This window comes from Trichoplusia ni, chromosome 16, assembly GCF_003590095.1.
Source record: "Trichoplusia ni isolate ovarian cell line Hi5 chromosome 16, tn1, whole genome shotgun sequence".
Lineage (NCBI taxonomy): Eukaryota > Metazoa > Arthropoda > Insecta > Lepidoptera > Noctuidae > Trichoplusia > Trichoplusia ni.
The window spans coordinates 5,154,288-5,290,149 of record NC_039493.1 but is presented as its reverse complement, the minus strand read 5'-3'; the positions used below and the strand labels follow the sequence as shown (position 1 = coordinate 5,290,149).

Genomic DNA, 135,862 nt, shown 5'->3' with positions numbered 1-135,862 from the left:
CATTACGTAACTGGGAACAGTTTTATGAGGACTGGAATAAGGATTGTATGGTTTCTGACTCTTCCGCCTGTAAGGCCCCGGGGGACCGTACTCGATGTGGTGGTGGTCGTGGTGATCGTGGTGGCCGTGGTAGTCGTGGTACTCATGCTTTTGCTCCTTGAAGTAGCTGAGCACCCAGCCGAAGATGTAGCCGGCCTTGTGCAGCAGCACCCAGAAGGCAAACGCGTATATCAGCTTCAGGACAAAGATCTTTTTGATGACTAGATCCGCGAAGTATACTGGAAAGATAGACATGTATCTATAATAACGTTACTGAGAATGGTGACTTATATCCTAGAAATAAAGATCAAAATTATACAAAGTTGCTACAATCATAACGTTTTGTTGAGAGACAAGTATATTTGAGAGTACTCATATTTGTTACACAATATATTTTTTTATATAATAGTATCAGAATAGTAAGGTACTGGTGTCTTTGCAAGCCAAGAAAATCCACACAGACGAAATCACGTCAAACCAAAAGGCAACAAAGACAGAAGCCAACGATATGATATTATTATAAAGATCTAACGAAAACGTGCATCCATGATTGTATATCGTACAAATATAATCAGAGAATCTCCTTACGGATGTTCAAAGGGCGGCCCGCAATCAATACATACTCTTACATATAACAATACTGGTCAAGTAATTGGTTTGTCCGTTGATGCGCGACTAGGAATTCAATAACCGATATATTTATGAACAACAAGATAAGGAAAATCCCTTGTTTGCGGGAGCAACTGGCGGATGAGTCTTTGAGGGCAGCTTTAATTAAGTGCTCTGAAGAAGGTTTCTGGTCTTTTTTGGCAAGAATTTATGGTTATTTAGTCCGGTTTGTAGGTATCTCAAATTGTGTATTTTTCTTTTTTTTTATTTACGGCTATTTAAGATGCCAGACGTTCAAAGAAATTAGGTGATTCGTTAGTCTGGTTGTAAACTTTGTTATAATTAAAACTAGAAAAGGTACATTGTTTTAGTTTTAATAAAAAAGGACATCGATATCACATCGTAAAAGATTAGATTTTGGAATTAAAACAATAAAATGTGAAACGTTGTGCGTAATATTAGAAAAGTGAAATATTGTTTTATTTAATAGTTGCCGGCGTGCTGGACTGAGTGGTATTCGATAATCGCTTTCCAATGGCTTTGCACATTTGGATTTATTGAACATCGTCCATTTATTATTCCATAAAATATCTTCATTGTTCCAAATGCAATATATTAAATGTTAAAGCTGGTTTAATGTAATCCGTTTTGTTAAATGGACTGCTTTTAAACTCGAGTTTTAGTTTAAATCAAATGCTCGGAGTAACATAATTTTTCGCTTCATAAGCGAGTATTAGAAAATAATGTTATTCTCTTCGTAACTTTTTCAATCTCAATCAAAATCAATTAAAGAGAAATCAATAAATTGTGATAAAAACTTACTGGCCAATGCAATTTTCTTTTTCTTTCCTCTTCCTTCAACTGCATTCTCTAACCCCTCACACGACGCAAAATACAAAACCACTAGCAACACTGTCGACCAACGCATTTTTATTACTGGTAACACAAAATTTAAAATTCAATTTAAGCCTCAATTTTGTCTGTACCCACCATAGATCAGTCGCGTTATGATACAAGAATAAAGTTTCAGTAAATTTTACGTATCTCGACAACTTGGTGCTAATTAAAGGAAAGTCATGTTTATTTTCTTTGGAAGTGCTAAACAGTACATAATATAGTTACAATGAACTTGAGAGCTATGAAAGTGTACGAGTTAGAAACTCTTACATAACGTTACAAGGATTTCGTGACTTAACATTTTCCTAATAAGGAAAATGAGAAAGTTGTATCGGCATATTTTTAGCTGAATAACTCTGCAATTGTTTCGTAATTGCCATTTTCTGTTACGTACGCCGTGTATTGTCTAGGGAATGGGTTGATTATAAAACCATCGTTTGAGGAAAACGAGATGTACAGGGGGCACTTTTTATGACGTGTTTCATGTAATTTCTCACGGGGTTCTTTTGTTATTTTTTGACGATTTTATTATGCATTTTTTTACGAGGTACTATAAAATATAAAATCACGACAGGATGAAATCCAAGGACAGGGTATTATCAAAACGTGTAAAATATTAAAAGCATTTCTATTTTAGAGAAGATAATCACAAATAGCTGTTACAGCACCCAAAAGAAAAGAAAAACTACTTATCTGATAAACACTATATTTTCCAATAAACACGTTTTGCACTGGTACCACTGAGACCAATACATTCACAACTCATTAACAAAGATATAGTAATAATGTATCATTTCCTATTCCTAGAGGATCGTATGTTAGTGATAATATAATTGAGAATAATACAGTTTCCCTCCACCGAATGTAATAAAATGATAGATGATATCAGACGATGTGCTTTTGTTATTCAGCATTACACTCCACTACTCGTATGCTGTTACTAGCTTCGCCCTGTGGAGTTACTCGTGTAAGCAATTTCCACTCCGAAATTCTTGAATTTGTTTTACTTTTACAGATCTACTAGATTAGGCATTTAATTACCAATTTTGTCCGATTCATGAATCTAGTATTGAAATCGCAAACATTATACAAGAACACGGGTTTTAAGTACATTAACAGACGAAAAGGATACAATATTCTTTGGCAGGGCTAACTGTAGTCACCGATAAACCCACGGGAATAGAGTATGTACGATTCTCAAAATAAACTACTTTCATATAAATGAAAATTGTTCAAAACCAACAAGAATTTGCTCTCAAAGTAAAATAACCAAACTACACTATTATCAACTCCTAAAATATCACTCAACTACACAAATTGTTAGAACAAATAAAACTAACTAAAAGCTATTTGTTCAACTTCAAATAAAGCAAAAACCTTTTAAATCGAATGAACATATTTCCACCAAATATTGTGACGTCAATTTCAATTGGGATAGCCGAGCAAATATCGGGGATCCGGCGAACGACGCCGATAAATATGAGTATCACGGGGATGTCGGGGGCCGGCTCACGATAGAATGGTGTTAGCACCAGTGTAAAGTGAACTTCGGGAGATTTGTGATTTTTATGTAATGTGTCATAGCACAGGATGATTCTACGTCCATCACCGAACGATTAATTGTTTATTGTTAAGACATAGTCCTCTGAAATAGATTATTAAAATTTTTGAGAGAGCTTTTCCTGTAAACTTTCAGTTCACCACATACGTGGTTGTATCAGCAGATACATAATTAAATCTAGAATGTTACAAAAGCCATATAAATTTATAAATGACGTTGTCTATCAGACTTGTATGGAAATACTAGCTGTTGCCCGCGACTTCGTTCCCGTGGGTAGAAGAAGATGTAAGTTATGATTTATACCCGTCCTGTTTTTTTTTAACATTTTCCATTGTATCTTCGCTCCTATTAGTCGCAGCGTGATGGTTTATAGCCTAAAGCCTTCCTCGATTAATTGTCTACTCAAAACAAAAAGAATTTTTCAATTTGGACCAGTAGTTCCTGAGATTAGCGCGTTCAAACAAACAAACAAACAAACTCTTCAGGTTTATATATTAGTATAGATAGACGCTCAAAAACCGATGAAACAAAGTCTGCTTCTGCGTGATTTTCATTTAACTCCTAAGTGCTAAGGTAATATATGAAGGTCCCATTCGGTGACAAACTTAGGACTTAGAATTCCGACGAATACAAATAGAATACCTATGTGCTTGGTACATATCTAAGGAGGAACAATAACCTTCCCAGTTTTATAACCAAAAATATTCGATACCAATCGCACCTTCACAAAATATATATCGTTCGCAATAGAGTCGTATATATAGTGCGAAAGATCAACTCATGTTGGTCTATCACCTGAATGAGGGTCGGTGACCGTAATCGTTCATTTTTAGGAGCCTCGTGATTATCCCGCAGACACTAAAAATAGGGTTGTGCTGTGGATATGAAAAACTGAGGTTGTATGTCAAATGATTCAGTATAGCATAATACCTGTTTGTGTTTTTGGCTGAACGTGAACGGAATTTATGGGTTATAGTCTTTTTTTCTGAAAGGGTGACCTTAATGTACTTTCGTAATGCTAGGAAGAAATAAAAACAGGATGTTGTGAACTTTCCTGTTTCTGTAAACGAGGGTTATGTGAACGTTAGTTAAAGTAAAATGTCAAATTTAATTTATTTAAATCAAAAGTTTAAATGTTAAACATTTTTTTTGTCTAGACTAACACATTTTTATTATATGCTACGTTTGCCAACCCTAAACGGTACAGTCGCAAGCGGAAGTTGCGAAATTTATTCAGTTGTTATAGTAATATATTATGTGGAGTACTTTAGCTCACGGATGTAAGAGTGACATGGTGACGCTCTGCACACTCTATTTATTTGCTGGCGCGACAAATATGAATACATAGTATATTATAATAAAGTGTTACACTGTTGAAATGGGGATTGCATACTGTTACATGAATTGTCACGAAATATATTTTGTCGTTCATATTACGGAGAATTTATTCATGTTCGTTGTTGTATAGCTGCCAATAAGTTAGTATGTCTGTCAATATAACTACGTATATTTAACGTCCTCTGAAATACTTTGATGGTTTAGAAGGTTTATGATCTATAACTTACGTTACGAAACCGACAGTTTTCCAAATTTATTGAAGTGCTATTTACTTAACCACTAATAACTTAGGTTAATTTTGTATATTACCAAAATCCAATAAAAGAAAAATAAAAATGCAATCCACTCAACGTCGAAATATTTTTCTTATTTCCTGTTTCTTGGTATAAGAAGCTAATGACTCGCTCACACGTCGCGCCGCGGCCGCTGCCTGTAGCTAAGATAAAATTCATTTCTTGTCGGACTGGTCCCTCACCACAGTCTCTTCCTTGCCAGTGTCAAGGGCAAGGGATCACAGCATCAAATGATAGAGCTATCTATATTGTGACAGCGAAGCTCCGGCAGTTACTCGAAATATTCCTCAAATTTCCATGTTAAAAGTACTGCATTTTCTCAGAAGCCTCCAAGAAGTCGGTAGTTAATAACTGTCTTACACTGTGAACAAATCGGGAACATGGTTGTTAACAAAATTGGGTGGCTGTAATCTGAGCTCGAATTTAATGTACGACATTACCGAGGTGAGACGCTAACGCTTCTAGGACAACCTACTAGAGGTTGTACCTTTTTGAAAGTATTTTCACTTAGGAGAAACGATTTTCCAAAAATATTTTGTTTCGTTTTATGACTTAAAGATCATTCTCCATTTAGATAACGAAGAAAAAGGTCCCATTCAAAGCTTTGAAAGAGCAAATTGTACCTGAACTAAGCTAAGTTCAGGTACAATTTGCAAGCAGTAAAATGAACTCCCATACACCGATAAATCAATTTTGATAAACTTGACCGTACTCTCGGGTGTCATAAACCACTTTAGCGAAGTCAGCGCTGTCCAATTAATAGGTGTATCGGTTTTATGACCAGCCCTAATCCCCGGCGCTCAGATATCGCCCCCGTCATTAAGCGGGAGGGAATAACACTTAATGAGCTATTCTGAGAACCACTGCCAAAGAAGCAGATTAAGAAAGGAAATAAAATTTGTTGATGATGTCTTTTACCTGTTTCACTTTCACTGAAAAGGGGTATAATAATACGTAAAAAATACAGTATAGAAGAATATTGTTTGTGTCAATATTATGATAAACATAACAGGTCCTCAATGATGAAAATAAATAACTACAAGAAACGAACGTTTCCCTTTGTCTTGAAGTTACACTCCAAGCCACGCTCTCTTTTAAACTAAAAATGAATTCTTTAAAAAAAAAAACAAACCACTTTTAATAAATACACATTGAACAGAGAACCTCTCACCCTCACTGTCAACGCAACAAAGATTCCTTAAAAACAAAATAGCATCGCATCGTCGCACCGACTTCGCACGTACCAGACGAATGACTGAAGGCCAGGCCTTCGAGATACATCGGACTGATTTCGGTTCTAATAGAGGAAAGTATTGAAGAATAGTGAGCACGTGATCTCTCGTGAAACAGAGATAAATGTTTAAATCATGTTCCTTAGTCCGTAATGCCTGGAGCATTCTTCACGTTTTTGTATTTTTATGTTCTGTGTTGGAATCTTGGATGATATTTTAGTTTGGTAGTTTTGTTTGGTTTTTATTATTTTTACACATTGAGACTTAATAGTCTCAATTTTTTTCACTCATTATCATTAGATAAGGATGTTTTTTAATAAAAATATGAGTGAAAAATATATGAGAAAGGTATTCTTCAGAACCTTCATACATTCATTGGTATTAAGGAATTCGAACCAATGTTTGTTGTAAGGAATTAAGAGTTTGTTGAACATTTTTAGCATAAAAATTCAATGCCGTCGGACCCATGAAAACTTAAGAACGTTCACTAAAGTACACAGCTTTATTAAGTAACAAAACTCTCCCCATCAGCTCCAGGATATTAGATTTTCAATTCCCCTGGCATTCAGTTTAAATTTCCTGTTCATTTATGAGACGGCAACAAGTCGGATCGTGTCCGCGGATCAACATTGAGATATCGTTGCAATATTGCATCCGTTTTCTACAGATACATCCGTACAATGCTAAATGCTAGTTGGGAACCGGGAAGCTAGCTCGATGCTTGCTTGGTTGTATTTAGACAGGGATAAAGAGGCAAGCCGTGCGTAGGATTATAAAGACTTGTTTTTTGATATATACCTACACAGTGTGATGTATGGGAAAATCTTCTTATCTTCATGATATATTTTAGACGTGTTATTAATGTGTGGGTTGGGCGAAATCTACTGGAGTTAATGGTTAACATTATCTGTCAGTCGGAATATACTTGTAACCGTGATCAGTTGTTTTATTTCCTGGCTCCTGATCCCAGCATTCCCGCAGTTCTTAGTGTCTCTCACAATTACACGATAATTTAAACAATTTAAGAAGGGCATCACGGAATTAAGTAAAAGAGTCTCTACAAAATTTTTACTGTAATGCTGATTGGTTAAAACAACAAACATCAAAGCTCAACAATTGAAGAAACAAAGTCCCACTTCCAGTCTCTCGTTTACTGTAACAATGATAGTAAAAAACCCACACATGCCTATTCTGTTTTAATAATATCCTAGAGAAGTGAGCAGCCCGTAAAAGTTTCATTTTAAAACATTTTTTTATTTCCGAAGTTTGAAACAGGCAAGTTAAATTGAAACTGTACCTTATTGCATCAATATTTCACAACGCATAAAGGAACTTCGAGAATGCTGGCGCTTTATTGAAGATTTAATAAATTGATGTAGGAAATTGATTCCATAGAAGAAAACTGTAAGAAAATTGTTGTCGACAGACACCGGATATTACGATCAAAAACATAATATTGCCAATTAAATGACATTCACAAAGCGATTCCTAGAAATAAGTTGTATAATAAAAATGAATTTAAAACGAACAAAAAAGGAAATTTCTGTAATTATTAATACAAAGTAGGTACAACACGATTCTTAAACATTATCTAAGGAAAATAAGTTTATTATTTTAGAGTAAACCCGACTTTAGAGTAACAAAGCTGCTTGGGACGTGTTCCATACGGTCGCGATAAGCACACACAGCTCGTCGTACGACGGGCACGACGCGGACGACACGTCCGAGTCAGATTGCAGTGCTCTCCAAACCACATACTTTGGGGACCCGTAAAAATTTATCCGTCTTTTGGTATTTGACAGAGATTTTAAGATTTCATTCTCGAACAGAGCTCACAGAGGTCTTAAGGCAAGCTATAATATGGCTGTAGGATTCTCGTCTAGTTTCAGACAATCGGATAACATCGCCTTAAAGTTTTCCTTGAATAGTTCTCTTCTCGAATATCAGACTCAAATAGCAAACTTCAGATTTACGATAACTTGAGCGTATTTCAGAAGTTCGCTGTTTAAATATTTGGTGTTTTATTTCTTTATAATACTCAATTGATCACAAATAATTTCGCAGATAATCTTATTATGCTTAAAAAGGTCGCTTTCTTCATATTTATTCTTGTGTAATTTTCTTTGAAGTGCCCGAAAGTATATTTTTATAGGTTGACGCTTGAATATACTTCCATTTTCGCGACTCATTACAATTTCAGGAGCTGTTACCTCAATAAAGCACAATTTTTTGCAAACTAGAAATAGTCCAGGTCTGACATATTACAGTACATTAGGTATTCTGCAAGCGTCGCCACCGGCCGGGATAGACGAAAACAAAAGGGATAAATTATTGTTATTATTAATAGTGTAAGCCCTACGGTGTCCCAGTGGAGGGAACAGCTTATGTATTGTGCTCTTGTAGGAGTTTTGATAATATATGCTGTTGATATTGTGCAATGTTGCGATTTATAACAATGTTTTTATAAGTGCTTAGTTTTTTGAAAAAAGAGTGACTCTGCGTTTAGACTTAAATACGGAATTTTATATCAGTAACTTAAAGTAATGCAATATGTAAGTAGTTAATAATCTCTAAATGAGTTTTAAAAATAGAATACCCAATTTCTCGGCAAAAACTTACAGTTGTAGATTGACGTTTACTGAAACTTCGGTAAGTAAAATGAATACTTATGACATACTAACACGTACATATCCATTTGTTGGGGTTTATTTTCATTCTTTATGCAGTAGTTAAAAATACCAATACTTACATCCAAGCCTGAACAACATCTTCGAACAGCTGCACTTTAATTTAAAATGCATGAAACCAAATAAAAGTGTGTTTGTTTCAAATCATTTAACTCGGAAAATTGCAGTGCTATAAAATAAAAGGGCATTGCAGTGTCCGTGTGGGATTTAATTAAATAGTTTAATTAAATTTTAGAGTGGCCACCCCACGCCAAGTCGCTCGCAGGGGTCTGCAAGACAGCAGATGTAGCGTGATCATTGAGATCACGGAAACGTACTAAAACTTAAAACACAAAATAGGGGTTACTTTTAATATTCAAGACGTAATCTGAAGAAGGAACTGAGAACTGGTAGTGGTAATAGCAAAAAGGTAGTTTTGTGCTAATCTTAATGAAGAAAAAAAAACAATTTTATGTAATTCACATCTTCTTTTAAAAACCCACAGTCCACACCGTTCCTTTCGAAAAGTTTAAATTTTAATCCAATATCTTTTCCAACCGACTTTGTCTTAATCTTGGTCGACTAGATCAAGATCATCTTCCAGTACAAAGATTCTTAGATCTTACTTGATCATATATTCTTGCTTTAGGAAACTCTTTAGCTTAAGTCCACCAGGAGCACCGCTAGATGGCGTTGTTTAAAATTAAAATTATTCTTCCCTCATGATTGCGATCCTTTCCCATTACTCTTTGACGCCGAGCTTTGTCCTTACGGGATGTTAATTTAACCATGTTAATTGCACTTTGATAATTTAACGGTCGCGTCTACTGAATTATTCTATGTAATTGGAAACCGCTGGGAGTTTTCATAATTGAATTACTAACAACTGCTTCTGACCGCGGTCTCGGAATATGGCGGGACGCGTGCCCACAATACGAATTGGGACTCTTAATGTTTTTAGTCCTTATTTAATATTTTTCTTGGAAGTAGCCTAATCTAAGTAGGCTAAATAAGGGTAGCATGAAAAGGATGATGTAATCCCTCACAAACCTACAGAGTATTCGGTCACGTAAATGGTTTAAGAAAGGCTTATTTTTTGCCCGCTTCTCTTTGAGATGTTTTAAAAGAAAAGTATGAGCGACAAATATAAAATTATTAATTATTCCTTGTTTTTTAAGACTTGACTAGAAATTTTACCTTTTTGTACTTTTTAGAGAAATATAAATCAAATAGACGAACACATCAAACTTAGAACAAGTTTCAAATAATCACACAATGCCTTGTCCTACGCAGGTATCGAACCCGAAACACAACGCGAGCATGTAGAGTGCTATCTTTGCCATCAAATCAAGAAACAATGAATTCGTGCCAGGTAAGATATTCTTAAACGGTTCCGTCCGAAATACCGACCCCTGCCTAAACTTCTCACTTTTCGTGCCAAATTCAGGTCAAGGTTAGTCTACAGGATATTTTTACGCGGTGTAAAATAACCTGGGCTGTATATATCACGGCGGGGTTTGTTATCTGAAGTCGTCCCGGTGACAGTAATCTTATAATTAATTAAATCCCGAGTTGTTGCGCCTCATGAATAGTAATGAGCTACGCGTTACAGATGACGGGGTGCGGTCTGATTGATGTCGAGCGTGGTTAAGCGTTTGCGTAGGCAACATATTTGTCACATTCGTAGAGAAAACGGACCTGAGGCACTCCTAACTTTAACTTGGATTTTTAAAATGTAACAAGTTTTTTTTTAATTTATTTATTTATGAACTTTGTCGCTTAGCGACAACACCGTTCTAAGTATTATAAGGAGCTTAAATCTATGACACATAAATAAAAGAAGGTTATAAACTAGGTTTTTATAATGATTCTATATCTGAAAATTTTGTGGACAGCTAAAACCACATTTATTTCAGAGTCAGTTATAAAAAAAAAACAACAGTAAATTGGAGAGGAGTACTACTTATATCCCGCTTTCATTGGGACCCCACCCTTACTTCTTACACAACACACGGCTAATGTCATGTACGGAACAGCTAATAATAATTAATGTTTACATCTGCTGTCCTACACGGCATTAGCTATGAGATAAGACTTGAACACTAGTAGTAAAACTCAGGCTAAAGCAAGCGCAAAATGTACGAAATGAAAATAATCTTACAAATCATAACTTACTGTCGGGAAATTTCACAAATATTTCAAGAGAATGAATATAAACTGGATAATCAAATACCTTTCATTCTCTTGTCTGTTCTATGAAAAGCTTTTTGTTAATTGTAGGTTTATTATTTGTAGCCGGTTTTCTGATGGTAATAGCAACAGATTTTTGATTTGTCTGATATTTCACGACCATTGTTTGCAGATCTTACTGTGGTTTTTCTATCGTCCTATATTTTACTACCTGTATAGGTAAGAACATACGTACGTTTATTATATTTTACATATTCTAATTCTAACCAAGTTTCCTACTAACTCGTCGACAAATCTCTGAGGGAAGTAAGCTAACCTCGGCGAATGTATGATAATGTAGTGTATGCACAAATACAGTTGCAATCTCACTCATCCCCAATGGGAGGGATGGGCAACCTGACATGACTTTCAGAAATCGGGAGCGTGTTTTCCGAAACACTGTATTTCATAATAATATTAACTCCCATATTACAGCGTGCATTCCCGTCCCTATTACACGCCCGTATGTTTTACGCATTAATCATAGTTATTTGTAACTTCGGTAGAGCGCTGAACGTAAATTAATTAAAACTTCATTGAACGAGAGTAATACTTAATCTCCAATCATAAGTCAGTATTAGGGCTGATGACAGGCGCAATATTTATATAGCTAATATCTAGCCGAAGGATAAATTGAGCGTTGACACTATTAGTCTATAGGCGTACGGATATTGTGGTTAATTTACGTTCCGTACTGTGTGATTTAGGTATAATATTGTACTGTAAATACCTATAGGTATATGTTTTAACTTTCCTATTGACAGGTTGTCAGCTCAATGGGTAGAACAAGGGTAGAATTTGCAGGTGTAAAGAGATATATGCAAATAACATTATTTTCAGCAGATGATTCGATGTTTTTTTTTATGTTTATAAAAAAAATCTATAAGCACTCAACATTTTAATAGCTTGGACTTAGTTTCAATTAAAAACTTTTTCGTTTTTGATTTAAGAGGTGTTTTCACTGTTAAATCATGCTTAGATTATTTGATAAAATTTATATTTATTTTCCCAAAATTTTCCCAACAGTCTTACACAACATTTACCTGAACAAAGTATTTTCTTAATAAATATATGTGTATCGCTGCCACCTCAACTATCCTCCCGTGTATTCATAAATCATATTTACCGCGCGACTATCGTCACGTAGCAAATATAAATCAATTTAAACTTAGCCGCGACACCGCGACACCACACCTTAATCTTTAATCACAACTCTGTTTAACTTTAATTATTGTTACTTTGTTATCATTTATTATGGAATTGTATTTGAATGTATGACAAGAACTCTTCTTAGTTCGTGGTGTTATCTTATGCAAGTTTTGGCGTTTGCTTCACTGGGCTTACTTGATAAGTTTCGCAACATCAACAGCTAAGTTTAATAATTAGGTGATTAAATGTTATTGTTGTTTATATCCCGAAGTACATTCATAATCACTCGAAGCGAGATGTAGCTTAACGAATCAGACAGGATCTGTATTTTACGAGTTCAAAAGATTCCAGCAAACTACGTTAAAAAGGGAAAGTTCTGTATCTCGGCCTTGTCAGATAGAGCTCATGAATCGTTTTTTTTTTAATTTTAGTAAGTTACTAATTTCATAAACATATTTCTATAGATTCCCTATTTGGCATAACAAGCATAAAGATGTAGATAATTTATCGTATCGCTCGACCCGCTGCGATCTCAAAAGTAATGTTTCTTTTTGAAGTCTTGAAGACCGGGAGACAGACAGCTCTTATTGTTGCGTTATATGCTACAATTTACAAACTCGCACTCAAAAGGATTTCGTGAGAATTGACGGAGATAGCTGACTTATGTTATATTTGCTTACAGAGAAATGTTAATGTGAAGTTGCATTTCAGAGAACAGCTGAAATATGTTCGTGTTACAAAAATCTTCTGTTGCTCGTATTCTATTCCAAAAGTCTGACTATGACAGACTTTATCATCTCGTAAAATAGGTTTGAAAATCAGTGATGCACTTACATGCATCTAGTGAGAATGGTTATCTATTCCAAATTAGGTAGCTTAAGCGCAAAGGCCCAAAAAAAAGGTGTTATGAGGAGTTGCAAGATGTAAGATATTTAAAAACCATTCAGTAAAATAAATAGACAGCCATCTCTCTGCCTTAGATACTGGCCGTTAGCAGGATCATGAAGAATGAATTAAGGAAGAGTCTAGCGGACATCTATGAACACTCCTGGACACCTGTAAGTATTTACTTTTACTCTCTTGTTGCTTTTTACAAATTTAGAGAACATTATTCGTATGGAGTTTGCCACTCGAAAAAAAAACTCCTTTTAAGAGTCTCTAGAATTTTTAATTACTCGTTGGCTTTGCTTGTTTTCTTTTCAGTATTTTATGGTTATACTTATATTGAATAAACTATTAAGGCACGAAATTTGATAAAGAAACCCAGCAGATTTTGCAAAGTTTTTAATGGCACAGAGAGCAATTAACATCAACTTTCGATAAATTAATAAACTGGATCCAGTCGAGAAAGACTTTTAAAGCTCCAATTGTCTAAAGTCGTAAACCAATGGGTAAGTGGTCAAGCTCATTCAGTCGCTCGGTCTGCACTGGCAGTGTCGCATTCGACCAGAATTGGTGGCACGATTCAGGCATTTTCGCCAATTGCATAATTGGCACTCTGCATGTTTTAGCAATGTTACAGCTTTCGGCGCCCGAACTTAGTTGAAATGTTTCAGTTAAATGGATGTGATGGCTAATAATTATAACGTAGCAGAAAGTTAGCAGCTGAATTGTAAACGAGTTGGGAAATACTGAATGTCTTTGACGTGATTGGCGCCGAGCAGTTGAAAAGCTAAAGTTAGTTCTGCGCTACAAGTTTGCCTGAGCACGAATACTTATTAATGACGTCAGCGCTGCATTTTCAAACTCCGTGCAAATACCATATAGAATAAAAAGGACGTCACGCAAAATTTTAACTGTTTTCAAAAAAGTTCGTCAGAGAATTAAGAATCAGTAATTCAAACAAAACATAAAGTCCTAAAACCATTTCGGTATAATCACTCTGAACTCCTGAACATGAAACTGCCATAAATTCGCAATAAGTCCAAATGAGTAGTCATTGACTTTAATGTTGCCAACCATAGCTAAAGGTAAAATTCAGGACTTTAAATAGGTTTCGAACATTTGTCAGATATAATGCCTGTGACCTGGGAAGGCAGTAAAACCACACTGGTTAATATTTCCAGTAACGATGTCGATTTATTTAAATACGTGGAATTACATGGATGAATGGAAACCATTTAAATTGTATTGCTTGCATGTTTTTTTTTTCTTAGTTAGGTACGTAGGCCTAGGGATAAATTAAGTTATGGAATAGGTCTGCCCCTTTGCTGGGCGCAAACTTTATCCCATATAGGGAAGTTTCGAGCATTGATTGATTACCATACTAGCTCACCGCTGTTTGGCGATTTCAGATGTTTCTTTCTCTCGATGTTTCTGGGATTCCTAACCCAATAGGTATAAACGGATCCTATTACCGAGGCTTCGCTATCTGTCCGTCCATCTGTCAACGGCATCATGAACAGTGAACACTGACAAGCACTGAGCGAGACTGTTGACATTGTCACTAATAATATGTTTCTGTTGTCTGTTGTCGTGAAGTCTGGGATTAGTTTGAATGTGTATATTCAAACTAATCCCAGACTTCTGAAAAACTTTAAAAAAGCTGTACAACCAGCCTGCCTGCCAACACACATTAAAATAATATTATTAGGAAATGTGGAAAAGAGATGGAACAACGCCGTGTATTTTGTTTTCACGATTCCATAATAATATTTCCTTTAAACCGTGGTGGTAAACACTCTATTCTCGAAAATAAATATCTTAAAGACTTTTTAACTCTACCTACAATAATTGCCAGAGCATGTCTCTAACTGAATTGAGTTCGTGACGTCACGTAAAAAGTTGCCATGATTACAGAATCTACAAACGTGGGATTGTGTCGATTTCCTTTCTGTAATTAAATAAGCTTATTTAGAGTTCGTACAACCAATTTTAGTAGGTTATTTAGAGTTTGGACGTAGAGTTGAAAACTCGAGGGTTGTGGAGTAGGTAATTGAGTTTCGTTTGTGTCAGTTAGGTACAGACTTACTGCTCTTGAGACACAAGATGTTAAATTAAAAAGAAGACTCTTGATCAAACCTTGATACCTACAGACGAATCGTAGGTGTCTATTATAAACACATTATTATAAATTGGTGAAATTGGTTGATGAAGTAATTAAAAACTTTTGTCTAAGTAGAACGTTCATTTAAAAGTTTTGATATAGTGAACTTTGAAGTATAAAATTAGTACGGGTTCCTCTTTTTATTCACACGAGTTGGAGAGGTATTGCATATTTAAGAAGGCGTCTGTTCTATTATTAACAACTTCGTCTTGGGAACGGGAAACTCGGTTCATCTTCCCCTTTTTTGAATAAACGAACGACGATCATTGAACTCGATGTATAAATTATGTTGTACTTTGTTAGAAAAAAACACTTTTTTGTTTTCTGAAGTTAATATTGTCAAGCATTTTAAATTTCACGCCCATTGCGTTTTGGCATTAAGACATGTCATAGTATGGAGGTGGAATGTGTCTGTACCTAAGCTATTAAAAGGTTTAGTCTTTACTTGAACGCTAAAACCTTGGATATCGATCCTTTCTTATATGATATCCATAGTAGGATGCTGCTGCAAAAGTCACGTAATGCCCGTAACACGTGTTCCGAGCACGTTGCATGACCGGATATTTTATTTTTACCTACCCTCCCATTTTCCGAACGAATTTTGTGCAGGCTTTACTTAGAAAACTGCAGAAGTGAAATTACCTTATTTGATTACACTCTGCTATATCCATGCTTAAGTGCTTTTAACAAATGGATTTTCATAAGATATGAGGATTAAAAATATGTACACTAAGTTTCTCATCGATACTTTTCACATATACGTTTTAGATTTTACTTATATGGATTCCTGTGACATGCATGTATAGTAAGAAAATCGTTTCGTTTGGGTTTTCACAAAGCAAATAAAACTGAGGATGAAACTCAAGTCTATAAAAAAGCACTTTTCAAGCTGTAAACATATTTTGACTGTGTCTTTTATGTGTAGGTATAAACCTACATAATTATTTTTTTATGTTATTGATTTCTGGTGTTCGCATAATGTATTACTTTCATACGTTTAACGACACCGCTAGAAACGCTGTTTCCAATCTACCCCGAAAATGTCTATTCATGCCGTTTTACGACCGGTACTCCATCAATATGTAGGTATATCATACGTACTTGAGGCTACTTACCCAAACGCACATGATAAGTCACGCTAGAGAGCGCGTCAATCCTTTCAATTCCATACAAGCGCCGCTAATGTCCTCTCGCCTCATTACACCTTCATTTATGGAGTGGTATTCCCTGCATGTCATGCACACTTGAACTAAAGCCTACATTATCCCGTAGAACCTATTTAACCAATCAATTAATGACACCGTCGGCTTAGTAGGACGTAACGTAGATCGGGGGGAATAGAAAAAAAAAGAGGGTCGCATGAGTATTCTTAAGTGAAAACTGCTTTAATCCAATTATATTCTCATCATATTCATCATGTAATTATTGTTTTTCTTTGCAAAACGTCCAAAACTTCAGAAAAACTATCTTTATCCAACCCAAAAATGCCTCCACACACCCCGTTTTGCAATTACGTATTGGCTACCGATAAATGTTAGCGGAGACTGGACAAATAATCTAGAAGATAGTAATAAAAAACATATTAGGTCATAGAGTCCAACGCGACATCACCCCTGATTTTTATTCGTAGACTTGTCAGCTGCTCAGCTACTAGTTTCGTGACAGTATGAACAGCTCTCCTGTACAAAAACTCTAGTATCTCAGTCTCTAATTATGACTGGTATTTGCTGTTTTTGCTTACATAATAACTCGAGTTAAAATTGAGGGAACTTAAATATTTTTTTAGAACAATAGAATGACGGAAAAAATGGTGTAAATTGAACTTTAATGATACATCCATGGATCAGAGTAAAATTCGTTTATTAATTATTGCTTCGTGAACTGTTATCTTACGTCTATCTGTTACAGTCGTGGTAGTCTCATGTTATGGTAAAGATTATAATAAGAGTCGTATTTTGCGTTAAATCTTAATGTACTTATATGTTTTGGAGTGCAGCAGCCAATCTGTTTATCTTCAATTTGCTTCGGCGTTAATTGTACATAATAGTATGAATAGAATAGTTAACACATAGAAGCAATAAGAGGTGAGAGAATGATTGGCTGCCACATCGAACTTAACCTCGCCTAGCCTTAATACAAGGACAATTCTTAAATCTATGGCAGTGAGATACAGTACACGACCAAGTCTGGGTATCAAAAACTGTCAATATAGTAAATCCACTACGTTTTATGAATAAGTTAAAAGTTTTCAATGCACGTTTAAAAGCATTGAACGTAATTACATGAAAAAGGTTCTGCTTCCACTAACAGTTAACAAAGGCAACAATTTTTTTAAGGGTTACTTTTTAAATGCAGTAGACGCAAAATAAAACAAAAAAACAATATCACCTCTGTGTAGAACACCAACGATAGCTTGATAAAATAGAACTGAACTCGAAGTAAAAAAAAATACACATAATTGTCTTGTATATATTAAAAATAAACAAATATTCTTGACATTTTAATAATGACATGACCACGTAGAAGCATTGAACTATTTGAGCACAACATAAGAGCACCCTGTAATTACAATTTGTATTAAAACTACAAAATGGCTTATTTTTACAACGCTCGACTATTAAAAGCATCCAGTTAAACTAATGAATCTTCTACATCTTTTTAAATGCAGATGTACGCCTAAATGCATCTGGATTGCATAAAGACAAAAGTTATGTCACAAAACTTCAGTAAATCAATTACGAGTAGAAGAAATGCTGCATTAAATTTAAATACAGTCCTGACATATTGATACTTATTATAAGAACTAGAACTATGTGTACAGGTATTCTAGTAACTTGTAGAAGATTCGTTAGTCCTCACAAACTCGTCAACGTTTAGCATGCAAGCAAGCCGCGAGCCCTGCCGAGCTTTGATCACTAAAACAATAATCTCCTAACATTATTTATATTTATCTTCCTAAACATTCCGGTAGTACGTTTTATAAACCCGTGAATCCATGACATTACTCGGACCCCGCCCTAAAGACAAATATGAGGTAACGACGTTTTAATGATAAGGTTGATTCTCTTGATAATGTAGTAACGCTTGCAGTGTCGAATCTTTAACTATTCAAATAGTTTAAAAGCCACGTAAGAAATACCTAATTAAAATTCTCAAATTATGAAATTGATTTGACATTAATTTGCTAAATAGTCACCACAATTAGAACGAGATAATTTCTACTTCATATATCCAACAAACTTCTTCGATTACAATACTTCCTATTACAATTAAAGGCATTGATAAAAACAACAGTATATTTCATAGAGAATACGTACAGAACCATCGCGAAAGCAGACCGTACTTGAATACTTCAAGCTAAGCACTTGTGTTTGCTGACATGTACTGAAGGAATATGTTGAAGGTGCTTTTTATATATTCATATTAATATTAAATACCGCTCTATTACTCACATGTATACTTCACAACACTAAGTACAAACTTGTACTTGATATTGGCTTTTGTATAATTGCTTCAAAATGCACAGGCAAATATATTTTTAATAGCCAACAATTATGCCAGGTACTTTCTGGCAAATCTATGGCCAACTATCTAGCAGATATGAAGAAACTAAAAGCATTTACACATCTACCAGTAACAATGTTAATACGAACATTGGGCATATATAAAAGTGAAGTGGAAACCTTCATCAGTCAATACATTGGTATCAAAACGTACGTATGTGAGGTAGACGCGACATGTAAGCAGCGAACATTTCCTGTCAGTACATATATATGGGTACACTAGTTAGGTCACCTAGAACGGTCTGTAGGTTGAGGGGTACTTGATGGGCAGGGCGGATTGCGCCGCCTTCGCATAGAAGTTCCATCCCAGCTGCTGGTAGGCTTCTATGAGCCGCTCTTCCACTTCCTTTGAGGGGCGCTCCTCTTGGATCTTGAGCAGAAGCTTCACGGCGCGGCCCCATTGTTTGAAGCTGAAGCAGTGCCATACTCCATAGTGGATCGCCTGAGTAAAAAAATACAAAATTGAAGGTTTTGTATTGGATTGGTTTAGATTACTTGTTATTTTTATGAGTTTCAGACATTGTAAAACAAAATATATAAAAATTATACGAATTTGATCCTTATAGCTTTTTCATATTGATACATCTCACAATATGTATGGCGCTAAGGTCGTGCGAGGGCAGTACCCGCGCGTACCTTGGCGTCGGTGAGGTCTGCGAACTTGAGCAGGTCGGCCATGTTGTTGTGCAGCGCGTCGGTGAGCTTGTCCCGCGCCGCGCCGCTGTGCGCCAGCGCGCGCAGGCGGCACAGCGCCGCGCCGCGCCGCGACAGCGCCTCCACCGCCTGCCAGCGCGCCTTGTCCTGCTCCCTGACACACGACCACGCAATGTACACGCACGCAGCTACACTCCCACTACTAGTGCTGAACCACTAGCCCTTGCGGGAAATGTCTTTCAATAGGAATGGACTTAGTCAATTCCGCCAATATAACGTCAATATCAATGACAATATTAATACTGACAGCTTACTGCACAATATGACCATTTGTAAAACGAGTATTTAATTTAATAAATTGAAAGTTATCGCATTGGATTTCAATAAATATGAGTTTGGAACGTGAGATAGAAACACGCTTGTACGATACCACTACACACAGAAAGCAAAGTTAATAGAAATCTCTGTTACTAGACAGCACGTTTCGCCGAAAACTTTGTTGACAGAAAACATTATCCGTAGATATATCGGTCCATAGGACGCACTGTTGACTGACATCTCTGTTTATAGATAGAATCCATTGTTTCCAGATACCTCGTTTCACAGAAAATGCCTCTGGAGAAGAAACTATTAACATTGCCAAATTACAACAATTTTGGTTTTCTAGTTTAGATTCAGACACACATTATGTTAGCCGCTACGTTACAACAAATTATTAAATTATAATACCAAATTGATATGTTATTTATTAGGAACTATTCGTGACATTTTTCCAACAAATTTGTCCGAAATGTATTAGCGCTGTATCGTTTTAATAACTCCAAAAAATTGTTGTAATTTGGCAATGTTAATAGTTTCTTCTCCAAAAACATTTTCTGTGAAACGAGGTATCTGAAAACAGTGGATTTTATGAACAAAGTTTCAGGCAAGAGGTGCTATCTATGAACAGAGATGTCAGTCAACAGTGCGTCCTATGGACCGATATATCTACGGACAATGTTTTCTATCAACTAAGTTTTCGGCGAAACGTGCTGTCTATAGTTCGCACGCCGAATGATGATCCCTATGACGTTTCAACTGACAGTTGTATTAGTGATGCAAAGCAATTAAAAAAAACGATAAAATACTGTTTTTGGGCAAATGTCATGTCATTCAGCCAGGTCATTCAACACAAAAAGCAATATTTATTTATTTTGAAAAAAGATTACGCGAATTGATGGACATAAAACACTAGATAAAAAGTAACAGCCTTATTATCAAATTGCATAATTTAAAGAGTTTAGAATTCTTTTTGAATTGAATTTTAAAGAATTCATAATTGCCAGCTCTCTGGAAAAATATTTTAATTTTTTCCAACTTATCGATATTTTATTTATCGATCCCTCATTCGATAACAGCTTGACGTAACTTTTGCAGAACGTACCATGTAGTTGTTGAGTGTTTTCCACTATTTGCGATCATTAAGTAACAATTTCTTGATATTCATTTTTATAATTTACAAATGTAAACAATTATGATTTTATCGAATTTTTAATGGACCTCTAAAGGATTTGTTGTAACAGGACGTCAGTACAATGTTAAGCGCTTACGAACTGTCATAGGGATCAACATTCGGCGTGCGTAGTATAGTAACAGAGATTTCTATCAACTTTGCTTTGTGTGTAGTGATATCGTACAAGCGTGTTTCTATCTCACGTTCCACACTCAATAAATATCATAGGAGATATAGCAGTTTTAAAATAAAATTACAGCAAAATGCATGTATGCAAGAATATATTTATATCAAGAGTATTTATTACACGGGCAACTATATGTCACCCAATCGAGATATGCTTCTGGTGAAAAGTAACTATTAAACGCGAATAAAGTCGCGGGCCTAAGCTAGAATAGGAAAAAAATAAACTTACTGCTTTATTTTATTCGCATCACTTCGAGTATCATTCTTCATACCGAGGTATGCGAGCAGTTTCTCCTGATCGATAGCCTTTATTACCTGGGAGAAAAATACATGAATTAAAATAAGTTATGCTATTACAAAATATTAAAATAATGTGATTCGTTAATAACGTTACATGATTTAATAGTCAATACCTTGTCAGCTATGGTAATAAGTTGTTCACACCAAGCCGTCGTTACATCAGGATCTTCGTTAGCATGAGGTAGTCTGAAATAGATAAAAAAAATTTGTTTTACAGTTACGGTGTTCAAAAACTTACTCAACATTGCTCATTCAACTTACTTCTTAGCATCGGTAGGTGGGTCTAGTGCGTGCAGGTACGCGATATGAGCGCCGAGGTATCCTGGGAACTTTTCAACTAACTCTTCGTACACTTGTTCTAGTTTATCACCCTCTAAAAAATACATAATCATTATGAGTGTACATGTTCCACCATCTAAATCTAAATATAATATAAAAAGTTGTTCCCCGGGCCCGTCCGCTACTTAACGAAAATGATGAGACAGGAAAAATAAAATCGGGATAAAAACTATCCTATTTGTTAATTCTGGTTATCTACTATTGATGTACCAAGTTTCGTCTAAAAAGATTCAGTGGTTTTGGTCATACAAACTTTCAAAGTCAATGTCAAATTCTACATTTTAATTAGACCAGTATATGGCACTTTTGAACGTTAAACAATTTACTTATACAATATTAAAATTTTCAGTGTCTGTCTGTCGGTCAGTCTCCTATTGAAGCTACCGCGTTTCGCGTTTAAAATATAATGTAGTATGTAGTATAGTAGAATCGCTAGAAGCACGCACTGACCGAGCTTGGCGAGCCAGCCGGTGCAGAAGTCCTTGAGCGCGTCCATGTAGTCGTCGTTGGGGCGCGCCTTGTCCTTGGGCGCGGGCGCGCGCTTGGGCGGCTCGGGCAGCAGCACGTGCAGGCCGTACGTGTCCACCTTGCGGCCCAGCTCGTCCTTGGCGAACGTCACGCCGCCCGCCAGCGCCTGCCCCGCCGCCCCCAGCGAGCGGGACACCCTGACACACACGGACACACATCTGAACTGGACTCATGCTGACGTCACACCTAACCGATTATCCTATGAAAGGGTAAAGAACTCATGCTTCTTTCATTAACATGTATCTGCTGCTGACTAAACACCAGTATAAAGCCTAAATATTTTGCCAAATTACAATAACTTATACGAAAGTAGGTTGTCTTTTTACATTAAAAAAACTTTTAAATACTCATGACAATCATATTGTTTAAATAGATTAAGTTCATAGTTCATACATCAAATCAGATTCAATCTTTCACGTGCACAGACATTCGGTCACACACATTCAAATTACATTCATACAGTTCACTCATCTAAGTATCGTAGGATATGACATGTGTCAGTGTTAAAATAAATGTTCTCAGAGGAAAGACGTATTTTTAATTAAGAGTTTAGTTTTCAAATTTTCACCAAACAAGCCAAGATTATATAGATCTTATCGTCGTGAACATATGGTCCAAACCGAGCCGGATTTTATCAAGTCGATTCCAATGACCACGTGCGTCGTCGGCACTGCGAGAACAATAGCATGCCAGAGTGGATTATCTTTGCTAACATCGTGCGAGTAACTAATAAATCATTAGCAAAATAATCATTCAAATCTATATAAATTTGTTTGGATTTTGGAGTTTCAACGTCTTTCTTCGTCTCTCTACACATTTTCACACCATGGAAGTGCTTCTGGCATATCAAATGGAAGTGCTGGAAAACCTGAAGAAGGCAGAAAAAAACTATAAAAAGACACCGAAAGAACGGATTAAAAAACCATATTTGGAAACCAGATTGGACAATTTGGAGCAACTGTGGACAGTGTTTAAAGATGGCCACAAGTCTATTATAGGCAAGGTGACCTTGAAGGACAAACAGCATTCATACTTCACGGAAGATATATATGAAGAGTTCGAGGAATTATATGTATCATACAAAACTTTATTGAAAGAAGCCCTGCAGCCTTATGTCGCGTCAACGAGTGAAACTTCGTCCGTAACACCAAAATTAAGTGCTGAACAAACGGTCAGTGAGTGCGAGGTGAAATTACCGCGTGTGCAGTTACCTACATTTAGTGGTAAATATGTTGAGTGGCAATCGTTTTACGATATGTTTAATTCGCTTGTTCATACCAATAAGAATCTGTCTCCGGTGCAAAAATTACATTATCTTAAAAGTAATTTATCAGGTGAGCCGGAAAGTTTGTTACGTAATTTTTCTATCACTAATGATAATTATGACGAAGCTTGGAAACAGTTACTTAAACGTTATGATAATAAGCGTTATAATTGTAATGCACTTATGAGATTATTGTTTACACAAAAACCGGTTACTAGCGAATCTTCTAGCGCCATTAGACATTTATTGGATACAACTACAACTTGTTTACAATCTTTGCGTAATATGGGTATTAGTACCGAGTCAATTAACGATGCGTTTGTTACTTATTTAGTGGTTTCTAAATTAGATCCTGAATCCGTAAAGCAGTGGGAATATAAGTTAGGTGTACTTAGTGACAACTTACCGTCATGGACACAATTATCTGAGTTTTTGGAATCGAAATTTAGGTCGTTGGAGATGATCGATTCGAACAAGGTACGTACCAATACTAACACAAAGTCGAAGTCTTTTCATGGATCTATTGAAAGTAAAAGGAATATTTCTAACGTAACTACTAAATGTTCTAAGTGTAAAGGTGAACACTATATATATAATTGCAAGGAATTTAGTCAACTTAGTGTAAAGGAAAGGCAAGATTATGTTAAGAACAATAACTTGTGTTTTAATTGTTTCTCTCCATCTCATCCAGTTATTAAATGTCGCAATCCAGCAAGTTGCAAGCGATGTGGCAGGAGGCACCATTCATTATTACATTTTGAAAAGGAAGTGAGCAGTGAATCAAAGACTGAGGATGTTTTTATGCAGAGTGAGTCAGACAAACCCGTGAGTACACCTATTTCAACAAATTTTTCGAGTAGAGGTTTAGAACCGAGTCAAGTTTTGTTAGCTACTGTGTCTGTTTGGGCGTACAATGAGTACGGGTACAAACAACAGTTAAGAGGATTATTAGATCAAGGGTCGCAAGCGTCTTTTGTTAGCGAGTCAGTTGTTCAATTGCTTGGACTTTCCCGTAAACATGTTAGCGGTTCGGTTTCCGGTATAGGTGGCGGTAGCCACACGAATGTCAAGCACATGGTTTCTCTTCGAGTGGTATCACGTCATAACCCTGAGGTTTCAATCCAAGTAAATGCATATGTTTTGCGATCTGTTACGTCATTGCTTCCTTCAACCGAGTTACATTCACCTGATTGGCTACATTTAAATAAAATACCGCTAGCCGATCCAGGTTACGCCACACCTAGTAAAATTGATATTCTTCTTGGAGCAGAAGTATACAGCGAGATTTTATTGGATGGTATTGTGCGTCACAATAAAATATTGGCACAAAACACTACCCTAGGTTGGGTATTATCAGGGAGGGTGTCAAAAAATTCAACTTCTGCTGATAATGGAATAATCACCATGCATTTACACTTAAGTGGAGAAGAACTGCTTAGAAAATTTTGGGAAATGGAAAATGAGCCCAACCTGATACAGAAGAAGATGACAGACACAGAAAAACAATGTGAAGAATTTTATGACAAAACAACAACACGAGATAAAGAAGGAAGATTTATAGTTAAATTACCTTTTGATAAAGAAGATCCAGAGTGTCAATATGGAAAATCAGTAATAATAGCTACAAGAAGATATGAGTATTTAGAAAGGAAATTACAGCAAGATCCTACCCTAAAGGAAACATATAACAATGTTCTACAAGAATATCTTACAATGAATCATATGACACCAATAAAAAAAGAAGACGTAGATAATCCCAAAGCAGTTTATCTCCCTCACCACGCCGTGGTTCGACAAGATAAAGACACCTCAAAAGTGAGAGTAGTTTTCGATGGGTCATGTAAAGGATTAAACAACTTTTCGCTTAATGATAATCTGATGGTGGGTCCCAAGTTACAACAGGATTTGAGACACATTCTAATGCGTTGGAGAAGCCACAGGATATGCATAGTAGCAGATATCGTTAAGATGTTTAGAATGGTGAAAGTCAATTCTGAGGACACAGACTTTCAAAGAATTGTATGGAGACCACAAGCAAACGAGCCGTTACAACATTTCAAATTATTGCGAGTGACCTTTGGTACTGCGTGCGCACCATATTTGGCTGTAAAAACCCTTCAAAGGTTAGCTGATGAAGAACATGCAAGATTTCCTACTGCATCAAGTATTACAAAGAGGGACTTCTATATTGACGATCTCTTGACTGGCTGTGAGACACTACCAGAGGCTGTACACATATATAATGAAATGAACAAGTTGATGAACAGTGGCGGCTTTGAACTGCAAAAGTTTAGTAGCAATAATCAAGACTTATTGACACATATAGGAAAGGACAATCACAGTAGCGACGATTCATTTAGATTAAAATCAAGCGCTGTCATGAAGGTATTAGGCTTAAAATGGCATAAGAACATAGACTGTTTTCAGTATTCACTAGAATTACCAGACGTTACACAACCTGTTACTAAACGGCAGGTATTGTCGGATGTGGCCCGACTGTACGACCCATTAGGATGGATTGCGCCCGTGATCATCAAGGCAAAAATATTTATCCAAAAGCTGTGGAAGTCGAAGCTTGATTGGGACGATGTACTGACTACAGATTTAACGAATGAATGGTCACAATTTAGAGAAAGTTTGATATATTTACATAATATAAACATACCACGATGGTATTGTTTTAGTCCAGGGTCAAAGGTTGAGTTGCATGCATTTGGTGATGCTTCAAAGGTAGCGTATGGCGCTGCTGTTTACATTCGTGTTATTAATAATAACAACGAAATCTGTGTAAGTTTGGTATCAGCAAAAAGCAAAGTGGCCCCTATTGAGAAGGAGATATCAATTCCTAGATTGGAACTATGTGGTGCAGCTCTAGCAGCAAAATTATTATTTGAAGTTTCACAAATAATGAACATTCCGAAGGACAACTGGTATGCGTGGTCCGACTCAACAATAGTTCTAGCCTGGCTAAGAGGCGGGTCTAGCCGCTGGACTACCTTTGTGAGTAATCGTGTGTCGGAAATTCTTAATATTTTAGACTACAGTCAATGGAATCATGTTACAACTGATTTGAACCCAGCTGACTGTGTTTCAAGAGGCATAGCAACACAGGATTTACCTGAACATTCATTATAGTGGTCAGGACCTTCTTGGCTTTCGCAATCAACTACAGAGTTTGATAACTCTGTCATTATCGAGGACACTCATGAAGAAGAAAAACACACATCTTTAACTGTTTTACCTGTATTGGAGAATAAATTCATCTGGACTATGTTTTCATCACTGTCTAAAACCTTAAAAGCTATATCTTATTGGAGAAGGGTTTTACAGAATTTAAGACTACCAAAGGAAAAACAACAATCATATACAAATGTTATAACACCTGCGGAGAAAGATAAGAGTTTAATTGTATGCATCAAACAAGTTCAAGAAGAAAATTTTAGTGAAGAGATAAAACAGTTAAAGTTGAAGAAATTCGTCCCCAAGAAAAGTAAGCTCCGCACTCTTTGTCCCATTTTTGATGAAAATGGGATACTAAGAGTTGGCGGTCGTATTGATGAGTCAGAAGTAATTTATGATACAAAGCATCCCATCGTTATGCCTGCTAAGAGTCATCTTACCAAGCTTATAATTAGTGATGCTCATCATAAAACCTTTCACGGTGGACCTCAAGCTATGTTGTGTTATTTAAAAACGAAATATTGGATATTGCGAGCGAAAGAATTAGTTAAAAGTCATTACAGATCGTGTATTAAATGTTTGAGATATTCCAAGTCTAAAAGCAACCAACTGATGGGTCAAATTCCAGAAGTTAGGTTGAACATGGGACCTATTAGTGTGAGATTCTCACCTGGTAGAGGATCGAAATCCTATAAAGGATATATTTGTTTATTTATTTGCATGGTTACTCGAGCCATTCATTTGGAAGTAGTAACAGATCTGACATCAAAGGCGTTCATTGCAGCGTTTAAACGTTTCACAGCACGGAGAGGTCACTGTCAAGATTTGTTTAGTGACAACGGCACTAATTTTGTTGGTGCCAACAAACAGCTTCGTGAGATGTTCGATCGTGCTAAGTCATCTGTGCCACGTGAAATTGAGGAGTTATTGAGCTTAGAGCATACAACATGGCATTTTATTCCTCCAAATTCCCCTAATTTTGGAGGTCTCTGGGAAGCTGGAGTTCGCAGCGTAAAAACACATTTATACAAGGTAATCGGAGATAGCACACTTACCTATGAGGAGCTGTCTACTGTTTTAGCTCAGGTCGAGGCCTGTCTTAATTCTCGGCCAATAACAGTAATGAGTGATGACCCTAACGAACCTCAAGCTTTAACACCGGGACATTTCCTCATAGGTGAACCATTGATAAGTATCCCCGACGAAGATAATTCTAATCATAATGTAGTAGGTCTGGATAGATGGAGATTAACACAAAAAATTGTAAATAACTTTTGGAAGCGTTGGTATAGGGAGTATTTGGTTAATCTTAATCAGCGATATAAATGGAACACTAAAAGATCCGAACCTGAAGTTGGTGACATAGTAATTTTAAGAGACGATAATATCCCACCTGCTAAATGGATTTTAGGAAAAATAACTAAAAAATATTTAGGGCCAGACAATATCGCACGTGTTGTATCCGTTAAATGTAAAAATGGCGAATTCAAACGTCCCATTAGTAAATTATGTTTACTACCTAAGTAAAATTATTGTTTACTCACTATTGATGTTAACTTACTAAGCTATAATGTTATAATGTAGATATCTAAGTACCTTCTTACCAGTTATTAAGAACCATTATTGTATAAACGAACAAATATTAATATACATATTGTATTTTGTTACGTTAATCTTTATGTTACGAACATTTGCTATGGTAGGTTTGTATAGAATACAAACAGGGATTTGTATTTTTTCTTTTGTTTGTTGTTAACATTTGTCGCTTAAATGTTTTACATTGATAATTAAAGAGTGAAACCCCACCTAATTATTGTCGCATAAGTATTATTCATAAAGTAGAAGCATATTCTGTCTATTGTTTAAGTATGCATTTAGTAAGTAAGGACTAAGTGGAGTTATCATTTTGTATCACGGTGGGCGGGGTTCACTGATCTTTATAAAATTGTTTAGAACTTAAGATATGTGAAGATATATTTTATATGCGTGTTATTTTTAAGTATTGCATTTAAGTACTCAACATACACACTTTGATGTTTCAATAGCTTAATTTTGTACTCAGACTTTGTTTCGATTTTTATTTTGTATACCTATACAACTGTTTTTAGGTTTGTAAAGTACTACGTCCTTTGGTGGGCGGTATGTTTAAATAGATTAAGTTCATAGTTCATACATCAAATCAGATTCAATCTTTCACGTGCACAGACATTCGGTCACACACATTCAAATTACATTCATACAGTTCACTCATCTAAGTATCGTAGGATATGACATGTGTCAGTGTTAAAATAAATGTTCTCAGAGGAAAGACGTATTTTTAATTAAGAGTTTAGTTTTCAAATTTTCACCAAACAAGCCAAGATTATATAGATCTTATCGTCGTGAACACATATTGTTGTGAATTTAAAAAATAACCTATACAACTTACTTGTCTGAGGGTACAGATGTGAAGTACAATGGTAATAATTGTCCATTTGACAAGGAGCACGAACTGAATTTTTTGCCTCCCGTTATTGCCTAAAATAAAATAAAAATATTTAATATAAAACCAATCATGTGTGAGTTCCCTCAAAAATTACAATTGCACAGAAACAAAATGTATCAAATCGGACACCACAGCATCCGCCGCATGGGCGTTGGTGCGATATCGCCAACAAATGCATCACATAATGCATATTAATAGATATACCATTGGTTGCGAGCAGTAAACGTCCAGCGTGATCGGTTGCTGCAACCGTTGCTGAATAGTGGCCGGCAACTCTTGCAACTTTTCTAGCAAAGCTTTATTCTCATGACGAATGTTTAGTCTTAGTATGTAGTCGCCTTTCTCCAGTTTTACAGAATACTGCAATAAAAAGTTTGATGTTAGTTTGAGATTGAAGAAAATTGTATGAAAAAACATGGTACATTAATAATAGCACATCTTTGTTTACCTTAGAAGGATATGCGTCTCCAACTGCCATTAGCTGCTTACAACTATTGTACAACATCCACATCTGCGATTCGAACTCCGACTCATATAGCATGTCGCAAAGCAACGATATTATTGGTGAAACCTGTAGGACGTTAAGTAGTAAGTTGTATACTTTTATTACTGGATTTAAAGCATTGCTGATGCAATAAAGATAAACCTTGTCGAAGAAAAATAGATACCTCTGTAGCCTTGGCAATATGGAAGTTATAAATATTGACTAGTTGATAAATTTGCCGGCTGGGAGGGATGACATCACGCGCCGTGAGCGGAGAAAGTTTTGTTTCTGTAGGCCTAAGGAACAAAGTTTAATTATTAGACCAAGATCTTAGGATTTCAGGATTCAAGTCAGACAACAACAGTAGTAGTATGTAATAGTTTTGTTAAAGGTTAATTAGGGGTGGAAATAACGACGACTCACCAACGCTTTGTCATATAATAAAGTATATAATTTATTATTATTTTTAACATGTAGCTTTCTACTAAGTCGCGCGACGTTCTGAGCCGCGTGTAGAACTCACTGAAGGCAACAGGAGCAAATCGAGGACCCAAACTTGAACGCACGGTTTCTATCCGTCAAGCGCTGGCTCGCGCGGGTACGCGCTGACTGTTCATGAAGCGCGAGTCACGCCTGACCAACGCGTACCACCGGTACGAGGCAGCGCTGAACTGGAGTCGATACTGGACCACTCAAGCTACGCCCACTCCTGTAACAACTCTTTTTGTTACAAGAGCGGACGTGGCTTAAATAACCGTCCATCCCACGCTCGGCCTCGCCCGCGCCCAGCGTCAGTAGGTGTGTGTAGAGTGCCTCACCGTACGACGGGCTCGGAGTACTTGAGCGTGGCGCTGGGCTGCACGTCCTGCAGGCGCAGCGCGGCCAGCAGCACGGGCCGCACGGCCTCGCCCGCGCCCAGCGTCAGTCGCGAACCAAAGTCCGGCTTCAGCCCGTGGAACTCCACGCTGTAGTCCACCGATATGTCGCCGATGTTCGCCCAATACTTTGCTATCACCACCTCCAGAGTTACACCGCCCTGGTAAACAAAATACTATTTTTCAGCACGGCGGATCCGGCCATCTAAGGTTTATCCTGGAAATAACTGCGCGCACTTATCATAATTCGTGGGGTGCAAGCCTCAAAACAGACGCGACTCCCGCAACCCCCCGCGATCTATTGCAATGCGGCGGTGCGGACTCAACGCGATAGCTCGGCACCGAGGAATATACCGATGGAGGCAGATTGACACAGAGATAAAAAGAGAAAAAATAAACTTACTACTAACTGGAACGGCAGCACTGTAGGTGCTTCAGCATTCACGTTGATCATCTTCTGAGTCTCGTGACACCTGCAGCTTCGTTTAGGTAACAATTGCATGGTATGCACTAAGAATCTGCCAGCCTTCTCCTTGTCGTCCGTTGAGATTTTTAACACTCCCCACGTGGCTTCAGGTGGTACTGTACCGTGATTTATGAAACAAGTAATTCTATTATTGATAACGACAAACGTTTTTATCGAGTCGATGTCACAAGGTGGGATGCAGTCTTAGGAATAGACATTGAAATAGTGTTGACACTCCATCGGTGCAGTAGAATATAATATTAAATTAATTCTTGTTTTCGATTCGATTTGGGCACATTTGTAGGTAGCACTCACCGATAACAAAATGCCTGACGATGGTGGCGGGCTTGAAGAGCACCTTCTTCTCGACGATGGCGGGCGGCGCGGGCGCGGCCAGCTGCAGCGGCTGCGGCTGCAGGACCGTCACCGGGATGCGGAACACCGGGCCCTTCTCCACGCACGACACGTCGTACGCGTTTATACTGCGGGGGGGAGCTCGCTCACAACAGTGGTAGGGACAGAACTAAATGATACACTATTAGCTATTGCAGTCCGATAAGTACTTAGCCTACAACAGGAAAACGAAAATTTTGGAAAAGTCGCGATTTATTTCTCAATATAGTCTCCTTTTAACGCGATATACTTGATCCAGCGATGCTCCAACTTTTTTTAACTAGACTGAAGAATACGTTTAGGACCACATAGTAGGCCGCTGTGGCGGCAATAACTTCCTCATTTAATTGAAATTTCTGTCCGGCGAGGGATTTTTTCACGTTTAGAAACAAAAAGAAGTCACACGGTGCCAAATCTGGAGAATACGGTGAATGGGGCAGCTTTTCGTAACCTAATGCGACCAATTTGGCCGTGGCTACGGCGGTTGAGGTTGAATCGGTCCGATAGTTCGGCATAGTAGAGCCCTGTGACCGTTTTGCCTCTCTCTAGATAGTGAAGATCACACCTTGTGAATCCCAGAAAACGGTGGCCATCACCTTCCCAGCCGATGGGACGGTCTTTGCCGTTTTTCGGAGCACTTTCGCCGGGTAAAGTCCACTGTTTCGACTGTTCCTTGGTCTCTAGTGTGAACCAATGAATTCATGTTTCGTCAACGGTCACGAAACGACGCCAAAATTCCTTCGGATTGCGTTTACACATTGTTAAACACTGCTCTGAAGTGGTCTCACGGATGCGTCTGTTGTCCGGAGTTAGCAAACGCGGCACCCATCGTGCCGACAGCTGTCTCATGCCCAACACTTCATGCAGGATGTGACCTTCACGATCTTGAGATGTTTACTGCCTCAGCTATCTTAAGCGCCTTTAATCGGCGTCTGCCAACACGAGATCATGAGCTTTTGTCACGTTATCCTCTGTGGTAGCCGTTTTTCGAGCACCTGGGCGTGGCTCATCAAAAACTGACGTCTGACCACGTTGAAACTCGAATAAACCAATTTTTCACGGTCGCCATTGACGGAGAAGTGTCACCGTAAACAGCATCAAAGCGCTCTTAAATTTTGCTGCGCGATTACCCTTCCAAAAACAAGAATCGAATCATCGACCGATATTGCTCTTTTTCCATTTTTCTACAATCCGCAGACACGACTGTTTAAAAAACGCGTGAACACAGAAAATACAAATCCAATATAGCCGAAATTTTGAGAGTAGCCGTCTAGAAGGAGTTGCTATACGAAAATAAATTTATATTACGGTAGTGGTGCCATCGGGCGGTGAGACTAAGTACTTATCGAACTACCCAGGTATGTGTATCATCACTTTTAACACAGTTTTACAAGCCACAACGTTTTTCTGGTCTGGATGAAAAAAGCAGAGGACCAGTAACGATGTTCCAAAACTTAAGGAGGGCTTAGTCCAGCAATAGATCGCGATATGCTGAGTTAGTTGAAATAATGCTATTTCATTTTACGTAATTTTTGAAAACGGGTTTATTATTTGAGCAACAATTCTTTTTTAGCTTACTCCGTTTTTAATTTCAGTTACTAGCGAACGACCATAACTACCGGCAGCATAAGGCGCCAAACTGTAGATTTCCTAACTATCTCGACCGTGAATGACGTAGTTGCGGTTACCTAGTGAAGTGCGGTCCGGGCGGCAGGGAGGTGGTGTCGACCCTGATGGTGAAGGGCCTGGCCGCGTTCATCATGTCGAGGTGTTGCGGCGCGGACAGCCAGGCGGCGTCGCAGCCCAGCGCCAGCCGCACGCCGAACGCGATCTGCTTCGGAATTATCGACTTGTCTGCAACAGACACGCTAAATAGGTTTTGCTGAATCTGCAAAGCGGCCCGGAGAACTCGCCACACTTTCATAAGTCAATCAGTCATGGAAAAGTGACTACCAGTTTGTAGGAAGAAGCGTAAGAATAAGCTTTGAAAGGAGGTTGAATTATCATTTACGTTTTCTACAGTGGTAAAAAAGAGAATACTGAAAATAGCCTATCATATTTTTTTTTTACTAGACTACTATAGCACATACATAAGTCATTTATTCTGATTCTAATTTTGTTCGCCATATAAGAAATGGAAGAATACTAAATTATCTACATAAAATAAACGTCATTAACGTACCGTTAGGAAATAATCCCTCTATTATAATATCCTTGAGCAAAGGGATTTTCGGGCCTACGAATTGAAAATACGGGTCAAGAGTTGCTTATATAGACCGCAAATGACTTACAATATACATGGACAACCTATGACTATTATTACTAAACTGGTCCAAACAGATAAGTTTACTGTATTATTAATTTTTAAGTAACAAAATTAAATGTAGATTAAATATGGCCCATATAATGAATCTACTTATACAAGGTTGTTAATAGTTTCACGATTTGCATAGTTGCTTGCGTCCTTTATTGTGCAAGTCACGCCGATGTGGAAATGCAAGTAAATGATATGCGAACCAAAACTAATGAATTTATAGCAAAATGTTCATTTTCGACGCGGAATTCATCCTAAATGCAATATGAGAGTTTCATCGTATCTGCTACTAGAGTTAAACCCTAGACAGACGGACCGCATTTGAAGTGCAATGCAACAGCAGTTGCAGTTTGAATGCAGTGGACTCGACTGCAATAAAATTGCAACCAAACGTGCAGTCCGAGTGCTGTTCAGTTGAAGTGCAATAGCAGTAGAAATGCGGTCCGTGTGTGTAGAGCGTGCGCGCTCACTCTGCATGTCGGTGTGGTCCTGCAGGAAGCGCGGCTCGACGCTGAGGCCGAGGTCGCGCGGCGGGTCGCCGGGCCGCGGCCGCAGCAGCACGCCCTTGGCGGCGCCGGGCCCGCACGACACGCTGAACGTCACGTCGCGCTCCGCCGCCGACCAGTGCGTCGACAGCAGCTCGAACGCCTGCGTAAACGGACACTTCTAACTTGCCACCAATTTAAATCTACCGAAGCCTGTATTACAATATTAAACTTGCTTCTTATTTAAACATTTTTGGTTTTATGTGGGAAATTGAATACCTTATTGTATAAAAATAAATCTTTGGTACTCAACGGATATGCTAAAAATGACGTTTCTTTAAACTGTATAAATTAATGAACAATATATTTGCCTTCTCCACATTGAGCAGCCCACAGCCTTGAGCCCAAGGCTCAACGTGAGACAAGTACGTGGCAGAGTTCTCCAGGGCGCGCTTGATCGAGTACGGCGAGTAAGGGAGATTCTTCGCCTTCAGACCCGAGATAAGGGCCGCTAGAACAGAAATACTTCGATGAGAATTTAAGATTTTTATCAAACCACGATATGGAATGCAAACAACAACAGTGCCGGTTTTAGAACATCTATTAGATTAAAAGGATGTACTAACCTACTGCTCCGGCTACATGAGGCGCTGCCATGGACGTGCCGTTCATAAGTTGACAGTTTCGCAAAGTGAATCTGTAACAAGAAGATAATGTTACAAGTGCAAAGCGTGATTTACGGAGACGCGGGGCTTTGCGCGTTGCGATAAGCGGCACGGACTGCACTGAATTCAAATATATGGCGTTGTATCAGTGCGTTTACGGAGAAACGATTTTAGACGCGTTTGTTTTAAATGGGGCGTTTTTTTTTTTAATGCAGTGACATTTCTCGATGAAGCTACACCCGAAGCGGAATCTTCTGCCAGTCTTATTAAGAAAACGCGCAACACAGACATAATCACGTCGCAATGGAGTATGATATGATCGACTTTTTTAGAAGAAAATTCAATGTTAAAAGTGTATTATTTAATATAGAAAGTGGCCCAGTGTTTACAGCAACGGAACATGAGAAGTTTGGGGAATATGCAACTCTTTAAAAGACAATAAGAGAAAGAGTGCCGCTGCGCCCGCCGCGATCTTAGCTACATGCTAGAGACACCGCGGGCGCAGCGGCGCGGACCGCCACTGTTCCCGTCTCGCTTCTTGTTGTTCATAGCAACGTCGTATATTGCAGTAAGTTTGTGTTTACGCGTGCAATTATGCGTGCCGCTTCATGCGCTGCCCATAAACAGAAAAAACGTCCGCACACAGTCGCGTGTATTTGTGTATGTGTGTTCGTGCAGTTACCACGCGAGCTCCAGTACAGAGTACGTGTGTGTGTGTGTTACCTGGCGACGGCGGCGACGGCCCCGCCGGGCGCGCAGACGGCCAGGCCAGGCGCGCCGTCGGCCGCGGGCCCGCGCGAGCTCCAGCTGAAGGCGCCGCCGCACACGCGCGCGCGCATGGAGTACGCCGCCGACATCATCTCCGGGGACACGTACGCGCCCACACCTGCCGGCAACAACACGTCAGCCTGCTGCCTCCCACTACACTCGCGATACCCACTGTTAAGGACTCGTTCTCGATATCCAAAACATTGCTAACTTTCAATTTAAAGGTTGCGCACCAATTAATATAGGCTGCGCTATGTCAGGCGGAGCTCCTACAGTGCACAGGGCTGGTCCGTGGTTTCCAGCCGACACCACCCATGAGACATTGTAGCGGTTCACAACCTCACAGATTATATCACCGATACGCCTGCAAAGATAATCTGGGTTATTATTCAGTAAAATTTATAATATTTAACTGGGACATGTACTCTTGGTCAACCAGAATAAAGAGACTAAAAGAGATTGTTGATCTCACCCCGCGTTGGACCAGTGCGCGTGCTCGCCGTAGCTCATGTTGATGACGTCGATGCGCATGCGCTTGGAGAGCTCCATGACCTTGATGCAGGCGCGCACGAGCGCCGTGCCGGTCTCCATGGAGCCGAGGCGGCTGTCCCCGATGGTGAGCGACACCAGCTTGGCGCCCGGCGCCACGCCGTTGCGGTCCGGCTCCGACGGGAAGTAGCCCGCCGCGATGGCCGCCACGTGCGTGCCGTGAGTCGCTGAGGGACAAAATAGTATCAAACCACTTTTCATGCACATATTCTTCTAACTAATCATTGAGAAGAATATAAAGCTACTCACAGCACATGCCGACGACCTCGAGCGTGTGTCCCTCATCGTGCACGTTGATGCTGATGGTCATCTCGTCGAAGGGCGTGAGGTGCGTGTGCTCGTGTGTGACGCTGTACTCGCCCAGGAACGGCCCGGACGCCAGGTCGCCGCACTCCGACGTGTCGATACATGCTCTAGAAGGAATATAACCAACTTTATCAATGTTAACATTTACATTATTAGCATTGATATTACCTACACTAACTACAGCTTGGAAACCCATTAATGTTTATTGAACCAATTAAATCTAGATGTCATTTATAATTTATCACTTTGAGCTATCTTCTCAGCAGACTAGAGTTCAGTGTAGAATAGGTTATTTGAAATTGTTTGTAATACTATTTTACAATATTAATTAGGACACAAGGATAACACATTAAATAGCTGATAGTTATACTATATTCTTCATTTATGAAAATGTAATTTAAGAAATACTGCAGGAAAATAAGGGTAAATAGGTATAGCAACAATTTATCATAGTTGAGATATCAGCATGATACTATAATAGAGCTATAATTAGAAGCTGAAAGATTTGATTTGTTCCACTTCTTATTATTTAGTAATGCCACTATTACATAGCAACAATACTGGTTAAAGTTATATGCACGAGATGGCCTTTATAACTAGTCTGTTATCTCAGTTGTTTGAATAAATTTGACAAAAACAATATTTGTATGCATGTGCTGCAAATTTATTTATTTAATAATGAAGTCATTTGTGATTGACTTGATTTTAATCAGTGGTGAATTTGTCGCTTCTCTCAAATTAAATTTGTATAGTGCAAAGAAAAACTAAGGGTAATGGCATATGGGCAGTCCAGGTTCACTGAGTAGCTGCAACACAATAATTTCAACATAGACAATGCCACACGATTCCTGTGTTGGCGCTGCCACAATGCTACTTAATAATGGGTTGCCATTGCGACATTTCAACGCAGCTGGCTTCCCAATATTTGTTCTTCCATCCTTGTATCTTAAGGCCTGCATTGCGTCGCCCTAAGTCATTTTAACGGAGTGGTACGTGGCTCAGATTTATATGTAGAATGACGGAGCGTCACCACCTCCAAATCAAACTAGCGCCAATGTAACACACAGTAACCCAAGTAAGGGAAAAGGCCAGGTATCAGATAAAAACCCAGACACCAGGTTGTATGTCACCCATAAAGAAAGAACACAATGAGTAAGTTTTACATTCTTCTTATTGTTAAATCGATCTAAAATGTATTTGTATGCCTGTTTACTGACCTCCAAATACTGCCATCATGGAACAGCACACAGTCATAAGTGGGTCCCACATCATTGTACTTCTTTTCAGCTGCCTGCAGCACTTCCACTCTGGCTTCCAGCTCCTCCTTTAGGATCTTATCTTCAGGACTTAATGTTGGAGTTTTTGATGCTATAAATAAAGAAAATTCCCAGTTATTAGAAGGGGGTAACAAGTAATTATTTTTTCAAGGGTCATGAGATATACACTTAGAGATAGATTATAATTTTAATAATACTACACACTACAATATTTGACTTTTACATTAACAAGATTAATTCAATAAGATTTTCATAAATCTAACAGGTTCTAAATATCATACCTACTCCTGTTGTAATTTAAATAGACTTTTAAAACCATTTATTTTAAACTATGTTGTATATGCCTCAGCTCTGTCACAGCTGTCACTTATTTAAATGCAACAGACTACAAACATCAAAATATATTTAAACGGATACATATTGAAATAATTAAACTTTTGGCAATAAATTGTCAGTTACTTACCAACATCAGTTTCAAAGTCTTGCAATTGCTTGTTGGCTTCAGCAAATGCTGGCTTGTACCCTACATCCCACTCATGTTCTTTGCGGTGCTCTTGTATGCGTTCCTTCAACTTAGAAGGGTACAAACTGAAAGGGTATAGCACACCCACACGCCATGAGCCAGTTGGATTCTTCCATCCCTCTGGGATCTATAATAATTTTAAAAATACATCAATTAGGTTTAGGTTTTGAGCAAGGAAGTAGATTTCTTCATTACAAATTGTCTAAAAAATACCTTTCTGTTTATTTTAAAATAAAATTGATTCCAAGTAAATAATCCATCTTTTATATCAGGAGACAAGATTCAGCCTCTATTGTGATCGACAAGTTGAGGTAAACAAAAGTCAAAGTAGTCTTTGTTATATTGTTGGCAACAAGCCATATACACAAATAAACGTTTTTATCAAATGTGCAAACTGCTATGTATTTAATATTAACTATCCAGATGCTATCATAATCTTCAGAAGCATGCTTTTTTTATTTAAAGTACCTTAATATATTTTTATAATTGTTACAAACTTGTATGTGGGTGGTAAATTGATGGGTTTTAAATTATTTAACAATAGAAGGTTGAGCTTATATTTACAAAGTGGAGTAACTTGAGCCAATCTAAGAGGGAATTAGTATCAACAGCATATTATTCATATCAACAATGACCTCAACTGAGAGCAATAAATTTAGATATAAAATATACTTGTAACACCAGAATAGTGTTAAAAGAATGGTTTTTTTTATAGTATTTTACAACACATACCATGGATGCATATTTTATAGGATTTACTGCAGATTCTCTGGACAGTTTAAGGATAATTATGTTTTATCAAATTGGTTTAGCAACATAAATATATATGGTGAAATTGTCCATTGTGTATCGACTACTTTTTATACAATAGTTTGGTATCAAATAAAATGGCATATCACAAAAGATTGAGTAATATCAAAATCGGTTTATTTAGTTGATATACAAGAATTGACGAGTGAAATTTTGTACAACACTAGAATGTTACTGTAGGGGTCTTTTTAAATGATATTTGTAAGAGTTATTTACCTTCAGTTTGCGACCCGTAAGACCGGTAATGCATCCATCGGTAACTTTTCTAATGACAGTACTAGTATCCACATCGCCACAGCCGCTGCAGTCAAACCTTTCGATCACCTTCGTTTCTCCTGTACTTGTCACCTGCAAGCTCAGCAACATTAATATCGACCCGAAATACAATAAAACTGCAACTAAACAAATCGTGACATGACATTTTTTTACCTTTAATCCTTCGGCTGCTGGGTCCACGCCCGAGTCAAATATTGCAATAACAGTATCCCTTCCATCATAGTTGGGATTTTTATTGATAAAGGATACAACCCCCGTCTCTTTTTTCGGTAATAGTCCCCAAACAGGGAAGTCACAGTCGATCGGAGAGTCTGCCATTTTTGATGACCTGATAACTAGTGTGGCCAAACATAATACTCTAAATAATTTTCTACGGAGGAATTGCTAGATATTTAGTCTAAAACACTACCATTAAGAGTTTCACTTCGATTTAATTTTATTTAAAATACGGAATATGTATCAATATATACAATTCAATCATATTAAAATTTATCAAGACTAATAAGAAACGGAAATAAACGAAACAGTTCTTGTAGGTTTTATTTTCTAAGACTGGCCGATAAAAGCCTATCAAAAATGTATTATTTAAAACCATTAATTTCTTTTTTATTGTGACATTGATATAACAGCTTTACATTGTACTAAACCTATGAACAATGTGGTTTAACATTCTTCCAGGATATATTATAGTTGCTGCAGGAGTTGCTTTTCCAGGTTTTACTCTTTGGTGGACCCATTATTTAGTTTTGGGAAATGTAAGTCTCATCAACGATGTGTATTTTGCATATATTTCTCACTCTTTTCCTTTCTGTGCATGAAAATTGAAATATTAAGTTTTGTGTAACTAGGTTTCACATTTTTTCTAAATATATCCTGCATCCATCGCCATCTTTACCATTTACTCTTATTATAATCTTATAATATTATACTCTTGCAATAAAAGACAGAAACATGTTAACTAAACACTGAGTTCAATGTTTACTAAACACTTTAATTTTTATTATGTTACGGGGGCATAAAAAAAGAGTGAAAACCATTTTTTATACCATTTAGTATTTAGCGTAAAGAAAATTGTATTTAAACATGCAGATTTTTTGCGTAGTTGTAGTATATTTTACCTTTACCTGCTTCGTTGTGTTTATCTTCATTAAAACTTCGGTAGCACATGTTATTGTAACAAGTTTTTGATTCAAGATCTGGCAACACACAGTTAACTGTCATTCGTATCACCAAGTTCTTTCCACTATATTTGTTCTTATATTTTGCTAAGATGTGGTACGAAATTCTGCCCAGTGCTTTCATTATCACGGCTGCCCTGGGTTTACCAGGTTGGGGTCTTTATCACATTCACAATTTATCACTTGGCAACGTAAGTAAACTTAGCATAACATATTAGATAACAGCCCGAAACTCAGAAGGTACAGTGCCTTGTCCCATAGATTTCAAATGCACACAGATAATATAGTAGACGAATTTTGCAATGTTCTTTCACAATACTGTCCAGGAATATATTTTTACGAAGGCAAAAAGCAAGCTTGTTACCCTGCTCTAGTAGTACAAATATTATATTATTCTAAACTTCAACAGTTACCAACTTTATTTAACATGAACTACATTTATTTTGGTCACAGAAGAAGTACACGACTTATTGTAGTTAGTATTCTTTGTTGTAATATATTTTAATAATTTGTTTTCCAGCACTACCGGAGGTCACTAGATGACAGATGGAACCGTCATCTTTACCAGAGAGACCTTAGACTTACTGGAAACCCTTACAATGTCTATGTAAGAGTCTAACTATATTACTACTATATGTAATCTACTCATCACTGTTTTTAAAACATTTTACAATTCAGCATTGCTTAGTGTTTATTAACACCTGGATGCTGGCATCAGCCTTAAACCTCAATTGTTTATGAAATTATCTGACATTTTAGTGGTATATACTGCATGGATAGCCAAGTGCTTGAGGTCACCACACCTAACCAACTTTGCATAACATGTTCATGGGTTCAATCCCCACATACTACAACTGTTTGTGTGACCCATAAATGCTCTTCATGAGTCTGGGTGCTTGTTACAAAAAAAAAGTTGGTAAATGTTTAAGAAACCCTGTGCGACATAAGTATACGTTTACATAAGTTCCTTATGTAAAAAAATGAGGTTAATTAAATATTATTTTGTTAAGCCACAGTGATGCTACTATTTATTTGTAATCACTCAAGATTCAATGATTATTTTAAGTGTGTCATTTATTTGTTTTCAGGGGTTAGAAAAAATTCCAGACAATTAAACATGAAGATCATCAGAGTAGAGCTATTTAAATTATGTAATAGATATTTTTGTTGTTAATAAATTTTCTTCAAGCTTATTCCTTTTTTTTATCTTATAACCTTTTTACATTAATTCAGATTTTTAGGTTTTACTTAGGACACAAACAAAAGTTTATGCTACACTCCCTTTTACTGTAGTGTGTTGTAATTTAAATTACAACATCACAACCATATCCTAAGTTTTCTCCCACTTTTTCATAGTGACATGAATTTACTAGATAATAGGTATACCACTGTGCTGTGCTCTTCTAGAGCTAAAGGGTAAAACATGAATATTTGGTATGCAATCCAAGTAGATTGGTAGCACGTAACCACGCCAATGATCACAGTGCAGCATGGGTTCGATTCCCGCGCGGCACAATTTTTCAATATTGACATTTTTTTGTATAAACATCTTTTTCACAATCACTGTCTGGGATTAATATTAATATTTTTACATTCTTTGCATGAAAAAATCTGTCAAATAATTTAACGGGAACTTATGTGTCGGCGGTGAAACAACCCCTAATGTTCCTTTGGTTTAGTTTATTTTTCTGAACCTATTGCGACCTTGATTTACCTTGCCTTTTAATAAAGAGCTGTAAACAAATATTTTGGAAAGTGGGGTTAACATCATGACACGGGATTTGAAATTACGTGCTTTGATGTCCTAATATTCTATGTAAGATTCGATCGTGTGCTCGTACTTTGAACTCTCAGTATTCGATGAAGGTGTATGTACCATGTTGTAATAAAAAGTAACCCAAATTGACCCAACTGACCTGGTTGAGTTGGTCCTACCAGCCTCATGACCAATCATTGTAGACTATATTTTGTCGAATGATCATTAGGCTTCATCTAAACAGCACAACCATGCATAGCAGGACGAGTATTACTGACCCCCCAAAAAACCGAAACAGACATGTTTTTTGCCCTTTACCTAAGGACTTGATAAAAAAAACCTGCCCATGCTCAGCTGAACAGGTTTTTTACCGCTTCGGTATCCGTGCGAAGCCGGAACATTTCTTTAATAATGCAGATCATAAACAGTAACAATTTTAGGTACTGTTAGTTTTTACTTTGTACTTTCTTTAAAAATAGAACTAAATAGGTAGGCAGTAGGTACATACTCCTTCCTCCTTCCCCCACCAGACGGCAAGACTTCCCGTGAAGTGAGTTATTGATTTCTGCACATTCTTAAATAAAATACAGGTATAATAGATACTCAACTAACGTAGGTGTTGTTGAAGAGGCTATCTAGTAAATACAGTACTACAGAATATTCCCAAATGTTTTATGCAGAGCTTCTGAACGCTTGCAAGATAAAAAGAAACAATAGTTAAATGTTTTTATTCAATTTCAAACCAGTTGACAAAAAGTCTCCATTAAAGTAACAACTGTAACTAGGTCATTAAGAACTGATATTTCTTGTCGGACATGAATAGCGCAGTGTAATACAGTGAGCCAAAAACATTGAAAAGCGAAGGATGGATATGGCTGATTAAAAAAACTGAATAATTCCTGTGTGTTATACATGTTATCAAAGAGTTATAAAAGAAGAGCAAACGAACATAAGATTATGTTAAAGAAATAATAATTCGATTACCTACTTGAAATCATTAACAGTACAATATAAAAAAAAAACAAATTCATATTTTGAAGAATATTCAGAACGCACTTCCTTAGGCCAAGAGCACAAGTTTATTGAATCAATACGAAGCCTTTTGACGTCCCGCCTCCCGCTTCCACTTGCGCGCGCTGTTCCGACGTCTTCTGTCACGTTCGAGTTAGTTCGACACTGACGTCCATCATAATAATTACGTCTTTTCTTTCTGAAAGTCGCTCACTCGGTATACAAATTAATAAATCATCAATCATGATTGATCCTTGCATTCTTGATATAACATTAGAATTTTTATCGGTTGCTTTTCATAGTATCTTGTATTACGCATCAGTGTACCCAAAGAGCATCTTCGAAACTCGTAAGAAATATAATATTATCGTTTACCGATCGGTTCACCCACAGGTGAATGAATACATTGATACAACCCTCAAGAAGATTGAACAATGTTTCATAGAAGATCGGCTGGATTGTGTGCAGTTTGCTGTTCTAGATGCAAATTTCAAGACCATTTTTACATATGTTTTTCAATTTGGAAACCTTTCCGACCCGAACGAGCCAATAGACCCATATTTGGTGCAATGTGAGATGAATTTGCGAGCATTTTGTTTGAAACTGTCTTCCCTGAAGTGTTTCTTCAACGATATGCCCCAGAGCTCGAGTTTCTCCATCAATATCCACACCAATGATGATGCTCCCCTAGTACTTGATTCTAATTTTGAGATATTCCCAGTGGAGGAACGTTATGAAACTCGTGTGGAGAATAACAAAGTTGTTCCCATAAAAACACTGACAATTAAGAACCACTCTATTGAAAGTGTCTTGGAATTTGAATAGACATTGAGCCATTGTGAGACTAACCGGGAAGACAAGGACAAGAACAAGATTAATACTATATCTTAAGCAAGTATATTAAGGTAACCTTCTTAGGGATGTACCAGCTTTTTCATCAGTATTAATTATTTTTTCCTGCTGCAAAGTTTAATCTTGAAGCGAGACATGAAAGACTGATGCCGCACAAGACCTAAACTGAAAAGATCAACAAAGCGAGTTACCATCCGGAGAGCGAGGTAACCTATTTAAACGGCATATTAAAGGCCCTTTAATGACAGTTGTTGCTAAGGTGATGATTTCAGTATTTTAAGAAATCAAATGATAATATTATTATTTGCTCTTTTGCAAGCTAATCATAAGCTAGTAGTAATTGTTTTTGGTAAAAATTGATTTCAAAGCATTTACATTTCTGTGATTAATGAAGCCTAAGCTTTCCATTAAAATTAAATTTAGTTGGCAAGTTTAACTTGCCACATATTTGATCTCTATAATTTATTATATAAGTATTACATTTTGTTGCTCTGATGTGGTACAATAGCTGTAAAGTTATGTGCACTTGGGATGTTACACCTATAATATATTATTTGAATTCAATTTCGATTAATGTTCCAACCTCTAGTACTAATTAGCCTGAATATCATGTTGTAATGGATTTTTCTTTAGGTGCAGTCAGTGAGTAGTAACTTAATGAAAATTGTATATTATTATATAAGCAAAACATTCTCACACATTCTGGATTAGAAAATTTTATTATTGTACCCCAACATCCCTTTTGTATGATTGACTTAATTTTAATCCTAAGTGTTAATTAAAATTTTAATATTATCACACTTGATGTTAGAATAACACATAAACTTTAAATGTTAGCTATCTTCAGTGTTAATCAATTACTATACTTGATGTCTAATATATATGAATCTTAACAATTTTTTGATTGTTAGTTAATAAAAAATGTGTGTACTTTCACCTTTATTACAAAGGGATTAAGGATGGCATGAGAGCCTTTGATAAGTGGTGCTGGAGGCAAGGAAGGGGTAGAAGTGGACTGAATATGTAACTTTAGAAGTAAATATGATGGTAAAAAGAGAAGTTTAAATAAAAGTGACCATAATTGCTTGAGGTTTTAGCATCAGAAAGAGTAAAGACTTATGACTAGACCAGTGCTTAGCACTAAACTCATGAGGATGAAGGTATAATGAACACAATCCCTGGAAAACTATTGTAGTGCCATTTAATCATTAAACCATAATCGATCATTTATAATGTAGTATTTAAGTGTAGTGATGTGTACCGAAACAAGGTTTGTCAAGGAGCTCTTTTTATGTAGAAATAAAATGGTGAATAAATACTGTGTTTTGTCACTCCTTGCCCTGTTAATCCAGTCAGTTCAAGACTCGCTAAACAACAGGTTTTTTAATTAATTGCTTAAAAGGTAAAATCTTGGTGTGTCCTTTTATACAACACATAATAAATACATAAACGTCTGATATATTTCAGTAGTATATTTGTTCAGGTAATCTTACTGCCACTTTCCATTGTTTTATGTGGCTGTCTAATTTTTAAACTAATATTTAAAACAGAAATTGTTAGACATCAAGATTGTATACTTTTTGCAACTAGAGTATAGTCTCATACATTTAAGGGTTACCTAAGTACCGCTTAGGTTCGAAGCAATACTACAAGGGTGCAAAAAACCGTGGCCAGCTGTGGACAGTAATAATAATGAGTAACGTTCTAAGACCTTACAATTAAAAACCGTTTACAGGATTTATTAGTTTAGTTGGTGTATTTTTGTTTTTACAAATGTCAACAGATGCCATCTTCATTATTTAACTTGATCTTCAAGCATCTCAGTCTTGAATATATTTCATCCCAGTCCACATACGCACCTATAAGTTGTCTCACATTATTTTCACTGTCTTCGTATGCGTTCCTGCCATGTAACAGCCTTATGTTATTGAAGGTAAGTATATCGCCAGCCTTCGTCTTAAATTTCGCTGCGAACTTCTGATTTAAAGCGAGAAACATGCTATGGGCTTCATACCACGGTTTTACCAATTCGATTGCCATTGGGAAATGACTTCCTCGTTGAGGAATCGAAAAGTTGATTCTAGTTATTTCACCGTGACGATCTAAGCAAATTACGGGCGCCCGGTGCAGTTTGAAGAACTCGTTACCGTCTTCTACCCCCACGTCCCTCCACTCCACCTCAATGTCGGTCAGCAGACTGTATTGGTCTGGGTGATGTACCTTCATATATTCAGCTGTATAGTGACAGTCTGAAAGCATATTTTCTCCACCTTGACTAGCTGTTTGAACTAAACAGTGTAATAAATTAGCCCCAGGACAATATTCATAGTAGGGGAGGTCCGTGTGCATCTGCAGATTACTCGACAAATAGGCAACGTTACTTGTGTTTGGTAATTGACGCACAACGAATTTCACTCCGTAGTGAGTCCTCTTAGTAAAACCAATTTTATTAACAACGGCGTCTATCGCTGTGTCGGAGTCGGGCGTATTTTGGATCAATGCGACTCCGTAAACAGATAACTTGTACAACCAGTTGTACAGAGCTTCGTTTGAACTTAGAATCTCGTTGTAGTCGTGCTTGGAAAATATTTCGTCGAAATTCTCGGTGTGCCACGTTATCTGCTTAGGCTTGTAAATGGTTTCCGAGTAAGTCTTCTGATTTTCGGGGGTAAACCCTCTGAATTTTAACCAGTTTAAGTTATATTGCGATGAGTGTCCATCCTCCCACGTTACTTGAAGACTATTCTGGTCCTTGGAGACATATTTTGGTTTTACGTTAAGATCGAATTTGGACCAATCGAGTATTCTACTCTGGGCTGATTTATGGTAGCACTGTTCACACTGGCAGTTTTCTCTTAACCACACGTTGGGGAACTGCAGAGATTCGCCGCGAATGACTAGATCAATAAATTCATCAGATTTATTTCTGTGAAGCACTTTGTTAATGTGAATTTGTTTGATACCCGAAATATTTGGCACTGATTTAACAAAGTTTTTAGCGCACGATATGAGTCTCAAGGCGAACATGTTGACGTGCTCCCGCGAGCGCGTGAGCACTGAACTGAGATAAACTCTCAAATGTAAAACACAGCAAGAGCGAGTATGAACCGGTGTGTTATGTAAAGTATGATATAAAACAAATGTTTATTGAGTTTACTATTGTATTGTGTATTTTATTATTTGATTACGTTTTCAAACAAAGATACCTACTTAAGATCTGACATAATAGGTGGTACATTGACCCTATAATAGAGGGTCAATGTCAAACTGCTGACCTTTGACCCATCCATTTTCGAAGTGGTCTGTCTTTCTTACGACAGGCAGATAAGTAGATTTATTTAAAGAGATTAAGTTTATGAATTTAAAAGAAAAGGTAGGTCGGAAAGTACTTAATACCTACAAGGAGATAATTAGGTCCGGTTTGTAAATTTTGTTTAATTTAGTTGTTATCTCCACGGAGTCCATAGGTCGATGATTTGCGGCAGTTCTCTGCTTAAGGATGATAGGTAAAATCAGAAACTGCTGAGATCTTAATATTGTTCGGCTTCGGACAAACAAAAATAATATATTTTTTTGCAACAAACCATAATAGACAGATCGGTCAAATAAAACCGAACTACGTTATTACGTTATTTAAGAGAATTGAATAAAACACATCTGTCACATGAAAATGCTATAGAATAGCAAAAAATATAATTAAAAACTTAAAAATACAAAGCATTCTGACTAAATAAATTGACAACATTTGATTCTTGAGTAAGTACCTAAAATTATAAATATATAATAAGTTACAAAATTGCAATGATCTGATGAACTATATTTAAAATAATAAATTAATTGTTTAAGTTGTGATGAAAAAGTTGCTCATAGTCTGTATAGTATAACGAAGATATTATTATATTCAACTTGTCTAGCTGTGTATAGGTACGGAAACGAGAAAAATATACTGGATGCGATAAATAAACATCTTAGTGAATACAAAACTAGCAGGACAAATATAATCATTCCAGTTTGTGTGAATTATGGTGATGGCTGACACCAAATTTGATCTTAGATGTGCTTTGCTTTAGTTTAAATCAACATTACCCATTTTAGGATTTTAAATTAACGCGCAACGAGGTCATCACGTCAAACTTTTTGAGACGTGTCGCGGGTTTCTATTCCTGTTTGAGTGATCGACGAATGCTTGTCCTGAGTGCATATGGCTTGAGTATTTTTAAATCCCCGCGACACGAGGATTCAATTTCTTAGTGCGGGAAAGAAAAGAAAGAACTGTTGGTTCTGGTTTATCTATGCGTCTATTTCAAATACAGAATGTATAATACTTATTATTTTTAATATATTCACTTGTCTCTTTAGTGTTTACTGAATAGTTTAATTACTGATCCAGTCGCACAGCATAATACTCAGTCGCGCAGCTCAAGAGATATCAAAAATTGCTCTAAAACAGTTGCACAGCACAGCGCAGCATAGCTCAATGACTTTTATGGTATTGATAGTCACCTCATAAATATAAAAATATGTCTTTATAGTATATTTAAAGAAAGAAGACATTTTATGTCAATAAGGCCAGTCTTACTGGTGATTGAACTTCGACTTGCAAAGTTATTTGCATTACACACAGTACTTTATATTGAGACATTTATTAACCAAAATTGTACCTTATGTCTTGTATCACAAAGATTAATTGAAAAATATACTTTCGTTTTGTTATTCTTTAAAAATTGGATTTGCATTGGATTGGCATATTTTGGCTTGGATTGGGTTTTACTACGGACATGGACAACCTACAGAAATGAGTTTTGGGACAAAAACAGACATTTTTTAAATGTAAGCTAAGCGTCATTTGTTCACTTTAGTGCTATTTCGAGAATCACAAAAAACATAAATACGTTATTTAAATAAAAAAAAACCCTCTCACTCATAATTTTTGAATTAAACTGTGTGGAATATCGGGTCAACATGCACATCTGGTCATCTAAAAAGGTCTGTTTCAGGTGTTGCGTAGAGAATACTTTAGAACAGTAGTACTAAAGAACAGGCATTATATCCCTCCTGTAAGAGACGTTTACTGACGTTTTCTTAAAGAATGAACACTTACAAAAACTTTTTAAGTGTTCATTTTGGATCTAGTATATAAAAAAGTAAAATAATTAGAGTTGGTCCTTTGAGGCTCGCAAACTAGGTTTGCGTGTTATATTCCTGTTGTTATGAGTAAGAGGGTTTCTAAGCGATTGCATTAGACAAGTCTCCTATTTGTTCCTATGAAAGTCTAGAACTAATGAGAAATATGTACTTTGATCTTATGGTATGCGTTACTGAGGAGACCTCGTATGTTCCATATATCTTCGAATTTCTCTGGCTGAGTGTTGAAATTGCTGTCCGTGGCCTTTGCCCATAACTCCACCTGCAGCAAAATTGCATATTAATAATTGGATAAATATGATTTAACAGCAAACAATTTTGGTCATTAGAATCAGTGGATTCATTTCAAAATGGATCACAGTACTGGTCGAATTAATTTCGGCCAGTACTGTGATCGTTATCTTCCGCGTTAAAATCGATATTAAAACGAACCAATCACCTGTAATATATTAGCTATACTAATCCAGTTTGGTCCCACGTTAGCCAGTTGACATAATTGTTTGGATGAAATAGATTCAGTATAAGGCACGTAGTTGAGTAGTAAGCGTGTGTTACCTCGGGCTGGCCGAGCGCGACGGGCACGCGCGCGGTCCAGAGCGTCCAGGCGTAGTGCTGGTGCGGCGGCGCGGCGTCGGCCTGCAGGCGCTCGGCCTGCTGCCACGAGCGCCCGCCGTCCGCCGACACGTCCACGCGCACGATCTGCGCGCCGCCGCCGGAGTACGCGTAGCCTGGCGCACACATTATTACTTGACGCCTTGTGTCATTTTAATAGCAACACTTTTTTGTGGAATTTTGTGATTTTGCTCTAAAATTTGACAAGGGAAGTCGTGTAACACAAAGTTTTAAAACCAATAAATTACGGGGGCATAGTACATAAGCTTATTTAATCAACAATATGGTTACAGTTGCTTTGACCAATAAAATAATGTAAAATTTGACGTACGAGATCAGTTAATTGACTAATTAAAAAAAAAGCCTGCCCCCATTAACCAGTCTCTATCCACCAATATTCAAACAACAAAATAATATAATAGAACAAAATGTGTCCAAACGATGGCTTACCTCTGACTTCAATGCATCCGTCTTCCACCTTGACGGTGTCTCCGTTAGCGGGGTCGCAGATGGCGGACGTGACGGGCAGGCTGTATATGGGCGGGGCGCTGGCGAAGTCCGCCGTCTCCCACGTCTTAGACGCGTTGAACGAACGGTAGTCCTTCTGGTGCCAGTGAGAAGGACTCTCGTCTTCCGAAATCGTTATGGATTCTGTTTAGAAAATAATTAAATTAGATCAGTTAGTTGTTACTTTGCAATGGAGTGGAAGAAATATGTAACGGTTTCATGTCTACTGGCATGTTTTGATTAGCTACGAAAGCTGTTGAACAGAGTTGGATTTTAATACTGCCGTAAGTGTTCAGCCACTTTCATAATTTTGGTACTCAGCCTCTTTAGTTTTACTTCAGTCATGTTATGACGGGTCTAACTAACATGACTTATCAAAACGTTTCCTAGTGAGGTTGCTTAGTCTACAATATCACTAGTCGCTAGAGCCCGCTCGCCCCCGTACCGAGCCACTTGACGCTCCGGACGGCGGGCGCGCCGGGCACGAGCGCCCGCAGCGGGCGGCCGTGGTCGGGCGGCAGCGGCGCGCCGTTCATGTGCGTGGCCAGCAGCACGCGCCCGTTGGGGTTCAGCGCCAGCCACAGCGGGATCGACGTCGAGAACTGCACGCCCGTCGCGTCCGTGTCCGACCCCGTCAGCTGGGAAACAGTTTAATAATCACTACCGCTTGAATTATTATAAAATTCTAAGGCCTCTTGGACAAAAAACGTTTTACACTTTGATTATAAAAGCCATTAGCTTTAATAATCAAAGGCTAATTCGCCATGTCTACGTAAGATTGTCAGTGTTGTTAAACTTTTTCTTAAGGAGAAATTGCCGATGTTCACGCCTCTAGAAAATGCTGTAGTTTTAAAATATAGCTAATAGCCTAGAATATCCCACTGGTGGGCAAAGGCTTCCCCACTCTTCTTCCACTAGTCTCTCTGTGGTACGGTTTAAAACAACATTTTTAGTTCTCTCGATAATAACCAGATGAACAAAAGACTTAACATGTTATTGTAAATTTATTAAAGCATTGGCTATACGTTACAATGACGTGTTTCCCTTCAGTATCCTGCGGGTCCACGCCGCAGTACAGCAGCACGTCCCGCAGCAGGACTCCCTCCCACAGCGCGTTGCTGATGGCGCCGCCCTGCCAGCTGATGCCTCTCACTTGCTTCACCTGCTTTATCAGAAATACCGTGCGTTAACTACTTTTGTCAATCATTTGTAACACGAGCATTTGTAACTGCCTTGCAGTCGCAAAACGTGTTGGAAAATTGATTAAGTTTTATTTGCTGCTTGGTGCTTTTTTAAATACAGGAGAAATACATTTTTTAGATTTAGTCATCAATCCTGTTTACATTTAAACCCTGAAAAAATAACCTTTTTTAATTACTATCTTTAAGATTGACTTTTGCTTTGGACTTTTTTGTTTAATGTGAAAATTATTAATGTTAATCCCTATTTTTGATAAAAACAGCAAATAGGTCTACATAAATTCATAAATTACAAAGAATAAGTAATCAGTTAAAGCTAATGTACCTCGTTCATCTCGCTCCTTCTGTTCCCGGCACACATGAGCGCGGCCCTAACGGATGCCTTCGGGAACATCTGCAGCTGCTGCAGACTGAAGTCCAAGGTCCGAGTGCTGCCGTTCTTAATGATGATTTGCAGGCGATGTTGTTCCGCGTCCAAGTCTGGAACAGGCATGTGTTGACGCACGTAAAATAATTCGCTGGAAAGAAAAGAACAAGATAAGTCAAAAGTTAAGTTCGGTTCCCGTTATTATTTAAGTTCTTGGCGGATTATTTCATTCTTGGCAGATTATTAATTTACGGATTCATTAAATTGTTTTGCAATTGAAGGAATCCTATTTGGGGATGGAAATATAAAGTCATTTTGCTTGATTAACTTAGTTATTATTTAAATTGCATTAAGGATTACACAAGGTTCTTGGCGCGTGGACCGATAACTTTTATTGGGTCGCTGACATGCTCGATACCCAACAATTAGAAAAAAATATTTGTTCTCCGTCTAATACTGGTAGAAAAAGTAAGTCGGCAAGGCAATCAATTAAAAAATTTAAATAACTTTCTCCAGTCAAGCGCTCAAGCAAGAAATGTTTACCGATTTTATTAGGAATAATTATTTGCGCCGTTTCCGAATGAAAGCAGAAATAGTGATAAATACGACTTCTTTAAAAATAAGAAAAACATGTCGAGCTTATTTTAATTAAAACATTTCGAAACAAAAACTGTCTTTTCATTATACTCTATTTCGAATTAGATCATTTTAATAATTTTAAGAGTTTGGAAGCTCTATATGTGTTTTTATAATGCCTCTGCTATAAATTTATTTGAAAATTAAAATTAATATTTATTTGATACAGACGTCATGACAAAAAAAGTTCAAATACAAACCTTTTAAAGACGATCATTAAGGTAAATTTAAAAACAAATAAAAAAAATCTTAACTTCATTACAGCGACACTTAAGAAATGGAGAGTAAGTCTGGGATCTACCACATATCTCATCCAAACCCAAAAAATATATAGGTCCATGCGCCAAACACCCTGTATTCATCTACCACCTTAGTAACTCAATCATAACTCAAAGGAACAACATACTTGGGTGTATCGAAGTGAGCGATTTGCATCTTAGCCGGTATCTCAGCGTTGAAAGGCTTGCTCGTCTTCACGATCAGCCGCTTGTCTCTGAACGGCTCCTTCACCCAGAGCTCTTCGTCAGCGTGATCCACTATGTCATCTTCGTGTAAGTTACCTGAAAGAGATTAACAGCTTTACACATTTATACATTTAAGATATATGATATATGTAAGATAAAAGGGGAAAAAAATTACGGCATTTTTTTTTAAGAAATTACCATCTTTAACTATGTTTAAAAAATAATTTACACTGACTCAGACAAACAGTACAGGGCTTTAAATAATAGGGTATTCCAAGGACGGTTACGTCAATAAATCTTACTGACGTAACCGTCCTTGGAACATTTTCATATCGTATACGCATAGGTCATTGCTGCATTCCTGTTTTCCTTTGTAAAATCAAAGTCCGTGATTGCTCACTTGGCGAAACTAATATATTTTAAGTATCGTCTTACGATACCGGAATTCTGCCAAAACTCGACCCACATTCCACTTACCTATTCTATAACTCTCAAGCAGTTTGTATATTTCATAAGTTTTGTGCATTCCATATACATTCCAGAAGGGTTCGATGCTGAGACCCCCTGCATTTAGGATCTGGTCTCCTCCAGGGTGGCTCGGGAGGAATGACGTCACATCATAAACGCCGTTCTTGTATATCACCCAGAAGCTTTCCCTGGTAAGTGGAAAAAGGAAAATTTAAAGTTCATATAATCACTAGCTCACACGGCAATCGTTTGGAAATTTCTGGTCTAGAAAAACATTACAATCACAGGGGTAGAAATAGAAAGCCGATTCTCATGCCTACTAAATGTGCATGCAAAATTGGTTACGCCGTTTCGGAGGAGTATGGTAGCTATCTTTGTGGCCCGAGAATTTTATATAATATAAGATTATGTAGATAACATTATATTATTAAGGTCGTAAAATTCCTTGGGCAGCATTATCTGTGGTTGGATTGAAGTGCTACAGCTGCCCGGAGATAATAATATTGTTAATATTTTTGAACTTTCTAGAATTTTTTGACTTGTATTCCCACGCAGTCTTCTGCTTTTACTAGACAGAATTTAGTTTCACCTGCTTGAAGTTGTAATGGATGATACAATAGTTATGACGATTTTATCTTGATCTTGACCCATATCATGCTGTTTAGTTATAGGCATAACATTTTTATCGCTGGTATTTCTTATTTGATCTTTAAACCCGCTGATATGAGTGCCTACGTCAGACTTATTTACTAATGGTGATGATACATTATTGTTTTTTTCATAAATTGTGGCGTATCACAATTGTTAAAAAAAATAAGAATATTATTTTACTAGTTGCTGCTCGCGGTTTCGCTCGTCTGGATATCGGTTACAACTGCAAAAATATTACCCCCTTTAACGAAGTCGGATAAAAATATGTGTAAGCTTATGGGTTAAGCAAGGTGCCAGCTACCTTCCTAAGTTTAATCGAATTCGGTTCGTTAGTTTTTCCGTGAAGAGGTAACAAACATAAACTAATAAACCCATACAAACACACTCACATACTTTCGCATTAGGTATTTGTGTGACATCTAACTGATACATCTCTTCCAAAGATAATCTGAAGGACAGATTATTTATCAGGTGTCCATGTTTTTAATTTACGAGTACCTACGTCAACTGAATATTAATCAGCGATAGCTTAGGTAACTATTGTTATGGTAACAGTCACTTGAACACAGTATCAGGCAACTAGATAGCATCAGGATATCAGCAGCCTTTACATGTGTCATACAACTCCACTTATCTTCACATTGCTATTATCCGAACGATAAACATTTTTACACATGTATGATAGATCTGCAATGTAATCTTAAATCTAATCTTGTGAATTTTTTGAGCAAATATGAATGTTGATTTTCCTGAATTGATCTCCTTGTTGTTTGTGTGAATAATGTTGAGTGTTAATGTTTACCTTGAGTCACAATGGTTTATAAGTATCACAAGGTAACTAGGAAACTGTAGTTTTTATACGTATACATTTAGGTTCCTTGCAATTTTGCTAGATAACAAATAGCAAAAGAAATTTCGAGATCTGTATGCTGAAGATTATACAAATTATAATTAATACTTATGAATAGCTTGATTACATTGATACTCCCATGTATGTCTTTCATAATTGTATCAATGTACTACATCAAGATTACAATCACTACACAAAATTATTGCTTCTTACACTGATAGTAGGCTATCAGAGATAAGGCCCCCCTGCAGTTATAAAATAGCATAGTGGCATGATAAGCTCTTTTTTCACAACCTTGGGAAGTTTCCGTTTCAAATGTAAAAAATTAAATTGGGCAATTTCTTTGATAGTTATTCGTGACTGATTATTTTATACACACATAGATAAAACTACTTGGAAACTGTGTCAATGGAAATTTAATTTGTAAGAAATAAAAATACTACATTCTATCAAATGGTGTAGTCATAGTTTAAATAAATTATTAAGTCACAGTGAGTCTTTTAAAAACAGTACCCGAGGGTGAAAATAGAAAATTACAAAGTAATGGATAGTTTAATATACTTTCACAAACTTACTTGCTGTCATGTTTGAAGACTTCTTCTGCCCTGTAAGTTGGCAGGTCATCACGCTTCTGCCCAGCTTCAAATGATTTGCATTCCTTTTCATCTTCGGCTTTTTCTACAACGCAACAATTATGAATTAATAGTTAATAGATATTAATATAATATTATAAATTACATATACATTTGAATAACTGTTTAGTAACTATTCATGTAATAGAGAATGAATGAAATATTTAAAATAATTATACAAGTATACATCAAAACCTTATTGTTTGACTTTGTCATTCTAATATAAAATATACAGGAAACTGGTAAAGTAAATGAACATGTTAATTAAATTTTTGACAAAAATACGAACATGTTAATTAAAGTCACATGTATAATTCATAAGATGTTGTAATTTATTTTTTAAATTAAGTTACTATTTCATCTAAGATGTAATTCATTTTATGTTATTTTAAAAAGTATGGATACACATACTGTTTTAAACCTTTATAACGAGTTAAGATATTTTGTCAATAGAATTTAGCATAAGATAATCTAAAACAATTAAAGTGAAGTGGTTACCTGATATGAGAGATTTAAGTATAACTGCTCCTATGAACCCTGAAGCAATATTTCTGCTATTTCTATGATGCCCTCTATCTTTCCCTTGCTGTTGATTTTGTTCCTGTGTGAGTTTCACTGCTGTTGCAGACAGATACACAAATTTATTTCTTTGGTTTATTGTTCTGGAAATAGAAATAGTACTATTTAATTGGTTTCATATTGTTTTTAAAATGAGTGTTACTGATTGTTTAAAAAGATCATGCATATAGTGTGAAATAATTCAGGACCAAAATTTAAGAAGGTATGATGCATTGAAAGCTGTTCATATATTTCTGTAACTTTTTAAATATATTGTTGTAACTAGTTTAAGCAAATCATAAGCATATAAACACAAGTCGAGTTTCAGTATCGTATAATTTGAACTAGGTACACGATTCAACAAATAATTGGATTGTGGAAGTAATCAAAATTAAAAGAGATAAAATATTTTTTCTATCCATAGTATTCTTGTGTATCAAAAGCTGTATGGAATAATAAATACATGTACGTGACTTACCTGAGTAATATAGTTTTAAGCGACATTTTACAGAGTTATATTTTTAAATTACTTCAGCACTGTTTACATCACAAAATATAGAAGTGAAAGTTATTTCGCCAAAATATAAAAACAGTCCTACGACCTTGGATAGTGGACCGTCTCTGACGACCTTTTATCATTTATGATGATATTTATCGTTGTTCAAACAGAGTGTTAACTCCAAAACGCGTTTATCGCACATATTTTTACTACAATGACAGCTGTCACTAGTAAAGTAACGCTACTGACAAACAGCTGACGGAATTCACAATAGTTTTCATAACGTTTAGTTTTCGATCACATCAGTAATCAGTAATCTTTATTTGTTTAACGAAAATGTTCAACATAGTATCAACTACACTAAAATGTAGTTTATTACATCTTTGTTTGAAACAAATGCGTTGTTTAGTGCAGATAAATTGACGTTGAATCGTAAATCAAGCAATTGAGGGTTACTCTCCCGTTTATCAACTGTTTATTGGCCGGTTATTCTCACCACAATGAACAATCAATTGTGGTCAAAGCATCGAAGCTAGCTTTGATATCTTAAGCTGTTGTCTGAGCGAGTGAGCGAACTACTTACATCGGTATTGAGCGATCTTTGGATTTCAAAAAACTCTTAGTAGACACCTTCTGACTTTAAGTCCAGAATAATTGTACAGGTAAACATATTTTATTATAATAAATTGTTTTGGTTAACGTACAGTTCAAATGTATTTTTTAAGTTTAATCATAGCATACCGTGGGTAGAGAATCTTAAAATAAACAGTAGGTATACCTATAGCATCCATTCAGTTAACTTGCATTTGCGAAAATTCCTTTTTTCATTAGCAAACTTTATTTAGGAATTCACATAAATCTATACAATAATTCATTATGTTCATGTAACAAAAAAAAAACTTTTATACGTCGTTAACCTCTTTCTCGTGTTCTAATGAGTTTTTAAAGACCGTGTGCATTAGTTTTGCTAGTTTTGCATCTAAGTAATATGCCAGGGATGGGGCGCGTGGGGCCCATTTTAAAAAAATATATAGGATAGTATATGAATTATACATAATACGGTTAAATATTACATTAGTCAATAAGAGAGCTCAGTTAATGAAGCGGTATTGAACAGTTATTTTTTGGAATCTATACTTCTATACTAATGTATAAAGCTGAAGAGTTTGTTTGTTTGTTTGAACGCGCGAATATCAGCAACTACTGGTTCAAATCGAAAAATTCTTTTTGTGTTGAATGGACTTTTCATCGTGGAAGGTTTTAGGCTATAAACCATCACGCTGCGACTAATAGGAGCGAAGATACATTGGAAAATGTGGAAAAAACAGGGCAGGTATAAATCATAACTTATATCTTCTAACCACGCGTCTAAGTCGCGGGCAACAGCTAGTTAGTAGATAACTTAATAAATACCGAGAGTAATATAACTATATTCGTAGGTATCTACTCATAATGAGTGCATTATGGGTAGGTAATAAATAATTTCTAAACAGTCATCCTGATTATAATTGAAATAGTAGAGTTATTGTAATTAGGTACGTAATACTTTGACCTATTTATTGATTTAATAAATATTTTAAGAATAAAAAAATAACGGGGTGCTGAATTCGAATTTCGAATTTAGGACGCCTTAATTCTTTTTTATGACGTATAGTTTAGCGTTTAGAAGCGGGAAAAATAAACTTATAATACAATTTTTAATGAACAATGTTTTTTTTTTATAAAACGTAGATATTTACTAAATACTAGTAGTGCCAGTAAAGTGTGTTATAATGCTGTTGAAAAACGAGGCGGCTGCAGTAGCGGTGTACGGAGAGTACTTACATGTAAGTGTAAAGGCTTATTCACACCGAAAGAGAAACGGCATGCAGCGTCTATAATTTTACAAATAATTTTGAATATTACTAACTTGAGCGACGCTCCTTAGTCACTACTTTTTCGGTAAGTACAATTAACATAATACCTAGTATTATGTAAGTAGATAGTTTATAGTAGATATAGATAATTTGACAGGATTTTTTGTGCTTTTTGATACTTTTCTCGGTATTTTGCTTTTATTTGTGGTAAGTAATATAATTATGTCGTTCTTTGCCTCTAAACCATGTTTCTCGGATGAATAGAAGTTTTGGTACTAAAGTTAAAGGCGCTTTTGATGTTTCTGCGCGTGGCTTGCAGAGTATCTTTTTTTTCATTTTTTTATGTTGCAACTTTAATTGTGAAAGGCAGATTAGGTCATATTGTATAAAACCTACATATACCGGTTACTCAAGATAAGCTACGAGTCTTGTCATGACTTATCGAACTTTGGCTTGCGGTGACCATTGTTTCTAGTTTGTGAAAACAGGCACTTTATAAGGTAAGAGTGTCATTATGAATGATATTACTCAAAAAGCCGGCTGTTATGTCGTAGCGCCGAACTGAACGTCATTTTGTACTTACCTACCTACATCGTAATATGAAACATATCACAAATATTTCATACCACAAATTTTTATATTTACGACCCCTAATTCTTTTTTTATGACCGGCATTGCCGCCCTAATGGCTTTTACCTTCTGATTTTTCGACGAAATAATCGCTTGCTTTAATGTCACTCTCCCATCGTGAATAGAGAACTATTTTATTATAATTTTTAATAAAATATTTTACGAGATTTATGTTTTACTAGTAAGAAGAATACAAATTACAAAGAAATAGCTAATAAACGACCACACCCATTTCGCGCTACTGATAGGAAAAAACCCTGTACAGCTCAAGTCGGACTCGAGACACCGAGGGTTTCGTACAAGCTAAAGAAAGACCAAACCTGTTTTGTGTTTCCTACAAACAAATGTCTGACTGTAACAACCGTTTATAACTTGTTGTTATAGCAGCAAATGAAAAACATCATCTGCGAAAATGTATGCTGTCACGATTCATGAGATATCTGGAGACACAGCCAGAGAGACGGAAAGACGGTCACACAGCAGAGCCTCAGTAATAGGGTTCCTTCTGATACCCTTAATGTAGCCAATGTAGGGAAGCTTAAAAACCTAGTGTTTAGGGTTAATACAATGTATTTAGTTTGCTAGCTATTTTTTCGAGAAAAAATAAATTCAGATTGCAAAAAGGATTGATGAGGTAACAAACATACACATACGATAGAAACACACTAGTGTATAGTATGATAGCTAGCGAAATTACGTTATCAGATTTGACTCTCAGTTTTTGGATTGAGGTATACGGATTTTACTGATGTATGTACAATCTAGTGCCAATAAAGAGTTTTAGAACCTTGGTATTACTTAAAGAATTTGAACTTTAATGTTTATACGTCTTATATCTTTATACCTTAAAGACTGTAAAACGAGCTCCTATTTATTAAGCCTCATTTGGGTGGGGTCCCAGTAATAACGGACATCTAAATGAACTTCTAAGACATGACATTATGAAGGGAACCATGGTATCTTTTTATTATGTCAATTTCACTACGACAATGGCGAGAGGCAAGTCCAAGACAGTTTCGCCATTGGTTTGCATGTTAGAAGTTTTCGCCACTACTGCCTTTCTTATAATTTAAATAAAAATATGACGTCTTATAAGCGCGCCGAAACAGAAACGTTTTAAGTAGTCCTTTTTCTAGATATAATATTATTTTAGGGGCTTATCTTAGTATTGATTTTCATCAGCAATAAACAGACATTATGTGGATATGATTAACAATAATAACACACTACTTTATCAATATAAGCTTTTACTCGCTTAAAAAAAACCTTAATCAGTTAGACCCCGCTCCAAGCACGAGGTCCTATTTTCCCGGGACTGAGAGTCCCGGAGGACGGTTATTGAAAAAGTTAGCGACGCGGCCGAGGCCTGGCCGAGAATTAATGCCGCGCAAGTACTGAAACTCTGATACTTCACCTTCTCCAGGACCAGGGAAAGAAATGTGCGAGATTTACAAACGAATCAGCTTTTCGTAGTGATTATATATTGTGAGACATCCCGTGAATATAAATGTGGTATTGATTTTGTTGAGGCCTCTGTATACGCCACGACAAATAAAATGAGTAAATAAATAAAATATACATGGAAAATACATGCGAATCTTACAATGATTTGGTTCAGTGTCTAAGAAAAAGTATTTCAGATAGGTAAGTGTCCTGTAACTAAAATTGGCTAAAGTGTTTGTTTTAATATAAGATAGGTTTAGAGCCCATAAATACATCAAAGGCTTTAATCTAACATAATTATAGAATCTTAGTTTATAAAAGTAGCATTAGCTTGTAAAAGTCTTCAAAATATTGTGAGGGTAACGTAGCCATTGATTAATTTTCAGAAACACAGCAATAATTTCCATTCCGGTTCTTAAGAAAGCTATGAATTTTGGTGCAATTGTCATTTAAAATTTACGTTAGAGCAATCAGGCTTGCTTTCATAAAATAATGTTGCTTCGCAAAAGATTCATACCAATGATAGTTCTGCATTACTAAGCAATCTGTACCGCGGAATGTTAAATAAGTTTTTAAAAACAGGCTAAATGCGTGTCAGACTTGCGATAGTGAAGAGTTCGTGCCTATAAAAAAAATACAGAAACAAATCAGCTCAAAAATCCGTCAACCATTATTGATTACACCAACCATAGCTTTACCTCGATTATTATTATTTGTCGTTATAGACAGACAGCCAGTTGGATAGGCGGAAAGACAGAGATATGAAATAGGGTTTCGTTTGTACCCCTTCACCTTCAGTATATTAACAATACGTGTCATTTTTCAAATTTCAGATGTGAAAAAATATGAAAAATCAAGAAATATTTTATTAGTTACTTACGAATATTATTTTTTTAAGTACATTAAGCGGAATTATTCAACGTCACCTAAAGAACTTGTAACCCATACAGCGCTAGACGCCACAATTTTGGTAATACTCTTGGTTTCTCTACTGTCATCTTATTTTATTTTATTTCGGTTCAAATTGAATAAAAACACAGTATATTCATTGCTCCTTTCCATTATCAACAAAATGAAGCCATCCACCGACATTATACGGATTGAAGGATGGCTCGACGCTGTTTGATAACGTTTTCCAAAATGATGGATCAGGTGGGACGCCAGCCAATATTGATTATGTACACTCTCGGATATAATGAAGTTGATCCACCATTACGAGATTCTGATGTGGATCCACAGGTTCGTGTTGATTTTAAGATGACAAGTTCTTTTTATGCCATTAATTTTAATGTTATGGTTTTCGTTATAAATAATCGTTATTCTCCATCTCATTTGAGCTTCATTGCTATTTTTGGACTAAGTTATACTAACTGTAATTAAAAAAAAAACAAAATCCATAAAATATGGACTTCGTATCACTATATTTTTTTTTATAATAAAAAATATGCGCATATAATGTAGTAAGTCGTACTTACCTACTCGTAACTGCTATCAAAGTATAACAATAATTGAAAAGAGCTACTTTGTTCACTGTAGTAGGTCTTATAAGGTGCAGGTAACTTATTGGGAGGTTTAGAATTGGTTCTTGCATGAAAGTTATATTTCGGTTGAAACAAAAGTATTCTTATGTAATTTCATTAATCGGGTCTATAATAAATAAAATATAAAAAATATTCAACAAAAAGATAACGATAGACTTAACCGTTCGGTTTTATTTAAGGGCACACATATTTACCGGTGTCTAAATACGACAATAAAATCGGAGTTATATAATTTGGTATGTCTTTGCCAAATAAAAAGTCCAAATGACCAAATGTCGTATCAGATAATACACAAAGTGATGAGTTTGGTAACTTAGTCATTAGTAGGTTAATATCGGTGACATTAGCGACGTAATCGTTGTGACTGCCTGCGAACAACCACGGCATCGTTACCTTTGACAGGTCGTACTCAGGAGGGGTCCTGCTACCGTATATTATCAGGTTTTTTATTGTTCCGTGATCGTACTCTCTGAAGCCGTTGTTGTGAATTTGGCCCCACCTCAAAAAGTTTTTAACAGAGGTACCAGAAGGCGCATGCCCCAAAACAACTGGTAAAACATCTTTAGTAATCTGGAACTGATTATAGCCTAACAGTGCGAAATATACCCCGGAGCAAATTGGATATGATATCCCGCTCACGCTACATATAAACTTAGCAGGTTCTTGTACAATACCACCTCGTTTTAATATTTCCTTCCTGAGAATTGAGTTCGGAAAAGTCTGAGACAGTACGCCTTGTAGTTGTATTACAATGAATCTAGAGTTGTCTAGCCACGCCGTCGGTGATATACCAAAGCCAACCTTTATATTGGCGTTGTATTCAGGTTTCTTCGAACACAGGATCAGCAAAATGGTAACTGCCTGTGAATGGCCAACGTATGTAAGTTGAGTCTCGTTTGATTCCATTAAAACGTAATCTATAATTGCTGGAAGGTCCCGAGTAGCCATTTCATCGATGTCAAAGTCCCAAAATGCAGAATCTTTGTCAGGATTTAACGTAGTGTGGTTTCTGCCGTAAAAGTTACCTCGGACGTTTGCTGCCCACACATCGTAGCATTGATCGGAGTAGATGTAGCAATGAGCTTTACCCGGACCTGGCACGAGACAGTCATCACTGCTGAGGTAGAGCCCGTGCATGAAGAGTATCGTGCCTTTAGAGGTTGTACACTTCTCATTTAAAGGTATTCGGAAGAGGCCTAAAATATATCCATCTTCGGTGGTTACATAATGTTGTTCTGCGGTAAAGCCATCATAATCTGCTAGTTCAATAAAGGTTAAGTCTCTTCTTGGTGTATCTTCAAACAAGTCGATATTAATTCCGAATGCAGAGTATATCATGCAGAAGACGGTTATTAAGACGGGACGAATCATTTTTTTTGTTGCGTTCTGAAAATTTGTTAAAGTTACCGGTTATATATCTAGGGTACGTAGAATAGAACATGTCATATGAAAACATGTCTTAATAAAAATTGATTTATAGAAGATATAGGGATTAAACTCTATACTCTGTTGGGATATAGATTGCGAATTGAAAATCACAACTGATTGATGGTTATGAAACGCTAACAGATTTTTTTAAAATTTCGGGTATTAAGTATTGGAACGGAGCCGTTAAGACTGGCTTCCTTATTGTAAGATATAACATTTATTCATTACTTCTGTTTAAAAAGTACTGACCTTAGCACGGAGATTGGGGTCTTCTTGATATTATAATACTTGAGATGTTTCAACTCCGACAGGCCATTTATGATGTAAAGTGAGGGCCTTTGCAGACGAGTAGTAAGTACAGCTGAGCCTCTAGCGACTTCGCTGCTGCATACTATTTTAAGCCTTGAAATGTTTTGACGATATTTAAAGACTTTTATACTTGCCTAGTACCTACAAAAGCCGCGGAATCGTATTTGCTGTAGCTAAGGTCTTGTTCATAGTGGTGGATAGAGACTACCATACACTTAAACAATGAATTATTTAAAAGTAGTGCTTCATTTCGTTAGTCCACTAGAAGGATGGATAAATCTAACCTATTCTTCTCTGTTATAAGACCAACATGCGCTGGTCGATCAGTTACATAATATTACTCTGATAACTAGTGAGATGGTCTTTTCCCGCGACTTGTTTGAAGATTTTCGTAATTACTTTAAGGACTTTATGGATCGTTTCGTTATGGACCCTTCTTTTTTGTAAATGACTCTGACTGAATTTAACGGGGGGATTTCACGGGGAGTTTGATTAACATTTAAGTTACATACACAAAGATACGTAAGCTCAGAATTGATGGCATCATTTTGTTAAACTTTCTTTTAAACAGTAAAACAATAAATCCATATTCAACAAATTAAAGGATAACGTCGAGCATGACTGAGAAGCCAAAACCTGTTTCGCCAGGAAAAAGCACGGGCTCAGTTCAGTCCTGAAAACATTGCTTGATTACGAAGATGTAATTGTGAACTGCTGCGCCTTTAGACTTATTCTGTTTCTTAACTGAATAGTTGATAACCAAGTGAACCAGGGCTTGGTAGGCCTTCAGGAATATATATTTTTTAACTGGTATATAATAATCTTTGCAAATCAGATGGAAGAAATGCGTTGATTGAGCTAGGAGAGTATGAATTTAAAACTATTATCTGACCACTAAAAACCATACAACCGATTTAAATTTGGGAATAAAGGGAAACTATTTCACCGCAAATGAAAAAAATAATCATCAAATTTATTGGCTTAGTCCGGAGTTCTGAGGTAACAAACAAAAAAAATATTTAAGAATAGAGAAACTCCCTTTTTTGAAGTTAAATGAAAAAGAAACAATATGGTTATGAATGCTTATTTTGTTTTTCGTTGAAGTCGCGATTTTTTTATTCCGCCGACGTATAATAAAAGTGTGTCTGAGCCCTTACCACAATATTTTCAGTTCTCTAGATAAAAATATTCCATTGTTAAAATGGTATTTGAACAACTGGTAAACTCTAATTAATTACTGTAACCGAATGCTAATCACATATAAGAAAGAGAAATATTTTCCTACGGCTTAATTAATGTATCTTATTTGGTGAAGTCTTTAAAACTCCCAGTTTGATAAGACCCAGATCTGAAAACCTTTATCATTAATGGTTGCATGCAGCAAATGACTTATCTTTTATCCTGTAATGATGTTCTGATTTTTTCATTTTCAAAAGTATGTACCTAGTTTTTTACATAAATGCAGTAGTCTCATTAAAGCGCAAATTGTTTGTATGACTTAAATTAATTAGAGCATTTATAACTTAGTATTGGACAAGAAGATTTACATATTTAAGGTATTACCGTGTTACACTGTTTGAGATTTAAAGCATTTTGAGTAAGTTTTTGAGGTTTTTGGACGGCGCGTAGTTCTTTTGCAAAACAAACTTAATTTATAAGGTTGTTTAATGGGAACACACTATTACCTTTTGCTTTAATAATAATATGAAATATGCTAAGAGCTTGTACCTACTCTAGACTACTATAGAGCAAACAATATGAAGTAACATTCTTGCATGCATGCATTTATAGATAAAATTGTTGAAATTATATTAGGGTAAATATATCCAGCCTGCATCCAGCATCCAACATGTGGTGCTCTTTTAAGTACCTTTACAAATATATATTCAATATACAGCGCCAATGTAATTTCCCTACTTGATGCTGATGGTCCGTGGATAGTTTATCGTCCGTAATGTTTATTGTTCGAGATAGCCATCTCTTTGAAGTACTATCAAGCGGATCTTATCGTATTGTGTCGTGGTAGCCAAACATAAATTGATAACACATAATTGAACCTTTTTTCCAAAGGATCATGTAGCTCAGTACTCTATACGAAAGTTATGCTCGCATGGTAAAACTTGACGATTCGAACCGAATACTATGGCCTTCACTAATGTCAATGATTGAAATAGTCGTGAAGCCATTGAACTCAACAAAACATTGTACTGAGGTTAAAGACATTTATTAATTTCCGAAAACGACTTGTAGGATTTACTTACATGATAAGTCTAAAATTAAATTGATTATTCAGTGTTCCTCTAATAGGGGAGCTTAGATACGTATATACTTAGTAATATTATCAGGTATGAAGAAGATAACAACTAGGTGAGTGTTTTGTTAAATAATGTTTATTTAGTATAACGAGTACAACAAAAAGATATTTGTACACATCATATTATATATAAGTAGAATAGAACTACTTGTTTTTGTTCAGGCTCCACAGCGTTGTGCACGGCGTACACGGCTAGAGTGGCGTCTCTTCTTAACAACTTAATAATATTACTTTAAGGGGCAGGTGAGAGAACGGCAGGGCCACGGAAATGAAAAAGATTCTTAAGTGCAGCTGTAGGAATAAACCAGCGCCACTTAAAACAACACACTCTTAGAGTTTCTAGAATTTGTTCGCTTTTAATGGACTCGACCTAGTTTTACTTCTTATTGTTATTATTTTAATAGTTTTCATCTGCGGCTGTAGTTTTCTGCAAGTCCCTAGAAGACACTAAAAAAACAATTTTATTTTATTTAAACGGTAAAAAGCTGGTTCGTTTAACGTTCCTTGATTTTAAACAATTGTTCTTTTAAGAAGGGTTTATATATTTTTTGGCGCCATATTTATGAAAATGTGTGCTTTGTGTCTGTAAAATCTAAAGTGATATAAAAGAGTCAATAAAATTAATGTATTAAATTAATGAGACGATATAAATCTCACTCATAGCTACAATTTATCGTTCTAAAGTATAAACATACACTGATTTGCATTTATTGATTGGAACGACTGTGTTACTTAACATAATTTACTTAATATTTTTTCACCTTGAAATGCTATGATATTTAGTTCCACCAAAAAAATACTAAATAAAGATTCGGAGTATTTGGTAGAAATGGTACATAATTGAAAATTTGAGGATTAAAATGTAATGTAGTCCATCAAAAAGATTTCCAAAAAATATTGAAAGCGTTTTTTTTATCCAGTAAACAATAAATGATATAGTGAGTTGTAATCTCGCTTTTTTGGCTTTTATATAGGTACACTATTACATAAAATATGTAGATAACGTCTTCAAAAGCCATATTCCTTATATGAATTGGTTACATGTATTATATATAATCATAAAAAATATTCAAATTATTTAGGGGCACACATTTTTACCAGTATCTAAATACGATAGTAAAATCGGAGTTACGTAATTTGGTATGTCCTTGCCATATATAAAGTCTAAGTGACCAAATGTCGTATCAGATAATACACAAAGTGATGAGTTTGGTAATTTAGTCACGAGTAGTTGAATATCGGTGACATTAGCGACGTAATCGTTGTGACTGCCTGCGAACAACCACGGCATCGTTACCTTTGACAGGTCGTACTCAGGAGGGGTCCTGCTACCGTATATTATCAGGTTTTTTATTGTTCCGTGATCGTACTCTCTGAAGCCGATGTTGTGAATTTGGCCCCACCTCAAAAAGTTTTTCACCGAGGTACCAGAAAGTGTGTGCCCCACAACAACTGGTAGAACACTTTTAGTAATTTGGAAATTATCATAACCAAATAATGCAAAATATGCCCCGGAACAAAGCGGATATGACAATTCTTTCAAGCTGCAAATAAACTTGACAGGTTCTTGTATAATCCCACCTCGTTTGAATATTTCTCTGCTGAGAACTGAGTCTGGAACCGTCTTAGAAAGTAAGCCTTGGAATTGCACTACAATCAATTTAGAGTTTCCTAGCCATGCCGTCGGTGATATGCCAAAGCCAACCTTTATATTGGCGTTGTATTCAGGTTTCTTTGAACACAGGATCAGCAAAATGGTAACTGCCTGTGAATGGCCGACGAATGTAAGTTGAGTCTCGTTTGATATCATTAAAACGTAATCTATAATTGCTGGAAGGTCCCGAGTAGCCATTTCATCGATGTCAAAGTCCCAAAATGCAGAATCTTTGTCAGGATTTAATGTAGTGTGGTTTCTGCCGTAAAAGTTACCTCGGACGTTTGCTGCCCACACGTCGTAGCATTGATCGGAATAGATGTAGCAATGAGCTTTACCCGGACCTGGCACGAGACAGTCATCACTGCTGAGGTAGAGCCCGTGCATGAAGAGTATCGTGCCTTTAGAGGTTGTACACTTCTCATTTAAAGGTATTCGGAAGAGGCCTAAAATATATCCATCTTCGGTGGTTACATAATGTTGTTCTGCGGTAAAGCCATCATAATCTGCTAGTTCAATAAAGGTTAAGTCTCTTCTTGGTGTGTCTTCAAACAAGTTGATATTAATTCCGAACGCTGAGTGCATCAAGCAAATCAGTGTTACTATATGACGGCGAATCATTTTGTCCATGCGATCTGAAAAAAGGTACCGGTCCGGTAACATTATCAAAAATTACCGTTATCGCAATAATAACATACAAGAAATTCAGATACAAAATTTTATAGGTCTTATTGATAGGAGTATGGGGGATAATATGTTAACCATTACCTTGCTACTCTGTTGTTGATGACTCGAAATTTTAAATTTGTCCGGCACACCGGCACTTCGCGTAACTCAAAATGTGGATTTTAAAGCCTTAATAAAGTCAAGTTGTCAGTATTTGGCGGTTAATCACTTATGACGGGTATTATGAACTGGTTTTGGACCCAAGCCATTCATTATGTCCTCGAGAAGACATTTTATTTTTTCTTAACAAACAGGTTGAAATAAAATAAAATACTGATCTTGGCACGGTGATTCAGGTATGTATAAAACAGATTACACTCCAGACAATTATTAAGTCAGACCGCTCATTTATGTGGACATAGTAGAACTGACCGACTTTTTCGAATATTACTTAATTGGCCATGTGAATTAAATTAAGTAAGGTCGCTTACAAACGAGTAGCAGCCACAGCTGAGCCACTTGCGACTTCGTGGCTCATCCTTGGTGTCTTCCGTGCTTGTCGACATGGTTCCTTAGACGTCTGTTAAACATTATGGTAGAACTAATGTGAAACCTCTATATTCTTCTTAGCTGGCTGTCTATCGTGAACAAATCTTTATCTCTCAAAGTATCACTTTGTGACAAAGCTTTATTAAGCAAGTAAGTTATCTGAATCCTAACCTGACGACTTCTTTGAAAGCGGAGTCATGCAATTAGTAAAATGTATTTTTAGTGTTATGGTTGTGTGGTCAGGTTTTTTAAAAGCTTACCGGTCAAGCCCCGGCACTATACTTATACCTCTCGGCTACTGGTGCAGAACAGAACGTACTGGGGATTCGATTCATGAAAGAGAACCATTTGTACTAACCTCAGATTCATGATGGAAGGCTTTATGTGCTTGAACAAGTAAACCGTCCTTTGTGATACGAGATGCATTAGATTGGTTTTTCACCAAGTCGTTTAAAAAACTGTCAAGGATCTTATTTCAGTGTCAATCTTCCAACAAGACACACTCGCACATAACTCACCTTTATACAACATACACTAAATTGTAATTACTGAATCAAATCAGGCAAGCAGACAGGCACGTCAAACTTATAAAACCCCTTTTTTATAATTTGTACAACTAGACCCGGATGTAATCCCCTATCATTTAACATACTATTACTCCCTAACACGTCCTTCTCCTATCTGAGATTGCTAAAATGTAGTATTAGTATTTTTTTTGCTTTTTGCACTTTTTAAGGGTTGTACCGATAGGTAAAAACGGAACCCTATTACTGAGGGTCCACTGTATGTCCGTCCGTCCGTCACCAGGCTGTACCTAAAAGTGTATCGCCATTTTCTTTGCAATTCTGCAGACGAAAATATTCGAGTATAAAAAAAGTTATTTGAAGAGCTGATCAAGAATAAAATTATTTTATCACGTTGCAATATATGTGGCATTACGAAATGGTATTTATGAAGCTGATAGGGAAGAAAACATTTTCATACGACATGTTCTTTGTATTTGCTCATTGAAGAGTCTATGTAACTTTTTGTTTACGATAAACGAAAACTAAGACTTAGATCTAAAAACTATATTTTAGGCCTTTTTATGTCATCAGCGGTCACACGCGGAAATAACTTGGAATTATCGGTCTAGTTTCTGTGTCTGTTTGGTAAGAAGTTTTGCAATTTCTGGTCATATAAAAACCATAATCCAACCAAAGCCATATTTCCTGCCTATTTTATATCATTAATGGTCGCATAAAGCATTTAATTACCAATTTTGTATCTAATTTTATATGGTTTACTTCATGAGGGGATCCAGGAAAAATTAATGATTTACAAAGTTGCAGTTGTCGTATTTAATGCAGTACCTATTTTGGTATTTTTCCTTTGCGTAAGGTACAATATTATTTAATATTTTTGTAACTTGTGGTTAATTTTTTATTTCTCTATGTTTTAGACGCGTAATATGCTCTAGTGCCTATTATTGTAGGCAAGATAGTAATTAAGACAAAAACTAACGGGTGCTTTATCAACTACAGCTAAAACAACAATTTTAAATAAAAGATGTTAGCTTGTAGATTATATTACTGAGTATAATCTCTGTGAAAACAAACTCTGCAAAAAAGAAATAATGTTTACAATGTTCGTACTCAGATATAAACCACGAACAGACACTCAGATCTTAAAGCAAATAATATTTGTTAAATTTTAGATAACGGTGTTTATTTGCAACACACTATATTTGCAGATTGGTGGCTGATTGTAAAGTTAAATTAGGGCATAGTTATGTTACATTGTCTATCTAATAGAGCTGAGACTATGGCAGCGCTGGGCAAACAAGAATGTTTCGGTAGCTAGTCGTCGCAAACTTCGTGAAAACATTCAGCACTAAAATACGATGTGGTATATAATACTCCTGCAACAAAGCTATTCTTTAATGCCCGTCGGATAATAAAACATTTCGACGTTACTTAATTCACGTCATAAGAAGAAACGTATTTAGTGGTTTTTAAATGGTATTATCTTAATGAGTGTCATTATTAAAAAATATTATTCGCCAATAACATTTTGCAAAGCTTATTTACGGGCAAGACATGTTTAGGAAGAATAAATAAAAAAATAAAGTCACCGTCGAGTGTTTCTTAGTTCAATTTTGAACTTGGGATCGATAGTATGCGCACAATGTCAGAAATGAAAGCGTTTTACATTATTGGCCAAATAATTGCCTGCATACTTGAGAAACAGCAGTCTCGGACTGACCTTCGCCTGCTCTTAGATAACGAAGAATAATATATCAGTAGTAAGAGGCAGACCCGAAGGCAGATTTTTTTGTTAATTGATACGTGATTCAGTAGCTGACATATTTAAATTGAACATAGCTATATTTTTACATGTCTTTCTGGGCATAATGATCCCGCGTTATAGTGCACTGTTCTAGTTCATATGTGGTCTATGTCGGCTTCTCATATGATGGATGATGTCTCCGGCAGCTTGTTCCGTGCGCTGGCGAAGGAAATTGCATTGCTGTGCAGCGGCGCTTTAAATTATATTACAGTCTTGCAATGAGGATTTAATCATGATAAGGTTCAGGGTGTAATTTACTGAAATTAATACGTCTATGCATTAATTATTATCAACACACGGCATTCAAATGGTAATTAATTAACTTGTTTATATTTTCAAACGCTAACCGGTCTCCGGTCAGGTACGAGTCGGATTCGCGACTCTGAGGGTTCCTGACAATTAAGTTAAAGTAAAAAAAAAAACAAAAGAAAATGGTTACCCATCAATAATAATTATGACAACATCACTACACGACATAAACTTGGCTGGATTTATTGGTGCTGTCTCTTCAAGTTTGTCTGGTAATACTTGGCATAGGTAACAACAAATAAGAGGAAATTCAGTCATAAATTGCTAGTTGAACAAATTTGAAATAGCCATCAGTACGAGTAGTTCTCTAAAGACTCTACACATAATTCTACGCAATAACACATTATTTACTAACAGCAACTGCGGACTCGAATGCATTAAAATTTTCAGACGTAGGTTACTTAACACTAACACTATACAATTGGATACATACTTTGCCAGGCTAGGCAGTTGAAATTTTCACAGATGATGTAGCTATTTGGCTCCTTCTGCTGCCGCTATAACTACAAACACTAAAAATAAAGATCGAGCTCAAGTTACAATTGTTACGGTCTTAATTTATTGGATTTGTATACCTTAAGCCTTTGTAACCCTTAGTGTCGTGAGCTCGACTCACACTTTACCGGTTTGTTTTATGGAACAGCGGACAAACAAACATAATGTATAAAACATTATGTTTGTTTGTCCGGTTAAGGTGGGTGCGAATGGACACACCCATCGCTCACTTACTAGGCACGTGACAATTTATGTAGTAACTTGTAATATCTACTCCGAAAAATGCATTCATAAATTGGTCAATGGCTCTTTTAACCAAATCTTTTTTTTCATAGTTGTTTCAAAAATTCCATTTTCATTATGTGTTTAATGAACCATTTAACTATACCCCTGCACCTTACTTGACTTCATTGTTGTGACAATAGAAAATGCCTATGAAAAGGGAGTTTGGTATTTGTTTACATAGTTACAATATTTAATAACGCCAACAAATCTGTATCAAACGACTAAATCAGGTTAAAACCTAAAATTGCTGAAGACTGTTCCAATAGAATAGATCAGAATATTATTTATTTGTGAAAATATTGTTTCAAGTCCTAAGATAAATATTTAGCTTTATTTGGGACAATTGCTCGAGTTTCAAGGATATCAATCAATGGTACACGTGCGAAAAAAAACTTATACTAACATGTTTGTTTTACGGTCAAAATCTTTGCAGAAGTATCATTAAAAAACGAGCAATAAAATACCTTTTACTAGTGTAAATTCATAATTAATAAAAAAAAACACGTATTTGTTTGGTATTGCAATTTTCCAATATTTAAAATTATATTTTAGCGCATTCATTAAAATCAGATAGGTTAGGCTGGTTACAGAATGTATAAGATATTCCAATACGGGATAGCTCTTTTACGAATATCAATATACTAATCTGAGTTACTAATTACTTATTACGTATATTCGTATTTCAATGTTAAAACTAGGACTTCTGCTGAATCACATTCCATATGTCGGCATTCTGTATGATTTTAGCGACACGATTATTATTTCCTTCCTCCCTCGGGGTAAGCGACACTTATGTTTTATCACAAACAGGAGTTACGGTACTCGTGCCGACAGTTTCGCTTTTTATTTTGCTTATGACACACTATGTTAAATTCTAACCCAGAGGTTAAGCACTCGTGTGTTTATGTTTGAACAGTACGATCGTATTGTTTTATCACGGTTAATAACAAAATAAGTTCGTTAAACTGATTCTAATATGGGTTTTGCAGTAAATGAATTGTCTATCCAAATATTGGTTTGCGTAGATACAAAGCTTTGTATTAAAATTTATTGGAAGTTTAAGCTTCAAAAACAAAATATAACAATCTATTGAACTTTAAAAGAAACTTATAAACACAAAAACACTGAGTAAACATTATAAACAAGTTTTGAAAATAATTTAGTAACTGTGTAGAACTTTATTAAATAGTTTGTGAAACTGATTTAATAAGACTAAAGTGCCTACTTACTTTTGTTCCGAACTCAATACATTAATAGTGAAGCTATATTTTTTAACTAATTTGCGCGTGCAACGTATGCTTGAAGGATACGTATGCATGAACTAAGGAAGATCTATACATATAATAAAATTGTAGAAAAGTGAAAACTGTACATTGAAAATTTTTAAAAAAGAATAATTGCAGGGTGGTCTACGAACGAGTCCGATGCCGAAAATATGATTTTTAGAATTTTTGTCTGTTTGTCTGTTTGTCTGTTTGTCTGTATGTATGTCCGGAAAGATCTTGGAAAGTACTGGATAGATTTGATTCATATTTTCAGAGAATATCAACAAGAGGTCCGGTCAACATACTTTTTACTTATTATCTCGCTTTTCGTTACAGGGGGTGAGCAGGAGCCTTTTATATCTATAAACAAATATCAAATTATCTCATAAACCACTGAATATATTTCGTTCAAATTTTGCATGAACCTTATCATACACATGATACAACAGATATACAAAAACCATAACGCTACTATGCAGGGGGCATGAGCAGTAAAGTTTTAAATTTTTGGACTCACCCGTAACATCGTGTAATACAATTATGAGGTGTATTTTCACCCCATTCAGTAGTAAGCAGCACGGTCATCAATTTACACAAAAAAACATCACGCTATCTATCTTAAGACTTTTGGCAGAGCAATAATAAGATTTTTCGAAAATAAATAATTTTCCCAAAATAAGTCATTATATTCTCTCTCAAGTCTATATAGGCCTACCGCGACTATTTCACAAGTAATATAAAAGAAACATAAACCAATACGTTTTTTTTATGTAATTGTTACCGTAATCAGTACATTTGTGAAAGAAAGGAACTTAAATTACTTTTATTTTTATTGATGTACTAAAATGACTCAAGTTCAAATGTGGAATGCCGTAATATGATTTTGTATTTATTTACGATAGGTGTATATACCTATTTTTTTAGCTCGGTAATGTTGGCGATGCTACTTCAAGATCAAAACATTCGCAGTGACACTCAACCCAAAGTCACATTGATCTCATCTATAATTATGCATAACAAAAAAATACTGAAGAACACAGTTAATTATTACCTTAGTACATCTGTAACAACTAGAAACAATTTTTTTTTAAAATTTGCCACATTACGTAGGCCAAAAGTATTTCGGATAAAAAAGCTCAGAAAACTTGCATAAAAACTGCATAATAGGTATGCAATGTGAAAGATCTATAAGACCAAAGCTATCAATGAATAGACATTATGTATCTATTGATAGAATAATGTTTACTGATACCTGGGATTTTCCAATATTTTAACGATTTGATCGGTCTACATCCGCCATTATAGAGACCGCACACGTGGTCCTTCCAGAAATTCCTTTAACAATTTATTGTAATCTCTACTTATTTAACATTTTCTTCTTTCGTAACCTGGTAAAAACAGGGGAAGGAACGAGACTGAATGAGTTTCTGAGATCCCTAAGCCGACGAGGATTAGGAACATATTTTTGGAAATTTCCCCAATAAGGCTGATAATAGAGTGTAGCTGTCACCACTTACATCCGGCATACAATGTCTGGAAAATTCATTTTGGCTGTCGGTATCGACAGCGTAACCTCATAACCAACCTCATGTAGTCTTTATTTAAGTTCCATTTATGCAGTAGGGATGACGGTATTTTACTTCAATGATCGTCAGGTAGGTTAACGAATAAAATACGTAATTTTTCTTTGTAAATTGGTACAGTAAATAGAACTCATGCGCATGAAGTCACTTTTATGTTCATATTTTGCTTTGTCGTAACATCACAAATTACACATAGGTATCCTATACTTTAGATTTTTGTCATTGTCAATTTTAAAAAAGGGGTTACTGATATTTTTTTTATTATCACGCTATTTATTTATCAGCAATTTAAAGGCAAATCATGATCAAAACACCAGGGGGCCAAGATAAAACGTTTACCAACTTTTTTATTTTGGAAATATTCCAAATGTGACTGAAGTGAATGAGGACAATCAAACATAACGTGTTTCAGGAAACCGTTTATCTGGGAGCAATTTTGCAAAATCTTATGACACTATGTAAAATCCACAGTTACCGAGCCCGACTCCCACTTCACCAGGTCCGTCCACAAAAATAATTTGACATCTTCTTTATATCGTCAGAAAACATCGTGTGTGAAAATAACAACTGTCTGGCTATCACTGTTCCTGAGAAACAGCTAGGTGACAGATAGACAAACGGACACCGGCGCCTCAGTAATATGGTTCTGGTTTACCTCTTTGGTTACAGTACAATAATAATTTTATGATACCTCATAATCACGGTCATAATCCCTCTAGCAATTTCAGGTGTAGGCCGTCCCAAGAACAGACGTGCTCGAAAATCATAACCCACCCAATTATTAAATGGAAAATTTCGAAAGTAAAACATTTTAGCAGAAGTGCTAAGACTGAGTTATACCTTCTGTTAATTTTTCCTACTTGCACCCCCCCCCCCGCCCCCATTTTTAAACGGCTCGATTTGTCAAACATGTCTAAACGAAAACTAAAATAGTTCAATTCATTCGGAAGCTATGATGTCACAGACAGACAGGCAGGCAGATATGTCAAAGTTATAAACCCTTCTTTTTGGGATTAAATAAGAAAAAGTCATTAAAACAGCTGTGAAATATTTGACACCAGGATAGTATATCGTAAACGATGAAATGTGTTTCATTCAAACATTTGATAGTTTTCGGGCCTCTCAAGATTCATTATAATTTAGAAATAAAGTGTTTTCATTTTCAATATTGCGTTACATTTTTACTATGATCGTTATTATTAAACTTCATAGTTTTTCACATCTTGAGAATCACGCAGACAAAGTCGCGGGCAACAGCTAGTACTTATATATGCGCCCACAAACTGAACATCGTAATTCCCAACTGGCAGTGAAAACCACACTTTATGTATGTTTTGTGTTCCAAGAATAGTTTTATAACTAGTTATCAGTTATTAAGGCGTCTAAAAATAGTCAAAATATTTACATAACGTGCTTAAGAAACATTACCACACGAATAAATTTAATTATTAATTTAATAATTATACCATCTGTGTTAATAAGACTAATACAATACTTCAAGATCAAATTAAACCGTTATGCAAACTCTTTGGTAGTCTTACGCAACCGAGCCTGATCAAAAACATGGATTGTGATATAAAAACGTTCGTCGCAATGATGAGGGGTGCCTTTTTGTGACCCTTGCTGCCCTTACTATGACGAACATTAAAAGAGATTTGTTAGAGGGAACATACACTGGATGAATTTTGTCTCAAAATGTATCGCCACATAATCTCAAAAGAGATTTGTTTAAATTTATTTTATGTCGGTAGAATTATACAAAAATAAAATAAATGACAATATTATGATATTATGTACTACTTAAACGCCTAAATCATAAATTTTTTTTTTGTATTTTATTACATGTATTTTAATGCCTGTAAGCATTCAAATACCCACATCAGACATAGTCACACACGCGTAAAATAATGTAGTTTTAAAACTAGTAAATGCAGCCAATTGTGACGTACCCACTTCTTACGTGTGTAGTGTTCCTTATGAATGCGCCATTTCACACCGGTTGCTTACTTCAATAGACGACTTCGTTCGTAAGGATACTTGTAGACTAGCATCTAAGTATCTACTTTGATAGTGTAAGGGAATAAAGCATGATTGCTTCATTTCAATTATATCATATTATTATTATTAATTTTTCAACTTGTAGTAGTTTAAGTTTAAGTTATTATGTTGATAGATTCTGAAGATAAAATAAATGAATAACCTGTATTGGTTAGGTACCCAACACTCGCACAGTAAATTAAATAGCGTGCAAAGGAAACAATCGTACAATTAATTAATTTAAGTTACAAAGAGGTGATGAAACAAAGCTACTGGTTAGTAGCAAAGTAAAAGAAAAAGTATTTATTTTATTTTTAACGGTGCAATTTTTGTCGATCATCTGAGTCCACCTTACTCGGATATTAACACGATGTTACGCTAAATATCGATAAGAATGCGTCGACGTTCATATGACATTTTATAAGAAGTGAAAAAATAGTGGTTTCTTAGGTTTACGCGAATATTAGACATTGAAATGAAACTACTTTTACGGATTTTATCGCGGTTTAATTTTAGATTTTAGTTCCCGACGTTTCGAAACCTTTGCAGGTATCATGGTCACGGGCAGACTGACCGAAATCCTGATCAGACCATAAGTCACACCGTGTATCGAAAGAAGACCCACACAGATAGGTACTTAAACGGTGAATCTCACCACCACCCTAAACAGTTAGCTACCGTGGGGAAATCTTTGTTTCAGAGAGCACACGGACTCTGTGATGACAGACACCTTGCCGCTGAGCTTCAACACGTCAAGCAAGTACTGCGAGACAACAAGCTCCAAGTTCCACGGCCCCGTCACAGAAACCGAGTGAAGCCAGCCACTGTTGATCGTTTGCCTGCTGTACTACCATACGTCAGAGGAGTCACTGACAAGATTGGTTACATCCTGAAGCGAGCTTCAATTAAAACATACTTCAAGCCGCCCAAGAAGATTAGCCAGTCCTTACCATCCGTCAAGTGTCACATACCTCTACAAGTTGCAGGAGTATACAAACTAGATTGTGACTGCGGCCTCTCTTACATCGGTCAAACCAAACGAAGCATAGGGACCCGCGTTAAAGAACACATAGCTGACGTGAAACACCGCCGCTCAACGAAGTCTGCAGTCGCCGAACATGCTGAAGGTTCCAGCCATTATATTAGATTTGACCAACCACAGATCCTCGCTAAAGAATCCAAATTCCTACCTAGGATGTTTCGCGAGGCTATTGAGATTAAAAAACACCCTAATTTCAATAGAGAAGATGGCTGGAAGATATCACCTACTTGGGATCCAATAATAAATAAACTCAAGGCCAAACCCAAGAGCAGCGCTGCAAGACATCAAGACACAGTGAGCTCATACTGCGTAGGTCGGACCACAAATAATTAATTAAAATATGAAGGTAGAACGAGCAACATCTCCTGTCAAGACGAACGCCATCTCAGTCTGCCCGTGACCATGATACCTGCAAAGGTTTCGAAACGTCGGGAACTAAAATCTAAAATTAAACCGCGATAAAATCCGTAAAAGTAGTTTCATTTCAAAGTGAAAAAATATTTTTAGATGATTTCATGTTAAAGGTAAAGAGAGAGCTATATGTAAAATGTATTTCTTATGTTGTCATCCTTAGATATACTATCTAACGATGAACACAACATTAGAAATACACTGGCAGTAGCTGATGAACATATTTTGTGACTACATAACTATTGTACTAATAAAGTGAATAACATGAAACACGGCTGTTGCTATGTAATTAAATCTCCAGAATTTGTCAACTTGAAAATAAAGCGTGAAATTTCATTTTAGAGGACAGAATCAGGACATTTCAACAGGTTTTGTTGGAACATGCGACTCCGTGTGTCGGATAACCGCGATGTAGCCAGACTTACAATGGACTCCTGTGGAAGCTTCACGGATACTCTTTAAACTTGGTCAAGTCAGAGGAAAGCCGTTTCGATGCCAACCCAGTTTTTACTTAGTAAATACCAAATATCCTAGCGACTATGCTAGCAGTATAATCATCAATCAGGCGCTATTGCATCTATACTTGTAGTAAATATATTATATGAATGTCATATTAAGTGCATGTCTATCAAGTGTTACTGTCAAACTTTTCTCATATTCACATTAATATTAATCAAATGGAGAGTAAACTCTGAAATATAATTCTGCTCGCTTGGCAACACAATTCAAAAAACGTGAATTGGTATAAAATGAAATATTACGTAGGTCGAGCCGAATCCTCGTGCCTAATGGACAGACCCTTTTGTGGCCATTAAAACGGAAAATATCATTTAGAGGCGTTTTATAGTTATTTAATTTACAGTAAAACCATAAGAACATCAGCCCTCGTAGACAAAATTAATAGAAATTACGTTAGTATATGGTCACTTATCTTCTTCTTTCAGATGTGGTCTCTCTAACTTACGAATGCTTGCAGTTAGCACTGCAAAATCACTTACATGTACGTATTTTATAGTCTTTTGGTCGTAACCGTTAATTTTGTCTTTACTTCTAGTAAGTTCTTCTAGGCAGACAGGTTCAACAAAAGACATTTAAGGCCTAGTGGTTTGATGTTATTCATGAAAAAATGTTGCTGGTATTGGCAAAATATTGCCTATTACAATATTTCAAAATACGTTTTGTGTTCAGCAATATCCGTGAGGTTTATACGGCGGCACACTCGGCACCTCTCACCGCGCCCTCTATAGCCTGCCTTTAACGTTTATTTGTGTCACGTACCAGTCCGGCTCTCATATTTTTATTGTCTGCAACAGCTTAAGAAACTGCTCCCTACTCAAAAACAAGGCGCTTTTAATGGTTTTCTGTGAAAACAATATGAATTATTGAGTAACTCGTGTTTCTGAATTGAGTCGCAACACCATTGTTTTTGGGCTTTTAATTCTGCATTTTCATTGTTCATAAAAGGCTTGTGCGTCACTTGTCTGGTGAGAATGTTTTATGTAAACTATTAGTCGATCCACCTTTATCTTATTAAACCCCGCCAACGGAAAAAGAATTGTATAAAGGGTGTGTAAGTTTGACGTGTATGTTTGTCTTTCTGTGACATTATAGCTCTGGAACGCATTGAGGGACTTCAATTTTGTTTGTTTTGTTTTAAAGGTACATTATGTTCGAGCGTTATTAGGTATGTTTGATAAAAAATGGTACAGCCGTTTAAAAGTTGAGGTGGCGAAAGTGGGAAATTTAACGAATATCTGCAAATTTACTCGAGTACGGACTCAAATGAAAGCGCTCTGAAATATATTATGGATGACCTAATTGAGAGTATCCTTACTTTCGTTTGATGATAAAATTGGTGGTACGAAAATGGGATATGGAAATCCGATTGTCAAGTGAGTTTGCAATTTTTCTAAAGTTGATTTGTCATGTGCAAATATCTTGTTGCACTTGGATGTCTAATCGCCAAAATAGTTTTTGCCTTGCAAAATGGTTGAATTAAGGGTTTTTGTTACTTTTGTAATAGTTGATAGGTTGTCGTACCAGTTTTCTGCACTAGACAAATGTAGCTTTTTGAACATTAGCTGCAGTAGCAGCTATTCAGGATAAACCATAACGAGGTAGACTAACAATATGAATAAATAATCATAACGAATTAATACTAAATAACTGGTTTTATTACCTGAATACAATAGTACACAAGGTGAATAAGACTTTTTCAATCTTAATTCTACTTCCGGACATGCAGGGTGCATTACGTAATACGTACATTATTCAGAACAGTAAACAGAAATCCAAAGAATGTTATATTAAAAGTTGTGTTTGCAGCTTATTGCACCACTAGCGACATGTTTAATTTAACAATGCAATAACTCGAAAATTGCACGCGGTCACTACAGACCGACGCGCGGCGAAGCGTTGGAGGGTTATGAATATTTTCGCAGTGTTTAACCGCAAACATGAACTCGACTTGAAAGGGTTATGGGTCAATGAACTATGAACTTCGGATGTGATATTTGAATGAGAAATCCGAGCTATTTAATTACATAAATTAAAATATATTTACGTTATCGGAATACTAAGTTGGTACCAAGGGTTGGTTGGTACCGAATGTGTACCAACTAGCTGATGACCAAATGTATGTGTTACTACTAGGTATTTGTTATGAAAGCCGACAGATATTTTTTCTTTGCAAGGGAACTCTGCTAACCAGCAAAATATTTCCTTTATAATATATATATATATATGATGAAAAATTATCCGTAAGGTGCGAAATGGACTCGTGGCAGTGAGGGTTTCATACAAATAGGTTGAAGAGATCAGAAGTTGGGTGCCAGTCAATTTGAGATTGTGGGTCCCAGATTTATGACCTGAGCAACCTACGCTTAGCCTCGATCTTTATTTTTAGGCGGCAGCAGAACCACATCATCTGGGATAATATCAACTTTCCATCTATCATTGTGCATTTATCACCATTGTGCTTGGTGACAGACGGACGGACTGACAACGGTGCCTCGGTCATAGGGTTCCGTTTTTACCCTTTGGATAAGTAAATAAGTTCCACATTTACATAAAGATTCGAAAACGTTAGAAAATTTAATATTCCATCAGCGTACGGTAAAATATTTTATTTTAATTTTCTATCCATAAATATTAAAAGTTCCGCTTATATAAATTCCCAGAGCGACAAACTTTCTAGGACTAAGCTTTAAAATATTATAGCGTGCTTAATCCTTACGTGCATCTGCGATTTCCGGCTAAGCCCATTAAAAAATAAACTAACTTAACTTTGCTGCTCCCCTCAATGTTAATCATTGGTTATAAGGGTGGTTTTGCTGTGTTTTTCTTCTTCTAAATGTTTCATTTGGCAAGCAAACTTTAGTTTGCGGTTTATCTAGACATAATTTGTCTGGCATAAGGTTGAATTTCACATGTTAAAGGTTTATATGCTTGTATAAACTTGTTGCACGCGACTTCAGTGTTGGTTTACTCCATTTTATTTTCACTTGCATGCATGGTTGAATGTATGTGGTTTTGTACTCGAAGTATTACGTAACAGGGAAATAAGAAAAAGTATGCAAAAGGTACTCTTTTTTGACTAATTCGATGATTGATTTACCAGGACATAGTTAGGCACAAATATAAAGTATTTTAACCAAGCTTATTGAATTTTGTGTATAAATTGTTACGCGTATTAATTGAGAAGGCCGAGATATTTTTAAATTAGCAGACAAAAGACAAATGCTGAAATGTTCAAGCAGCATACCCTTTAATCAAATTAATAAAGCGCAGCTTATTCAGTACGGGTATTTAAATTTTACTGCCCTAAATATTGAGTAAAACCTCCGTAACTCATCTAGAACTAGTGAAGCGCTTTGGGAAATCTTTGAAAACTATTTCGATATCTACTAGGAACCAGGGTCGATAGGTGTAAATAATGATATATGGGCAGCGCCGTGGGGCTCAATTAATATTGACTAGTGGCGCCCCCGGGAGGCTGCCGAGCTGCCTCGATGTGCCACGTATCTAAGGCTCGATAAAAATGTGAGCGGATAACTCTGGATTTATTTTAATTGTTCTAAGGGTATTATGTTTATTTCTATATGTGCATGTGCCGCAAAAAAAAACAGTGTATAATGTTCCATTATCTGGTGCGACTAGATTTTAGCATATTACTCAGATAAACACATTTGCAATCATGTAATTATATCGCGTCGCGGTCTTAAAGCACATCTTTCTCGTTGTTACTAACTTATTATTTACTACAATAATGTTTTAAACACTATTTTGTCATCACCATCTTAGTACTTAAATCTAAGTATTAAGTTTAATACTAACTAACGAGCTCCCTACCAAGACATGTGATCCAAGTGGAATATAAATTGATGTCTTGTTACACTCAATTTGCTGCGGATGCAACCCAAGCCGTCTCGAACATGATTCGGTTAGGGCAGCTCCGTACTCCCGAGAATTTCTCGCGCACCAGATATTACACATTACGAAATCACAAGTTTTCGCTGATATCGCTATACTTATATCACCTTCCTACATCATCAGCAACGCTCTACGATTATTAATTATAGGCAAGTCAAATATATGATTTCAACACAAGTTGTCGCAGATTTGGATCCTACCGAATGTTTCAGTATTATCCGTGGTTAAAAACAAGCAACATGTTTCTGAAGATTACATATTCTATTCGTATTCTGCAAACCTCGGTCCAATATATATCGCTGTTCAGACCAAGTTTCACTAAACACAATCAAATACTACGAAATGGTATTAACATGCTATCTTCCTACTTCCTACGTAGATTGTAGACCTCGCGTCTCTAGACCTTGGCAATTAGTGCAGTATCGTCTGCGGGTCTAATTAGACGCACTTGACGCGCCTCATCAGACGGCTTATACCGCTGATTATATGCACGTTGTACTCGCACTCAAGTCTCGCCTTGTAAATTGATGCTACAATTTAATTTAATGAAACGTGATCGTAATGGTAAGCGTGTTGCATGGCTTTCAATTATTTTGTTTTCCGTTTTTACAACCATCACATATCGACATATTTCTGAAATGTGGATGTCTAGCTAGTATTTCGAAAAGAAGTATGATACGGCTAGAATACTATGGTACGGTTGTTTTGATGAAAACGGATTTTCGTTATCACTACTTATTGCTTTATCTGGTTATAACTATCTGTAAAACCCAAGCGCTTTAACGAAATTACATTAGTGGAATATAAATTTTCTTTCTTCTTTCGTTAAAACGAGCTGCAACCATATCAATAAATATAGAAAGTAATGCTCTGAAAAGCTGACGACAAAACTATTGAAAATTGTGGAACCTTCGCTGTTCGATCGTAGTGCGAGCAATGTGTGCCTTGACACACATAACAGAAGATCTGATTTTCTGAAAAGCTTCCGTACCAGGAATTTTAAAATAAATTGAATTTGCATTAAAATTACCGGAAAATTTATACTGATTTGGAAAAATAAAGTCAAACCAAGATTGAAACGGATAAGAAATTCCGATTAAAGACTGTTTGATTTCGATTGTTTTCAACATGATTTAGCATATGTGTGACGTGCAGATTTCGTCGTCGTCACTTTAAATTTGAAAAAAAATATATTGCTCGTTTTTTCTCTCTTGTTTTTACTCTTCTGCAGTATCGCACTGTGATCTCGCTAAAGAGATTAGTTGGCAATCAATTTAAAACATTTTGTATGAATCGCTAATTGATAGTTCACTCAGAACCACCAGCTAATTAATAACGTAATCCAAAACACGTGTAAAATATTTAATGTCACTAGCGTTTGAACCTTTCGTTGCCTTCTGCATATTTTAAAATCGTTCAATAAAAGGTACTTTAATAGACGAAACGGGTACCCTTGATTTGGATAAATGCCTTATGGTTGTCTAAAATGTTGTATTAATACGCATGATATTTGAATGTCTAAGAAAAGTAAATATCAACAGTGGCACCTATAACGTAACCTTTATTCCATTGTATCCCACTCGAAAATTCTCGACCTTTAAAAACCCCAAATTAGTGCTAAAATGTAACCCAAACAACTCAACACACATTCTTAACAAAACCACAAAAACGTGGCTAAAATTTAAAAGGCCAGAGTTCACCCATTAAAGCGGTTTCAAACGCCTGTCTGATAACGCGCAGTATCTTGGCAACGCATTTCGTAAGCAGAAACAATATTAACCGAGGATCCAGTTTAATTTCCATAAGAAAATAAAAATGCCTGTTATTTGTCTCCGGCGGGATTTTTGTGGGGTAATACTAAGGGTGTCTCTTGCGCGGTTAAAGAGAGTTCAGAAGCAAGTCTGGTGACTGCGTCGAATTTAACGATTATTAACCAATTTTAAGCAGGTTCTCTTCCAATATATTTGGCATTGCCTCGCACAACCTTTATTAATACACCTAAGAACCTATTAGGAGACAAATGTTTAATAAACCTTCAGAGTTAATAATATAAACGTAACTAAAATCACACCCAACCAAAGACATACTAATAAGACGGGCATAGCATTAATTATGTAATAATTATAATAAATCAAATCGAGTGCTTTTCGACACCAACTCGATTGAACGTAACCTTAGTAGAAGTGGCGGAGCCCATAATCCTCAACTTATTATTCCTATTTGCATTTGAAGGGACGTGACTTCAGCAAAAGTTTTACCAGGAGGTGTTTCGACTGTCAGCACATTATTACAATTCTGATCCAGTTAACATAATAAATTTTCATATTCAACATCTTTTCAATGTATGATTATATTATATCTCTGTATACACATGTCCGAGAATTAAAAAAGAGACAGAATTTAATTAAGTTGATGCGGAATATTAGCTGAGTTTTTTCGTTTATTCACAGAGCTATTTTAACAATATATAGTTAAACAAAAACAAAACAATTTAAAATCCAACAATTGTAGTGCCGTTGCGTGCATACAATAATCGAAATCCGTTCATATTATTTGTTACTTCTTATAGTCGTAAAGTTGTCCACTCCAGGGTACATTGTATCCAGTACTCCAATAGTCTTCAGGCAGGTAGGGGTTTTTCTTTCCTTCGTAACATTTGGGGTCCACCCATTTCTGAAGATCTATACTGGGTATATGCTCGCATGGCGTTATTTTATTCCTGGAAGTTAATGGCGCTTGTTTAGTTTCCTTTGAAAAAATTCTAGGTCGTAGCTTAGTGGGAAAATAAGATCGTTTTCTTAATTGGTCAGCATATTAAATTTAATAACGAGAAAAGAGAATAGGATAATAAAATAGATTGTAATATGAAGTAAATACTTAGAAGTAAAAACAGTACTTTGAACATAAAACTTTTAGACATGGATTTAAATTTATTTTTCATTAATTAAAATGATCTTAATTGATTTGGAATTTTTGTTAACTTACTTTTTACTAACGTTAAGCATTGCTTTAGGCTGTATTTTTTCGACTCCATCACCGTTGTCGCACAGTATTCGGGCCATGCTTGCCTGCCTCACTTCGTTTAATTGAGCTGAAAAAAGTAAAACATTAAAACTGTGATTATTTAATGATGTAACGGTTTACTCACGCGTATTTATCGGGATAGCCCGACTAGTTTCGTCATTTAATAATGAATCATTCTCCCGATAGTTACTATTAAAATCAAAACTGTGAGCCTGGGTTTGGTGGTTTCACACTTTATGGAAATAATAATCCTACAAACTAATTTAATCTTATATTCTTCGACAGTGATTCCAAAATAATACACGACCAATGAATGTAAAATTTAAAGTAGGTAGCAACAAAACAGGTTGATACATATTTCATACGTATTTTGAGTACTAAGCAAATTATTTGTACAGCTTATTTTAAGTATGAACTTGATAAAAATAATTTATTTAAATGTATAAAAATAAATTACGTAATGTCAACGCCGCATGCGTGTCTCCGTGTTCGAAAAAGAATCGATCGGACTTTCTCCAATTGACAAGGTTTTCCACCATGATACAGAAGAGCGTAGGTCCCACCCAGGCCCCGTGCAGCAGCCGCTCGCTGTAGATTGCCACCATCAGCTCCATGTCATCCACCTCGTCGTCATATATACGACGGAGTTGTTCCACTTTCTGTAACACAAATACGTCACTGCATTTGTTGAATTCATTACGCTATACTTATATAGCTGTACCTTGGATATAAATAAGTGCCTGCCTCATTATTTTCAAGGTATGCTTCATTAGTTTCTGATCATATGATATGATAATGACTTGTGTTTTATGAGAAGCGAGTGTAGGAAACAAGTTATCAATACTACTTTTTAATTTTTTTTAAGTTTTAGTAACTATAATACTGTCATCATTATTTTTTTTGGAAATTTGACGGCCTGGTAGTAGGGATAAAAATGATCTGAAACATACATCAGCATATATGGCGTCTTCGAAATCTTTAAACTTGTGAGCGACGGGCATCCCGCAAATCTTCCTGTACTCGTTATAAGGAGGTAGTCCTTGGTCACGGCCTCTCATGATGTCGATAGCACTGAGGTCTGAGGCTGACTGGAGCTCTCCAAGGACACGTTCTGCAAGCTGCAATTTTGTGTGGTTTAAGGTATACAGTTTTGCAATTTAATGAAATTTCTTCTTCTTTTCTTTTTTAATACGATTAAATTAAAGAATTAAATCTTTATGTCGGTATACCTAACGACACCCAGACTCAGAACAAGCATTCATCGATCACACAAATGCTTTTTCAAAGCTGGGATCGAACCCGTGACACGATTCGCGTGGATTGTCGTCAACCAATTGGCTATCTGTGCTGTCAAACAAACAGGAACTATATCATCGCGTCGATGAGGAACTTACATCAGGCTCAATCGTGTAGTCAAACTTAGCGGCTCTTTGCCTGAAGGCGCCCTGTGTAAGATCTGCCTCCGTGTTGTTCACCTCGAGGATCCCGCTTCTAAACTCATCGTCCACTGTGGTTCGGGTTCCAAGGTATTTACCCTTTCGGCTGTATAGGCTGGGAACATAAAAGCCACTAGTAATCAAATTCCATTAAAAGCATTGTACTCTAAAATTAAAACGTGTTCTTGTAGGTTAGGAAAACAAAAGACCATTGAATTATTGTAAATGACCGATAAAGAACCTTTAACAATATGAGCAGTTTAACATAAAACATGTTTTCACTATGTTGTTTATGACTCTATACAAGTGCTTAGAATTATTATGACACATCATATCTCTCTGTCTTGTTATTACATAACCGAAACTCGTACTTTGTGGATTTTAAACTTCGTTTATCCTTTAGTCAGTAAAAATCTTAAGTGTGTATATTGTTATGTCATCTGAGTTATAAGAAGCTTTAGTTTAGGAACTTAGCCTATTTAGACGGAATAGCCCTTTGGCTATTCCGTCCTCATCTCTCTCCTATGCATAAGGCTGTACTCTCTAATTTTTTAATTTTACGTTACCATATCATAAATAATCTTCAATTTGTCTACCTGTGTTGCGAGGTTGGTTTTTTACAAATGTTCACTTAGTGATGTGATAGGATATCTACTCACTCAGTCCGTCCATCTTGGAAGGTGTGGAACCACCGCGTGCCGATCAGGTACTCGTGGTACACGCCTGGTTTGTGCCGCTCATCGAAATCGTTAACATATCCATTTGTTTCGTATAATACGCCTGTTTCTATTGCATTCTTACGACCTATTTTTCAAAAAATGCAAGTTTGATAACTGGTTGGAACTTTATCTTAAAAATGTAAGTGCTTTAAATACATTTAGTGTTTGAAGGAGCCGAGTCGGCTTTGAATTAAAAGTTAAACTAATTTAAAAATCACTATGGAATAAAGTCTTACCTAAAATGTCCGACATTAACTCGTAGTAAAGTATATACTGCCACTGAGCAATATTGATTTTTCGTGCAGTTTCAAACAGTTCTTGGTCATCCCAGCAAGGGTTGATCATTGCCAACTTGCGAGCCAGTCGATTATGTTCTCGATAGAACCACATCGCCGTCAAATATATTCCAGATAGTACATTCCCATCGTAGAAGTCACCTAGACATGTATAAATACATATATTGCATTTTATGGTGACAGACCATTAAATATTTTTAATAATAAGTTGTTGAGAATAATTGTTTACCAAACTCGTAGCACGCATTCTCTACCGGCCTCCTGTTGTTGATGCAGATGGCGGAGGTCCCTGGTGGACGTTCCACGCCATCTTTCATCTCAGACTTGAGCAGGCCTCCCTGGTATGTCCTAATCTGCCTCTCCCGAAGATCCGAGTATCCGTACACTATTGACAAGTCTTGTACCGGTGTTGGGAGGTTGTACTGTAAGAGATATTTGATATTCTGATAACACTTTGCATGGTAATATTTTTTTGTGATCATCATCAGCCCATTAAAAACACCCTTTTTATCTTAACCAGGAATAAAACCGGCATGGCGTCTGGCATACATATTTGTTATTTTCTTTAATTTAAAACTTTCGAAAGCATATTTAGCAAACAGACTGACATCTTTAAGTGTCATAATTAATGTTGTCTAAGGTGCCCAATTTTTAAAAAAATGTGCTTAGATCAAAGTTATTTAAATGCAATTGGTATCTTACTCGTTCAGCCGGAAGGCTATTAGGAATGCAGCCCATTTCCTGATAGGTTGAGAATCTCGTGAGGTTCATACACCTTATTCCAGTTCTTCGAAGGTAAGGGTCGTCTTGAGTCACGGGGATAGGGATGCACAAGGGGTTGACTCGGTTGGGTCGGTTGCCGAGGCAGCAGTCACTGACCACAGCGTAACGAACTGACAACACAAAAAAAATCTTAGCAGCGACACACCTTAAGCGAGAAATTCCATTCATTGTGTATGGAGTGATTTAAAATTTAAGAGATGATTTACAACCTTTCGCCCTTGAATATAGTATTTAATTACTTTAACAATATAAGATTACCAAGAGTAACTTTTTTCTATAAATGTTAATGCACTGAACCACTCACGCCATTTTATCGAAAGTTGCTATATAGAACCGGTCATGACGAACCGATGATTGCGTGAAACCTATGCCTATTGACTATTCATTGAAACTGTCGATTGTATCAATAATGTAATAATAATGTCATGATTTAATCATCTGTAAAGTGTCTTTCTCTTTCTCTGCCTTTTAGTTTCAAGAAAGTATTTTTTAGCACTTATCTATGTCCAAAAATTCTTTGACTTACGCAAAACTGTCAAATCTGCAACGTCGACGGTGGAAAAGACGAACACGTGAGTGGCCAAGGTGTTAAACTCGTGGTCTTCTGGAAAACCGTCACTAAGGATCTTGGTGCGGAGTAGGCGAGACGACGGCAGCTCCGAGCCGTTCATGGCTGGTCGCAAAGTGTTACCTGCAATGTGATCATGGAGTGCATGATAAGCATTATTTTTAAATTAAATTTGTTTATAAAATACTGAAATGATTCGTGGGTCTTAATTGGACTCTTTAGTTCTAGAAATGTGTCCATGGCCTCTTAAAATATTGGAAGGTGTACGGAATTATGACATATGACAAGTTTAGGTATTATTTTGTAATTCATATAGTAAATTGTCGTTGATAGTATCTTACCAAGGCCGAACTTGGCAGGCCTCATCCTCAGAAGCGGCGTGGGCGAACCTCCGCGGGACGGGTACTTGGGGTTGGTGCACGTGCCATCGATACGACGCCCCTCTTCCTTCTGGCATGGTTCCACTTTTATTGTGCATGGGCTGGTGGTAAATAGTATTGTCAAGTAAATGTCACTAATGGGGTGGTTGACATCAAAGATGTATTTTATATGCTCATAATCGGAATGTGGCGATTCGGCTTACCTGGTTCAATATTACAAATGCGCAAATGCATCTTTGTGAAAAAAACGGTATTTGGTTGTTAGGTGTTAAGAAAATGACAAAAGTGAATATGATTTTTTTTCCATATTTTCGCCGGTGATGATTAACATATCATATGCTTACAAAAAATAATACTTACCCGGTTAAATTCAACGATTGCAGTTGTTTATTCCTGTCATCTTTTATTGGTTTACCAAAATAAGCATCATAGATCACTTGGGATACCACAAATTGAAAAAGAAAAAGATAAAGCCCGAATTTAACGATCATTGCTGTCGGCAGCCAAGATTTCTATACATACATTACAGCGAAACAATTTGCTTATTTATGCCCTTCACGTAATAAAACTAATGAGTTTTAATTGTTTATTAGGCGTTTTCAGGCTTCAGGTTAAACACAACTGTAAGTAGGTTCGTTACACAAGATTTATGAGTCGTGTAGAACATAATAATCACAAAGCTACGGATTTTCAAATTTTAGGGTTCCGTAACCAAACGGTAAAAATTAGAACCCCATTGAATGAGGGTCCGCTGTCTGACCGTCTACTTGTCACCAGACTGTCTCATGCACCGTTAAAGCAAGACAATCTTTTTATGATTTTGTTTTACTATGTAGGCACTATCTTTAATGTCACGTGTCAGAATTTTTATGCTGAAAACGTAGATTATTATTATTAAAATTCTAATGTGATCGTTAGCATCAATTCACAAGATCGAATTTTACGTTTTTCAGTTAGTTAATAATATCCAACCAGTGTCCTACAAAATATTAATGGTTGCAGTGTCTAAAATAACAGTCAGTGAAAATACTCCGTGTCAACTTAATGCGAACACATAAACATAATTTATGATAAGGAAATACGAATACAACAACAAATAAATTAGTATTGTTGTCTAAATAACTGCTTAGAAAACAAAATAATAGTGTAAACGTGTGAAACCAACCTGTTTGCGAATCAGTAATCACTGTCTTCCGTTATTTTTGTCGAACAAAAACCTTCATTACAACAATACAGTACGTTGTTAGTTACATCATTATTGAACGAACGGAAACAATCAGTTTTAAATAAATTATCGTCAATTGCCCACTAATCATTCAAAAACGGAAAAGTTTTTTTTGTGTTTTATAAAGGAATAGTCTTCTTTTCTAATCGTGAACAATACCTATAGTGTATAAGTAAAAATAAGAGGGATGAAAATAAAAAAAATAACTCAATTTTACTAAAAGTCTTTTCGTTGTCTCTTCTTAGTGTAAACGTACGAAAAATACTGTTCAACAATTTCAAACTCACAGCCGAGTTTACAAGACCAAAAATAAAAATGAATAATAACTGTAATACTCATCACAATAATTTATTGAGGTTTTACACACATTTCATTAAATTTAACGGTATCCTTCGGACAACCACCATTGAATACAGACGACACGGGGCCCTGCTGTGGGTCTATTGATCCGTTATCCTGCAGCGGCGCTGAACTCTCGTAACCACTCGCCTTGCAATCCGTGGATACAAACAATACAATACAAATCAAGAAAACTTCGTACTTCATTTTAGAAGTATAATTGCAATGTAACGACTGTTCTCGCAGATAGTTCACGACAAAATAATCTTCGTTTGTACTGTTTTATGTTTTTGCTGCTATCCGCAGGCGTTAATTATAAGTAGCCATGTTTATGGCTCTTAAACAGTTATTAACCTTGAGCTTTTTTATGATTGTATAAATCACATGCTCTTGTAGATAAGTTAGATCTTAGTAACCTTGAGGTTCTACTAAAGTATTATTAAAAGCATTAAAGAAATTATTCTTCTTGTAGCAGATATTGTAAGTTATTTTTATTGTCTGAATAAGTCGGACACTAGATACGTTTATAACCCAAAAGTGGCACTTACTTGTATATTATATAGGAAACATTAAACAGAAGGGGTAGTAAAACCATGTTTTTTGTTTTCATTTTATTTTATTTACTGAGGTTGAAGAACTTGAACGTTGAAGACGATGGTGGTCTATCGGATGGATATCTTCAGTCGCTTTCCTGCTGCGACGGCAACCCATCACCTACCTGCATAAAATCCATGGATTTGCGTTAGAATATACGTCAAAAAACTGTATGGAAAAATATACTGCAGGTTATTTTAACTGATTGCAACTGATTTTTAAACTATTGTAATAACGAACCCACTATTATAACGTTGACGTTAGTTGGAAGGATAGTAATTGAAATGCTTAGCTTAATATAAACAAACGAACTATAATCAAAGTATCATTTTTCTTATACGTGCTCGTGTGGGTTCTTTTTTGTCCTTAAAATGGACACAATTTTACAAGTTACACACAATTTAAACCATGTCGAACTCTTGAAACAACTTTTCAGTGTCAAAGATTTAATCCCATCCAATGGCAACAAAAGTATTTGTATTGTGTAAACACACGCTTTCGAATATTGATGCGACCAATTATATTTTTTATTGTTATTCTTACAGAAAAATGAAATTCCTCTTTTATTGTTCCGCTGTGCAAACTTCGCCAACTCTTACTTTGTCTTCGGGACAACCTGCATTTAATACAGATTCTAACACTTCATCTTCTGTCCCCTGATAGTCTTGCGTCTCTGTAACTTCGTCTACTCGAACCTGATATGTTGACACTTCAACTTGTTGCGGGAAGCATTGGTTTTCAGTTACTAATATTGATATAGCAATGCAAACTACAGCAAACGTAAAATATTTCATGTTGACCGTTTTCCTCAAAGATCCGAATGGAATAATTTTGTACTGAGAATCCTTACTTATATTATATGTTTCGTAAGCAAGAACTGGTTTTTAATGCATATAAAAACTTGTTCGAGTCGATTAGGATTGATAAATTATCTTCCTCCCATGTTTCTACCGTCTATTTGGCCTTGATACTAACATAAGTATCGGAATAGTTAGTTCATTCGCCTTGAAGGATTATTTTGGCCTATAATTGGATTATTTACCAAAGCTGTTTTTTGTACATACATGCATAAAAATGGTTAACGACTTTATCATTATAAAAACACTTTATCATTAATTATAATGCCTGATATTAAGTATTTTAAATAAAAGTATTGGTTCCAAATTGTTTACTTGCAATGACTTACTTTTTATTCCTTATTTTTTTGAAACTCATTCATTTTAAACGACATTCTCTGCTCTCTTAGACACGATCTGTCTCTCCATTTATTTAGGTTTATACCTTTTATTTCATGACATGGTATTGGAAAGTTCCTGTAAATTTAAAATAAAAATTAGTCGGCTAAATCAAAGTGCCGTTCAAAATCCAAAAGTCAAAATAGGTAATACAAAATGAAAAATAACGTATACCAAATTTGTATGATCCTCGTCCCGGCTTCACAAATACAAATATTACAACAAACTCAATTCAGACTTCTTATTGGCCCGTTATCATATTTGGTAAAAATAATTTACGTACGATTTTAGGAAAACGGTAATTAAAACATTTTTCTTACACAATAGACAGAAAATCTTTACCTATTTGTTGCATTGTACAAAAAATATTCTTACCACGGTCCTTGTCTGAAAAACGCAGCTGGTTGTATTTTCTTGACGTTAACTCCATTGTCGCATATCACGCGTGCTATGCTTGTCTTCCGAATTTCTGTTAGTTGGGCTACAAAAAATTAAATTCGATCCTGGTTAGCTGAACACTGTTGTATGATATTGGAATTTGATATGCCTAAGTAATTAGTATTGATAGACCGATGACACCAGTTCAGGTACCCAAACGAGAATGTAGGAGGTTCCTACTAAGGTTAACTATTTTCTGAACTTGGGCTATGAAATGACATATACACGTATATTCGGCGATGAATGAAGAAGTTTTGAAAAGTGAGAAATGACATGTTTGCATTTTCGAATAATCATACAAATATAGATAGCTTACGGATTGTCAAAGCAGCTGGGAAGCCGCCATGTTCAAAGAAGAACTTGTCAGACTTTCTCCAGAGCAGCAAGTTATGCACCATGATGCAGTGCAGAGTAGGGCCTACGAATGTGCCTGGGACGAGACGCTCCACGTAGATGGCTACCATCAGCTCCATGTCGTCTACGTCTTCGTAAAAACGACTGAGGGTCTCCACTATCTAGAATTACAGGATTAGGGTGGTTATGTTAGGCAAAATATCTAACTATACACCTATGACTTTTACAACGCTGACTCACAAGTGCGCCGTAGTTGAAGTATATTCCTTAAATATACATACACCTACAGGGCCAAACATTTAAAATAATATCAAAGCATTTAAGGAAACGTGACAAAGCACAACACGGCGTGTAACGTTGACTCTATTCCAAAATTGGAATAGCTTTCAGTCCACCATTGACAAAACCAGTTATCTAGGTCAAAAGTATTAAGGGTTGTGTTGATGACATATTTGCTCTCAATACAACATTTTTTTAACTATAGCTCGTCTTTTTAAGCACATGTGCATGGAGTACATCTATGAATAAGTATTTTTGTTGAATAAATTTTAAAATAAACTCTGTAAAATCGTGGAAAAAAGAACCTATCGACTATAAAAATAAACCTATTGTAGTAAACAGCCCTGTATTACAACAAACACTTACATCTTTATTAATGGTATCGTAGAGGTCCTCCCACTTCTTGGCGGGCTTCAGTCCACAAAACTTTCGATACTCGTTGTATGGTGGAAAACCGGCGTCGCGGCCTCGCATTATGTCAATCGCGCTCAAGTCTGCAGCTACTTGCCATGGGCCAAATACACGTTCCGCCATCTGTAGTGAAATAAAAAAAAATACCAGTAAATGATGTCCTTTTTTTACTTTAATAATAACATGCATAACAATGTTTTAGGTGTTTAGGATCTTAATTAGAGCAAAATTTATGTGCACTGTGAAATATATTTTTAAATTAGAATAATTACATCATTAGTTATGATCTGATCAAACTCATTAGCTGGTTGAATTAAGTGTCCCTCTGTCAGCTCAAGCTCAGTAGAGTTGTCAGCCAGGAGCGAACTCCTTAATAGAAAGTCAGCTATTGCTACTGACCCCCGGTACTCGCCATTGTGATAATAACTGATATGGAAGAATAACATTTGCGTTATAATCAGATTAACACTTTCTTTAGGGAGTAATTATAAAACGATAAAATGGATTTGCCATGAAAATCTGTTATACAAAACATTTATTCCTGAAACTCCTAAGTATTCAACTTTGCTGGTGTTAAGTTTAAAAAGATAGGGTAGTAGCGTCAGTAAAGGTATCATTGCATTTTTTTTACTTAGTTATATTTATACTTTCTTTTATGAGGGGCATTAACAAGTTTAGATAAGCAAAAATAATTGTTTACGAGTGCAAAATAAAATCATGGAAAGCTTACTCCATTTTTTCAGGTTGGAACGTATGGAACCACCGGGTGCCGACAATGTACTCCCGTATCACTCCTGGCTCTTGTTGAGGATCAAAGTCATTAACGTAGCCGTCAGTTTGGTATATTATACCTTTTTCTAATGAATATTGCCGACCTGGAATCTCAAATTGTCGCTTTATTGATTGTGGGACTTGTTTTAAATATTGAATTGCATGCAGCTACGTTAAGTAAACTACGAAGAGCAGTAAAAACTAGTGATACCAATGGTTTTTGGCCACTGAAGTAGACCAGAGCTTTAGTTTTTGCAATTCTATCTATTGTCTTTCTTTTTGTCTTACATATAATTGAGTTTTTTTACCAAGTATCTCTGGCATAAGTTCATAGTAGATGATATATTGCCACTGCGCTATACTGATCTGCCTTGCTTTCTGGAAAAGTGTTTCGTCATCCCAGCAAGGGTTTATCTTTGCCAACCGTCGTGCAATTCTGTTATGCTCTCTGAAGAACCACATTGTTGGTATATACTTCGTGGGCAGAAGATTGGATTGTAACTCGTCACCTGTTGAGTTCAGAGGATTTTAATTGTTTTTATGACATAGTTCGCTGTTAACTTATCTTCTAGATGTATTTCTGAGATAGATACAATCATTTGCATAAAGGCTCTAATTGAACATTTAAATTATTCAGACCTTATATAACTATAGTCATGATTGGGACCTACCGAAATTGTAGCAGACTGTTTCATTTGGTCTGTTATCGAGGCAAAACGGGCTTTGTCCAGCCGGCACTTCTCGACCTCCTTCCATCCTGAACGCGAGCAAACCGCTGTGGTTGGCTCTTATTGCATTGGTCCGTTCTTCTGTGTTACCGTATATCAACGATAAGTCTGGTAATGGTGTAACTGAAGAGAACTGAAAATAAATTTGTTTACATACTGCTGGACTCCATTTGTTTCACAGGGTCCCGTTTCGCAAAAGATAGAATTTCGTTAAATCGTGACCTACTTTATAAGTTTGAATATAAATAGTAAAGATTAAACGAAATTTCTCCTATGCATCTATCTAGCTATCGCTTTATTTAAATCAGCTCAGTTATTTCGAAGATGAGCCGGAATGATATCATAAACAGATAACTTTTTATTGGCTTCATTTTACACTTGCTGGCTTTATTTAACTTGTTAAATGTTCAAGCTTACTCACTCTTTCAGCCGGCATGGAGTTCGGAAGACACCCCATTTCTTGGAATGTAATAACTCTGCTAACGTTGAGGCACCTGATGCCGGTCATCCGATGTTGAGGATCATCTGCAGGGACGGGGATCGGGATACACACGGGATTCTCACGGCTTGGAGTGTTGTTCGGGCAACAGTCAATTTCTTGGATGATCCTGACTGTAATATAATGTTCTCATAGTGAGTATTTTCTAAGAAATTACATTTTTTAAATCTTGTAAACTAACACTGATATTTTCTGTGGCAAATTATAATAGCATTAAAATGGTAATAGCAACTTTATAACTTTGGTATTGTTTTTTATGTAAATTTATTTAGATTTATTTTCAAAACTAGGTATAAGGCAAACGAGCATGAGGATCGCTGATTTTAAGCGATAACCACTGCTTATATAAAAATAAAGATTAGTAAAGCAAGTTTAGGGTAGGTTATATTATAAAACAGCAACTTACTCAAATAAAGTAAATCAGTACTGTCAACGCCGACAGTAACTTGGAAGTGCGGTGCTAAGGTGGAGAAATGGTGGCTTGTGATGTGACCTTGCCCGATAAGAGCGGTCCTTAGAGCTCGAGCTGAAGGCAGCTCCGACCCATCTCTCGCTGGTCTCAGCGAATTGCCTGAATTTGAGTTAGTAAAATATATTGAACACTTTGGGCATTTAATATCTAAGGAGTACGGATGGATAAATTATAATAAAAAAAAGGATTTGCGGAGTGCGGACTCCACTAGCACGTCAACTCACGGTTAAACCGTCTAAAACTAGTAAAAACAAGTAAAAATGGTGCGATATTAAATAAATAAATAAAGACTTATCTATACTAATATATACTATATATACTAATATATAAAGCTGAAGAGTTTGTTTGTTTGTTTGTTTGTTTGAACGCGATAATCTCAGGAACTACTGGTCCAAATTGAAAAAATATTTTTTTGTTAAATAGACCATTCATCGAGGAAGGCTTTAGGCTATAAATCATCACGCTGCGACTAATGGGAGCGAAGATAGAATGGAAAATGTGAAAAAAACAGGGCAGGTATAAATCATAATTTATATCTTCTACCCACGGGGACGAAGTCGCGGGCAACAGCTAGTTATATTTATATTTTAGATCCGTCTTACGAAAGTTACTATGAATAATAACTAGTTTTGAAATGATCTCTTATGATAGAATTCCTCTCGTTTATCATTAAAAATATTGGGCTTTGAAATAGTTTGCTTGGCATTTGACAGTAAGAAGCCGCATTGTCTGCCATATGATGTGGTGAACCCCTACGAATTCGCCATTTCTATTTGAACCTAGGTATATGTTAGTTAATAAAAAAACTTTTTAGACAACCCAGTTGATACGTAGTAACTAGCAGGGCCGGATCTAGAGGCCCAGGGGCCTCGAGGCCTCGAGGCAACAAAGAAGTGGGGGTCCCCTTGGTTCAAGTTATTTTCATTCAGTGAAAAATTTATTGAGCTTTCTTTTAGATGCATAGTGTCAATAATGTGGGCTTCTACCGTGGTTTCATTTTTTTTTTTATTTCATCGGGAGTGCTGGGCCCCTAGTCATAGTGGTGGGCCCCTGGTCATAGTGGCCCCTAGGCACTGGCCTAAAGTGGATAATTCGGCACTGGTAAATAGATGTATTTTATAATCCGCTTTACGATTTTTAGAAGAAAATGAAAGTCTCTACCAACCGAGGCTCTCGTTTGGTATCTGGATTTAATTTCAGAGGTGTTACAAGTTTAACTTGTCTCTTTGTATGTCTGTGGCATCATAGCTCTCGAATGGATTGAGCAATTTAGGCAGGATTCCAAGCCACGATTTGCAACTTATATAAACTTTCTAATTTCTCCAACAAACTAGTGTTAGCGCATCGTTCATTGTCACAAAGTACCTGGTCCAAACTTTGGCGGCAGAAGCCTAGGGAACGGGTTCTTTGCGGCACCTCGAGAAGGGTACTTGGGGTTGCTGCAGGTACCATCAGCGCGACGACCCTCGTTTTTGTTGCAAGGCTTCACAGCTACTGTGCATAGACTGAAAAATAAATTAATGGGACATAAAAATGAAAAGAATTTCAACGTCTACTTGGCAAAAGTCTTCTTATTCGATGAGCGAAACTTATTATTAATTGGTAATTGTCAAAAAAAGACCACCAACACAGAGTTAAAGGTTAAAGGTAATACAGTTTTATAGTTACAATTTTTTAAACAATTAATGCACAAAAAAAATATTATTGATATAATGTTATTACTTACGCAGTCACATTCGTACCGCTTTCTAAGAAATTTCGCCTTCTAGTTGTAATTGGTTCCCCAAAGTATGAGTCATATATTACTCTCTCCACCTCCTGGCTGCTCTCTTCTGCTGGTGCACCCACAAAACATAGGATTACGAAAACCAGTAATATATTGGTACGATCCATTGTTCCACTTGATACGGTAGTATTATTATAAAATATTTAATAATTCATTTGATGATGCAAACGGGAATTTTAATTATTAAATGAGAAAATTTAACATCTGCTGTAGGCTATATGAAAGGTACCAAACCACTTTCTTTTTATTAAGATATGTAATTTCAGACAAGCGCGATAATACTATTGTATTTGGCGTGTGAAATTCAAAATGAATATAATAAAATATGTAATTCCGAGCCGGAGCGGGGCTTATAAATACTTTGATTGGCCTTAATAAGGTAGAATTAATTTAAATACTTTGTTTTGCTAGGTATTACCAGCGGTTTTCATCGGTATTTTTTATATAATATTTTTCTCACTTATAGCTCTAAACAAAACAGATTTTATCATGGTATTCAGACAACTAGTAAGTAGGTATGCATATTTATTTTGAATTCATACTTATATAGCACCAGGACTAGAAACAAATAGCAATGCTTGTTGATCCGGGTTTAGATCTTTTGTCCATACGTCTGTTACAAGGCTGCATCTCATGAACAGTGATTGGTAGGCCGTTGCTTTTTTACAGATAATGTATTTCTTGTAAAAAAATAAAACCTGCACGGATAGCCCAGTGGTGAGGGTCACTACGAAAATCCCATTTTTATAGTTTGTCTGGGTGTCTTAAATGTGTGCATGTGAATATAATATGCTTGTGAAAGCCCATCGTATCATTTGAATACTATAAACCTTACTTTCAATTTTTCATTAAATTAAAAAACAACTTACTTTACAAAAACACGTTGAATAGTTTAGGTGTTTTTTTCAGTTCAACTAATATGTTTAATAAAACACGAAATTTGATTCGGTCGGTTTTATTGTTATCACTGTACAAGTAAATGTGTCGTCACACAAGATTACAACATACTGTATTATCCATATTTTTCTCTTGTTTAGACAAAAGAAAAAATAAGTCTGCGATGTATTTTACTAGACTTTTTTAGGCAAATACCCATGTATGTTCTTCTGATCTCAATATATTAAATTTGAATGCACCTATGAGTTTTCTATATTATTAATTATTGCGTGTCTATGCATAGTAAGGATTTACTTATTATATTAACTTTTATTCCTTTAGTTTTGATTGATGATCAATGCAATTTTTTTATATCCTTTATATTATAAAGGATATCACGCATTATCCTATTCAATTTAATATAAAGTAAATAAAATATGTGGTTTTATGATATTTTTTTTCCCTTTAACCAATCACATTAGCACAAAAATTTCTCATTACAAGTCTCATTCTAAGTTTGTATTTTAAGCATGATGCAACTGATAAACACAATGTATACGTTGTATGGATAAATTTCCATGTGATAGTACGTACAACGGAAATGAAATAATCCATGTCCATGCATGCAGGATCAGTAAGTGTACTGCCGTTTGTAGTTACACATCTCATTAACTGTGACAGATGGACAGATACCACTTTCAAAGAAGATGCATTTTTCTAGCAGTAAAATAAAAATGAAATGTCGTGGTCGGTACGATCATAAATGGGAATTCCAATATCTGGCTGAACTTTTCATAATGTGGATAAAAAGGAATTACATGATTTTTACGACCGAGACATCCCAAAAAATCTTTAGAACCTAACCGCCAAAAAATGCATTTAAATAGTTTTCTGTGTTTTATTACGATAACTTCGACAATCTGCAGCAGTGGAAACTGATTTTTTTTTTATAAAAAGACTTCTCGTAAATGGCAAGAGTTATTATATGTTTTTTTTATATTTCAATTAATTATGGGATAAACATAAATAATCGTAAAATCATAATTAATACGTTGTGGCTGTAGCATTTATTACTGCTATTAGTTTTCTATGTAAATATTTAAACTGTTTCACTTGTTCCATCGTTTTGCCGCAATAATTTGTTGTTGGTGTTTGTAAGTAAAAACTTTTCATTTGTATTTGTTTTCATTGTTTATCTTTAAAGTGTCTTAAGTAGTTTTCTTAGGTCCTGTCTATTATATTCCGGGCAGCCATGTCGACTGCAACTGTAATATTTTCTTATGGATATTCATTAGTACTTATGTTACTACTTCCTTAAATTGTTAAAAACTAAAGAAGACAAAACACATCCTTTTCTTTGCTGTATTTTTTTAACACTTTCGAAGAATATACCAATACTTAAAAAACTTTAATAAATAATACGATGGACTGGAATATAATAATGGAAATTATGAACGGTCTCCCAAAAATCAACACCAAGTCGAATAAGGATGACCGATTAGATTTTATTTTTCGTAGCTGAAGCCTATCTCCATACACATCTACATCACGGTGACTAAATAGTATGTTGTTAAGTCAACGTTAAACAATAAGTCGGAATATATTCAGTTTGTTTTGTTACATTAAAATTAATAACCAATGTTTACACCAAATTATGAATGTATAAAAACACTGAATTTACGGATTATTGCTTACGGATACTAATAATCCTGCAGGAAATAGTAGCTTTTTGAATCATCCTTAAAACTATTAAAAATCCTAAAATACATGAAATCAGCAATACGCTAGCTAATAATTTATCGTTAATAACATCAAAACAGTCAAATTTCAACGTGAGTATAAGTGTAAATTAATTACCTTGCTGATCATTAACACCATATCGCCGATGAAAGGACTAATAAAACGGACTTTATGTCTTCGTATTCGCTTCATCAATTGATCATAAAACCTGAAAAACTCTAATACCGATGTTCAGAATAGATGTATTCGCTGCATTAATTTAACGAAAACTTCGAATATAGCATATTCATATGGTATTATTGAATTGCTGTCTCAATTGAGAAAGAATAGTAAGATGCCTGCCATGGTAGGTACATTTAACAATAAAGTTGAGAAAAAGCGATGATGACGAATGGCGTAATCCGTTTGTCATCATGGGGTTTTTACAGTCAAGGCAAATGTGCTAATACACCTACACTTAAAGCAAGATTTGTTGAATATAACCGAACAAGTGCGAGTCGGACTCACTACACTGAGGGTTCCGTACAGATAAGTCAGAAAAACAATTGTTAAAGGTAAATAATCACCTATAAAAAATTGTTATAGCGCCAACAGGGATTGTATCACCTGTGAATTATTTAGTACAGAAACATTAAGAAGTGTCTGAATATATTGACTAATTTACCATGGAGAAAAACAATTAGGTATAAATATTGTGTCGTGCCTATGTGTCTAAGTAACACCAACACTGCACCTGATAAGGTGTATGCCGAAAACTGGTAAGGTAAATTGTTTTGCTTACATTTTATTGATAAAAAACAGGAAAATGGTCAAATAAATATATTTGCAAATACTTTTACTATTTTACTTCGCAATCATATCTGACAAACACGTCGTTTGTCGGAAGATTATCCGTCTGCGCTCTGATTCAACTGGTTCTACAACCTTTTTCTCAATTATAAATACTTAGAAGTTAGAAAACAAAAATAAACCTATTGCAAATCATGAAATGCAAGCTTTTATGAGAAAAAAGGAAAAACTACAAAACTATTTATAGCTAACCTTTAAAATGAAACACGATTAAACAGATTTTTATTTGTTTTAATATTTCAAGTCGCCGAAGACTGCTGGAGATCACATGCTCGTGAAGCATAAGAAGTAAATAGTTTAAAAAAGGCAACCACACTGATTGCCTATGTATGATAGAAAGTTTTTGACACTTCAGGAGTATGCATGAATATTTCAGTAAGTTTTTCTACTTCTTTTTTGAACACGAGCTGTCTTTCCATTTATTCAGGTTTATTCCCTTGATTTCTTGACAGGGTATTGGCGGGTTCCTGTAAGTTAAAAATGTTAGTTAGCAGTCACTGACTTACTACTTTGCGGGAAAGTATTCATCAAATCGTACTCCAGCGAATCAGTTTTCGACTATTTGTATTGATCCAAGGAAGGCGTTTCATTAAATGATTCATTGATATTTTGTTTAGCTTTGTTGAAATGCGCCAGTTAATTCTGTTCTTACCAAGGTCCTTGTCTGAAGAAGGCCGCCGGCTGGATATACTTGACGTCATCTCCACTGTCGCATAGTACGCGTGCTATACTGGTCTGCCGAATCTCGTTAAGTTGGGCTAGAAGTTAACGTTTGTTTGATTTAAATCTCCAAGTTTTCGTTGTGATTCATGATCTGGTTTTTTTAGAATGGCCGATGATTTAGTCTGTTAAAGGAATTTAAAAATGAAATGTTTCAATTTCATTAAACACTCACGGATTGTTAAGGCGGCTGGGAAGCCTCCATGTTCAAAGAAGAACTTGTCCGACTGTCTCCAGAGCAGCAAGTTGTGTACCATGATACAGTAGAGCGTGGGCCCCAAGAAGGCGCCAGGCATGAACCGCTCCACGTAGATGGCTACCATCAGCTCCAAGTCGTCAACTTCATCGTAAATACGACTCAGTATTTCTACTTTCTGTGGAGAACAGGAGATAAAATCCGTTATTGTTTATCACAATGAGCATGCTGTATAATCAACATAAGTATATATCACTTTAGTTTTGTCAACTTACGTCTTTGTCAATAGTATCGTAGAGGTCTTCCCATTTCTTGGCGGGCTTCATTCCACAGAACTTTCGGTAATCATTATAAGGAGGGAAACCAGCGTCACGGCCTCTCATGAAGTCAGTTGCGGTGACGTCGGAAGCTAACAGCAAGGGTATTACTCGTTCCACCAACTGTAGATAAAATATTAGCGTTGAACCATATTAGATGTCACACAAACTTTATTAAAACTTCACAGTCGTACCGGGCGATCTAACTATAACATTGAGACTAAGTGAAATAAATTTATCATTTCGACATGGCTTTACCTATGCCATTGTACTCCACACTAATCAGTTAAACACTAAAAGTATATTTACATCAGGAGCTAGGACGTAGTCAGGAAAGTTGTCAGCTGGCTGTACATAGCACCCTTCTGTGAGCTGTGCCTCGCTGTTGTTGTTGGCGAGGTATCCACTCCTTAAATTGAGTAATGGTGCTGATATGCTGCCCTGATACTCGCCTTTGCTGTACATACTGAGAAAAAATAGGAAACATTGGTGTGTCAATGTTTGTAGTGCCTCGACAAGTATATTCGATTAAAAAAACACTGTTACTTAAAGGAGAAAATCTTGTGAATGATTGATTGATTGACCTTTTCACAAGATTTTCATAGTTTTTTTTTATTATCATTCATTTTAATGTCTGGCGTGGTTTATATCGAGTTGTGAGGTCACTAGAGTAGAGGAAACAACAAATTGTTTTGTTAAGTGTGTTATTAATTAATGAATCATGTAAGGCTTACTCAAGTGGTCCAGGTTGGTACGTGTGGAACCACCGGGTGCCGACAATGTACTCCCGTATCACTCCTGGCTCTTGGTGAGGATCGAAGTCATTAACGTAGCCGTGGGTCTGGTATATTATGCCTTTTTCCAAGGCATTTTTACGACCTGATGGGAGATTTTAGTTAGAGTTAGTCTCACTTAAAACAATTCGAAAACAACTCGAACAACAAATTGATAGTAGTGTGCAGCTGTTTTTTTTTGTGAGATTGTTACCAAGTATCTCCGGCATCAGTTCGTAGTAGAAAATATACTGCCACTGCGCTATATTGATTTTCCTTGCAGTCTGGAACAGCTTCTCGTCATCCCAACAAGGATTGATCTTGAACAGACGACGCGCAATCCTATTGTGCTCTCTGAAGAACCACATCGTCGTTAGGAACATTCCAGGGAGGAGGTTTCCTTGCAAGTCGTCACCTGAGAAAAGCAGATGGTTTAAGACGTTTCCATTTTTACTAATGAATAAGTAAAACATTTCATATGTTTATAGTCTAGTCATTTTAGGTTTTATCTACGGAATCATTCCTAGTGAGCTGAATTTTTGTATACACCTTATTACGGCGTTATTATAAAGTTGTGAAAAATCGACATTGATGTCGTGCCGGCTTAAAAAAAAATACAAAGGTCAAAAGGACGTAAAAGTCCGTGTTTTGAAAATAATTGCTATTGCTCGGAAGTCAAAGAGGTCAACGATCTCTTGGTTACGTATAGACTTAGAACTAATAGTTTTCGAGATTGAAACTTTTATCTGTTTCCGAACGTATATGGAAACAATTTGGTACAAGTTCGTAATAAGTATAATACATTCAGTTTAATGTCTCATGTTAGTGTTCTTACCATAATTGTAGCAACTGGTTTCATTAGCTGAATTTCGTATGCAAAGAGGACTGTTTCCATTTGGCACCTCACGATCTCCTTCCATCCTGAACGCCAGCAAACCACCTTGATTCGCTCTTATTGATCTACTTCTCAGTTCCGTATTCCCATATACTATGCCTAAATCCAGTAATGGCGTTGCAACGGAGTACTGCGAAACAAATGGTTCGTTTTGTGTGTTGTTATTTAAGAAGCTGTAAGTTTGCCGATGACTTACGGCGTGCTATTTATTATTTTGTACATTTTTACATCGAACAGGTTTTCAACGAAGATAAGTACATTAAATACTTACTCTTTCAGCTGGCAGTGAGTTGGGCAGACACCCCACCTCTTGGTATGTGATTACTCTAGTCAGGTTAAGGCACCTGATATTTTCCCGCTGGAGGTAGGGGTCACTTTCGGGTACAGGAATCGGGATACATATTGGGTTTACTCTGTTTGGAGTGTTGCCGAGGCAGCAGTCACTGACTAAGGTGTATCGGACTGTAAACGAAGGTAACTGTAACTCAATACTTAATACGTTTATTGCGTTCCACAATGTGAACTTAGGTGGTAGTGTACATATTCTCGATATGTTTGGTAAATTTGTTTATACCAACCAGTGCTGATCTGGTCAAGTTTCTGTCCTCTAAAATTTACAAGATTGATCTGTGAAATCCCGTTAGCTAAAAGTATAGCATTTCCAAATAGACTCGTATTTTGAACCGAATAAGAGCTGCTATTATTTTATTATAAAAAATTAACTTACACAAATACAGAAGATCAACGTTGTCCCCAGCGGAAGTCACTTGGAAGTGCGTGGCGAGGGTTGAAAAATGGTGGTCTCTGAAGAACCCGTCCCCGATCAGTGAGGTCCTGAGAAGTCGTGCTGAAGGGAGCTCCGAACCATCTCGGGCTGGTCTTAGAGTATTGCCTGCATTATTGTACCAAGCTTAATACAAAATCACAGCTAAATAATTTGGCCAAGAGATGAAAAGACGACGAGGGGAAATCTTTTACTTCACACTATAATAATATATTAGTGTAAGCGTATCAATCGTCATATTTTGATAATTAGCTCCGTGCTTTTGCAGAACAACAACTTAGTTTTTGCAGAAGGTATTTAACATTACAACTAGTCTTGCAATCCCGAAAAAATGCCTGAGTAAACGGATGTTATATTATTAAGTACTGAAAGTTCATGGACCAATGCAATTGCTTCGTTTACCAAGAATCACACAGATTGCTTTAAGTAAAATAGGAACCGGGAAACAGCCCTCGAAAAAAAAATTCCTTACAAAGATGTTTAAATGAACAATCATCAAGATATGCATGTGGCGGTGTGAAACGCTAGTGTGATTTTGTTTTCACATTAGAGTCGGCAACAGAAATGTTATGTCGGGATGGCCTTGCGGTTTTATGAAAGAAAAATTAACAAATAAATCCAAATATTAGAATCGGAAATGGCAATACAAAATAAATTTCATGTTCAGAGAAGGCCTCAGCCCTCGCCAATCATATCATGTATTTTATAATCTGCTTTGAATTCATATCAATCTGTTACTTTAGCTGTGTCATATCACACCCTTACCTGGTCCATAGTGCGCTGGCAGCAGTCTCGGGAGTGGGGTCTTCTCAGCTCCTCGGGAGGGATACTTAGGATTCGTGCAGGTACCATCCACACGACGACCTTCGTTCTTATTACAGGGTTTGACGGCTACTGTGCACAGACTGAAAACAAGTTATTGAATCTCAGATATAAACTTTTGTTAACTGACTGATGAATATCCCTACTTCCCTACTTAATATTATAAATGTGAATGTAACTCTGTCTGTCTGTCTGTCTGTCTGTCTGTTACGCTTTCACGTCTAAATCACTGAACTGATTTTAATGAAATTTGGTACAGAGATAGAGTTGACCTTGAGAAAGAACATAAGATGGTTTTTATCCCGGACTTTTGAAGAGTTCTCTTGGACACGCGATATAACCGACATCCACGCGGGCGAAGCCGCCGAAAAGCTACTTAGTTTTTTTAATATTGTTTAGCATGTGATCTGCACTCAACTGATATTTACATGGAGTTGCAGGTTTGAATCCTGGGTTACCATTGTATTATTTATTTTTTCTAAAATAAAATCACTTATTCTGTAAGTAGGATAGATTAATCACCAATATCGACTAAAATGTCTTCTAAACAATAACTGTTTATTAACCAAGATCTTTATGTTTGATATTTGTGAAGCTATCGCGGTTCACGATATACAGCCTGGTGTCAGATACATGGACGGAGAGTGGTGTCTCAGTAATAGCGTTTACTTTTTACCCCAAGGATTTTTTGTATTCTTAGTGTTCCGACCCACCAGGATTGTCCGAAAGGGTTACCGTTTCAGTTAGTAGGAGTCTGACATTTCCTTCCGCTCAACCCAAAGCGCAAGGAGTCATTCGATGATTTCCCATTCAAAAAATATATAAAAAGGGCTTCGACCCTAAAATTTAGTCTGGAGAGAATGAAAGGGAAAATGTCATTGGCCATAATTTAGAAATTATGATCTTCTGAACAAAAAGCAAACACATTAACGAACTATAACCTCCCGGTTCTTCTGTATAAGGCTAGCTCAAATTCATAGGTAAATTATTTATTTTATCGTGTTTTTACTTACATGGTCCCGTTCGCAACGTCATCTAAGAAATTACGTCTTTTCGATGTAATTGGTTTCCCAAAGTAAGCGTCATATATAACTGGAACTTCTTCTTCTCCCGCTTTGCCAACCATCGGTAATTGCGCATCAGGACTGTTTTCGGTTGTTGACGGCATTACCCCAGGATCTAGCATGTCTTGGAGTGTCAGTGTGCCAAATAGTGGCAAATCTTGTGCCCCTACATAACATAACCCCAGGAAGATTAATATTGGAGATAAATAATTCATTGTTCGACTTATCCTTCATGCATATGATCTGAAATAACAAATAAACGATTTTTTTAAAGTTATATTAAATCAAATTACATAGAATTAAAGTTTAGCAAACGGATAACAATGCAGGTTCAAGCCACTAAAATCGTTATACTATCTGAACTCACATTGCATTAGAATTCAAATTTTGTTTACTTAGAATCAAAATCACCAAGTCGACTTGAATTACTATCTTTAATAATGGCCAGAAAATAACTACAATGCTTAAATTTTGAACAGGGGTTTTCACCTGTAAAATGTAGGTTATTACAATTAAACAACTCCGTGTGGTATCACGGTATATAAATGCCTTGTTTAATCAGCCTTAGTTAGCGCAAAAATCATTTAAGTATACTTTAGTTGTTGCCCGCGGTTTCGATTTAGATTTCTGTACCCATGATTTAATAAGACAATAGGAATGTCAGAACTAACATGCAGTTGGCTTTATATTCCGGAAGTCGTTTATATTGGACGTCTATAGTGAAATCATTACATCAAGCTGTAATGTATCATACCATCGTCAGGGAAACGCTTCTTATCATGTCGAAAAGGATAGAGCATTAATAACTATTTTAGTTTCAGTAGCTAGTCGGCAATCTCAAATTTATGAATCCAGTTTTCCTTGAGTTTCTTTCTTTTTCTCTCTTCATCGTATCCAGCAATGCAGTTTTAATGAACCGCCTTAAAATAGTAGTATCCGGAAACTTTGCCTTTTTGGAAAATATTACTATTTGGTCATCAAACGAAAGATTTGAGGTCCATACACATACATTTTTACCTTGCCAGGAACCTGGAAATATCGTACCCCTCTCAGGTACCTCTATTATGGTGTAGGTGTAAGCATGTAATGAATCAGGTTTTGTGACACGGCTGCCAGATTGTTTGGCATTTCCCCAGTATCGCGTGTTATCTTTTAATTTGATGATGGTGATAAAAAAAGAACATTAATGTGGGTCGTGGGATCATGTTTTGTATTCCCTGATGTATGTTGACACTTGACTTGAGACACGTTAGATTGCCACACTAGTTTAAGGATCACTTTATAGATTTTTTTTTCTGATACTCATTTTGCTGTTACGTCCCGTCATGTAGTTATTTTTGCATGGGATATTATGCTTCTTAACGTGATGTTTTTAATTTAAAGGACGTTCCATGTGTAATATTAAATAGATTTTGACGCAAATATTTTATGTGAACTTATTCAGCCCTGATATCTGTGAAAATTTGATAGGTGTGGTAAATATACGTATTTTTCATAGAAAAACAATAAAAAAATCGTAAAGTGTTAGTAAATAAGTAATTTATTAATCGGTACCTGATTGAAATTGAAACATACAACAAGACACACATGTTCGTATTATAGTCGATCGTGATGGCTCGGTGTGACGTCAGGCTTCTATCTGACACTCTTCGTGCAATGTTGCACGAATTTATTGCATTTAATTTTCATATTTATGTTTCAATTACTTTGAATGCTTGCGTGATTATTCTTCGTGGATATTGGGTTACATTATGATTTATTATTTAATTTATGTATTAACACTGATCAAATCTGATTAAAAATATAATACAAATGTAATTTATTAATAATTCATTAAAATTTGTGAATCATCTCATTTGTAAGATAATTCTATCAGATTTTAATATATTTTTTTTTTCTGTACCTATAATATATGTGTACGTTAATGATATTTCCTGTTAAATTCTGTCGTTTTGTTGCATAGATAGGTGACGAGCAAATGCAAGTACAAGATTATAAAAAAATGTCTGACTGACGTTTCTGTTAGATTTATTGCTGTTGCTAACCAGAACAATAAATCGTTTGATTTCCTATGATTACTAACACAGTTCATTGATTATTTGTTCCTTTTTACAGGGGCGCTATTCATTTGTAAGCGACATTGTAAGCCGTCAAGTCCAACGCTAACTGGAACAACAGAGGTTTCTTCGGAGGTTAACTTTTAACGAATATTGTAAGGTAACTTTCATTTTTAAATATCGATGTTAGTTATAGATAAGTTAATTTTGCGTCATGAATGCGATACGAAATTTACCAAAATATTTGTAAAACATTAATGTGTAAGTAATCGCATAATCTATTTTAATACCTAAAACAATATCGCCAGTAAAAAGCAGATGTTATCATCAGTTTCGGGAAATTGCCTGCAGATTTCCAAAAACTTGCGCTGAATATGCTGCACACGGGGTATCACGATTAAATACAATTAATCAACGGAGGTGAGGTATAATTAGCTTACCACGATTATAAACTAATCTGGTATTTAAAGTTAACCGGATCATGTTCGTTTATGTCTGATTATCATGAACTTCCCTTGACCTAAACAGTTTTAAGAACAAATTTCATTATCTGAATGGCTGCGACTGAGACAGGCTGACAGCGAACTTGTAAAATATCAAGCTACTGTAAAAAAGCTAGATATTTCACAGTTTGGAAACGAAGTAGATTTTGTGAGTGGTCGTATTCGGGTCAACACACCACATTGTTCTTGTGCATTGCAAAGTAAAAAAAAAGTAGATAAATTATTTCTACGATTCCCGATGATGTTGGCGATAAACTGGTTTCGTAATAGATGTGGCAGATGAAAATATCTGCATCATTTTAGAGCTTATTTGTTCATAAATTAGTGATGCATTGCTTTAATCTGCTAGGACAGAATAGAATAGACCGCCGCAATCCCTATGCAGCATTCATAACTTCCCCCGTGCTACTCGGAATAAAACACCAACAAATTGATTCAGTGGAAACGTTAAAGTTTTCCACAACAGCTTTCCAGTCTAGTGCCCCTGCATCCTGTAGGAAACCGTCGGATTTTTCCGTCGTCATCGCATCTAGTCACGATCGAGTTACCACAATAATGCTGGCAATTGTGACTTTATAGCCGTCGTATCGCGGGAATTTACAAGTCCCGAAAACTAAGATTTTGGAGTTTCTGGAAATATTGGAATTAGCTAAAGTATGTAACTCGAATGCAGTAAGTGACATCTGAAAGCTGCAACTGATACAAATGCCAACTTTAATATTACACCGCTTGTTATTTATTTCTGGCGTATCGTATTTTTGTTCCATTTGCTGTTTGTGACACTTTATTATTTAAATCTAATTTGAGCGTTGTGACACATTCAGCCGTGCGCCTGCACCTAATCAAAAGATTTGAGTTCTGTGTAGGCACGTAACAATTGCTCTTCTAGATTCTTATACCACCTACAATTCTTATACCCACATAATAAGTATTGTTGTTAAGTACATAATATATGTATATCTTTTGACGTAACACAATGTCAGATTATAAAGAAGTCCGCATATATACGTTGTCATGAGCTAATAACTAAAAACAGAATTTCCCAAAATAAATATGAAGGAAGATAATTTTATGTAGATGTGCATACGATCATAGGGCTGTTGGTGGGCTAGTGAAATTTGATGTGATATTGCGAAAAGATTTTTGCCTTAGCGTGTCGCAATATCCGAGCGACCGGGTTGGCAGAATATTTTAAGGTAGGTCTTTGAGCTGGGTATAAAGTTTGTATAGAAAACTTCAGAAAATATGATATTTTAACATTTATAACGTGCACTAATATTTTTAAAGCAACAAACTTTATATGTGTGGATGATCGTAGCCCTTTCTGGTCTGAATAAATGGATTAATTATGATGATATTTGGTATGGAGCTACTTTTAACCGACAAGTAACGCCGTGAAGCGTAGCTACACCATTGTTTTTTTTAGATTTGTTATTCATGTGTTCATTAATGATTATTTGGAATAAATCATGAATTGTGGCACGTTATTAACTTCCGACAAAATTTTGTCAAGAGAAATATGTAGCTCTAATGGCCGATGAATGAATGAAATTTGGCTGAAAATATTCGTTTTCTCTAAGGCTTTTTTCTACACAATAATTGGAAATTCAGTGTGGGCCGCTAAACTCAAGGTCAATACAATTGATTTCCAATTATTGTATTGGAAAACTGCTTAAGAGAATAGGAATAATTTTAAAATTAATTCAATTGCCATTCATTCATCGGCCATTGTAAAATAACAGAGACAGAGGCCCAGGCAGGGTTTCTATTAAGGTTGTAGAAATGTCGGTTATTTTAAAGGGACAATAACAAAGCAAGTAAAACATGCGTATCGTTACTATTCGTTACCCTTCTTATATCTAAATGACGATAGTCATTTACGTAAATTAAGATTACTAAAAATTCAACTTTCTCTATATCACAGTTAGCATATATTGTTGTCTTTACCGAGACTACGCTATTCTATGATCGTTTGATCCTTCTCCTAAGTCGATGAAAGAATTTTCTTGAGTTCCATCAAGAAAGATTAATAACCCATCAGAAATATTCAGTTGAAATGCAATATCGCTCGGGGGCGCGTCGCCAAACAATTAATGTAAGTTATAAGAAACGGCTCCCGCCCGTCGAAATGATAAGAATCTTCTTACTAAATTGAAAAACGTTGGAGGGTTTAAGTTGTCAAGTTAAAAGACAGCCAGGGGCAGTTAGATAAAGATTATAGTAATCTGCGATGACTCTTTTAAAACTTGAAATGAAACTACTTTAACGGATTTTATCGCGGTTTAATTTTCGATTTTAATTCCCGAAGTTTTGAAACCTTTGCAGGTATCATGGTCACGGGCAGACTAAAGGCACCATTAAACCGCGGTAAAATCCGTAAAAGTAGTTTCATTTCAATGTCTAACATTCGCGTAAATCTTTTAAAACTGTTTAAATAGTATGGTTTATCGTTTTTTCTTAAACTGTTAATTATTATTTCTAATTAGCAGCAATATTCTTGAAGCAATGCGTTTTGAATTGATGGCATCGATGTCTAGAAGGTTTGTGTTTTTGGTTTTCTCACCACGTGACCCAAAACTGATTCAGACGAGATTCTTACGTCACGCTAGAGCTACGGTCGAAAGTGATACACGAGCAATTGACGTTTATGTTTTAAAAAGAAAGAAAGAAGAAAAAGAAAATGTGTAAAATGTGTGAAATTGAAACATATTTTTTTTACTTTCTTCTTGTACACGATCTGTCTTTCCACTTATTCAGGTTTATGCCTCTGATTTCTTGACATGGGACTGGTGGGTTCCTGTAAATTCAGAACACAAGCTTTTAGAAACTCATCGGTCTTGCGCTAGTAAATGGTTGGTCGAGTTTTGACAATGCACGAATTGCAGATTCAAAGTATCTATGTGATTATTTCAAAGCTATTTGTAGGTTTTAATTCTACTAATTAGATAGAATTGACAAGCTGTAGTAGGAAGATTCATGCGGTATCCTGGATATTCAAATCTGGAATCGGCTAATCTCAGTCAGTGAGCCTGGTGATCTAAGCTCAAACTTTCTCATTTCTAGTGTGCTATTATAGGACAGTCACACAGTTTTACATTTAAAAACAATACATTATTTATAGGGCAAGGTAAATGAGACGATTCATTCGCCACTGTTATAATTTTTATGAAGAGGTTGAGATTTTCATCCGAATAACCGCTGTGGTGCTGATTGTGGAACGGTTAAAGAAGGGGTTTCCTGTGTATGATTAATGGATGTTTTCTATTAAATTATTGACACTATGTTACTCTTACCAAGGTCCTTGTCTGAAGAAGGCCGCCGGCTGGATGTACTTGACGTCATCTCCACTGTCGCATAGCACGCGTGCTATGCTGGTCTGCCGAATCTCGTTAAGTTGGGCTGGAAGTTAACGTTTGGTTGATTTAAATCTCTAAGTTGTTGTTATGATTCATGCTCCGGTTTTTTTAGAATAGGCGGCGAACGGCTTTATAACTGTTATAGGATATTAATAATGAAATGTTTCAATTCCATTAAACACTCACGGATTGTTAAGGCGGCTGGGAAGCCTCCATGTTCAAAGAAGAACTTGTCCGACTGCCTCCAGAGCAGCAAGTTGTGTACCATGATACAGTAGAGCGTGGGCCCCAAGAAGGCGCCAGGTATGAACCGCTCCACGTAGATGGCTACCATCAGCTCCAAGTCGTCAACTTCATCGTAAATACGACTCAGTATTTCTACTTTCTGTGGAGAACAGGAGATAAAATCCGTTATTGTTTATCACAATGAGAATGCTGTATAATCAACATAAGTATATATCACTTAAGTTATGACAACTTACATCTTTGTCAATAGTATCGTAGAGGTCTTCCCATTTCTTGGCGGGCTTCATTCCACAGAACTTTCGGTAATCATTATAAGGAGGGAAGCCAGCGTCACGGCCTCTCATGAAGTCAATTGCTGTGATATCGGAAGCTACATGTAAGGGTACTACCCGTTCCACCATCTGTAACCGAAATTCAAGATCTTAATTAAATCAGATTTACCACTTCATTAAAACGAACGCAACTGAAACAGGCAATCTAAATAGAGGCTTTGAAGCAATATAAAATCTTTGATTCACTTACGATCCTGCTCAAATATATTTGCATTATGACAGCTATACCTACTTCAATAGCATATTGACTCCTCACAAATCTGCTAAACATTGAAAAATATCTTATATATTTACATCAGGAGCTAGAACATAGCCAGGAAGCTTGTCAGCTGGCTGTATGTAGCACCCTTCTGTGAGCTGCGCCTCGCTGTTGTTGTTAGCGAGGTATCCAGTCCTTAGAGTGAGTAACGGTGATGATATGCTGCCCTGATACTCGCCTTTGCTGTACATACTGAAAAAATGGAAAAATATAGATGTGTTAATGTTTGCTTACTGTGACAGACTGTACTAACCTCGACAAGTACCTATATTCGATTTAAAAAAAAATTCTTCTGCAAAGGTACTTTTATTATTGTTTATTTTATGGTCGGTATGTTTTATATGGTATGGCTTACTCTAGTGGTCCAGGTTGGTACGTGTGAAACCACCGGGTGCCAACAACGTACTCCCGTATCACTCCTGGCTCTTGATGAGGGTCGAAGTCACTAACGTAGCCGTCAGTCTGGTATATTATGCCTTTTTCCAAAGCATTTTTACGACCTGACGGAAGATTTTTAGAAAGAGTTCTCATTTATAAGAGTTAGAAAACAACAGCATCTCTTTTATTTATAAGTATATTGATATTTTTACCAAGTATCTCCGGCATCAATTCGTAGTAGAAGATATACTGCCACTGCGCTATATTGATTTTCCTTGCTGTCTGGAACAGCTTCTCGTCGTCCCAACAAGGATTGATCTTTACCAGACGCCGCGCAATCCTGTTGTGCTCTCTGAAGAACCACATCGTTGTTAGGGCCATTCCAGTAAGAAGGTTTCCTTGAAAGTCATCACCTGAGAAGCAGATAGATAGAGGCCTTCCTGTACGTACCGATGAATATTAAAATTATTTCATGTACTTTAGGAGTGGACCACCGGGCGGTCGATAGATTGTCATGATACTATATCATTAGCGTAACAAAAGCGACTTGTCAGTAGCTCCCCTTACGCCCCTCACTCTCAAAAGGATCTTTTACGTGAGAGTAGAAAGAATACCGATTAGGGTGCTTACCATAGTTGTAGCAGCTTGTTTCATTAGCTGCATTGCGGATACATCGCGGGCTGTTTCCATTCGGCACTTCTCGGTCTCCTTCCATCCTGAATGCCAGCAAACCGCCTTGATTCGCTCTTATTGATCTACTTCTTAGTTCTGTATTCCCATATACTATACCTAAATCTAGTAGTGGTGTTGATGTGGAGTACTGGAAACCAATTGTTTTTGTTTAAGATATTTTGTTATGTAGCACCTACGATGAGCTTTTTATTATTTGGATATAAGTAAGTAAGTAAGTAGGTTTCTACATTTCTACGTTTAGATCTGGCAGTTTTTCAAAGAAGTTAGCATCAAGGGTTATTACTGTAAAGTCTGGAAAACGGCCTTCTGGAGATAATAACTTTTGATTTTGATTTTGACCTTAAATACTTACTCTTTCAGCAGGCAGCGAGTTGGGCAGACACCCAACTTCTTGGTATGTGATTATCCTAGTGAGGTTAAAGCACCTGATGTTGGTCTGCTGGAGGTAGGGGTCATCTTCAGGGACAGGTATCGGGATACATATCGGGTTCACTCGGTTCGGAGTATTGCCGAGGCAGCAGTCACTGACTATGCTGTATCGAACTGTATACGAATATTTAACCATCAGAATTTATCGAATACCTGCTCGTATGTTGTGCTTCAATTTAAGAACATAATGGTTGGATCAATTGAAAATTAAAAAAAAATGTAAATTATATAAAAATAAATAAATCTTCTTAAAAGAGTAAAGGATCCCTACTACTATTATAAATGCGAAAGTAACTCTGTCTGTCTGTTGCGCTTTCACGTCTAAACCACTGAACTGATTGTAATGAAATTTGATACAGAGATAGAGTTGACTTTGAGAAAGAACATAGGTAGTTTTTATCCCGGACTTTTGAAGAGTACGCTCGGAAACGCGGTATAACCTCGACGCGGGCAAAGCTGCGGGCGAAAAGCTAGTAATATATAAACGGACAGATTTGATATTTTCGAAATGAAAAATAGGAAAAAATATGTCAAATAGGTATTTATAGGTTACGTTTAATTGCTTAAGTTTTAAAATATTCTAAATACGTCTAAAGCAGCCAATAACTGTGTTAGGTTTCACCACATAGTTTACCGGGTCAGCTAGTACTTACCAATATTAAATGCAAAAAATACAAAACCTAATTCAAAGAAATTTGGTGTATAGATATTTTAGAGCCTGAGGTACTTTTGAGAACATAGGGAGTAGCATTTAACCTGCAAAAAAATGAATTCGCTCCCGTGGTTTGGTACGAGCTATTAAAAATACAGCTAATTAAAAGATGCTTTTTATCAATAGAAGTGTTTCTTTTAATGCATAGAAGTCAACTTACGCGCATAGAGAAGATCAGTGTTGTCCCCAGCGGAAGTCACTTGGAAGTGCGTGGCGAGGGTTGAAAAATGGTGGTCTCTGAAGAACCCGTCCCCGAGCAGCGAGGTCCTGAGAAATCGTGCTGAAGGTAGCTCCGATCCATCTCGGGCTGGTCTCAGAGTATTGCCTGAATAGAACATTCATACTCTTTCTAATGTATCACAGCAAAATTATTCTATGAAAAAGGAAAGTCAAGTAAGCATGAGTTAAGACCTTTTTAAACAACTAACAATCCTTACTATAATATTAGTAATATTAGAAATGCGAAAGTATATCTATCAGTCCTGCCTCGCTTTCACGCTAAAGCTACTGAACCAATTGTAATGAAATTTGGTACACAGACAGTCTAGAGCCTGAGGATTGGGATTTTAGGTGGAAAAAGGGTAATGTAGGGTCAAATCACTCATCATTTGCCAAGCCCTATGAGAAATGCTATTGAAGCAATGTTTTTTTTTGTTCTAAGCAAATATTGAAATGTGAAGTAGACTAAAAAATAGGACCTTCGTACCATCTAATGATGTCCTGAATCTTTATTTAACATGCATTCTGTATCATATCACACCCTTTACCTGGTCCATATTGCGCTGGCAGAAGTCTCGGGAGTGGGGTCTTCTCAGCTCCTCTGGAGGGATACTTAGGATTCGTGCAGGTACCATCGACGCGACGACCTTCGTTCTTATTACAGGGTTTGACGGCTACTGTGCACAGACTGAAAACAAATTATTGACTATATTAACCATCTGTGGATATAGGAAGTTCTCGAACACGCACCACCTATCTGAGATGATGTTTTTTGTAGATCTTATTTTTTTTTCTAAAATTCTTACATAGGCTTTTTTTCTTCTTTAACATCCCAATTTCTTTCCCAAATAAATATTTTTCTTCTTTTATGATTTTTATTAGTACGGCAAAAACCACTTACATTCATAAACAGCAGTTAAAGGGTTAACATTAATTATATGCCTAAAATTAAATTATTAAAGTAAATAATAAAACATAGAAAATGTCACTCAATCCCAATCATGCACTCAGCTCGCAGTAGGCGATGAGTGCTTATCATCGATTGATGAGTTCAATTTGTTCAGGAGTCCAGGGGAGTTCTGATCTAAAGTTAGTACAATTACTAGACTTGATTATATTAAAATTGGTAATTAATTAGTTATGTACTTACATATTTGCATTCGATACGTTGCCTAAGAAATTTCGTCTTTTTGCTGTAATTGGTTTTCCAAAGTACGCGTCATATATTACAATATTATTTTTAATTGGAAACTCTTCATCCACCGTTTCGCCTGCTGTGGGTACTTGTTCCACAGTATTTCTATTGGTCGTTGGAGGTATTACCCCAGGGTCTGGAGAATCAGGGAATGAACCAACGCCAAATGGTGGTAAGTCTTGTGTCCCCACAGAACATATCACCAGGAATAATATTAGCGAGGAATAATTCATTGTTTGTCTAATCACCCATGCGTATGATCTGCAATAATAAATAAAGTGATAATACTTAATGGATTAGTTATAAATATAATCGGTTTTGTCATGATAAATAGCGCGGGTCACTGTGAGGGTTTATTTTTACTCACATTAGGTTTGTTTTTATTTTTAAGTCTCTCAATCACCAAAATGGAAAGAAAATACTGTCATAGAGATTGAATAACAATGACTGAAATGATGAGTTATAAATAAGTGTATGTAGGTGTAATTTATAGGTGAGTACAATTAATCAAATCCGTTTGGTATCGCGGTATATAAAGTCTTGTTTAATCAGCCTTACTTACCGCAAAAATCATTTAAGTAGATGCTTAAGTCGTTGCCTGCGGGTTCGGTTTCGATTTTTTCTATTAAACAATACAAATGCCAGAAATTACATGCAGTTGGATTCTTTATTTATTTATTTATTTAATTATCACACTTATCTACATTACAGGTTACTTAACCTAATGCGGTAGCTAGGACTAAACAAAGGTCTAAGTATTTATGTGAACTAGGGTTTTAAAGATTGAATTATTATGGTCTAAATTCCAGCAACTGTTTTAATATGTAATTTTCTGATAATTCTGATATGCATAGGCAATAAGTTAGCCTGATACACATGCCCATCATTGCTCGTTCTGGAATTGCTTGTTGCTTCATCCACTTTTCTTCTAGATATGAAATCCTTTCTATTTACGATTCCCATGTTTCAAATTTCTGTCATTCCGCGATTTCTTGGAGTTCTCTGAATAAATTGGTTTCCAAGACTTTCAAAATCTTTGATTGATTTGTATCTTTCAAACTTTAAGTCCGTTGAATTAGATGCATTTTGTACTTTTATTTTTATTAGGTATTTATTATTTTGGTTATCAGTTTGATTTTGGTTATTGACATTGACATTCTTCTTCTCTCTCATCCCAAATCGGAAGGAGTCATTTGATGATTGAAAATAAAAGAAAAATTTGACTTTCGCGTCCAGTAGACAGTAGGTACACCAGTAGTCCAGTTGACATTACATTTTAATTTTGAAACGAAGCAACGTAAATTGAAATCCCAAACTGTACTCTCCAAAAGTCTAAGTGTACTTAATATCCATTTTCAAAATCCTTTGCTAGATCATTGGACTTCGGAAACTGAAACAATGAAATAAATATAATCTACCTAAATAAAATAAAGCAGATATTCTCCGAAATTCATAGTGCAAAATTGCAAAGTTTGTTAGGAATTTATAATTCATGCTCGTGTGAACATACAACACGACAAACATGTTTCTAGTATGTTGATCACGGCGGAGCGCAGTGTGACGTCAGACTTACGTCTAAAATTCTTTGCACAAATTGCACGAAATTATTGCATTACGTTTTAATGTTGGTGTTTAAATGATTTCGGACGCTTGCGTGGTTCATACTTTATGTTTTATGGATATTTTATTACCGCTAATCACATTCAATTAAACATGTTTTGATCATAATTTATAACCACCAATTCCTGGCCAACAACCCGCACCTTATCGGGGTCAAGTTAAAATTTTATATCCCTTTTTAGGAATCCCAAATTTTTTTTTAAACAGGAAATTATAATTTAGCCATAATCTGTAAAGTGCTGCCGTTTTATAAATTTAAGCACAATTAGGTGTCGGAACATACATATTTTGTATAAGATTAAAAATGTAAATTGTAATGTATTTTACATTACAAACTGGCACTTCCATTTATTTCCATTAGCAGCGATAACTTTGTTGATAACCATCACCGCTGTCTGTCCGTCTGTCACGAGGCCGTATTTCAAGAACAATAACTAGACTTTGACTAGTAAAAATTAAAAAAAAAAAGATTTTTTTTTGGCGCTAGCTACAAATGATAAAATTAAAAATAAGTTAGCAGGCGGTTACAGTCATATTTTTTTGTGGAAAACTACTTTGTGGTATACTCGAATTATTTATCACCCAACCAAATTGTTTTTTAGCCTATTTGTGTGGAACCCTCAGTCCGCATTGCACTTGACCGGTTTTAGTAATCTTTAATTTTCTGCGGTAATTCACGTACCTAATATAGCAACATTGTTGCAGTGCAACTTGACCTCTTTACAATACAAATTATCTATTTCTCTTGACGATGATAAACTTTTTACTGAAATTATTTCGCGAACCTATTTTTCAGTAGCAATTTATGTATTTAATTGCTTCCACTTGAAGGTGTCAGAATAAACTTACAACGTGCATGCCCTAACCATATCAATTTTATCTGATTATTTGATGTCGATTTAATTCAGCTTATCGTTATCGTTGCCGAATCAAATACCTAACGAAACACTGGGTTCTAAGAAAACAGAAACGAATCAGTTTCAAGGAAATTCCTGCAGATTGCCCAAACGCGTTTAAAATGTTAAGAACCCTATTATAACACAAAATATAATGGAGAAGAGGAATATTATGCTATTAGTAACTACCAAATTATAGGTTAAATCGTATTCAACAATTTTGGCAATTTTATTTCCTGTTATAAGATCTGAGGTAGCATTTACTTGAAGTTTTTTTTAAAGAGGTATTTAACAAGCGTTGTTTTTTGTGAGATGTCTTCAGATAGAAAGGAGAAGCAGAAGATATGTTGCGCCGACCCCATAATTGCTCCTAGAGAAATCTAAATTGTCTATGTGTCTTATTAGAGACTTCTGTAGACATGTTTGTCTTTATTGCTATCTTGAACGGTCCATGATAAAAACTCAGAATACAAATAGCATTTTTACAGACGAAAAATCATCAAAGCGCGCAAAAGACGCTCCCTCTTTAGGTTGAGCGGAAGCAAATGTCAGAATTTTACTGACAACAACTTACCCATGTTCCTTGTTTTGCCCTTTTTGTTCCGAATCTACGCAACCCTTTCGGACAATGCCGCTGGTCCGACAGGGTCATCCTAATAGCTGCGGCTAACAAAACATTGTCTCTTACAGTAAAGGTTGTGACTACTTGCACATTTGAGAGTATGTACTGACTTGCATCGATGATAGGCCGGTCTATTTTTGTGACCAACACGTGACTCAAACAAGGCTATCGTTACCTACACCTGACTCATGCGTTACACAATAATCTGACGTCACTCAGGAATCGTGTTTTTAATTTTTTTTAAATAATTCCCGTCCTAATCAATTTAGTTCTCGTGTCGGGGTCATGACAAGTAATCGTGGTTCGCACAAACAGCAGCCTACACGGGTATCGAACATGCGATACGTTGTGTTTTGGTAACCTCAAGCTAACCGTGCAGTAGTACCTCACTTAAGTATCACAGTCGCCCGGCTCGAGCTGCGGTCTCGAGTGATTTATGAATACGTTCTTGTTCTTTATTCCCTTTTATCGATACAGCCTACTAGACCCTAAGGATTGGTGTGCATATGTAAATACGGCTACCATCTGTTCTTTGTATTGTTTCTGTATAAAATATGTGGACACGAATAAGGTTTTTGTCTTGGAATGCGATTGGAATAATTTTGTATTTGGATTGTGGCTCGTGGGGTTCGTTTGTAAGTTATAGAACTTGAATTGCGTATTGTGTATTAAGGATTTATGTAAATTAGCGTGTGGATTTCTAAGTACGGTTTTTGATATTTAGGTGAAGTTTTAAAATGTACAAATATATTAATTTTCCGACTTTCAATGTATTCTCAGTTCGCTCAGATTGGTGCATTGATTGATATACCTAATGTAGCAAATACCCGTATATACGAACGACCTTACTAAAAAAGTCACACTATGATGTTTTGGAGTGGGATAGGGAATTGTGAAAGAATTTGAGGAAGGTTTTTTGTGCTCTAAATCCAGTGGGACGTTATAGTCTTTGTTACTAACAAGTGGAATAACAAAGACACTGGCACTGTTCAGATGACGTCTGTTCAAAACTATTCCGCCCTTACAGCGTTACTCCAGTGTTCCAATATGCACTTACTTGTCTGCGTACATAGCTTAGTTCAGTCCCTACCAAGTTTGATGGATGCGCGCCATTATCAGCTGACGTTTTAGTCTAGATCTTCTTCACTAATTGCTTCTCAAACTTCAATTAGTAAACAGTCTATCAGGGATAACTAAGTGCTACATTCCTCTAAGAGTATAAGGCGTACTTGGTGCTGTGTCTATAAAACTTGAGAATAATTAACCGATAACTATATGATATCGGAGGAAGAGGGCCACCACGACGCATTTTCACTGTCGGATCTGTGATATCATGTTTCTGGGTTAGTAATAAGAATGCAGGTTTCCTAAATTATATTTTTATTTCAGTCATTTATTTTGGTAGATATGAAAAATGCAAAATAATTGATTTCCACCCTGTTATATTTAGAAAATGTAGATGACGTAATAACAGCCGCAATGGTACTCAAACCACTTAAAAAGTTTTGTTTTTTTTCTATTAATCTAGAAAACAGCGTTCAAATGTTTATTTCGCGACTCAATTAAGAGACTCAGTATCTTTTTATCAAGTAATCTATCTGCCCTCGCTGTGAAGGTTTTATTACGAAGGCTGCACGCTGAGGGGATGGGAACGTTTCACACAATTTTTATACTATCATCGTTGTTTTGCTCTTTTACTTACTCATTCTAGTAATTATTTATTTGTACATCTTACTCACAAACATGCAACGATGGATCAAGAGAACTTTATTCGTTGTTCCATAGTTTTATTTCGACAATGGCAAATTTGTGAATGATTATTAATCTTGTAGTGTTTACAAAAAAGTGCGTAAGCTATGTACCTATAAAAAGCACGACATTAATATCTATATACCTAATTATAATTCCATCCATATTTTCCCCAATGTATATTTCTGATCACGCACGACGATGTGATTTAAAAGTTTCTCATAAACCCAATTCTAGGGCCCGCGTCGTCCTAATGAAGGGCTTCCTTGAAATTTCCTACGAGTGACTATAAGAGAGGCAGTCTGAATACTGTATTAGGGAACACATTCTAAACCGTTTTTTATTATTGAGGTATATTTTAGAAACTTTATTGACCGAATAGATGATTATCATAATGTTATGGTATTATAATAAGCCTGAGATTTCTGAGGTATGATGCCAATCGGAACTAAAACTACGATATTCAATTACAATTACTCCAAAGATGGTTTGACCATCATATCAAAACCTTTCGACAAGGAACGCTGTGGTTTTCCGACCAGACTCTGAATATAAGGTGCGTTGTAACATTAACTTTCTACTTCCTTATAATGATAAAACATTTACGCTATCCTTAGCGTCGACCTACAGTGCAGTCATCATTCCCAACGTTTATTATGAACAGTGCAGTAGCGGACTCAGGAGCTCAGATTTCTCAAGGATGGACTGGAAGGGGGCTTAAGATATTTTTTTGCAGTTGAGAAAAAGACTTCAAGGGATAAACTTATAGGCATCTTAAATACGTAGTTTGTTGAAACTGTAAACTTAGAACACTTTTGGAAGTGTATAGTGATGAAGTTAGGTAAATGAATCCAAAATGCTATATTTACTTTTATTCACTTGGTCCTGTTGTTTTAATATCATAATTCTCTGACTGATACGAGAAATTAAGAAATGTGCCGAAACATGCTGTATAAACATCCGACCGCTCATAAGTTGCGCCGGCGGTAAGTCGGCCAATTTGTAAAGGTTTCCTGTTACCGCCCTTGAGGACGGCATTGAGGAGTTTGCTGTGTATCTTGAATTTAAATTGACCAACCACTTTAGTTGGTTTAATTTTTTTATGACATAAATAGCAACAGTACGTCATTGATTAGATTTCGACTTTGTTAAGGTGAAGTTATTTTTAATATTTTTGGTATTATATATCATTTTAGTTTTTCGTTGTTCGTAAAAATTGTAGTATTTGTTGGTTCCATAAAAGTAAAGTACATTAAAATATAACATGTTTTTCCTAAGTCTTAAAAGTTAAGCTTAAGTAAACATTGCTTACTAAGCGTCAGCATTGTAAACAAAGTCACGAGTCCATTGATGAAGGGGCAAACACAATCACTCGTTGTTCGTAGCTGTGATGAAACAATGCGAAATCTATCTTAGGAACCATACGGCTTCAGTAACGCAATATACAGTGCGTATAAAATATCTCGAAGATAGACAAGCTATAAAAATATTGAAAAAATATTCACAAAACATCAAAATATATTACGCTAAACCAACCCTTAATTGATCGGACTGGGGTTTTACTGTATACACGTAATTTTTACTTTGAAAGCTCGTGTATAAAACTCTTAGAAAGATTAAAGCTAACTCTGAAGAAAGAACCATCAAAGGGAAAGTTGTTAGATGAGTGCCTGTCGCTCGGGCAGCAGGTGGTTTCAATCAGTCGTGATGACGATGCAGAACGCGGTCTGCCATCAAACAGCCCACTCACACAGCCGCAGACGACGCTACTGAAACTATCTTGCACACAAAGTGATGGCAATCTGATACTGTACCTTAACGCACACATAAGTACTATCCACCAATCGCGAGTCAATAATATGAATGTGTGCCTACAGGGACGCACTCGGTCGTGTAAACTATCTTCGTGGAGTAGGCTTTCCACATTTATCTCTGGCTATCCCAGCGAGTTAAAACCCTTTCCACGTTCAGGGAATTTTCCATCACGTGTAAAATAAATGGGCGACGGAACGTAACCCGCGCAGCTTTATGTGTACACGGTGAATTTAAATTCAAAATGAAATGCCGGCTGTCCGGATTTTGGAAAATTTTAAACTGAATTGTGTAAACGTTTGTGTTCATTTAAACGAAGTTTGTATCGAGAGTGGGTTGTATTGTGTGCTAGTTTATTGTAAATCAACTGCCGCAAATAAATGTTGTTATTTTATGGAAATAATTGTTAGGAACTTTTGACTGTCGGTTTCTCTTCTTAACACCAGCAGGAATATAATACAAAGTTAATATATACGTACCTTAAAGCAAAGAAAATTAAAATGAGAAAAGTTTACCAATAAAAAGTATAGTAAATGCGATCGGAACGGTTCGGAATAACTGGATAAGCATAATGCAAAGTGACGGAGAGTTTTAATTAAAGAAATACTCATTGCTGCCACCTGAAGCCATCGGGATTACGAACGGAACGATTTGCGAGGATTTGTTGGGTTCAGTACGAGAATTAATTTATAAGTCTGTCTGACAATGAAGTTAAGTATGAACTAGATCATTTTAATGAGTTTATTATATAATTATTGTTCTATGGCTGTAACCTATTAATAGGTTTAAGGAAACACGTCAAATATGTCAAACATTTAAAATACCTTTTCATATCTTTCTTTTTTTGTCCGGTATTATTAAAAGAATTGAATAAATGATGTTAATTGATAATATAATCTATGTCCGTCTAGTATCTAAAGTTTGCATTTAATATTATTTTTTATATTAATAGCCAATTGAAAAAGGTACCCTAAAATGTTATAATGGCGGTCGAAATAAATAAATGGCTTCTCAAAACCACGAAATACTCAAGGGATGTGCTTAATTAACTTAATCTGCATTCATTTATAACTGTTATTTTTCTGTCTGTCTGTTTGTACATTTTCGTTAAAAAGATATGCAATCAATGATTAGACGTGAACACAAAGGATTAAGATTTGAGGTGCGAAACGAAAAGAGCCACTTATTGTTTTGAAACCCAAATGTCCCATCAACAATTTCATTTTAACAATTCTTCAATAACATCTCTTTACCGTTCATGCATTATTCAAGATGGTTGATCCCACACAAATATTATTTGTAGTTCTTGAAATTATGGAGTTCGTCAAAATATATAAACTAACGATATTACTTAAAATATATTTATAAATATCCTTTTGAAAAATTATTAAACCTTTTTAATCGGTAAACGATACAATAGGGCGAAGCTTGTTACAAAATATTTCTGTTGAAAAGCGAGTCGTTCACTTAATTTTTCCTGATATCTTTTTAATGAGGTATTATAAAGGCATTAGGCCGGGGGCAGGCCCCGGGGTCTTATTAGTTACGTTCAACTGTCGCACAAATTTACAGTAATTTCATGCGCGTAAATTAATTTTAATTGTCATTGCCTTCCTGACTCTGTACCGATTCAATGAGTCTTCATTTAAAATCTTATGCTATTAAAGAGTTACGAGTTATTATAAACCCATGATGTCTGCCAAATTAATGATATTTTATTCAATTCCAATACCTGAATCTAGTTACTTATTAAAACTATTTCGGTCCGCGAAGACAAATCTTCGACCAGTATTGTTTGCATCTTTATATTAGAGAGCTTGAATACAAAAGGAAAGTCATCAATTAATTAAATCGACTTAAATACTCAAACTTTATTATGACTAAAAATTAATCAGTCTTTAACTACGTTTCAGACAGTACTACTAAGGTTTTAATTCGTAAATCCAAGATCGATATTAATTTAAAGGTTACACAAACTCAATAGGAGTTCAATACCCACATTCCAATGAACCGTAGGCAAATCAAATAGTGATTAACGGACTCCAATGCAAACATTTGCACTGATAATAGATCTATGACAGCCGAAACTTTCTAAGGCAAACACCATCACCAGCTTTCACTCCTGTCGAAGGAAAATGTGCTCAATTACAAAGTCGTTAGGGATTACATTAATTGTTACTAAGAGCTATAAAACTGTACTTACCAAGTTAGTATCCGACGAATTGGATTTAACGAATCCTTTGATTGAGTTAGTGTATCGTTGTTCTTACATCGAGTTTTATTTCACTTTTAATGAATTTAATCGAAATATTTACTTTATTAAGATTTACAAACACCGTGGCCTCATTTTCAAAAGAAAACACTTACTTTTCACATATTTTCAGGACGGGGATGGAAACACGAAAATTAAGTTGTCTTTTTTCGAAGTGTTTTGCGAGCAAAGACCTCGGTCGTCTTCATGTCACGAAGATGCCATTGTTCGCAGGAATTGGACGAATCCAACCCATGTGTTTGACAGTCACAATTTTCACGGCTATAATGAGTTAAATTTGTTGGTTGCTTAGATTTTTATGCGAGTCGCATCGATTTATCTTTTTCAAAAAACCATTTGTATCTATGAAAAGTATTAGATTTAACATAAACTGTTAAAAAAATATTCTGTAAAAAAAGACAATATTAAACAAAGAATAAATATAAGAAACATCTTTGAACTCAATAAACTGCCATAACCCGTTCTCTAGAGCTTAGTATACATAGTACAACTTTGCATGTAAATTGTATGAGATTTGTTTTCGCATACTAATTGGTCTGTCTGTCTAGTTTTACAATGTTTACATTGAAATGAACTGCGATGAACTAAAGAAAAACCTTTTATAGGTTTAACTTCGTTGTTTCTGTGTAAACATTTTAAATAAAACGTTTTTAAAAAGACTTGGTGTGTAAAATACGCAGTAAAAGTATTTAGGAGAGGGTCTAAAAAGTATTATAATTAAGTAACTACCAACATACCTATTCAAAATCAATCTGTTATAGACATTGACAGAATTGTAAGGAATTAAAAAAAATAACGTTGAAACCCTGGTGGGCTCTAGAACTGCAGTCCCTGATTGTTGTTTTTATAACAACAATATTAAAACAAACCGTAAAAGATTGAGTGCGAGGTTTGCACCAAGGCAGGCTTTTAAGGCCAATGCTCGCCTTAATTGGCGTAAGCTTCTTTGCAGGACCTTTTAATTAAATTGCTACCTTATTCCTTTTGAAATACGGTTTAATTTAACTTGATTGAGTGCGTCATAACACTTTAAGATGATAAAGTGTGTACTTTTGCGGAGGTACCTTTTAAGTGACATGTTACATAATTTTATGTGTTTTTGGAAATTGCCTCATTGTTTTACGGTGCAAAATATGGTATATATCCTTGAAAGCAAAAAAGAACTTCACATTTAACATAGTCCAACCTATATATTTTGTGTAAAGTAAGTACTAATGTTTTTGATTAAATACTTACTGTAAATAAAAAAAACAACTTTTAATAGTATATTTCGTAGGCGTGTCTTAGAGTGTCAACTAAACACAAGGTCAGAATGTTGAAAAGTTTAACATTTGAATAAAATATCCCGCTCGACATGGAAACGCTCTCGATCTCAACTGCTTATTGAAACTTCGACGTTGTTTTGATCCTTCACTCGAGATCTTCAAACAAATGAAATGTGAAATGTATTTTCCTCAATGTCACAATTGATAGAAATATAAGCTGTAGTCTTGCTGCACTGAGCATGGAGGTCATTTTGTATGGAGGTTATATTTTTGTTTAGTTTAAAATATCATTATTATAATGACACCAGTCAGTTATTGGTCGTGGAAATTGCTAGGAGAATAATTAATTTTATTTGGAGGAAGGACGAATAGTAATTACGCTTTGGAAATAAAATATTGATACTGTTTTGCTCATACTTAGTTTAAAAAGCGATAACTGTAAAGTAAAAAAAAATGATATTAATATCATCATAATGTAACTAAAAGTCTATGTAAACCTCAGCTGGTTTCGAATACCTATCTCTACAAATTTTCTACGTTGAGACGTACACTATTGGCAATATTCGTCCCAGTAGTACACATTTCAAACGTCCAATACTTACTGTTACCTCTATAGCAAGAAACATACATTAATCTTGCAGATATTGGAAGTCTTGAGTAATGCTTCAGGGCGCGTGTGCCGAATGACAACATTATAAGGCAGCTGCTGACCGCTTGCCGACTGCCGACTGTGTGGCTCTCTACTACACTTGATCGACTTGCTATAAAAACTTTCACATCTAACCTTTTTGGAACTTAATTAGTTTAGTATCTAATGTAACAGAAATCTAGTTGAAATGATTCGAATAAACACATTTACATATGTGCTTATATGCTGATCCTCTAAGTTACTTATAGTATTGACTTAACATTATTACGAATGTTTATTTATTTCGCAAATTCTAGTTCGCATTCGTTTTTATAAAAGATGGGACCTCTTTATCTTAGTTTAAAAAGGAACTTCGGATTGAGACCTTTTTTTGTATCAAAATACCAGACTTTTTCATTAGAATTACTCGTGTAACCATTAGACTGTATCATGTTATAAATAGCTTTATATTTCGAAGAGATATCTTCAGTAAATGTTGGGTACTAACTTAATTAGATTAAGAGCCTTATGAAATTTTTACCCTTATTGTATACCCTTTGTTGTCGCTAGGTTATAGAAATTTTAATAGATGGAATCCAACAAATTCGGCCTGTCTGTCTGACTAAAATATTAAATTTTATGATAATATTAATGACAAATATGTTGGCATGACACAAAAATCTCCATTAAGCTATACATTTATGTTTGCTCAATCAATATGTCTCTAAGCTAATACACTATTAAATGTAAATCATAAACCACACAGTATCCTGAATAAGTCAATCATTTCAACGAGAACACAGATCCGCGCTAAGCCCTATCAGTGTAATGACAGGGGTCAGCTGAATTACCACCACTTGACACTTCCACGATACGGACCAACTGATAATGCCATTATCTTGATGGTAATTCACCATTCAGATCGAGGGCTGCCTTGAATACTGATAGGCTTCGATCGCGACCGCTTTTTTGTGGCCTCGGTTGGAACAATCGGCCAGTTGAAAACAATCACCTTAGATATTTATATCTTATACTTTATAATTACTTCATCAAATATTACTTGTTTACAGTACTCCTTTGTAAAAAGGTTTGATATTTAATTTAGTCTGTATAGTGTTTTACTTGCTTATACTTACAATAAATTCTGTAACACAAAAATGTAACTGGAAATTCAATGTAATTTCAATATTTTCGTTTCCGCGCTCCCACATTGCTTGCGGCTCAAAGGACCAGACAGGACCGGACCGCAAATTTCATATTTTTAGTAATACTCTTTTACACACGTTAACTTTTCGCATCGCAAAGCTACTTAAAATGCTCAAAACAACGAAGCTTTGCCAACATTTCTCGCAAACGTGAGATTAAAACCCCTTTTTTTGTCCATGTTGCCTCGGTATGGGAATAATTGTTGCTATGTGGCTGCTTTAATTAAAAGGATATGACTAAAGTAATTGTTCGTTAAGGTGGTTTAACTCCCGACTACGTCATTATAAATGTTTATTAAAATAATTTATTTTACAGTTATTCAACGCCATAATTTGAATATGATCTTCTCAAAATTTGTAACAACATAATAGGTTTCGGATCTACGAGGAGACGCTATGGCTATGAGTTATTTACCAATGAGCACCATCCATCTCTTCGCGTGAGCACATTTGCTGCTTTACGAAAGCTTTATAAAAGTATTATTCAGCTTTGTAATTACATAAGTAATTAATAAATACAAAACATTATTTTATTTGATCCAATCATTTCAACGAACTACATATTCTTAAGTGGGTAAAAATGCTTAGACAACACTGCAAATTGTAGGAATACAAAAATGTGACCTTAAAGCGTGTTTATAAAAATTCTTCAATTCCAAATTCCCTAAAAAAAATAGTTTACGGCAGTTGGAAGGCGATCCAAGGCGGCACGAACAGTATCCGGTGGGAATAGAGTCTGTCTGTAGTGTCTACACGTTTCTAGCGGCTATTTACACAAGCCGCCGGAGCCGCGCCGCGACCACTCTAAGCGCTGCAAGATTGAGGATCAAATTGTTTCCCTGCCTTCAAAGAACTTTTCCGATTTGTTTTCTTGTAAGTGCTGACAACTTTATTTTGTAGGAACGACCATTTTCGTACGAATCAGAGAATAAGCTTTTAAAGTTCCTTTTTAAGATATGAAAGCGGTAGTGTGCTAGTTTAAATGCATTTTTCTAATATATTTTATATCATATAAAGGGAAAAGTTTCGAAATGCATTATAAATGGATTCTATTTTAAAAGCAAATAATAATATTTATAGTGCTAATTGCTGTCCTATAAAGAAAAAATAGTTGTATTATAAAAGATGGTAAGCTTATTAAAAAATACAGGGAAATAATGTTCTTTTTAAATCTTAAAACCAGCAACGTTTGGGATACCTGCAGCTGGAAGATATCGTTTTACGACCATATTGTGCAAAGTAACATTTCTAAGAAATGGAAATTAAAAATTTTATTTCGTTTTCAGTAGTTTCTACAGTTCTGGATATTACTGATTCAAAAATCTTTGCTAGCTAGAACTTAACTTTTTAATTTTAATTACTTAAAGTGCGACTTTAATATTTAATGGAAGATCGTACTATTGAGTCGAAAGCTCTGAATCAACAGCACTCTTACTAACAAACAGTGGCAGCCGGTAGCCGCCGTCCGTTACACAATGTGTCGCATCAAATCCAATCCATTACGATCGCATGTGCCAGGGAGCGGGACTTTTTGGTCAGAGCACGTGCAGGCCTGAGGAGATTCTAACACGTTTGTGATTATTTAATACTCTTGAGAAAAGGTAATAATGTCGTAGTATCACGTGATGTTGGGCTATTATAAAAACTGTGCTTTGTTTTAGACAATTTAAATTCGCTAGCTAATAAGCCATTATAATGTGTAAATTCTTTGGTAGTATGGTTACTAACAGAGACTTACTCAGACTTCAGACTCTTACTAACTTAACCTGAACCGCCGTGCAACGACTCCCGCGTTTTGTAACGGTGTGAGGCACTACGTCGCAAAGCATCACGCACCGACTGCGGAGTACCTACCTACCTACCTACTTACTCCATTTAAATATTGTGGACACACTTAATCCAGCAACTAAGTAGAAAAGGGTTGATTCTCGTAGCTCTGCTTTGCAAGATTTTGAAATAAGTGTCAATAAGTAAGAATATTCCAAATACGAAAGTCAATAATTAACCGAAACAGCGGTCATTAAAGTCTACGGCAATTTAAAATCTTTCCGATTACGCCGCCGCGCCGCTGCGCCGCCGGGACAAATATCGTTATTGAAAAGTTGGTGGAGTTCGGTGCGGATGTAGGCACTGCAGTCTGTGACAATCATACAGCACGATGGGCAGACGAAGTGATCACGACTGGAGGACCTAACAACATCTCTGAAAGTAAGGCTTTTGCAACTGTGAAAAAGAAATGGCGAACTACAGGGCAAAGAGAGAGCCATGAAATATCGTAAAAGAAACAGCGGTAGATTTACCTTCTGGAATTTAAAACGTCTGCCTTGACTCAAAAACATACATTACAAAGAGTGATAAAAAACCTTAAATCAATTTTATATATTGAAAACAAATAAATAAGGTAGTTTGACACTATTATTAACCAATTAAATTTTTTGGGGCTGGAACAATTTTTTTGAAAACAAAAACCAGCTCCAATATTTAGAGTTTCTTATCGATGTTTTATTTAAATTTAGTTTATATCTTTTTACAAATATTTATTTGTTAAAATCGTGAGTTATAAAAGTGAGCGGCCAGTGTATCGGGCGAGCGGATTAAGTTTTAATCGGTCGGTGTTGTACGGCACTCGGGCACAGACTATATACTGAACTATGTTCGACTCGTAACTCGCACCGTGATTCATTCTTGGGCTGCAATCCTAAATTCACTCAGTGCTAAAGTCACACTACGACTTATAACCAGAAGTTTTGCTGTAGCTCTAATGTTAAAATAAGGCTTTATTTAAAAGTCGGTTCGACAAGGCACATCAACAGTTTACGTTTGAATTATAAGAGCGATAAACTCTACAGCTAAGGAATAAGTACCTTCTGACATTATAGGTAATTTTCCAACGAGTGCTGTTCACAAAGAATAGATACATGATCTGGACGAATTAAATTATATAAACGTAATATTGTACATAATGTAAACGTATATTTTTTGAGAATACGAACCTCGAGTCTTACGGGGTCAGGGATAAACATTGCAATCTTGCACAATCTTGAAATCTCCTGAAAAGTAAACCTTAGCTTCTTTCAATAAGAAACAAGATAACTGAATAAATAAAATTGTCGAAGACAAGACCAGACGAGTTTGGTGATGCGAGGGAAAATGTTTCTTATTCGCTGGAGATAAGGGCTGTCCATTAGAGAATATTGTTACTGGGTTGGCCACGTGTCTCGATTGTAGTACATTTGTATTGATAGTTTTCAAATAAATATCTCCTTGTATCGCGCGGTTGATATTCAAGATGCGTAGTAAAGGACGCCGGGGATATTTTTTGTGTACATTTACTATAATATATTATGTTTTGTCACGTTCTGTTCTAATGCGGGTTACTATGATCGTGCAAGGTGGGTCTCGGTGCCTCTTCTCTCGTATGGAATATCTGATGTCGCTCCGATGAAAATTTTCGCCCGAACAAATTTTTACGATCTCAATATTGGAGAAATACGCCCAATAACGAACTTGATTTGAAATTTGATAGTAAGGTTTCGTCTATGAAGGGCAAATAATTCTCTCTTATGGTCCTCTTGACTTCGATTACAAATATGTATTTAGGAATTTAAGGGACAAGAAGGAATTCTCATATTAATGTCTGGTAGTAGTAGGTTACGATTTTCACCTAGGGTTTTGGGCGGGGGTGCCGTCCGATTTCGAGGCGAACGCTGTTGTTTTTCTTCAGTTGTCTATATAAGAAGTAGCAGAAGTATTAGTCTAAGAATTGGTTACTATCCACTTTTGTATTTTTCACCAGAAATTCCTCCGAAAAAATATGTAGGTATGGCAAAACAAAACAGTTATTATATTATTACGATTATTAGGTTATCATTAATTACAAACCTCCATTTAGAATTTAAGACGAATTTCATTAATCACTCGTGAGAAAACTCTTCTGAACATGGTTCCGATCTCATTACAAAAAATAAACAAATTATACTTATACTCGCATAACCTGTGAGTGGAAAGAAATGTAACTGTAGAAGTAAGACTTGAATTTTGGTGATTTCATCAATTATTTTTTCACAAAGTCATAAGCGTTATCAATGTTGAGTCGATGACGTCCCAAAAATATAGGGGAGTAAACAACAAGACAGATCCCGCTGGAAGCGGGTCTAAAGAAAATATTTATTTAGGTTTAACGTCGTGATCCGGGACTAACAAAAGCGATAAAACAGTTCAATAAAGATTAATAAAATGTTCCGCTTTTTTATAAGATTCTACTAAAGTGTGCTCGAAAAATATAAATACAGAAGTTTTTTCAATAGTCTAAACCTAACTAGAGGTAAAAATGTACATAATAAGTACCTATAATCGTTTAAAGAACAGTCAACAATAAATCTTAACAAATGTATGTTTTTGTTATGGAACATACAAAATGTGTATGTTGTCTAACAGAGAGTTTTTCTTTTGTACATACCAAATGTATATTAATTAGCGATCGTCAAGGTATCGGCCCGGCCGGCGCGGCCCTGGTGGGTTAAAAAGGTATTTTCTTCATAAAAGTCTAACGGTATGTTTTCGTTAGAAAACGATCAAGTGGTCCTGAGAAATGACTTCTCAATATTTCAAGTATCTTGAGACAGTCGACTTCTACAAAATATAATGAACTTTCAAAGTTGCAGACATGGAATACATTGAACTATTGAAAGTTAAAAAAATGAGTTATCCTGCTAAGCTTAAAAAGAGTTTTTACAAAGAGTATTATTTGTTGTGGTCCATCCACAGATTTCTTGTTTACGTCTGAATTTTTTGAATTATTATTTTCTTTTATCATGTTCTCGGTAAGTTTTTCAGACA

General features: G+C 36.0%; 14 protein-coding genes and 1 long non-coding RNA gene across 16 annotated transcripts in view; 2 read left to right on the top strand and 13 right to left on the bottom strand.

Annotated features, from left to right (window-relative positions):
• LOC113502090 overlaps positions 1-1,607 on the bottom strand; it is a 7,140-nt gene extending 5,533 nt beyond the window's left edge. The window contains exons 1-2 of the mRNA XM_026883470.1: positions 1,471-1,607; positions 12-278 (exon numbers count right to left, since the gene is read on the bottom strand). Of these exons, the coding sequence (XP_026739271.1) occupies positions 12-278; positions 1,471-1,576 (373 nt within the window). The 5' untranslated portion in view covers positions 1,577-1,607. The remainder of the gene's footprint in view (positions 1-11; positions 279-1,470) is intronic.
• Positions 1,608-16,902: 15,295 nt separating this feature from the next.
• LOC113501996 (tripeptidyl-peptidase 2) lies at positions 16,903-40,543 on the bottom strand. Its single transcript, XM_026883345.1, has 26 exons — positions 40,360-40,543; positions 39,395-39,576; positions 39,182-39,313; positions 38,096-38,282; positions 37,573-37,723; positions 36,299-36,462; positions 35,973-36,216; positions 35,734-35,864; positions 35,456-35,618; positions 34,694-34,764; positions 34,439-34,578; positions 34,053-34,230; positions 32,957-33,122; positions 31,191-31,357; positions 30,813-30,991; positions 30,353-30,570; positions 29,719-29,830; positions 29,499-29,621; positions 29,255-29,410; positions 28,994-29,082; positions 22,044-22,258; positions 21,516-21,627; positions 21,368-21,440; positions 21,184-21,269; positions 19,259-19,430; positions 16,903-19,064 (listed from the first exon to the last, which is right to left on the bottom strand). Exons 1-26 carry the CDS (start codon positions 40,541-40,543, stop codon positions 18,855-18,857), a joined length of 4,005 nt encoding a protein of 1,334 aa, XP_026739146.1. The 3' UTR covers positions 16,903-18,854.
• On the top strand, positions 40,442-41,612 carry LOC113502000. Its single transcript, XM_026883349.1, has 3 exons — positions 40,442-40,610; positions 40,940-41,026; positions 41,508-41,612. The coding sequence occupies exons 1-3, from the start codon at positions 40,512-40,514 to the stop codon at positions 41,532-41,534; spliced, it is 213 nt and encodes a 70-aa protein (XP_026739150.1). The 5' UTR covers positions 40,442-40,511; the 3' UTR covers positions 41,535-41,612.
• A 1,426-nt stretch (positions 41,613-43,038) lies between these two features.
• Positions 43,039-44,135, top strand: LOC113502001 (mitotic spindle assembly checkpoint protein MAD2B-like). Its single transcript, XM_026883350.1, has one exon. It carries the CDS (start codon positions 43,430-43,432, stop codon positions 44,009-44,011), a length of 582 nt encoding a protein of 193 aa, XP_026739151.1. The 5' UTR covers positions 43,039-43,429; the 3' UTR covers positions 44,012-44,135.
• Positions 44,136-45,495: 1,360 nt separating this feature from the next.
• LOC113501998 (gamma-butyrobetaine dioxygenase-like) lies at positions 45,496-47,275 on the bottom strand. Its single transcript, XM_026883348.1, has one exon. The coding sequence runs from the start codon at positions 47,063-47,065 to the stop codon at positions 45,815-45,817; it is 1,251 nt and encodes a 416-aa protein (XP_026739149.1). The 5' UTR covers positions 47,066-47,275; the 3' UTR covers positions 45,496-45,814.
• A 423-nt stretch (positions 47,276-47,698) lies between these two features.
• On the bottom strand, positions 47,699-56,863 carry LOC113501997 (probable sulfite oxidase, mitochondrial). Of its 2 annotated transcripts, none has more exons than XM_026883346.1 (11): positions 56,606-56,863; positions 56,068-56,231; positions 55,513-55,615; positions 53,446-53,624; positions 52,911-53,064; positions 51,827-52,019; positions 51,333-51,467; positions 50,748-50,940; positions 50,246-50,446; positions 49,739-49,911; positions 47,699-49,445 (listed from the first exon to the last, which is right to left on the bottom strand). In XM_026883346.1, the coding sequence occupies exons 1-11, from the start codon at positions 56,629-56,631 to the stop codon at positions 49,317-49,319; spliced, it is 1,650 nt and encodes a 549-aa protein (XP_026739147.1). In that variant the 5' UTR covers positions 56,632-56,863; the 3' UTR covers positions 47,699-49,316. The 2 variants fall into 2 exon arrangements, with proteins under 2 accessions (XP_026739147.1, XP_026739148.1); XM_026883347.1 differs by having other exon boundaries at positions 51,333-51,464.
• Positions 56,864-62,226: 5,363 nt separating this feature from the next.
• LOC113501923 (lipase 3-like) lies at positions 62,227-63,923 on the bottom strand. Its single transcript, XM_026883236.1, has 2 exons — positions 63,774-63,923; positions 62,227-63,482 (listed from the first exon to the last, which is right to left on the bottom strand). The coding sequence occupies exon 2, from the start codon at positions 63,465-63,467 to the stop codon at positions 62,271-62,273; it is 1,197 nt and encodes a 398-aa protein (XP_026739037.1). The 5' UTR covers positions 63,468-63,482; positions 63,774-63,923; the 3' UTR covers positions 62,227-62,270.
• Positions 63,924-67,210: 3,287 nt separating this feature from the next.
• LOC113501852 (lipase 3-like) lies at positions 67,211-68,415 on the bottom strand. The gene has a single exon (XM_026883144.1). It carries the CDS (start codon positions 68,384-68,386, stop codon positions 67,226-67,228), a length of 1,161 nt encoding a protein of 386 aa, XP_026738945.1. The 5' UTR covers positions 68,387-68,415; the 3' UTR covers positions 67,211-67,225.
• Positions 68,416-85,280: 16,865 nt separating this feature from the next.
• On the bottom strand, positions 85,281-91,445 carry LOC113502089 (peroxidase-like). Its single transcript, XM_026883469.1, has 13 exons — positions 90,769-91,445; positions 90,370-90,509; positions 89,987-90,151; positions 89,380-89,570; positions 88,890-89,099; positions 88,618-88,858; positions 88,322-88,466; positions 87,621-87,777; positions 87,110-87,344; positions 86,948-87,002; positions 86,684-86,904; positions 86,188-86,293; positions 85,281-85,921 (listed from the first exon to the last, which is right to left on the bottom strand). The coding sequence occupies exons 1-13, from the start codon at positions 90,897-90,899 to the stop codon at positions 85,759-85,761; spliced, it is 2,160 nt and encodes a 719-aa protein (XP_026739270.1). The 5' UTR covers positions 90,900-91,445; the 3' UTR covers positions 85,281-85,758.
• Positions 91,446-92,575: 1,130 nt separating this feature from the next.
• LOC113502025 lies at positions 92,576-93,428 on the bottom strand. The gene is made up of 2 exons (XR_003401330.1): positions 93,110-93,428; positions 92,576-92,690 (listed from the first exon to the last, which is right to left on the bottom strand). It is a non-coding gene; the product is annotated as an uncharacterized LOC113502025 (long non-coding RNA).
• A 744-nt stretch (positions 93,429-94,172) lies between these two features.
• On the bottom strand, positions 94,173-96,545 carry LOC113502088 (peroxidase-like). The gene is made up of 7 exons (XM_026883468.1): positions 96,343-96,545; positions 96,014-96,222; positions 95,556-95,709; positions 95,199-95,406; positions 94,834-94,859; positions 94,556-94,754; positions 94,173-94,282 (listed from the first exon to the last, which is right to left on the bottom strand). The coding sequence occupies exons 1-7, from the start codon at positions 96,514-96,516 to the stop codon at positions 94,173-94,175; spliced, it is 1,080 nt and encodes a 359-aa protein (XP_026739269.1). The 5' UTR covers positions 96,517-96,545.
• Positions 96,546-96,692: 147 nt separating this feature from the next.
• LOC113502086 (peroxidase-like) lies at positions 96,693-99,646 on the bottom strand. The gene is made up of 5 exons (XM_026883467.1): positions 99,480-99,646; positions 99,119-99,258; positions 97,688-97,912; positions 97,204-97,394; positions 96,693-96,915 (listed from the first exon to the last, which is right to left on the bottom strand). The coding sequence occupies exons 1-5, from the start codon at positions 99,644-99,646 to the stop codon at positions 96,709-96,711; spliced, it is 930 nt and encodes a 309-aa protein (XP_026739268.1). The 3' UTR covers positions 96,693-96,708.
• A 3,584-nt stretch (positions 99,647-103,230) lies between these two features.
• LOC113502108 (peroxidase-like) lies at positions 103,231-109,681 on the bottom strand. Its single transcript, XM_026883489.1, has 13 exons — positions 108,943-109,681; positions 108,525-108,818; positions 107,455-107,594; positions 106,633-106,797; positions 106,177-106,367; positions 105,846-106,035; positions 105,225-105,425; positions 104,972-105,116; positions 104,547-104,703; positions 104,196-104,360; positions 103,900-104,098; positions 103,657-103,762; positions 103,231-103,471 (listed from the first exon to the last, which is right to left on the bottom strand). Exons 2-13 carry the CDS (start codon positions 108,788-108,790, stop codon positions 103,390-103,392), a joined length of 2,007 nt encoding a protein of 668 aa, XP_026739290.1. The 5' UTR covers positions 108,791-108,818; positions 108,943-109,681; the 3' UTR covers positions 103,231-103,389.
• A 4,333-nt stretch (positions 109,682-114,014) lies between these two features.
• LOC113501919 (peroxidase-like) lies at positions 114,015-115,926 on the bottom strand. Its single transcript, XM_026883230.1, has 5 exons — positions 115,684-115,926; positions 115,364-115,520; positions 114,974-115,138; positions 114,678-114,876; positions 114,015-114,534 (listed from the first exon to the last, which is right to left on the bottom strand). Exons 1-5 carry the CDS (start codon positions 115,857-115,859, stop codon positions 114,425-114,427), a joined length of 807 nt encoding a protein of 268 aa, XP_026739031.1. The 5' UTR covers positions 115,860-115,926; the 3' UTR covers positions 114,015-114,424.
• A 77-nt stretch (positions 115,927-116,003) lies between these two features.
• LOC113501920 (chorion peroxidase-like) lies at positions 116,004-116,998 on the bottom strand. The gene is made up of 2 exons (XM_026883232.1): positions 116,752-116,998; positions 116,004-116,526 (listed from the first exon to the last, which is right to left on the bottom strand). The coding sequence occupies exons 1-2, from the start codon at positions 116,962-116,964 to the stop codon at positions 116,257-116,259; spliced, it is 483 nt and encodes a 160-aa protein (XP_026739033.1). The 5' UTR covers positions 116,965-116,998; the 3' UTR covers positions 116,004-116,256.
• Between the last annotated feature and the right edge of the window lie 18,864 nt (positions 116,999-135,862).

Bases quoted from the DNA above. Each gene is read 5' to 3' on its own strand.
- LOC113502000 (XM_026883349.1), top strand. From the start codon at position 40,512: ATGTGGTACGAAATTCTGCCCAGTGCTTTCATTATCACGGCTGCCCTG. The intron at 40,611-40,939 runs GTAAGTAAACTT...TTTGTTTTCCAG, and splicing joins ACAATTTATCACTTGGCAAC to CACTACCGGAGGTCACTAGA. The intron at 41,027-41,507 runs GTAAGAGTCTAA...ATTTGTTTTCAG, and splicing joins GAAACCCTTACAATGTCTAT to GGGTTAGAAAAAATTCCAGA.
- LOC113501996 (XM_026883345.1), bottom strand. From the start codon at position 40,543: ATGAAAGCACTGGGCAGAATTTCGTACCACATCTTAGCAAAATATAAG. The intron at 30,992-31,190 runs GTGAGTGCTACC...ATCACGGTACAG, and splicing joins CGTCAGGCATTTTGTTATCG to TACCACCTGAAGCCACGTGG. The intron at 22,259-28,993 runs GTAAGTTGTATA...CGTGTGTGTCAG, and splicing joins ACATCTGTACCCTCAGACAA to GGTGTCCCGCTCGCTGGGGG.
- LOC113502001 (XM_026883350.1), top strand. From the start codon at position 43,430: ATGATTGATCCTTGCATTCTTGATATAACATTAGAATTTTTATCGGTT.
- LOC113501998 (XM_026883348.1), bottom strand. From the start codon at position 47,065: ATGTTCGCCTTGAGACTCATATCGTGCGCTAAAAACTTTGTTAAATCA.
- LOC113501997 (XM_026883346.1), bottom strand. From the start codon at position 56,631: ATGTCGCTTAAAACTATATTACTCAG. The intron at 53,065-53,445 runs GTAAGTGGAATG...AATCTCTTTCAG, and splicing joins GCTTGAGAGTTATAGAATAG to GTAACTTACACGAAGATGAC. The intron at 51,468-51,826 runs GTACATTAGCTT...TTTCTGATAAAG, and splicing joins GAAGGAGCGAGATGAACGAG to CAGGTGAAGCAAGTGAGAGG.
- LOC113501923 (XM_026883236.1), bottom strand. From the start codon at position 63,467: ATGATTCGTCCCGTCTTAATAACCGTCTTCTGCATGATATACTCTGCA.
- LOC113501852 (XM_026883144.1), bottom strand. From the start codon at position 68,386: ATGCACTCAGCGTTCGGAATTAATATCAACTTGTTTGAAGACACACCA.
- LOC113502089 (XM_026883469.1), bottom strand. From the start codon at position 90,899: ATGATCGTTAAATTCGGGCTTTATCTTTTTCTTTTTCAATTTGTGGTA. The intron at 90,152-90,369 runs GTAAGATACTAT...ATCACATTGCAG, and splicing joins GCCTGCCAAGTTCGGCCTTG to GTAACACTTTGCGACCAGCC. The intron at 85,922-86,187 runs GTAAGTTAACAA...ATTAACTTCCAG, and splicing joins ATGCTTAACGTTAGTAAAAA to GAATAAAATAACGCCATGCG.
- LOC113502088 (XM_026883468.1), bottom strand. From the start codon at position 96,516: ATGTGGTTCTTCAGAGAGCATAACAGAATTGCACGACGGTTGGCAAAG. The intron at 95,407-95,555 runs GTAATTATTCTA...ATTTCACTACAG, and splicing joins ATCAGATCATAACTAATGAT to ATGGCGGAACGTGTATTTGG. The intron at 94,755-94,833 runs GTGAGTCAGCGT...CTGTAATTCTAG, and splicing joins ACTTCAACTACGGCGCACTT to ATAGTGGAGACCCTCAGTCG.
- LOC113502086 (XM_026883467.1), bottom strand. From the start codon at position 99,646: ATGGATCGTACCAATATATTACTGGTTTTCGTAATCCTATGTTTTGTG. The intron at 97,913-99,118 runs GTACTTTGTGAC...AATTTATCCATC, and splicing joins GCCGCCAAAGTTTGGACCAG to CGTACTCCTTAGATATTAAA. The intron at 96,916-97,203 runs GTGAGTAAGCTT...ATTTATTTTCAG, and splicing joins ACTCCATGCCGGCTGAAAGA to TTCTCTTCAGTTACACCATT.
- LOC113502108 (XM_026883489.1), bottom strand. From the start codon at position 108,790: ATGAATTATTTATCTCCAATATTAATCTTCCTGGGGTTATGTTATGTA. The intron at 104,704-104,971 runs GTAAGCCTTACA...ATTTTTTCTCAG, and splicing joins TACCAACCTGGACCACTTGA to TATGTACAGCAAAGGCGAGT. The intron at 104,361-104,546 runs GTAAATATACTT...TTTTATCTACAG, and splicing joins ACTACGTCCTAGCTCCTGAT to TTGGTGGAACGAGTAATACC.
- LOC113501919 (XM_026883230.1), bottom strand. From the start codon at position 115,859: ATGAGAACTCTTTCTAAAAATCTTCCGTCAGGTCGTAAAAATGCTTTG. The intron at 115,521-115,683 runs GTAAGCCATACC...CCATTTTTTCAG, and splicing joins TACCAACCTGGACCACTAGA to TATGTACAGCAAAGGCGAGT. The intron at 115,139-115,363 runs GTAAATATATAA...TTTCGGTTACAG, and splicing joins GCTATGTTCTAGCTCCTGAT to ATGGTGGAACGGGTAGTACC.
- LOC113501920 (XM_026883232.1), bottom strand. From the start codon at position 116,964: ATGGTTAAATATTCGTATACAGTTCGATACAGCATAGTCAGTGACTGC. The intron at 116,527-116,751 runs GTAAGTATTTAA...ATTGGTTTCCAG, and splicing joins ACTCGCTGCCTGCTGAAAGA to TACTCCACATCAACACCACT.